This window comes from Arctopsyche grandis, chromosome 3 (genome assembly GCF_051622035.1).
Source record: "Arctopsyche grandis isolate Sample6627 chromosome 3, ASM5162203v2, whole genome shotgun sequence".
Taxonomy (NCBI): domain Eukaryota; kingdom Metazoa; phylum Arthropoda; class Insecta; order Trichoptera; family Hydropsychidae; genus Arctopsyche; species Arctopsyche grandis.
In genome coordinates this window covers 634831-779009 of record NC_135357.1, presented here as the reverse complement: position 1 = coordinate 779009, position 144179 = coordinate 634831, and the positions used below count along the sequence as shown (strand labels likewise).

General features: G+C 33.0%; 5 protein-coding genes across 5 annotated transcripts in view; 2 read left to right on the top strand and 3 right to left on the bottom strand.

Annotated features, from left to right (window-relative positions):
* Positions 1-3796, bottom strand: part of mute (gon-4 like protein muscle wasted) — an 18300-nt gene extending 14504 nt beyond the window's left edge. Inside the window, exons 1-7 of the mRNA XM_077428428.1 lie at positions 2818-3796; positions 2601-2733; positions 2002-2135; positions 931-1096; positions 692-853; positions 423-615; positions 277-342 (exon numbers count right to left, since the gene is read on the bottom strand). Coding sequence (XP_077284554.1) covers positions 277-342; positions 423-615; positions 692-853; positions 931-1096; positions 2002-2135; positions 2601-2733; positions 2818-3005 — 1042 coding nt within the window. The 5' untranslated portion in view covers positions 3006-3796. The remainder of the gene's footprint in view (positions 1-276; positions 343-422; positions 616-691; positions 854-930; positions 1097-2001; positions 2136-2600; positions 2734-2817) is intronic.
* Positions 3797-3875: 79 nt separating this feature from the next.
* Positions 3876-5237, bottom strand: LOC143910071 (uncharacterized). Its single transcript, XM_077428427.1, has 2 exons — positions 4790-5237; positions 3876-4564 (listed from the first exon to the last, which is right to left on the bottom strand). Exons 1-2 carry the CDS (start codon positions 5235-5237, stop codon positions 3876-3878), a joined length of 1137 nt encoding a protein of 378 aa, XP_077284553.1.
* Positions 5238-27349: 22112 nt separating this feature from the next.
* On the top strand, positions 27350-31617 carry LOC143909560 (uncharacterized). The gene is made up of 4 exons (XM_077427603.1): positions 27350-27597; positions 27682-27791; positions 28193-28324; positions 31080-31617. Exons 1-4 carry the CDS (start codon positions 27365-27367, stop codon positions 31340-31342), a joined length of 738 nt encoding a protein of 245 aa, XP_077283729.1. The 5' UTR covers positions 27350-27364; the 3' UTR covers positions 31343-31617.
* A 19346-nt stretch (positions 31618-50963) lies between these two features.
* Positions 50964-72974, bottom strand: LOC143909991 (uncharacterized). The gene is made up of 11 exons (XM_077428317.1): positions 72803-72974; positions 61608-63978; positions 56065-56245; positions 55833-55994; positions 54583-54713; positions 54322-54419; positions 53988-54140; positions 53115-53208; positions 52786-53035; positions 51202-51280; positions 50964-51124 (listed from the first exon to the last, which is right to left on the bottom strand). The coding sequence occupies exons 2-11, from the start codon at positions 63804-63806 to the stop codon at positions 51037-51039; spliced, it is 3435 nt and encodes a 1144-aa protein (XP_077284443.1). The 5' UTR covers positions 63807-63978; positions 72803-72974; the 3' UTR covers positions 50964-51036.
* LOC143910069 (uncharacterized) lies at positions 68154-136757 on the top strand. The gene is made up of 3 exons (XM_077428424.1): positions 68154-68336; positions 87842-88077; positions 132694-136757. Exons 1-3 carry the CDS (start codon positions 68154-68156, stop codon positions 132779-132781), a joined length of 507 nt encoding a protein of 168 aa, XP_077284550.1. The 3' UTR covers positions 132782-136757.
* The last annotated feature ends 7422 nt before the right edge of the window (positions 136758-144179 follow it).

Below are 144179 nucleotides of genomic sequence, written 5' to 3'. Positions count from 1 at the left end.
AATTAACATATCTGGTTACTTGAGTAAATATTAAAATCTGTATTTAAGGTCGAAAACTCAATTGCCAAATTCACGAAAAAGGTGCCGCGTACAGGATTTGTTCGCTATATTTATTGCCGCGGGCAAAGGGTTAATTGATATCACAGAAACTTCAACAGAAGTGAGGAAATATCTCTTCAAAGGTTGTTTCAAATAGACATTAAACGTAATGATCGTATATTGTATGATATTTTCAACCCAGATCTAACCAGGGATGGAGCTACACTACACACTTACATGGTTCGTAATCCGCAGGAACATTATATTCCGGATCGGCTTCATCGTCGTCTTTGTTGTTAGACGCTAGAACATATAATGTATTTATATATAAATATACAAATGTGTGTATAAAACATGTTGCAAAATAAATTAAAAAAACCTACGTTCAAGATTAGGTAAGTCGTAAATAAAGTCTCTCCAATCATTGTCGGCTTCGACGACATCGTCTAAACTAACATCAGGAGGTTCAAAAGACTCTTCAATTTGTTCTATAGGTGTATTACTGAGACATAACTTAGATCTAGTACGCCGAGCGATCGTCGCTTCTTCTTGATCGACTATTTTCTTTTCAACTTCCTAGTTAAAAACAATTTAAAAAAATAATAATTAAAAAGAGTATTATTTTTTGACAGTAAAAAATTTAAAAATTCACCTTAGGTATTTTAAAAATTCCATCGTCTGTATATTTGACTGAAGCTTCAGAAGCATCCTTGTTGATTAATTGTTCACACAAACTAACGTCTAATTCTAGAGATGTTTGCGGTTGTGAATCAACATCGGAAGAAGATTCTAAATTATCCCGCTCATCGTCAGTCTACGTCATAAAACATTAACGAATCAATATGAATTAATATACTGTAAAATACAAATACAAAATAGAATTAGATTTACGGGTTCTTCTTGAGTGGGGTCGTACTCGTCGTCGGACTCTTCGTCGGGTAATTCTTGAGAGATGAGCGATTCAACGTCGTGTTTCAATTGAAACTTGGGTAATTTAACCGGAGTCGTTATTGGCAATGGCCACGCAAAGGTAGACGGAATTGTCTTTTTCAATTCTCTGTAAGAATAAATATTTACCTACAATTGTTGAAAATGATGATTTTTTTTAACAATCAATAGATAAATTAAATCTTATAAAATGTTGTGTGCCTTCGGGCACAGAAATGCTCCATCTAAAGTAACAATAACAAATATATATATATATATATATATATATATATATATATATATATATATATATATATATATATATATATATATATATATATATATATATATATATATATATATATATATATAGTTGAATATTTGAATTAAACTTTGGTTGTGGCTATTTGCAGGTAATATATCTGCGAATTATTGGCTATTTGCAGGTACTATATCTGCCAAAGCATTCTGCGCATGCGCGTGAACTTATAATCCGATTATAATTTCTTACATTTAATGTATGCTAGACTTGTTTAATCAATCGTTCATTATACATGAGGCAAATAAATTTCGCATGTTATTATAATAGATTTATATCATTTAGCTAGTTCGCGGCTTGTACTTATATGTAGGTATTATACGTTGTATATGATAATAATTTTCTAACAATTAATAATATAAATAATAATTTGGATTATATTTTTTACCTACGTCACTTTACAATTTCGAACCAAATTTTAAGAGGTTTAAAACAAAATTTTAACAGTAAACACGCTGACAGTGACAGTTCACGCGCATGCGCAGAAGGCTTTGCGCATGTCGCAGATATAGTACCTGCAAATAGCCTATAATTCGCAGATATAGTACCTGCAAATAGCCAATACTTTGCAGATATAGTACCTGCAAATAGCCACAACCTTAAACTTTACCTAATTCTATTTCCAAATCAAAAATAATGAAATAAATAAGAAATAAAACTACAGAAAAAAGGTCAAGTACTGTAAAATATACATGTATGTATATGTAGTTACCCACTTTGTCTTAGCTCTAGTCAACTTCAATTTTGGTTCCGATAATTCGGCTATTGGAACTTCTTTCTTTGTCTCCTTTTGCATTTCTTCTTCGCGTATTTTTACTATAGCCAACACATGCTCATTCAACACTACCCGCTAAAATTAATTTAAATTGCAAATATTAGAAACAAAAAGTTGAAAAATGTAAATATCGTATAATAAATTAAGCTGTTACCAAAAATCACTTTCAAAATATGTATATCATATATATATGTTTGGAAACATTAATAAGAAACGTAAAGGAGGTATGTAAAAATGACTTGTATCACTTAAGTATATCAAGTAAGATTAAAAAATGTATATCAATGTATATACTTCAGTATATCAAGTAAGATTAAAAAATGTGCCTCTTCACAATGTAGATGAAAAGATTGAAAATCGACCGAAAGATGTTATTGTTCATTGAAAATCCTCTACTAAGAGGTCATACAAAAGAGAAAAAATAAGATGATGAGTATTTTTTTCAAATAGAATAGCTAAAGTCTGAAATAAAAGGCTAAAGGCTCTGCTTAAAGCATTTTTTCAAATAAATAGGTGAAATTTCTAAACAATATTTTTAACCTTTATAATCTTTTTGATATTTTCAGCTGTGAGATTGTTCTTGGCTGCAACGGCCGACACTTTCTCATCAATCTCCGTACAGTTTTCTGGCAAAGCGAAGCGTTCATCCTCGCTGCTATCCGACATGTCAGTACTGTGGAAAGTGACGTCAAACATCATCATTATAAAGTTCGAGTTATACAGTGTTGTTTAATATACAAAAGATACCACCACAAACCATTTTCGTTTCCTAGACTTTGCCTTGTTGGAGTAATTCTCGTGACTGAGATCAATGACGAGCTCATCGGAAGATTCGTCTTTACAATCATCGTGTGAAATTTGTACAGTTACACTTGTGGCACTTTTCCCTGAAGGTTCTTTTTCCGGAGAAGGCGAATTGCTCATCTTCTTCTCCGGTTTAGACATTTTACCGGCTTCTCACACGAACCGATGACACTGACACTTGAAACTGACAGCTGTCAAACGCGCGCTATACTCATAACGCTACACACTACGGCCATATATTATTTAATATATTCCCCAATTTTTCTCAATAACTAGATACCTATATAATATCTTTTAAAAATGTGAATGCGTATGGGTGAATTCAGGATCCAAATGAAAGGCCAAAGTCACTTCACAGCATTTTTTCACCGATTTAGGAGGTCCACACGGAACCGCCTCTCACTCCAGAATAATCTGATCTACTGTGTGTACTTCCTTATAAAGGACCAGTTTCACAGCATAGCCTCTTCAATCCGATAGTGTGTCTTCTGTCTAGGCATTTAAAGGTCTACCCTGGCGTATCTATTGTTTAGGCACGACCTCGCCCATGTCTATGAGAACTTCAGAGAATCCGGGGTGTCTATTATCTAGACACGCACGAACTTGAACATGTCCGATAAGGTTAATCCAGCGTACCTATTACCTGGACACGAAGGCTCAAATTTTGTCCAAGCGTTACAATAGGTTAAGAAGAAAAAACGAAACTTCATATATTGTTACTACGTATATACATATGTATGTAGTAACAATATAAACGAAGATTAAGTAACAACGATTTTGAAAAAAAATCGTTCCGAATCACTATCAGATGGATGTTTTTCGCTATTTGCTTTCTTGCTTTGAACACTACTGGAGTGATGTATTGAAAAGCATCCTTCCAAAGCCAATCTTTGATCATTATTCATATGTCACCATTTTTCTCAATATAGTCTCACCCTCCCAATTAAACACAAAAAAAAACCCACCGCCTTCCAAAAAAAAAAATATCTAAGAATTAAAAAAACTATTAATTTATTTAAAATTAAATTCCAATCTCCTATTTTTGAGTTGAACGAATTTATCGATGACTTTTTTGTTAAAGTCCGGAATCTCCTCAATCATTACTTTTTCTATGCTAATCATAGCCAAAGCGGTTAATCGATCTTGTCCCATTGAATTCCTCAAAAACGATTTTAATCTTTTCAGAGTCGAAAAACATCTTTCCGGTTCTGCTGTGGGCATAGGTGTTGTAATAATTATTTTTAAGAGAGAAAAAACTTCTGTGAGTGAATTTTGAATACCCGTATCTAGAATTAAATTATATATTTTATAAAGACCAACTGTACGTTTAAATTCTGGAAGTTTATATAACACGTGTAATTCTGTATTAAGGCGTTGTTTATTTAACATCGGGTATGCTTTCACGGTTTCTTCAATTGCGATCCACAGAAAATTTTTCGAATATGATAGATTATACATAAAAGGGAAAAATAATTTTGCAACAGACATGTGATTTTTTAACCGAAACCGCTCTTCTACTTGACAGACGATGATATCATACACTTCTTTCGCTGCAATTATATTGTTTCGTGAACAAAATTTTGCCATTTTTTGCGGAGGAAAATATTCTTCATCGTCAAAGGATGGCAATTTATTTTGTTTATCCCGAACGATTTCAATGAAATTGTTTAACCCTTCGTCATTATTTAAAAAAACGGCATCTATAAGTTGTAATTTAGAGTATAATATGTCAACGTGAAGCATGATATCATAAAAAAAATTTAACCAGAAATTAAAATTATCATCATTGAATGTTCGAAGAAGCCCGGAAGCTCCTTGAACCGTTGCTACGTTTTTATTGTTTTGAAGCGTTTCAAAACATTTAATAAGTGCATTTTTATTTTCAAATATTGTTTTCATATCAAAATTCCACCGAGTGTTCGAACCTCGAGGATTTTTTTTAGATACTTCTTCGAGTACGGCCAAACGCGATGAAGATTTGGAAAAATATGCTGATACTCCAGCAAGACTACTAAAAAAAATTCGTGCTTGCGGGTTTCGCGACGCGGCTTTTTCAATAACTAAATTAAGTTTATGAGCATAGCAGTTACTGAAATGAGCATTTATATATGTTTTTTTCAAAATTTCCTGCACGCCTCCACTCTCTCCGCTCATTGCGGCTGCACCATCGTATGTTTGGGCAATGAGTTTTTCATTATCATCGTGTAGAACAAGTTTTAATTGTTCAGTAATGCACTCTGCTAAACCTTCTGCGTTCTGATTTTCCGGGTTAAAAAACCCCCAAAACCTTTCAAAAACTTTGCCCCCCAATACGTAACGAAATACAATAGCCTGTTGACAATGCTCAGATTCATCTGTTGTGTTGTCTGACATGACGGCTAAATAAGTTGAACTTTTTATTTCAGCACTTATTTCTTCTCTACACACGTTCAAAATGCAATCTAAAAGTTCATTTTGAATAGTTGATCCTTTAAAAATAAAAGAAGTATGAAATCGTTTTTTTAAGGAATCATCCAAAATTTGCGATTGTTCCAATAGCCCCCGAAAAACTCCTGGATTTAACGAGTTTTCTGTTTCATCGTGTACCCTCATTGGCAGTTCAAATTTACCACAAAATTTAACGCAATCGATGATTTTAGACAAAATATCCCGATTCTTTTTAACGCTTTCGTTATGCTTATCTATTTCCTGCCGATAAGCTTGACTCAAGTGAGTTCTTCTACTAGCTAATCCCAACATCCCAAGATTACACGTATTTTTAATATGTTCAGCGTTTCCCTCGTGTTTTTTAAGTTTATCGCTCAAATGTTTTATGTCAATAACTCCTGTTTTAGTCCATGATGCCTCACCCCCCAACAAAATACACGGAAAACAAAACAACGCATTTTGTTCTTTACAACCCGTTAGCCAACTATAATTATTATAAATATCGAAGTTAAATTTTCGCACGTAACTGATAGATCTACTGGTTGCAGGCTGTGAAATGTTTAAATCGGGTGTGAGGCGCCCTAATGCTTTTATTGCAATTTTTTTAGAGAGTTCTAGTCGTGAAAACTGTACATTTTGTAAATACTTGACTGAATTCTTCTGTTCTTCCATTTTAAAGAGAACAATTTATTCAAAATTATTCAATATATTGAAACATGTAAAAACACAACAAGAAAAAGTCAATCAGGAGTAACAAATAATAAACAAGATGGCTGTGAAATCGAGCAATGAAACGGTTATTGGACTATTCGTCACATTGGGGTGGTCACAAAGACAATTTTTGCCATGAAAATCGCGAATACACAATATTTGGCACTCAAGTTCTCGTTACTATGATAGTTATCGTTAGTATGATGGACTTTTCGGCTGCCAGATGTTCCGTTATAGAGATTTTAGTGACTTTGTGACCAGTAATCACCGAACCCAATGAAACAGAGAGACTGTCAGAAGAATGCGAATTTAGTTCAACGTTGTCAAAATGAAAACGACTCACCGGAAACTCGTCGTCCCCACACTAAGGATGACACCGGAAAGAGCAGCGAAAGCGAGACAAATGATAACGCTGGAATTGATTGCGTTTCCGCAAATCGCAAATCCCCTATGACCGTAGTTGCTGAATTGGTGACGGTAAGTGTACACATCAGCTGAGAATGAGAGCGCGATATTCTCGACAGTGACATGTGGACGATACAATAGACGGTGCTGCCCGTTGCTGCAAAGCGGATTGTACTGGAACTATACAGGCCGAAGAGCGATAGAGACAGCAAGTCATTAAACGATGCGAGTGAAAGAGACAGATGAGCGCCACTGTACATACGGACGGAGATGGTGACGTCCACGTGTTCATGTTTTCATTTGCCGTCTCTATCGCTCCTCGGTCTGCAGTGGTTCCTGTTCGGGCCGTTTTTTTTTTATTAATACCTTTTTTTAAGTCGACAGTTCGTCTATCCAAATAGATCCAACCAGTGGAATATCGTTTATAATTCAGGGTTTCCCAAACTATGTTCCGCGGAACACTGGTGTTCCACGGAAGCTGAAGAGGTGTTCCGCAAAAATTTTACGAAACACATTTAAACAACTTCTACCAGAGAAATGTTATATTAATAGAAACGCCTTTACGAATAAATACATTGCCTCAATATTACGCTGTACGTCTTCATAACTACGCTAAAACGCACGGAATACAATCAAGGTCATCACATATTCACTACAGAAATTAAAGTTTTATTTTGATATAGGTTTATTTACAATTTGAGTATATGACGCTCTAAGCCGATCACCCTGTTGGACCATGCACACACAAAAAAAAGTACAGATCATGCACACTCTCTCTCAGTAGCTAGTTAGCTTCTAAGTCGGAAGGTCGATTGACATTTTTCGAAAATGCCAACGTATTCAGTGACATTGTGTTACAATTTCTTTTCTCAGTTGGCGGATTATTTTTATCCACTTTTTGCTTTATCTATGTTTGTAGTAACAATAGATGAAGTTTTGTGATCATGCGAAAATTCGAACTCGAGATTTTGACTGATTCTAACTCAGAATCGATTACTGATCACGTTTTCATGATCTAGAAAAAATGTGTGCGTGCTGTGTGTGTGTGTCTGTGTATTTTGGGGATTTTTTGAACACCATTAGTCGTATCAAACTGAAACTTAGTATAGGTCACTGAAATTCTTATCGACATGACGTAATTTTTTTTCAAATTTTTAACTTGCCTGGAAATGGTACCTCCTCTTATAGGTATCCTCTTTTTTTTAAGTTTTTGAATTCAATTATCTCCCAAACCGCTCACTGAATCGGACTGAATTTTTTTTACATGTGATAGAAATAATAATTTTTATAACTTTATATTTTTTAAATATTTTTATCTGAACCGGAAGTAGTACTTTTAGTCTAGAGAATCGAGGCTTTTTATGTTTTTCTCAGAAACCGTTTCGTTTATTCAATTGAAATTTCATATCTAGAAGTTTAAGCATAATACCAAGTTATGTATACAATTTGGTAAGCATCCGTCAACCGGAAGTGGCAGTTTACTCTTGTTTGATTTTTCTTCCACTATTTTTTTTGAACCTTTAAACATATGTGTTCTTCACGAAAAAATTCAAGTATAATTCTTGTATCAATGTGATGAAAATAAAAAAAAATCATTAAATTTTATAAACTGGAAGTGGGATATTTTCCTCTTAGAAAGGTCAAAAATGTTGTCGCCTGGATCCTGTCCACACCCCTGAACGTATTAAGCTGAAAATTTATATTTCTATTATTTATGTACAAACTTAGAGCTGCTAAGGTTTTAGTCAGAATCCGTAAACCGGAAGTAGTATTTTTTTTTAAACAATATTTCATTATTTTATTTTGACCTTTTAAATTATTTTTATTTTCTTGATATTTAATGTGTATAATATTGATGGTGATTTTAAGTATTAAAAATCCGACAGCCGGAAGTAGAACTTTTGTCTTGTGCAAGTTTCCATACATTTGCGTTCAATTTGTATCGCTATCATAGTTATTAGTATTTTAAATCGATTATCGCTATCATAGTTATTAGTATTATTATTATTATCGCTATCATAGTTATTAGTACGATTCAATATCAAATTTTGTTTTGTAACCTTCTTATATTCCTCAAATACATAGATAAAGTCATGGGTTGGTCATACCCGAATTTTTTTATTTGTCTGCCCTTGGGAACTCTTAAATTAACGTGTAATGTATAGTTTCAACAAAAATATGTATAATATAAAATAAACGACATTTATATTAATTAAACTTAAATAATTGGTGATTAACATAATAAAGTATTCGGTGCCACCAATGGTGCCACCCCTTGAAATGATATGTGGAATGCAGGCGATCACCATGACACTTTTAAAAACTGTCAAACTACGATGTTAATTGAATGTTATGTTACTTAAATGATCAATTTACTTATAAAAAGGAGGTATGTAGAAAATGTATCCCATGTTGTTTATTGTGTGTTTTTGAATGCATCGTGCAATTTTAACGATGCACTTACTCATCTTGCGAGTAATATAAAGTTTTTATCGGATATACGTCGAACACCAAGCGTCAAATACGACTGATGCTAAAATTATTTAGAATTGTACGTGGACAACCGTCACTTGACAACAATATAACATCTACATAGCCACTTCTATTAATATTACATTTCTCTGACTTCTACCTCAAATTGAAAGCTGAAAGATGGTAAATCAACCACTGATGTTTATGAAAGTTCGGTGATAATCATTGGTCACAAAGCGCTCACCCAAGTCACTAAATTCTCTATAACGGAACATCTGACAGCCGAAAAGTCCATCATATGTACTAATGATAACTATCATACTAACGAAAACTAGAGTGCCAAATATTCCGTATTCGCGATTTTCATGGCAAAAATGAAAAATTGTCTTTTGGGCGATCGTGATGTGACTAATAATCCAAATACCGTTTATGAAGTCAAGAATCTAAGCACATACAGGCGGAGAGTTTGAATAGAAATTGGACAAATAAAAATTGTGGAAAAAGTATTACAATATAAGGTGAAATTAATACAATTTTTAATACAATAAAATTCATTTTTGGATTCCATAAGTTGAATCTAATAATTTTGATTGTTTTCCTGCCTTAGATGCATGATTTAAATTTTTTAAAGTAGATGAAAAGTCAGTACTTTTAAAGTCATTTAATGATTTATGAGCGAGTTTGTCAGAAGAATGCCCCAATATGGCAAAACAAACTATTTTTGTCTTACTACCGTTTTCTACATCCTATTTATACGAAGCAGAATTTTTTATTATTATGCTGCAACGGTCAAAGCGCAGGAACAAACTCGACGCTACTCCACATATTATATAAGAATTGAACTCACCTTTAGTATGCCTGATATCAAGAATATTTGCGATTCATGGACTAAAACATCAAAGTCGTTAAGAGCTTTGTTTAATATAATTAAAAATATTTATGAAATAGATAATAAGTATTTTAATCATTTATTTTATTTTATATTTACCCAAATTTAAAAATCAAGTATTCCGTTAAAATTACCGGATTTGTAAAGTGTTCCATTACATAAAAAGTTTGGGAAACCCTGGTTTATATAGTATTAGATGTATGTGGTTATTTTTTTCCAAATACGTTAACCTATGTACATAGATTTAATCCCAAATAATTAAAAATAAATCTCAGGTGAATAATATCAGATAAACGCACTAAAGTAAAGTCGTAATAATAATGAAATTTTATTTTTAACCAATCATATTTATTCATTTAATGTTTGGATCATAATTGAAACAACAATTTACTGCGATTTGGTTGGTCTGTATTTCCAGTGAATTTATCAATTTGAAATTGCCACATTTAATACTGAAAATAAACAAATTCCAAACAATCCAATCCACAATTTTGTATTTGCATTGATTTTCACTTTATCTACATACATATGTACGTAGTAACAAGGGTTTCTGAAAACCTGGGTTTTCAAAACCCGATGGATCTGGGTCCCAACATTTTGAAAACCCAACGGATCCGGGTCCAAAATCAAAATCAAAAACTTCCAGATTTTAAATTCAAATTTTATTTATTTTTTATTTTGTTTCATTATACAATTCTGGAAATATATTGTAGAAGGTGATGAAAAACATATAATAAACAAATACAAATACAAATAAAAATAAAAATACATTATTATTATAGAATTTTGTAGTTTTCCGAAATATATAATGAAAACTATACTTATATTCGGTCAAGAATAAAACTGATTTTTTTAAGAGAATTACATTACCGGAATTATTCGCGATAAAATAATTCCGGTAATTGCCGGTATTTTTTTTTTAATTTATCAGTATTTACCAGTAAACCAGTTTACCGGAATTGAAATCCCTACTTATATGATATAACTATGTACATATATAACTCCCAAACAATGATTTTCAGCTTAAATAACTAGTCAATATATTATTTTATTTGAAAATATATCACTTAATTTCTTGACTTGCAAATATATTTTTTTAAATTATTAAAGTTCCACCTGCCGGAGATTCGGCAGGGCTGCTGGAAGTACAAACACAGGTGCCAGAACAAAGGACTGAAAAAAGTATTTATAAAATATACTGGTTGAAATCAATCAATCACAGAACGGCAAAACATGTGTGTAATTCCGAATATAAATATAAATTCAGCATTTATTTAAAACAAACATGTTTAATTAAAGTTCTGTGGGAGAAGTAATAAAAGTTAAGTCTTTACATATGTGTGCACTATAGAACTTTAAGCAATAAATATACTACAGAAAGCGATAGTAAATAATAGCCGTAAGACCCATGCGAAGATATACTGTTATAATACGTGGGGTTGAAAGCAATTGGATTGAAAATAAGATTTTTTTCAACTAAAATGAGACATATGTTAAGGATAAATAAACCGTGTGGGGTTGACAATTATTATTAGTTTAAAAATGTAGAAACTTGATATAACGTTGAGAATTGTAGACATACGTACATACATACATATGTTAGCAATAATAATAAAAATGCCCTGGGTCGAGTATTCGGGAGATCCCCCACATAACGCAGCCCCAAAAACAAAATTTTCAAAAATAAATTTCAAGAGCAACGCCAAGCAATTCATTTAGTTTAGAACACATGTTCTCTTCCAAAACCATTGAAATAACAACAAAATATTTGTATACAGTAAGTTCTCGATTCGTACTTCCGCGGTTGAGAATTAAAAAAAAAACCAACTACCTTATGTGTCACCGATTTCCAGCGTTATTGGCACGTGTAGTTGACACATATGGACGAAAATACATTTCGCACTAAATATCCATGGCAACGTGACCACTTCCACTTTTTACTTTTATATACTTGATCTTCAAGTTCACCATGATCAGTGAAGAGCGGGCCAACTTTGCGCAGTTCATTGTTCATTTTTCGCCTTGCTTTGTTCATTTTTATGATCAACCTTTTTTATGCTCTCTAGCTTTGTAGTTTCCCTGTTTCCTGGAAAATAGACCCACAACGCCCTGTTTCCTGGAAAAAGCACGCTTCCGGTCCTACCTCTAATGATCAGTAGATCAGTAGTTAAAAGAAAACACACTGAGTGGTATGGGACGTCACGTCCCTGGCTTGTAAACAGTGGGTGTTCCGCAAACCGAATTAGGATGTAGTAGCACATGCAGAATGCATATGTTTCGAATGTCGCACGTGTTTGCATATTCATATGTAACCGACAAGATTCTCCTACATTTATTCAAATATAGGATTCATCGTTATCGATCACTGTCAAGTAAGGATAAATACAAGGATAAAATATCACCGAAAACACTCCAGAGGGAGATTTTTGGGAGTGTGTACTCCGACTCCACTTGAAATTCTCCGATTCCACAGACCCGGTCAAGTCTTACGGTTTTAAATAGAATCCAGATTTTTACTTATCATAATTATACGCTGGTAGCACAATAATTAACGGTGCTATCTAATTTCTTTAAAAAAAATCATTTACTTTAAATTATATTATAGTAAATAAAATCGTTGAATTGCACGTATAATGTGTTTATGTTCTTGTGTTTGTATAATTTTTTCTATTTTATTTTTATTTATTTTTTATGAAATTGATTTGTTTGTGTACATGTCACAGTGAAATTATATGTTCACTGACGTTTCAGTGAAATCATAAACAGTAACATTTTCAGGGTTGGTTTTATTCATTTAAGATTAGATTGTTAGGGTTGGTATTATTTAAGGGTTAGGATAGGTTCGGTATTATTTAAGGGTTAGGATAGGTTCGGTTAAGTAAGGGTTGGCCCTATTCATTTAAGATTGGATTGTTAGGGTTAAATTTATAGAGTTAAACGTTGTAAATTCAATGTTTGATACATTTTGATTGCTTGAAATGGTGAAAATATATTTTCACTAGTGAAACTATATATTTAAACTTGAAAAATGCTTTCAATGTAACATACATATGTATGTATACACTGGATGTACTTCTTTTTTATTTATACCTATTTTATTCAATAAATTGGTTAATATGTCCATTTTTATGGGTTTTCTAAATTTTTTATATTTTGTAAATTACTATTATTTTCATTACTAATAGTTTTATATTTTAAGTAGGATTTAAGTCGATCCTACTTAAATCGTTCAAGTTGGAGTCGGAGTTGGTAAATTTTGAACCGACTCCACAGCCCTGTTATATTTCGAAAGTTAAAAAGTGCATGGTTTTAAGTCACGAGCCGCTAATGATACACGGCCGTAACTAGGGGAATCTATAGGAGCTTATAAAAAGTTTCGTGTTTTGTTTGTAAAAATTGGGGTGGGTGCGCCTGTGTTTTAGACCCCCCTAAAAAATATCCTGCTGATTGTGATGCATATTTTATGGAAATAATTCATAGAAACTGTGTAAAAATGATTTCATATGTGCCAAGTTTATCATATTTATAACATTATTTTGAATAAAAATACCAATAATTATATTTTACTACCGCCATCTATGTTTAAAACTAAAAATTGGATAAACGTCGGGCACTTTACAGAAATTCAAATTTCAAACACGTCTTACACGATATTTTTGCACCATCGTAATGGCGGAGGATCAATTTACTTATATTGATGACCAAAATGAGCAATATGGCAAAGCACGAAAACGATCGGATAAGCGGAAATTTTTTTCCTGAATTGTAATCGTAAGTGAAACGTAAAGGAGGTATGTAAAAATTAAGGGAGCCCAATTTTAAAGTTCTGCCACCAGGACACACGCTGTTGATGATACGCCACTGGAAATTACAACTTTATATACCTGGAAGTTTATTTATTTTACATATTTTGCCACAGAGTGACATTATAGAATACGCGTCACTTTGACCAGACATATAGGCATAATATTATAAAAATACTCCATATAAGAATTAGCGAGACATCTTTGTTTTAGATCAGGGCTTCCCAACCTTTTTATACCCTAGACTCTAAATCACATTCTAATATATCGGTAGGACGGCCTTTTTATTTTTCTAAGCTTTATAGTTAGACACAGGTAATAAATAATACACAAAAAATAATTAAAATGATATTCCTGTTAGTAAACAATCATAAAGATGCTTATCGGTGAGTCGAGATCTGTGTATATTTTGATTTTATTAAATTCATGTTTAAAAACAATGATTCGTAAAGAAATGTGAAACCGAAAAATGATTTCATCTTGTAATCTATTTTTTTAAGAATGGAAACATTTTTTTCTGTCCACTGTATTCCAGAAGTCCTCATTTGATATGAGACCATTGATTTGATTATAGCAAACTGCTGAAATCATTTTTCAAACTGTTCTTGAAGCAAAGTATCGTTTAACCAATAATGATACGTTGGATTCACTGTCATCTGCCATTTCCTTTATATTTGGGAAATGCACGAGAGACAGAAATAAGTTTACAGAACCATTTTCAGAATCATTTTAACTACACTGAGTATCCAGTGCAGTATTGACAGCATAAACATGTCGAATTATGCTGAGAAATGAGTTCGAATAAGTATTTTAGAAACTTATTCGAAAAAGTTATGTCGCGGTCGAATAGTGGCGAGCGCACACTAATCAGTCAGGGAGCGCCATGGTGCCCGCGAGCACGGGGTTGGGAGACCCTGTTATAGATAATATTTTTTTGAAATTATACACATATTCAAATAGTGGTGACATAGTGGGTAGAGTGGTTTTTGCTATGGGGGGGGGGGGCGCTTCTACAATGAAATCAGATAAATTGGCAAACTTTGATAGGAAACGATCGACTTAGAGTCACAAATATCTAAGTCTGACCAGCAGCATTTAAGATCGAATCGAAACGACTATTATAGTACGGCAAGCGTTATCTCAGACAGACACATAGACTAGCTGAACCAAACATGCGTTGCAATGCCACAATAACGCATGCTATTTCCGTTCCATTTCCCGTTTTTCACTTTTTCAATTATTCAATTTTTTGTTTATTTTACCCTAACAACGTAGGTTGCGAAATGATTTGAAATTATTTGCCATGCAATGTCACTCATTCCCGTTTTTCCCGTTTCCGTTCTCGTTTTAGGGGATAATAGACAAACATACAAGCAGAAAAACAGACCGACAGACCGACAGACAGACAGACATGTAGACAGATAGACAGACAGACAGATAGATGGGTTTGGTGCATCCGCTCTAAAATCGCCAGATTAACAGAACGGCAGCTTTAAACGTAATTCTCGTTTTCTCGAATGATAGATTGCACATCAGATGACGAGTAACCTTTCGATGTGTACAGATGCAATTATTAAAATTAAGTTGGATCTTTCTGCCTTATTAAACTCGCCTGAAAGATCCAACTCAATTTTAATAATTACCATTTTAATAATTGCATCTGTGCACATCGAAAGGTTACCCGTCATCTGATGTGCAATCTATCATTCGAGAAGATGAGAATTGCATTTAAAGCAGCCGTCCGTTAATCTGTCGTTCAATTTGTCTGGCGATTTTAGAGCGGATGCACCGCATCCACACCCATATATACTAACCTGAAAAAACTGGATGCCATATATAATATTCCGTTCGTTACAGACATTACTAACAAACTAACCAGTAGATTCTATGACAGAATCACTAATAACCATACTAACACACTTGTGAAGAGTCTCGGTGATTACAACAAAATGTCTATACCCTTCAGGTATAAACACAGATTACCTAAACACAATCTGCTTTAGGTCATCGACTTTAGAGAGTCTTTAATTAATATTATGTATTAGATGTATTATGAACATTTATAAGGATTGTAAATAGGTTTTTGAGCTCTTTTTCCTATTATGCTTTAGATTAACATTAGAATAATATAATACTGTGATTAATAACCAAATTAAATTAAATTGTAAAATAGAAAATGATCAGTAGATCAGTAGCTATTAAAATAGATATAAAATGTATTGTGAACATAATTTCGTAATAATAAAAAGCATTTAAAAATCAAAACAGACAGACAGATAGATAGACAGACAGACACGCAGAATAGCGATATTATAAATATATGATTTCTTTGGCTGGAAATGATCAAAATTGAAAAAGGGCAATTAGATTTTTTTTTATTTTTAAATCGGAATCCAAGTCGTCTTTATTTCCACGAGTCCACAGATCTGATAATTGTCAAAACATTCTGAAAAAAAATCAATTTCTAATTTTGATTTAGAATATGTACATATCCGGGGACATTTGATTTAGTATGTAACAATACGTCTGGGGAGATGCAAGCGTATCAATTAGCCGATGGCGCAGATCAAAACGCGAATATTGATTTGTTTGCGCGGCGCGGCGCGGCGTACTCGTCTCGTACAAAAAATGTACATATTACATATGTATGACATAGGTAAGTGGGTACATGAGTATTGTATGTGTATTGGGGTAGGGGAGTATGAGTATCGACCCATGGAGTTCGGAGTACGGGTACGGGGAGCAGAGCGTGGCGTTCGGGCGGCCGATAAGGCACGCTTCGAGCGCTTCGAGCGCTAAAGGTTGGCAGCCGCGCCGCGCCGCGCCGATTTATTTGCGTCCGTCGCGTCGCTGTCATTATTTACCCATGCAAGATGCAGCCGACGATCGCGACCGACACGCGACACGACACGCGACACGCGATAGCCTCTCCTCTCGCTCGCACACCCGCTCATTCTCAACATTTTATTGCGCTGCACAAACAGGGTGCACTTGTTGGCCGCACTACGTCTATTTTACCGCTCGGACTAGTCACCGGACCCAGAAGGTGCCGCGTATTGTTCAAAGGTTGTAAATGCATTGTTAAAGGTTTGCCGAACCTTTTTAACAAAGGATTTACAACAATGGAACAATGGATAACACTGTGACTGTCCTACCTCTAGCTCGGACAAACGAACAAAAAGTACCAAAAAAAGCCAGGCCTGTTTAATCTTTTTCGATCAATGGGCCGTGAAACTACTCTAGATAAATATTTTTTTCTTAGAATCCTAATATTAATTTAACGGTGCTACTTTAGTATGCGGTCTCCCTTAGCATGCGATCTACCTTTGAATCGCAGGCGACTATTTTTTTTTATTTGTATCATAGCAACGATCTGTTTCAGAGAAATGTTATAATTAGAGGCCAGATCCACAGCGCGCCGTTTATTTTATTTTTTTTTTTATTTATTGAAAAATCAACAGACAACAGGATGTAGATATGTATAAAAAACAAATAGTAAATATATAATATATGTAACATCCGAGTCCAATAATAGATTTTTACAAAGATTATAAAAAAAATGAAAAAGATAAATAAGGAAAACAAATGAAAAAGAAAAGAATAAAGGCTATTACATGACAAAATAGAACATTGCATAATTAAACTATAGTATTACAATATTGGAAAAAGGTTATAAAATAGAATTTACAAATATAAAACAAATGAAAAAGGTAAATACAAAATAAACAAATGAAAAGGAAAAGAATGAATGCTATAACATGATTAAATAGCACATTACATAACTAAACTAAAGTATAAAAATATTGGAAATATTGGAAAAAGGTTATAAAATAGAATAGGAGAAGAAATGAATCAATCGGTCAAGATTCTCTTGATGTTAGACCTGAATTGATGTAGGGAAATACCAAACAGATAAATTGTTATTGTACAATTGTTGTAAATGCTATTGTTCGATTGTTATAAAAGGTTCGCCCAACCTTTTTTTTGTACTCTAGCTTTGTAAATAGAGCCAAACCGCCCCGATTCCTGGAAAAAGCACGGTCTCTATCCGCAGTCTAGTTATAATAATAGAAGTGCTCTTTGGAATACATTTCTTGTTTCAATACACGCGTACCGTTTCTACAACTACGCAATATTGTACACGTATTCGTATGCTAGCTGTCGCCAAGACGCTTTCATATACGATATTAATTGAATAATATGTTACTTAAATGATCAATTTACTTATAAAAATGTATCCCATGTTGTTTATTGTGTGTGTTTTGAATGCATCGTGCAATTTTTAACGATGCACTTGCCTGTTGCCCTTGCCCAGAGAGGTTTTTACCGGACATATACCGGTTTTTACAGGTTCTTACGTCGACCACCAAGCATCAAATACGACTGATACTAAAATTATTTAGGATTGTCTGTGGACAATTGTTACTTGACAACAATATAACGCCTAAAGCCACTAACAGTCTAATTATATCAAAATATCGTCAGCAGCGAAGCAAGTACCGTCCCTAACAGCCTAATCTTAAATGAATAGGGCCAAACCTAACATAACCTGACCCTTAAACAAATAGGTATTGGCTGCTAAGATATGTTTTATTTCATCAATATTTTCACAAAAAAAAAACATATCTTTGAACTCGAAAGACCTCCTAGAAGTTTGAGAAATATAAACCTTATCAAATGTATCAGCGTATCTAGAATATATTGATATTTAGCCTTATTTTCCTACATTTCTTATTTAGCTGCTAGCTTCTTATTGTTTATTACTGAAATCAACATCATCTAGAATTTAAATCGACCGAATTTGATCTCCTGTCATAAGAAAATTTGTCGCACACGAAAATTGACGTACAGAAAACTGTCTAAAAATTGTTCAAAACTGCCCAAATCTCGCGTAAAAAAGCATTTGTGAAGCAATATTTGGGCATTTTCTCGCTCGCGCGGATCTCCTGTCCCGCGATTAACATTTGGGCGGTTATACTGGTAGCGATTAACATTTGGGATGTAATCACCGAGCCGGAATTCAGATTGTGAGTATTACATTTTAACAACAATGAAGAAGATGGAACTAGTTTTGGAAAAATACATTCATTAATAGACTTCTTTTGTTTATTTTATATTGTTGCAAGATATATTAGAGAGTCTAAGCACACCTTTACAAAACTCGAATTCCTCGGCGGTAGTTATCTAGGGTTTGTTTGGATTAGTTACAATTTTTATACCGGCTTTCTATAGAATTTCTAACTAATTCTAATTGGAAATGTTGGCGAAATTTTCAGCGTGGTGGGCTTTTAACAGAAAATACGTCAAACATGCGAAAAAATGCGGCAAGCCTAGCACATATTTAAGGCGCACCGTCCCAAAATCACCCCCTGGAGTGTTTTCGGTGATATTTTGTCCTTGTATTGATATAAGTTTGATAGTGATTGATAACCAGCCAGCAATATGGCTCAGTGGTAGCGTGTGTTTAGCACCAAGTGATTATTGGGTTCGATCCCGCTATACTGCTGGTTAGACTGGGATATTTGTGACTCCAAGTTGATCATTTCTTATCAGAGTTTACCAATTTTATCGGATCATTGTTAAAACGGTTCCTTAAAATTGGCAAAAAAATCATCCTACCTGCTGTCACAAATCTTCTGTATTTAATGTATGTAAAAATTGTAAAAATGATGTACAAAACCTAAATCCACAGATGTCTCAATGGATTAATTAATTAATTAATTGTTAATTTTGAGATCTCCAGCTTTTCAAAAGTCTCCAAGTCTTCCTGGTATTTTTGTATAATAAAAATAAAATAACGGAAAATCCCATATTTGAAGAAATGCACTAGGAACTTGTCAAAATAATAAGGTCGTACGAATTAACGGTAATTGGATTATTTGTCACATTGCGATCGTTCAAAAGACAATTTTTGCCACGAAAATCACGAATACGGAATATTTGGCACTGAAGTTCTCGTTAATATAATGGACTTTTCGGCTGTCAGATGTTCCGTTAAAGTAACTTTTGGCCAATAATCACCGAACCGAATTAAGGTCTGACCGCACTATAAGACAACTGAAAGATCCTTCACGTCACAACAATACGCGACCAAATTTGTTTGTATGAAATTATATGAGACATATCGCACTGCGCGACAGTCGCATGACGTAGAACGACACCTTGCGTCAAAGTTGACTTTTCGACCAACTTTGACGCAAGGTGTCGTTGAGTGGGGGGGGGGATGCCTTGCGACAATTATTCTCCTTCTTCATATCGTGACTTTGAAATAGCATGTAGCCATAATCTTTTGGGTTTTCTCGATTGTTCTTCTTCCTCGCATATCAAAAATACTATAATAGCTTCCGTTTCGTCCATTTTGCTCCGAGGTATCGAACGAATGATTGACATAATCTGTCGTTCAAGTGCGCTTTACCTAATATTGTCGCACACTGTTGTGAAGTGTTGGATCGCTCGGTTGTCGTATAGGGCGGTCAGAACTTTAACAATGAACTGGGAACTTTACAAAACTCGAAATCCTCGGCGGTAGTTATCTAGGGTTATTTGGATTAGCTACAAATTTTGGCAAAAGTGGGAATTCTCGACAGAGCGGACCCTCTAGGCTCGGAAGCGAGGCTCGGTCAACCCGCTCCTTCCTCTCATTGGTTGCTCTTTGCGACTACTCTAGTATTGCCGTACCCTGAATTAACTCGACTTTTACCTGATGAAATACTCCGACATATACTGCCTGGTTCGCATATAATTTCGGACGGTTGGCAGCGTACGGAAATATTCCGAATTCCGGTAAAAGTGGTTATAATTTCGTGGATCCAAATGATAGTGTAATACATACGCAAAATGTGGAAAATATGTGAATGCGTGTGAAAAGAAAATATATGAATGCGTCAATTTGGCACAACGCGTGCCCGTTTTGATTCATATTTAGATGAATTTGTATTAAACCACAAACAAATGCGTGTATATTCCATTGGCAATATGTAGAATATTTCCGTACGCTGCCCAACCGTCCGAAATTATATGCGAACCAGGCATTATATGTCGGAGTATTTCATCAGGTAAAAGTCGAGTTAATTCAGGGCACGGCAATACTAGAGTAGTCGCAAAGAGCAACCAATGAGAGGAAGGAGCGGGTCGACCGAGCCTAGAGGGTCCGCCCTGTTGAGAATTCCTACTTTTGCCCAAAATTTTATACCGGCTTTCTATTGGATTTCTAAATAATTCTAGTTGGAAATGTTGGCGAAATTTTCAGCGTCGCGGGCTTTCAACAGAAAAGACGTCAACACTCAAATGGTTAAGAACTCCGCTCCGAAGCCCTGCTTCAAAGTACATAGAAGGCGTTAATCAAAGTAAAATATGTTATGATCAAAATTTGAAAACAGAACGCGGTGGGCGAGTCGTAAAGGTGGTTAATCAAAGTACATAATGTATATAAAAATAGAAAGAGAGAGGGTTGATCGCAGTTTGGGATGCGCAGATCTCCGTCGGCCCCCTTCTCGCTCTGAAATGTATACAGGAGGGTTCAGGGTAGTAGTGGAAGTAGGAGTGGAAGTGGAAGTGGAAGTGGAAGTGGAAGTCGAGTGACGGCGACCACTCGAAGGAGGCGAATGAGTCGCACCGCCGACTCATACTAAAATTATAACAATTCGTCGGCCGTCTCTTAAAATTATTGATTTTACATCGAAAAATGGCGGCGGCAGAGTGGCGGGCGCGGCCGCACACGACACACCGCTCCATTCCGCTACTCCAGGTATATTCATCCATCCATCGACTATTCAACTTCAACTCGTGTCGATCGTCGATAATCGATAATCAATAATCAATACACACACTTTTACAATCGCCGGATTACCCCTTCCACTTTCTTGCTATTGCACTAGCATCCCATCCCCCCCCCCCCCACCTATTCTGCATCCGCGTTGCTATCGCTTTCGATAAATAGACAGACGCGTCATCCAAGGGGCGTCTTCCCTCCCCTTCATCCCTCATGACCCCCTCCCCTCCCCCCGTCGCCCTTCGTATGATCTATCGACTTATTTGGATTGACAACCTCTAGAACATTTTACAGTTCGCACTCGTATTGCGGTGTCGATCTGTAATCGGATGAAAATAGTAAACAGTGAGGTGGTGGTAATAAAAGTAGTAAATCTTCGATCGATTCAATGGGGGAGGGGGAGGGGGGGGGGGTCGGCTATGTTTAGACGCAGCTTTTTTTTCAGCCGTGCGGGAAAGGAAAGTCGCCATTAAAGTGTCTGTCGACTCGATTCTTCGCTCATCTCATGGACACGTTTTTCCGCGCGACGAAAATCAATATGAGCGATTAACGCGCTCGCCTTTCGACACTTCCGGCACTTCCGGCCCAGATCGATATATTCGCTTGTTTACGTTCGAATTTTATCAGTGCTGCCAACTCGTGCTCGACTGCATATCGACTATTATTATTTTCCAGACACCCCCCCTCCGTTTTTTTCATGCTGTATTTCTGGAAGTTTACAAAATTGTACGAATCGAATATTGCACAATATATTTATATTTTATTTAATTACAGTAGAACCTCGATTATTCGGATTGTTAAAAACAAAACAATTTTGCTGCTTTAAAATGTATAACATAAAATTTCGAAAATAAGAGTCAGTTTTCTTCAAAATTTAATACTCAAAGGACGTTTGTTTCATGAAAATTTGATCGCCAATTTAAATATTTATTTTTATTATAACCAATATGTGAAAAAAAACGTGTTGTATTATCATTAAAAGACAAATTAGATATAATCTTTAAAAAGCCGTGTCTTAGGTCGTTTTTTGTCAAATAAATATAGTGTTGGGACGTCAACGATCTCAGCAAAGTGAAAAAATTATGAAGTTTACTGATTCTTTAATGTCAGAAGACGGAAGTTCAGAGCGTAAAGGTTATGAAAAAATATAGATATAATCTTTTGATTTTTAAATGCTTTTTATTATTACGAAATTATGTTCACAATACATCTTATATCTATTTTAAAAGCTACTGTACTACTGATCATTTTCTATTTTACAATTTAATTTAATTTGGTTAGTAATCAGAGTATTATATTATTCTAATGTTAATCTACAGCATAATAGGAAAAAGAGCTCAAAAAACTATTTACAATCCTTTATAATCTTTTAAAAGCGGTGTCTTAGGGCGTTTTTTGTCAAATAAATATAGTGTTGGAACTTCAACGATTTTAGCAAAGTGAAAAATTATGAAGTTTACTCATTCTTTAATGTCAGAAGATGGAAGTTCAGAGCGTAAAGGTTATGAAAAAATGAGGAAATGAAGAAGTCGAAGAGTGTATTTTTATGTACTTCATTCATAGAAGATCGTCCGGACAGCCAATGTCCGGTCCATTATTGTATGAAAAGTATTCTCGATTTGGCAGCTTCAAAAAGAACAGCTAACTTTCAAGCAAAAATCCATAATTGAATTTCTTAATAAAGAATAATTTAATATTGATCTTCATATTATTATATACATATGTAAATGTAGACAAATATAAATTATTCATACTGAATGTACATGTATTTCCCTGTCAATTGTGATTTTTTCGAACTATCTTCATACCCAATTAGTCCGGATAATCGAGGTTCTACTGTATTTAAATAATATTATTTAATATCTACATATGTACATTAGGAAAATAGTTATACACAATTTTACAAGAGAGATCCCGACCACGTCAATAATATTTTGATAATCATATGATATGACGTCAATACTGTATATATATATAATTCCTGAATTCTTACAAAAGTGTTACTGACTGCTTAATTTGTTGTCTAGTAACAAACAGTGCTTTCAATTATTATTAAATTTTTAATTGCTCCCAAAGTAGAAAAAATATTCAAAATATTATTTGTATGGATTGTGTCCATATATAAATAAATGGTGAGTCATAAAATAATTCTAGAACCAATCGGAAGTTTAATTTTGAAAGGCATGCAAAACGGTGACTTTTTTTTTAAGTTGAACTCTTTAAATCAGAATCTTTTTTTTTGTTTATCAAAGATTTAAACCTCATATTTGTTTAAAATTTAATAATTCGGTTTAATTCAAATAAAAACTGCTCGTTTTAAATAACAATATATAATATGTACATGTATGAGGGATGAATAGTTCTACAAAAAAATGTGAAATTAAAATATTACTCATGCGGATTTGATCCTCTTTGCAGAAATATATCCAAGTATACAGACAGCATGACTCATGTAATAATTATATGATCTAACTAATGGATAATAATTGGTTGACCACGAAAAATATTGATGTCTTATAACAACTCCACATTAATAAAAAAAAACTATCAATTTAAATAATTAAACTTACTATTTAATTAACGTTTTGCGTTTTTTTTTATTTATTTATATAATTTTAGCTAATTAGCTAATTACGCACCCAGGGAGGGCAATTTGTTCAAATTGGTCCAAAAAACTTGTTATAGTCAAAACTTTAAAGAATAACATTCAGAAGTAGATTCTTCATGAATTTATTCTTCTAAGCCCTCTGAATGATCAACATTTACAACTATTGAATGGATTTTTTTGTTTGTTTCCAAGTCAATATGACTCCAAGTCATTAATAAACTGTGCATTGAAACGATATACTGCTTGTATTTACGTTATAAAACATATCTCGCCACAGTTGTATGTGAAAAAGTGTCTAATTTAGTTTTCGTCCGTACATGTGTGGATATATTGGATGAGTCATACCCGCTCCTAAATTAAGAATCTCCCTGGAGGTAGGGAGCTTTCCTATTCAACTTACACACAAATTAAACCAAAGCAGTATTAAGTTTTCAAACATCCTAAATGTGAATATGCCTACCAGCACTTCAAATACAAACATTGGACTGGATTAATAATTTGATTGCTACAAAAATATATTGCCACTAGTGTTGTACCCGATGAAATATCATCGCATGGTTGTTGGCATATTAAGCTATTAAATAAAAAAAATTAAAAGATATGTGTCAGTCCTGTATTAGATCCGCACGCGGTCGAATATTTTTCAAATACCTTTTAAATATATTTATATTTAATTGTTTAATATGAAAAAAAAGGTAAAAAGTACCCATCTATATATAAACAATATAAAACACCAATAGAAACATTAATTAATTAAATAAATTTTCAATAGATGGCGATAAATGCTCCGAGACTATTGCCCTAAAGGAAACATTGGTAGCAAACAGTATATATATATAGAAGTTTTTATATACTGTTCGTTAGTTACGTTCGTATTATATTCGTACATTTTGTTTGTAGTGTTTTAGCTGTAACGTACATATGTATGTCAAATCGAAACGACTTTTATTGTACAGCGAGCGTTATCGCAGATACACACACACACACAGAATAGCGATATTATATATATATATATATATATATATATATATATATATATATATATATATATATATATATATATATATATATATATATATATATATATATATATATATATATGATGTACATATACATATGTATATAAAACAATTCTTAGGTTTTTAAGCTCCTCAATCCCTTTTCTATATGTATCTAATGAGACCATTCTAATATAGGATTTTAGCATTTGGCAAAAAGTATTTTTATGTGTCTCTTTTTTAAGAACATGATGGTTTTTCAGTAAGAAATTGTTTCAAATCAAATATCTTATATGATGGGTCCTCATTTTTCAGCATCGGATTCATATTGTTGTTGTTTCATTGTCATCATCAGTATATACAGTCCTTTATCATTTTGTAGATTATCTACCTGCAATCAAGTGTACCTATTTCATACTTCTAATCTCATTATACATAAGTCTTCATGTTATTTCGAGCATTAATGTCTCCATTTTTAGCATTTATGCGTATCACTGCCAAAACGCATCAATTTCATTTTGATTTGATTTTTAAATGCTTTTTATTATTACGAAATTATGTTCACAATACATTTTATATCTATTTTAATAGCTACTGATCTAATGATCATTTTATATTTTACAATTTAATTTAATTTGGTTAGTAATCATAGTATTATATTATTCTAATGTTAATCTACAGCATAATAGGAAAAAGAGCTTAAAAACTTATTTACAATTCTTATGAATGCTCATAATACATCTAATACATAATATTAATTAAAGAATCTCTAAAGTCGATGACCTAAAGCAGATTGTGTTTAGGTAATCTGTGTTTTATACCTGAAGGGTATAGACATTTTATTGTAATCACCGAGACTGTTCACAAGTGTGTTAGTATGGTTATTAGTGATTCTGTCATAGAATCTACTGGTTAGTTTGTTAGTAATGTCTGTAACAAACGGAATATTATATATGGCATGCAGTTTTTTCAAGTTAGTATATATGGGTGTATTATAAATTATTTTTAGGGATTTATTTTGTATTACTTGGAGCTTGGAAAGGTTAGTATTCGAGGCGTTATTTCATACAGGTGAAGCATAGGTTAATAATGGTAATATGAGCGCGCGATATAATTTTATTTTATTTTGAGTTGATAAAGAACTATGGCGATTAAATATTGGATATATTGAGGATATACCCCGCATCGCCTTGCATTTCGCTGCCTCAATGTGAGGTGCCCATCTCATTCTTTTATCGAACGTTACTCCTAAATATTTTATTACTGACTGCCAGAAAACGCATTTGTTTATCTGCCGATAATACGAAAACGACGAGTCTTGGAATTGGAAAATTAGGCAGGCACAAGAATTAGGCGATAATGCACAAGTGTGTGAAGTTGTTTTTTTTTTTTTTGTAAATTTATTTATACATACAATATGGAAAGAGGGGTTCTGGGCATTGGCAGAGTGGAGTGCATGTGGTAGGCAGCTGTGACTACATTTATAAATATGAGTGAGGCGTTTTTTTTTCGTGTATGTTTTAAACATTGCTCGTGTGTTATAAACTATTTTGGGACTTGGTGTGGTACAATGGCGCCGTTGTCCCTCACTTAAATACGTCAACTGCTACGCGTAGTCAGCTTCGACACACACCCGGCACAATACACACTCACTCACCACACTTGCATTGCATAATAAATTGTAATATACATTTGTATTATATTACATTTGTATTAATCGTCTCTTGTGCTTATTTCGTGCGTTTCTTTCACGTTTCAGATGAATCTCGACCGATACAACACTACAACTACAGAAGGCTGAATATAATATTTTGTGAAGAAATCCTCCCATTTAAAATTTAAAACGGATCTCATTTTTTTTTTTAAATAATGAAATAAACAATAATATTCCTAAACCATTGCCAGTATTAAATAATTAACTAGTCATATTCATTCATTATATTTTCAAATGCATCGTAATTGTTGTGCGAGTGAACTACTACAGTTGTTTTACACTGATGTGAATTATTTGAACATTGTTACACCACCGAGTGAATATTATAATTAAATATAATATTGAATACGTACAATTTTCCATCCAAGTATGATAATAAAGTACCGTTGATGCGATATTGTTTTGGAAAAGTTGCGAATTTAACTTTTTTTTATTTTATTTTTTCATGTAATGTGATGCAATAATAGTGTAATTGATACACATTGATTTTAAATTGAGTGTGTTTATATTTATAAATATATACATATATATATAGTATATATATATAAATATATTAATAATAAATGATATATATTTTTTTCTAATGTTACATAACAACCAAATGTGAAATCTTAAAATTAATGTGATAAATATATAAGTCTGCGAAATTTTATAATTGTATTGAAGAGTTTAAAGTAAAACGTAAATAAAAAGGACATCAAGATGTCGTTGCCTCCTCAGCAGTTTTGCGTGCGATGGAATTCGTACCACACCAATCTCCAGACGGTGTTTCCTAAATTGTTGTCGACGGAGAACTTTGTAGACGTAACGTTGGCTTGTGAAAATCGACAGATAAAATGTCACAAAGTAGTGTTGAGTGCTTGTTCCACTTACTTCGAAAGACTCCTCATTCAAAACCCGTGCAAACATCCCATTATTTTCATGAAAGATATGAGGTGAGTAAAATCTCCATGTTATCTTAACTGTATATAATAAATCCACTCGTAGGTAACGCTAGTCGCTTTTTTTTTATTTTACAGATTTTCAGAGATGCAATCTTTGGTGGATTTTATGTATAAAGGAGAAGTCAACGTATCCCAGGATGATCTATCTAGTCTGCTTAAATCGGCTGAGGCTCTCCAAATCAGAGGTAATTTATTTTTCTTCTTATATTCTATCTTATAACCTTTTCCAAATATTTTAATACTATAGTTTAATTATGCAATGTACTACATATTTTGTCATGCCTTTATTCTTTACTTTTTAATTTGTTTTCCTTATATTTATCTTTTTCATTTTTGTAAAAATCTATTATTGGACTCGGATGTTACATATATTATTTATTTACTTTTTGTTTTTTTTTATACCTATCTCTGTACATCCTGTCTGTTGATTTTTCAATTAATAAAATAAAAATAAAAAAATAAAAATACACTCCAAAACCAATCCCATCAGAAATCTATATAATTTTTATTGTAAATCAAATTTATTCTCTAATTGTTTTAATTTTAATTCGAATTTGAATATGTATATAATTCATTTTGGTTTTAGGTCTTTGCGGTAGTGATTCTGGCGGAGCATCCAGTGCCGGAGATAATTCACAAGAGACAAACGATTCTCGGTCGACGTCCAGTCTTACGAGAGAAACTTCTCCTCAACAGCCATCAGAATTACACAAAGACGGTAATAATTTTGTCTAATTTCAAGACATGAATGAAATTGGGAAATTTGCCCGCGGCCGTCTTCTATGGAATTTCTGAACTTTGCACGGGATTTTGAGGCTTATATGCGCCTATTTCAACTGTTTTAAGGTTCAAAATTGGTTGAATATATTACTGAGAGTTGAATGCCATCTATTCAATTTGCTTAAAATGAATATATACCAGTCAAAATTTAGTTTTTGTGAAACCATACTGAAACCTCGTTTATGTGACGTCACGTCTTCATACAATTATGAAGAATAATTATTTGACAATTAATCCAAAACTACGAGATATATTATGTATTTTATTGTTTAAAATAATACTTTATGTGTTAATTAACATATCTGGTTACTTGAGTAAATATTAAAATCTGTATTTAAGGTCGAAAACTCGATTGCCAAATTCGCGAAAAAGGTACAGGACTTGTTCGCTATATTTATTGCCGCGGGCAAAGTAAAAATACAAGAAGAAAATTTTCAATCATTTTGTTTTGTCGATAATGATTGCGAAATTTGGGAATTAAATAGCAAAATTTTGCAAAAAAATCCAATGGAAAATGGGAAAATTTGTAAGGTTATGTGGATGAGTATTGAAAATAAAACGAAGTCATTTATCATAAATTTAAAATTAGCAAATTACTATGAGTATGAAAGTCAACAGTATAGCTCAAGTTGATCGTTTCCTATCAGATTTAATAGTCAAGATGGTTTCTCTGATATCGGCTCATACCCATTATTATCACCATTTTCCGATTATGATTTGAAACTGTATAGTATGCACTATATATGTGCACTGTTGATTTGAACCTGTCATGACACAATAAAATTGAAATAAAAAAGAATATAAAAGCAAATATGTATGTATTTAAATTCATTTTATAACATATCACATTTTTCTGTCTATTGCAGATTAAAAAAAAATTATGTCTAAAACCATATCATTCTTTTTTTTATTGATTTTTGTTTGTTAACCATTTGCACTCGAAAATTTTTTAGGTGTTAATACCGTAAACTCGAAACGTCTTTGGTGTAATTTTTTTTTAATTTTATTGACGAAAACACATACAAATGGTTAATAGAATAGAATAGTCATAAAAATTAGTTTTTAATTTTTTTTTTATAATATTTAATCAATGTAGAGAATATTTCCAAAGAACACTTTGTAAATATTTTCCAAATAGAAGCTGGTTGTAGGGGTTTTTAATTCATAGATACAACATTATCATTTCTCTAATATGTATATGTACAAAGACTAAATGCATTTTATTTTATTGTTTTCATTTCACTTATTTATTCACTTTGGGCATCTTCATTGTTTAAAACTCTTATCTTTCTATTCCCTTATTAATATTGTTTTTTATTATTGTTCTATTGTATTATGGTTTAATGTATAAATAAATTAGTGTCAATGAAAGAAAGATTCGAACAGTTGAACAAATATTAATAAGACGTGGGGGTTTTGTGTAATTTGTAAACAAACTACCGGAAAGAGCTGATCTTCAAATTAAGCTATCTAACTACTGAAAATAATATCAGATATATAATTTTAGATTTTGCTAAATGAAAGGCTCGGAAAGCTCCCTTCTGAAATATCTTTTTATTTATTTATTTTTAACTCCACCTGAGGTTGGGAAATCTTGTTAACCACTTTGCTGCCGGTCTCAAGCCCGGAAAAAGAGAATGGTAACCCATATTTTAAAAATATTTCTAGGGGCGTTTAGAAAAAATAGCCCTAGGGCGCCATAGGGTGTAAGGCCGGCACTGCAAATAACCTAATGCTTGTAGCACTGTGTGTATTGTGCGATGACGAGTGGCATGAAGTCAAATTTCAAATTTTATAAATCATAAAATGTTGCAACATTTTGCTCGTGGCAATAAATATAGCGAACAAGCTCTGTACGCGGCACCTTTTTCGCGAATTTGGCAATCGAGTTTTATACCTTAAATACAGATTTTAATATTTACAGAAGTAACCAGATATGTTAATTAATACATAAAGTATTATTTTAAACAATAAAATACATAATATATCGCGTAGTTTTGGCTTAATTGTCAAATAATCATTCTTCATAATTGTATGAAGACATGACGTCACATAAACGAGGTTTGATATGGTTCCACAAAAAACTAATTTTGACTGGTATATATTCATTTTAAGCAAATTGAATAGATGGCATTCAACTCTCAGTAATATATTCAACCAATTTTTAACCTTAAAACTGTTGAAATAGGCGGATATAAGGTTCAAAATCCCGTGCAAAGTTCATAAATTCTATGGAAGACAGCCGCGCTACAGACTTGTCGCCCAAAGCTTCCATGGAAGACGGCCGTGGGCAAACGGTTAAGTGACAATACGTTTTATACTTATACGAATTATTAACTTATTATTATGCATTCACGCTAAAATTATCTTTCTTATCAATATATAATGGAAATTCATAGATTTAGAGTAACCAATAAAAGTATAAATGACACTAACCCAATATGCTTGAATGCTGCTGCAATGGCGGCATTCGAGTGCAAACAGTTAATCTTAAAATTATCACGATTCAGTATTATTTTTAGTTTGGTTCAAAACCGGTTTGCATCTCTGGAAAAAATATATTATTTTCACCGCTAATTTCAGCTGTCTCATTAGTATTTTTTTTTCTAAGTAGAACACTGTTCTATCTTGGATTTTAAATCTATAATATGTAAGTGTTGCTATTTTAATATCTTTCAATTGTATCGTTTCAGTTCCGAAACCGTTAAAAATCATCGAACAACCCAATCAAAATTGTGTATCACACGACATAACACCGAATAGTACACCAGCTCCTTTATCAAATTCCTCGAAAAAAAGAAGAGACCAAGGCACCAGTCCTGAGCTGCTCTCCGAATGCAGGGGCACGCGTAAGAGCGGCGACCTGTCTTTCAAAGAAGAAATGGTAGAAGAAGACGGACTCTTTTATGGTGAAATGGAAAACGAAGATGGAGATTGTGGCGATCAAGTGAGTTGAATATGCATTTTATTTCAATTCATCATTATTCAGGTTGGAACAGAAACAGTTAAGACGAAAACACATTGAAACAGCACGGCACGTCTACGTGGTTTCCAGTCAAAGAAGGCCGTTTCCAGTTCATTGTTAATTCGTACGATCTTATTATTTCTACGAGGTTATCTCACATTTCTTCAAATATGGGATTAACCGTTATCAAGTCAAGCTTATATCAATACAAAGACAAAATATCACTAAAAATACTCCTGAGGGTGATTGGGTATTTTTTGCATGCTAAAAAGTTTCAAAAAAAAAAAAAAAACACGTGCCGCGTGCCTCTCAGTGTGTTTTCGCCCTAAGTCGATTCGTATCTTGAAATTGAACGTTTAAATCGAGAAGAAAACATTCGCTAGATAAATGAAACCAAATTAAACACTAGACATACTACAAAGTCATATTAATGCAGCATAATCATTGAAATTTGTTGAATTTCCAATCGGATCTCAAATTCTGGATAGTTTGAGGTCGATGGATTGATTTTCTCCTTCAAATAGCTTCAAATCAGACAAGTGTGGAGGCCATATATCGTCTCCAAAGCAAGATATTTATTTATTTACAAATATACCAGAAAGGCTTAACAGGTAAACCCCAAATGCGCCTTCCTGGTCCACATAATTATTACACAGATACATGTAAATCTAAACAATATCTGACATCTATGGTCAGATATTACAAACATCGTATTAATACGATAAATAAAAATGAATAACTTTCATGTAACAATACGAATTTTTATATTCGATAAACAACCACAGAGACATCTATGGTGAGCAATATGGCGAAACCTAAGATATAACAATAACTAAAGGTTCGCAACAGAAAGTTGGGAAGGAAACGCCAATTTTTACAGAAATCGTTTCAATGAAAATCAGAAAAATTGGCAAATTCTGATAAGAAACGATCGACCTTGACAAACCAAGGTGTGGCCAACAGCGAGACTTAGCGGGAATCGAACTCGTAACATCAAGTACGAAATAATTCAACATTCACCACTAGACCAAGCTGCTGGTTAATTTCTTGGATGACTTGCATGGCATTTTCACTCACCTAGTTGTACCCCATGATATCGAAGCAAAAAATTTCCAAAGTCCAAAGATTATGCTGAAGAAATCGATGGAGTAACGTATTGAGGCTTGGTTGATTTCCAGTTGATCTCATCATCTTTGAAAAATGACTTTGTAACTATGTAGTTTGCTTTTATTTAACTAATGAATATTCACCTTTTAAATAAAGTGCTCATTTTCAAGAATCGTCTAATTATTTTCACCACACCTTTACAACACAAATGTCCAGTTTATATATGTATTTACATATTTTGCATATTTTAGATTGACGATGAAGTGCTTCCAAACTCCAGCACCGGAGGACAACAGTCTTCTGGTAAGTTTTTTTTATTTAAATCCTCATAATATGCAAACTTCCTCACTTTATTCTCGTTGACCAATTTTCACATCCCGACTTTGCATTTTGTGCTTTTATTCATTTATTACAAATAGCTAGTCCTATTTTGTTTTTTCTTACTGCTTCTTTTATTATACACTACCTATGATATATTTTTTCGAAATAAACCTAACCATAGGGTAAGTACATGTAATGAATATTTTATAAACCAGTCAGAATGTTAAAAAAAATGTTTATTTGCAGTGTGTCTTCTCTCTATTTACCCTATCCCGCTTTCATTGGCCAACATATTATACATATATATTATAATAATATTCCAAATGCCGGTTTTTCAATCATTCTTACGGTACATTCACTAAGTAACGAACGTTATTATTTGTTTTTAATTTTCTTTAACATTACAAGTGCTGTTTATATGTATATATACTATACATATGCAAATCTATTGTTTTATAATATTATAAAAAAAGTGTGCTATTAATTTTATAATCGAAGAGTGAAGAACATTGTGAATGGACGTTTTCTTATGTGACATTTATTCATTAAAGGTAGGATACTCCATTATATATATACATATAATAAATACATGCATATATTATATTTATATACATATACTATAACAAAAAATATATTTATCATTGTAGACAGAGCCTTAGAATTGTATATTATATTATGTATATTAATTGTGCTTGAAATTTTTGTATTGAATTTTTAAATTTGTCATGGAAAATTAAACGGGGTGGTTAATCTTAATACTTGTTAATGCATTTCAAACTTCAAATGTCAATTATATGAAATGCCATGATTTAATAGTTGTTGAGATTAAATCACTGCTTATAAAATATATATAAATATTCGATAGATATCATGTCATGCATTAAATTATAGTTTTTTTTTTTCAATATATACATACATATATATAAATATATAAATTATATTTTATAATAGTATCTTTTAAAATACATAGCAGTGGAGCGAAGACAAGACTGATGATCATTGCCAAGGCACCTATTAATAATTTTTTTTATATATTCAGAATTATTCAATAATTGATTGTACTCTTAAATTACATTTTTATAGAAATAAAAAATATCCTCTATGATTTGTTTATTTTGCATTCTTCCTCTCCACCGTATCGATCGTTTCGTGTTGTTTTTGTATTATTTTTCGATTCGAATTTTTCTGGGGTATATTTTCGCAGTATTCTAATGCATTTCCGCTATTTCACACATGGCATTTCTATATAATAACTAGATTAAGTTGATTTTTATTAATGCAAAGTTTCACTTTATGAGGTCGTATTACATTTTAAACTTTTTTTTAGGTTTCACAAAGAGGAAGAACGTCACGAGCATGTCGAACGATACAGACGATCCCATCATCACCAAACTTCAACAATGCTCTCGACTTTCAATCCAAATGTGCAACGATTCGACGAACACTAAACAGAACCATTTAAACAATAACAACGGCCTGACGGTCGCCGATACCAAAACAAACTCCAGCAACGAACGCGTCACCAGTCTTATAATAAGTGACGAGAGCGAAATCGACAATCTCATATACGAAAATGAAGACTATTTGAAACAGTGGCTTTTGAAAAATCACGAACTCGAAGTCTCCCTCTCGTCAATCGACCCCAATTCAAACTCCCAATACAAATCTCGCCTCAGCTACCGAAAGAATAGCTTGCCGAGTCTCAAAAACCTGCCGACTTTGTCTCACACGGACGTCATGGACGAGAAGAACTGGCTTCAGAATTTTCATGACCTATCTCACGACCACATTGACGTAAAGGACGGCATAATCAAGTCGGTTGACAAGTCGCTGAAACGCAAAATGAAATCGGCAGGGATAGAAGAGATGGCTGCATTCTTAGAACCATCTGATCTCGATCAATTTCTGGCTGGGAAAGAAGTCAGCTCTTCCGGCATATCGAGGAAGGCCATTGAGCAGGCCATGATGGGAAAGTACAATCCTAACCGACGGTATTCCAATCAAGCGATGTGGGCCGCTTTGATGGATGTTAAAAAAGGCGGAAGCATTTACAGGTACTTATTTGATTCTTAGTATTTAACCTTTTGGTTGCCAAGGCATTTTGAATGTCCTCGTCCAAGGTTGCCATAGAAAACCTCGATTCATTATAGATTTATAGTACTACTTTTATTCACCTCTTTCTCAGAACATACCTAATAGGAGGTAAAACCGTTTTTTTTTTAAATTTAACATTGGTTTATTCGTCCACTTGAATGGATAACTCTTACCCAGTGATTAGAATAGTATTAAATTTTGGTTGTGGCTATTTGCAGGTACTATATCTGCAAATTATTGGCTATTTGCAGGTACTATATCTGCGAATTATTGGCTATTTGCAGGTACTATATCTGCGACAGATATAGTACCTGCAAATAGCCACAACCTTAAATTTTTCGTACTTGTGTCGTCATCCACGATGCGCTTGGCAGCCAAAGTTTTAAGCATATGTATGTTTTGTTTTTTATAGACTGACTGTTTATTTTCTTTTGCAGAGCGGCTCAAACGCACAAAGTTCCCCGGAAGAGCCTTCGGAATTGGATGAAGCGATGGCACATAAAATCTTCGTTCCCGATGCCTCAGCAGCTGAAGCAGTTCGTCGAGAACAATCGCAAACACAAAATGGAGTTGAGGAGGGAATTCACCAACACTTTGCTGTCTCTAGGTTCGAGGTTGTCCCCTCAAAAGGTGGCCGAGAAGTATTTAGAATCCGCCGATGATTTATATTCCAGTAACAATGTCGAGGCTATGGACCATGAGCAGGACGAAGAAGAGCCCGCGAAGAAGGACGACTTGGATTGCACTCAAATCATCGACATGTCTGGGAACGTGCTGTACGACGAGGACATAGCAAGCGTGACGATGAGCAGTCAGCGACACCCTTCTTCGATATCCTCCAGGGACGTCGAAGCTCAGAAGAACACGTCGCTGGTTATCAAGAAGCAGATATTATTTTCGGATGTTGAGCAGTTGGCCGGCTTGGATCGGCCGAAGAGCGATGGAAACGAATCCAACGTCTGACAAATGTCCATTAGTGCGGTCGACGACTTTGGAAGAAATATCTTTCCGATTTGTTAAATATATATGAAATAATAACGGAGTTGATTAATATTTTAATATGGATTGAGCTATTTTGTGCGCCTAACTTACATAATACATGTATGTACTTTTAATTATATATGTACATACATAATATGTGTGTGTATATAATACTTGTTTCGATTATTAAATGTTAACATGCCAAAAACTACTCAACTTATATTATACTTACATGTGTACGTTTGGATGGCACTCATTTTACTAAACGTATTTTAATTTTCTTTATCATATTTCAATAGCTGAATTGCCAGGTTTTGTTGAGCGGGTAAAAGTTGTAAAAAACAATTAACTTTAACAGAACTTTTAATTTAACCTTTCCAGAATAGTACTACAAAATCATACGAACTGCTATAATGTTGTTGTGCATTTGATTGCTTTAACCCTTTGCCCGCGGCAATAAATATAGCTGTACGTTGATTTTAATATTTACTCAAGTAACCAGATATGCTAATTAACACATAAAGTATTATTTTAAACAATGAAATACATAATATATCTCCTAGTTTTGGATTAATTGTCAAATAATCATTCTTCATAATTGTATGAAGACGTGACGTCACATAAACGAGGTTTCAGTATGGTTCCACAAAAACTAAATTTTGACTGGTATATATTCATTTTAAGCAAATTGAATAGATGGCATTCAACTCTCAGTAATATATTCAACCAATTTTGAACCTTAAAACAGTTGAAATAGGCGCATATAAGGCTCAAAATCCCGTGCAAAGTTCAGAAATTCTATGGAAGACAGCCGCGCTACAGACTTGTCGCCCAAAGCTTCCATAGAAGACGGCCGCGGAATTCCTTCATTTCAACTTTATTATAGTATATACAGTGACGGCCTTACACCCGATGGCGCCCTCGGGCAATTTTTTCTAAGCACCTTTAGAAAGAACTTTCGCCTTTGGCGCTCTAATCTAAAATTTTGAATGGCTTTTGGCGCTCTAATTTTAAATTTTAAAGCGCCTTTGGGGCATCGCTCGGTGCCCTAATTTATTTGGCGCCCTCGGGCGCCACCCGACCTAGCCCCCCCCTAAAACCGGCACTGAGTATATAGGTATACAGATTAATCATAAAATAAATAAAATGAAACCCACTTACTAAATAGGATGGTGAAGATTAACTATAGTTAGCCAGGAGTGTATGGTAATTTGAATATTTTAAAAAATCAGTTTTTTTAGTATAATGAGCGCCATTCTAATGTACATGTACTATATATGTATGTAGGTATTATCTATTTAATTTATAGCGTAAAACTTAAATATTTTATTTTGTTTGTGTATACAATATTTGAGACTGAATATATGTAGTTTTTACTAGCTTTTTTATTATGAATAAACTAAAGCCAAATGTGAATACATACTTAAATTTTCCAAAAATTATTTATAGTACATTATTGTTTTATTATTTTTTTTAATATAATATACATATGTATGTATATTTTTAAGTTTTTTCAATTAGTTTCATTACAGTGTTAATCGGTGAATGGAAACCTTCCAAGTAAATCCTTTAAAAGGGAGGGAAGCTTTTTGGACCAAATGATTTGAAAGTTTCCTTTGATTTTTTTTTTAACTATAAAACTACTTAATACTAAAATTATTTTATTGCTTTTTGAAATTCAACATCAACAAAATGATTTTAGGGAGGGCGACTTCTGAATTACTTTTTTAAAAACACTCATAACAGGGTTAATTAATGTTATAGTTAAAAAAAAAAGTATTTATATAAAACATAGTGTATTTTTATTCAAATAAATCTATAATACTGTGTATTTATTATATCTAGTCAACATTAGCAGCATACAATGTAACATTTCAAATCGAAAATGAAAATGGACTCCTCGCTCTGATCATTTTTGCAATTTGGCGCTATTTTGATTTAATTTCATTCAAATATGTATTATAATCTTTATAAATATGCGATTTTTTAATTATGAAAGGATTTAAATCGAAATATTTGTGACACTTGATAGAAGTTTTTTTGAAAATATTACATTCCCCAAATATTATAATTATAATTACTGGAAATTTGATTGAGATTATGTTTGAATCGAAACTATTATTACAAACGTGTATGCTAATGTAGTTAGTTTACCTATATAATGTCTAGTCTATGTTAAATTGTATTATACATTACGATTGTGATTTTATTTTATAATTTTAAGAAGCGAACTTTTAATTTTAATACAGAAATATAATTTTCTATACCAAAGACTGCTACACGATGCAAAATAAGAACTACTAGTCTGATATTTAAATCAAACAAAAATATTATTTACTTTGTTTCGAGGCAATATGTTTATTTTTTAACTTACCGGTTGCCAAATTATATTATATACATATGTGTTGTAAAATATAATATGTACGTAATTAATTACCAGTGGCAACGATTCTAAGACTTGAAAATATGCCACAAATACACTTTACAAAGCTATCGTCAATTCTCATTCAATTTTTGCATTTTTTCCCAAAACCGTACGCCACTGGTATAATGATAACATCTTTGTATGTATTATAGTATGAAAATACATTTATTTTACATTAATTTCTTCCATTGAAATTGTATATAATAACATATGCATATATAATATTCTCGCACACATACATACTTATATGTATTATTATTATAATTATCTTAAATAGCCAAAAGAAATGTTTTTCTTTTTACAATTACATACATAGAGAAATGTGTTTTTCGTACATTTTATTTAAAAAATATATATATATATATATATATTGAGGGCTACCTGTATGTTTGTATGTATGTATGTAAAAGACTGTCCAAAAATTTGTATTTAATTTATAATATTAACTGATTAAATATATTATATTATATATATAAAAAAAAACTATTTATCTTAAATTATACAGATAAAATATTCAATTTTCATGTGTGATTTTTTTTAATATAAATAAAATATGAAATACATATAATCTAGCATTTTCATTATATTGTACATATATGTATGTCCGATCGTCTTTTTGCTATGGCAGATACCCACCTCGCTTGGAATAAATTTTTACTTTTGTTATTATATATTTAAAATTTGTCGTGTTGTTGTTATTTTCATTGCTTTTGTCGATTTTCCAGACTTTGCGATCTCTAATGTGACGTGTGAATACGATACATCATCATCTCCGCCACCATTAGCCGACATCACCCCGGCGATCGTCACCAACGACGATCACAACTACAACGCTCACAATCTAATCGTAGTGGATCAGTGTGAACCTCCAGCCTTCATTATAAAACAAGTAATATTATAATTCATACTGTATATGTACATAATATGTATAATATATTCAAATCTATTGGTGCCCGTTGCGATTCGGCTGACCTTCAATCGGATTTGGACACGGTTTCCAATTGGCGAACTTGTTACAGTTCAACATCGAGAAATGCTACTCTTTAAGCTTCACCAGATCGAGAAACCAATTTTATTACTCTTAGCATTTAATTGGAATTGGGCTAGATTCGATCTGGGAACATAGATGTAGAATAACCTAGATATGACTTTACATACAAATTTCGTTGGAGATCTTGTCGCCACTAACTGAGGTGTGCGGGGGGTTTAACTAGCGGGGAAGTGGTGAAAAAAAAGGAAGGAACGCAGCGGTCGGCAGTGGTCAGCAACCAGTTTATGTACATATGTACATGCACTGAAGTTTTATTTTATTTATAACATATTAAGAAAAAAATATTTAGCTATACACACTATATTAAACTACAAATGTGTGTTACTATAATAAAATCATCATTAACTATTACAATATTTAAACATTAGTAACTTCCACAAGGATCAATTATAAAGCTGAAACTTTAATATTTAGTTCATTGTTTGTTGTAGTTTTAAACTTAATGTCGATTTCTGAATTTCCTTCAGTGCCAACAAGATACGCGTGCATTTAGTGACACCCAGGTTGTCGACCGCTGTTCCATCAATACATACATCGCGCCGATATTTCATTATATGTTAAAATACTACTATAATTGAAGACATTATATATTAATTCTTACTTATGATATGTGATGCCATCCGCCTTTTTATGTTTTCTTGAGTAATTGTAACACAATGTCACTGAATACGTTGGCATTTTCGAAAAATGACAATCGACCTTCCTACTTAGTTAGAAGCTAACTAGCTACTGAGAGAGAGTGTGCATGATCTGTACTTTTTTTTGTGTGTGCATGGTCCAACAGGGTGATCGGCTTAGAGCGTCAGGGCGTATCTATGGTATTCTATATCTATGCCACCAACCCCCAACACCACCATATACTCAAATTGTAAATAAATCTATATCAAAATAAAACTTTAATTTCTCTAGTGAATATGTGATGACCCTGATTATATTCCGTGCGTTGTAGCGTAGTTATGGAGACGTACCGCGTATTATTGACACAATTTATTCATTCGTAAAGGCACTTCTAGTATTATAACATTTCTCTGCACTCTGGAGTATATCTGTAATGTCACTATAGCTTAACTATAAGAAATAAATAAATATGTACATATGTATACAATGTAGGATGGAAAAAATTAGAATATTTATTTATTTTATTTATTTATATATATTTTAGCTATCAAGCTAATTTGAAAATACATCTTAATTTCTTTTATATTTCATTTTAATTTTTTTTTCTTTTTCTTTCTCTATTTCCAACATGTAAAATGGTCAATTTTTTCTTGACCGTAAAATAAAATAAAATAAAATAAAAAAATAAAAAAAAAAATAATTATTATACTTAACTCTAAAATTTATAATTAACTTATATGTACTGTCCCTCACAGAGGTGTCTCTTCGCACCTCGCAGGAATGCATCCATGTTTTTAGCAGACCTGACGCACTCAGGGAGGGCATTATACATGAGCACACCCCTGTGAAAAACACCCCCAGCCGTCTTATTCTTTCTTACTCTACTTACAACTAGTTTGTCCTTATTTCTAGTATAAAAACTATGTTTATCTCTATTCCTTATTATATAATCATCAAAATACTTAGGTAATAACTTATGATCTAACTTATAAACAAAAGACAATGTACTAATATTTAGACTAATTCTAATACTCATCCATCCTAATTCATCTAACATACTTCCAATACTCTTAAATCTACTCACATTCAAAATACCTCTCATAGCTTTATTCTGTATTTTTTGCATTTTTTCTAAATCTTGGCCACTAAACAAATTAAGCACAGTGGCACAATAAACCACATGTGGCAAGACAATTGAATTAAACACTAAAATTTTACTTTTTTTACTTAAAATATTTCTTAATCTACATAATATACCAACTTTTCTAGCCATTTTTTTTATTATATAGTCAGCGTGCATTTTAAAATTTTGTTGTTAATGTAATATATACTCCTAAGTATTTTATATTTTCAACTTTTTCAATTAACTTATCATCAATTCTAATTTCATTCAATATATTTTTATTTTTACCATTCAACCACATAATTTTTGTTTTATTCACATTCAGCTTTAATTTATTTTCACACAACCAGTCATTCACATAATTTAATTCTATATTTAAAATCTCAGACATTACATCAACATTCTTTCCAATTATATACATATATCAATGTATCATCTGCAAACAGATGTATTTCACAATTCTTAATTACCTTAACAATATCATTTATATATAAAATAAATAATAAGGATCCCAATTTGGACCCTTGCGGCACTTTATTAGTATTTAGAAAATGAACACTTCCATTGAAAAGTAAATATTCATTAAAACGAAAATGTTTTAGTTTCCGACTATTATGCATGTGTTTCTATTTTTATTATTAATTTAAATTCAATCGCCCAACAGGAACTTCCGCGCACTGTGATAGCCCAGAACAATCATCAAGCTCATTTGAACCAGCAGTTGCTCGAGATGAGTCGCAAACTGTTAGCAGCCGGTAACAGCGCTCAGCTGTGCTCCTCACAGCCACCAGTTGGGATTCCTCGGATGACGCAGCAGCAGCAGAACCAGTGCTCGGACCCGTGCTACACCAAACGAATCCGACGGAGCGAAGACCTGCTGAAGAAAGCGGCCGACTGTGTGAGCAGAGGACAAACCTTCCAAACAGTATCGGACCAATTCAACATACCTATATCCACCATTAGGTTAAACCGAAGCTCAACAACACTCAACAAAACTACAAAATGTCGATTTTATATTATGATCGGATTGTTTTTTGCAGATTTTTCATGGCGAGGAAAGGAATCCTGCCCCGTCGTAAAAGAGGACGCACGTCTGTAACCCCATTCGGCCATGATTCATCGTCGCAAATGCAACAGCCGCAACACGGCCAGCAAGGAGGACAACCGCCGAGTCCCACTCAGCCTCCGTACCACATGGCACATTTCAAACTGCCCGATTTAGACCTGGGAAAAGTTTCTTAATTCTTCCCAACTCCATGTGTACTTACAATCAGTGCAAAGTATTGCAAAAGGTTGTTGGCACGCTTCAAAATCGTATCCCCTTACTTTGAAATGTCGTTCACATTACGTTGTCGAGCAATCGGAAAAGTTCTCTCATATTTGTAAATACGTGTGTAATGCGTTTGTTTTTATGTTTTACCAACAATCGCTTAAAATCAGAACAAATTTAATAATGTAGCGTGTAATAAGAACGTTGAATGATTATTGTTTTGTATCGTTTGTCATTCATGTGATGCTTTTTTTTCAATTAAAACAAAGAATTAGTGCTTGTTTCAGTTCGACTATCATTAGAAGTATATCCTCGATGGAAACTAGTGCCTATTTGTGTAATTCGAGACTTACATCTTCAACCTTTTAAGCATGCCAATAACACTGGACAGCGGTGAATAAAACGCCTTTGGCTAAAATCCAAAAATCTTTCAATTTGATCGAGCTTTTCGAGATACAACTCTCGCAAAATTAACGTTCTTATCAACAGACAGTTGCTTTTTTCTTTCAATTGCCATATATTACATGTTCCTAAGGGTTTGGTGCAAACGATCGACAAGCGCCAGACAGACTGAACTACAGATTAACTGGATGGCTGCTTTAAACGTAATTCTCGACTTCACGAATGATAGATTGCACATCAGATGACGAGTAACCTTTCAATGTGCACAGATGCAATTATTAAAATTGAGTTGGATCTTTCTGGCGAGTTTAATAAGCCAAAATTCGGAATTAAAGTATCAGGAGCACAGAATGTATACAGAGTAGGTGTATGTCGGGACTTCGGGTAGATTTCGCTTAGTGTAAGTGCGAGCAGTGCGCACGCATAAGGTACACATACAGTTAATCTGTGGTTCAGTCTGTCTGGCGCTTGTCGATCGTTTGCACCGCATCGGTTCCTAAACCTTTTATAAAAGCCAAGTATCTCACGAGTCCTACCACATTATAAAAGGCATTTTTAATAAGTTGAAGAGAAATATGTTTGTTGAAATCAATTTTTTGTCGTTTTCAACGTAGTATATCAGAACTGGTGCAAATTATTTTGCACTAGTAAAATATGTACAATTGCTACAAACTCAGTAATTTACCGCTGAAACTCCTTTTCAATGGATTCAGATTCCTTTAGACCAAACCTTTGACTCACGAACACCCTTCATTAATTGTTTGAACATGGGATAAATTTAAACGATATAATGGTTTCAGTTTTATATTTTGAGCCGTATAAAAAAAACGAGTGTATTGGAAGCCGTCCCAAACAACATTTGGTAAAAGGACCGAAAATATCTATCAATGTTATTATCATTATCATTTTCCGTTATTGTTTATTATTTTTTCGTACAACACTGGATGGAAATCACTGATTTTATTACGAAAAACTTATTTTTATATGTTATTTATAATTTTGAAAATTTTATTAAGGAACTTATTCATCATTGTTCAGTGTATTTAATATAGATATATTCACAACATTACTTATTGCTAGTTTTAATATATTTTTTTTGTTATCAATGTACACGATTCCTTTGTATAAGTATATTATTTTTAATTGAAATTTTGTTTGTATTAAAATTGTTGTTTTTATTGATTATTTGTTTACGTTTCAATTGTATTGTTTTTAAGAACGCTTTTTACTGGGGCACGTTTTCAAAGCCAATGTGCCTTATTTTATCATTCGGCTTTTTTTCATAAGTTTGTTCCAAAATAAAACTTAAAATTTGAGAAAGGCATAACAAGAACAGGAGTCTGGTTTGAAAACGTGCTGGGAAAAAAAAAACGCAATGTAAACGTGTGCTAAACTAATTTTTATTATGCTGCGATGACGTCAATAGTGATAGTGGATCACAAATATTAGAAAGTGCATTAAGACGTTAGTCTCTAATGTAGTAGCTTTAAACAAATGAAAACCAATAAATTATAGCTGTATCATAATAGCATGAATATAATTTATATTTTAAAGAAGAGCAGTAATAAACAAATTGTCTAAATTATGTGACTTAATATATTTAGAGCTTTCTGCGAATGACATTTTGTTCATGGTGTTTAATAAATATTTGTATTATATATATATACATGTAAATGGACGTACATTTGTAGCCCAAAACGCATACAGAAATGCAAATCGCGTATGCACAACACAATAATCATTAGTTATATACATATACATATATATATTATATAATATATATAATATTTTTTAGTATGAAAGATATTCTAAAAATATGTAGAAGCTTCGTGGTGTGATGCTTAAATTTTTGCATGCAACTGAAATATATATATATATATATATATATATATATATATATATATATATATATATATATATATATATATATATATATATAAATAACATAGACCATAGACGTTAGGTTAGTTTGCAATTTTAGTAACTTAATATGTGTTGCATTTACATTTTTTTGTTTTAAGAAACATTTAGGATTTGTGTAAACTTGTGTAGGATCTCTCTCGTTTTTGTATTGGTTTTTACTTTAAAGTGTTTCTACATATATTTAAATAATAAGTATACATGTGTGTTAGAATAAATTAGAGATTAAAATTTGGGTTATGTTGTGTTCACTATGTAAGGTCGATACTTTGCCGTTTCGCGACACGTGACTTAACCCTTTAATTGTTTATTTTTGTGATATTTTATTGGGCAAAATTATTTTTATTTTTGCTTCGTTAGACTAGTTTGACAGTATTATATATAGAATGTGCAAAATTGTGTATGTATTTCATATATTTTTATTGTTCAATATCGCTGGATCGAAAGCTGAAACAAATCCCATATTTTATTTATGACCTTCCCGTGATTATACTATTCATAAACATACATATATACAAATACAAGAATTGCCTTTATTGATGATGTCGGTTCAGTGATGTGTATTTGAAACGTCAAGTAGTTCTGTGTCAATATGTTTTTTTTGTTTTTTAGCTGTAGACATATAGTGGCCATTCTTAATAATAGAGTATAAAGATTATAGATGTAGGATGTATATGTACATGATATATACACACACATATGTATCTATATGTATGTATGTATGTATATATTTGTATATACATACATATATATAAATACGAGTTATAATATACATAGTATTTTGCCATATTTTTGTATAGATAGAAAAAAAAAAGATGATACCAAAGACACCAGATATTTTGTAGTCACTTTTAGTAATCTTTTGTAATGATACATTTGTTACACTGACTTGATATTGTGTATGTATAATGTGTAAAAGTTGTCTTTTAATGTGTATAATTAAAGAAGTAATATTTATGTCAATCCATGTGTTTTTATTCACAACATTAAACGATCAATTTTATCGTGAAAACTAGCCTGAAGATTTTGATAAAATTACTTCCTGGAAGTAATTTTTGTAAAAAAATGGTAGCTACTATCTCTTTCTGACCAAAAAAATCCATCCAAATCTGTCTCAACATTGGAAAAACTCATCTAATGGATTACTTATCAAATTCAACCCCCTTTCGATCATATCTACTTTTTAAAAAAATGTCTGCTACATAAATATTTTATCGCAGACCGAGTGAATTGTTCATTAATTGAAAAATAAATGATTTTATCATTAAAACAGCTCAAACAAGAAATAAACGATTTATGAAGTAGCAATTAAACAAAGGTATGAAAACCTGTACGTTTTATCGGATCTTAAGGTTGAGAATAATGAACTGATATTGTTTTATATTATATAGAGCTCTCACAATCGAGTATTATTCTCATTATTCTAATAAAAATAACACATCACCAAATAATTTTGACTTTGAAAATTAAAAATTGACCTGTAAAAATTAGCTTCTAGAATAAAACAAACTACTAGATTCTTTCTAAACCAGTGCTACTCAAACTATGGTCCGCGGCCCAGTACTGATCCGTGTACCGGCTGTAGCCGGTCCGTGCACAAAGAAGTAAATGAAAAGTTAAAACAATAGCTTATTATAACGTATATATTAATTAATTTGGAAGATAAACTAATTGATCTGACTACAAATGAAGAATAAAAAGTGTTTTGAAACCACAACTTCACTTGCGTCCTTTTAGATCAAATTGAAAGCAGAATTCTTCCCAGATATTTAAGAATATGCACTGAAACTCTTTTACCATTACGAGATTGGTTTCTCAACTATTGGTTTAATAAAGACAAAATATCGTAATAGTGTAAATATTCATGATCAATTACGTGTGGAATTAATTGTCTTCGATAAAACCACGACTGGATAAGTCATCTAATAACAAACAAGCTCATGTCTCATTAGCTTTTTTTTTCATTTTCATTTTTCATCTTTGTCTAAGTACATATATAATATATAGATATTGTACTTTGAATTCAACAAAATAAATTTTACTACTTATATTTAATATTATTTTTATTTGTTATATGTATGAACAAATTTTCACTCATATTCATACATATATAACTTTTTTATTTAAAAATATGATGCTAGTCCGTGAGAATTACTGAAAAATATATGCTGGTCCGCCAACTGAAAAAGTAGCATTGTAGCACTGTTCTAAACTGTTGTAGCACATTTGTTCCCGAATTCAGGACCCGATGAAAAGTTGGTAAGCCTAGAGAAAGTCAATCAAGTATTATATGAATGAAAAAAATGTATTTTATCTGCATTTTAGCTACATCAGAATCCGCCCTCTATTCCACAGTGCACGCTAGGAAATATTCTCATTTGGCATTTTAATTATGTATATGATCATAATAAGTTATAGCGAAAAGCCGTATAAAGAGAGGTATAGACGGTGTGGGTGTATTTACTAATATTTAAATACAAGAGAACCGGAACTGAACCAATATATTTTTATTTTACCAAAAGGAAACGAAAAAAATAACGGTTAGGTGTCCCTGTTTTCTATTTAATATTGTTACTAAAATAAGAGGTTAGTAAAGAGCCGCCGGTTAAGTACAATCGGATTAAGCCGAGGCGCAACCCCGACCGTTGTAATTGGTTTTGAGGATTAGCTGCAAACTAAGTGCAAGTAAGCTAAACAATGGCGTAGGAGCGGCACTTGGTCGTATTCCCATGGAGTTCTCAGAAGTGACCCATGCCGTGGGGTCTGAGTGTCGTGGGAATACATACGAGTACGTGGCCACAACAATAGGTAAACAAATTAGACGTCGAAGATGTCTTGAGAGATCTACCCCCTTATAAGGCGGTAGTTAGGCGATATCAAGACATTCTGGACTGAGCACTGCCAGTGCGTGTATCTCCTTAATCATCAATAAATGCTGTGAGACGACTTTGGCCTTTTACTTGGATCCTCCACCCACCCCTACGCAACAATATTATTAATAAGTAATAAATTCGTTGAATAAAAGATATTTTTTTAAACACATTTTATATATTTCATATATGTAATTAGCAATATCATTATCATTTCATATATTACAGATATACAATAAATTTTAAATTAATATTTAAATAAATTAATTAAAAACACAACAATGATTCTATACATAGTGATTTAAATAAAATCTAATTAAATAATAATAATAATAGTAATAAAATAAAAAGATTTATGATCCTTGCCAAAACAACAACTGCAAAAAAGCAAAATCATTTTTAAATAAATTTCCATTCACAGCTCACTTACATGATACAACATTATCAAAATAAAATGGAAACTTAATACTAAAATCAATCAAGTCATATAAAATGGACTGTATTTATCGGGCCGAGAACATTCGACCAAATAAATAGAAACCGTTTCAAAAACATAACAAATAAATAAACAATTATAACGAGCCAGTAGTATTTGAGAATAAGTACAAAAAAAAACCATTAAATAAAATAAAAAATCACGTTGAACGTGCATGGGAGTGTTTTAGTGTGAAATATCATCAGTGAATAAAAATCATCTGATCTGCGGCAGACGTGTGAATTTTCTACCATATAATAATAACAATATCTCACAAAATTCAACTCGACAGTTGTTCAGCTACGACATCTAACATATTTCAACTAAAAGCACGTTCTGAAAATGTAACCGATAACTACAATCTCCGTTTGCACTTTACAAATATGTATGTAGTGTTTAAACAAGTAGTGCAAACTTACATAGAGTGTATTATTGAATATTGAATATTGAAAAAGAAAAAAAAACGACAACAATTTGGTTTTGAAAATGACTAGTGTAAAAATTTTTTGAAGAAAGGAAATATTTTACATTTATTTGGTAAGGTACAACACATGTAATGTAAGTATATTGAAAAATTTCCACGTATTACGTACATATGTACAGTTGAAAAATATCATATAGTTACGGATAGAGTTAAGACAAGGTTGCCAAAGCCAGCATGACAACAATCCAATATACACTAATTCAACAATAATGAAGCATAAAACCAGGTTGGACGGAAACTATCAACTTTACATTTACAACGATGGCTAACTTTTTACACAAATTCAAATAACAACAACGAAACATGCGATACTGAACTCAATTCTATGTAAATATGCGTCATTTGATATTTCGACTAATATACATAAATACACACTCAGAATGAGGAAACAAAATTGTACACAAAATACATACGTACTGATAAATAAGTCGGTACGTTTATATTTTCTTCCTTTATTAACCTTTGCCACCCCGTGATAGTCGACTACCCATAGTTTACATGGTCTGGTTTTATAATAATCATCAGAATTTCACTTCAAATCTATGTATTTCATCATGAACATTAAATAAAGGGATCAATGTAGTATTAAACATTGCAATGTACATTGCAGGGATTTTTGGGATTATTAGCACCGTAAGTAAAAGGTAAATACACATTGAGCAAAATGATAAAATTGTGAAATTCAAAAACCTACTAAATGCGACACATATGGGTTATAAATAGGGAATCTCAAATCTGTGTATTCAATATTATATTATTTTCAAGCTACAGTACATTTGATTCTATCTGATGTTTCAGATTAGGGTTATTTTAAAATGTAATAATATCTTTACCTTTCCAAAACTTAATATAAATAATTTAAAGCTACTATTCGGATTTATATGAAACCCTAGTTAAAACCCATATTGTGTACATTAGAGTGGCTCTCGCTTTGCCAAATTTGATTTTTGAGCCATTTCAAGCGCGAGAAGCTCCGTTTAATGTCTTCTTTTGACGTTTTCGAATAAGCGTTATTATTTGTTTCAATGTTTCAACTCTGGCAGACGAAATTATAAAACTTTAAAAAATCTTGAAAGCATCTACAAACATATTGTCCTGAATAAATAGCGGTACTCAATAAACCAACTTCTTGATCTTCATCTCAATGCATCCACATATTATATGCTTTTATTTATTATATATAATAAATTAATAACATGTTGTGTAGTCACTCACTGAATCCAGATTTGGATGAACCATGATATTAACCGTTTGCCCGCAGCCGTCTTCTATGGAAGCTTTGGGCGACAAGTCTGTAGCGCGGCCGTCTTCCATAGAATTTCTGAACATTGCACGGGATTTTGAGGCTTATTTGCGCCTATTTCAACTGTTTTAAGGTTCAAAATATTACTGAGAGTTGAATGCCATCTATTCAATTTGCTTAAAATGAATATATACCAGTCAAAATTAGTTTTTTGTGGAACCATACTGAAACCTCGTTTATGTGACGTCATGTCTTCATACAATTATGAAGAATGATTATTTGACAATTAATCCAAAACTAAGAGATATAGTATGTATTTTATTGTTTAAAATAATACTTTGTGTTAATTAACATATCTGGTTACTTGAGTAAATATTAAAATCTGTATTTAAGGTCGAAAACTCGATTGCCAAATTCGCGAAAAAGATGCCGCGTACAGGGCTTGTTCGCTATATTTATTGCCGCGGGCAAAGGGTTAAGGATTTGACTATACAACTGTAAAGAGGTTCTACAGAGAAGATGACTCAATATTAAGAGCCCCAAAAACTGTCAGGAGGGTTTTAAAATCCCAATTACAACCTGTCATAGTCAAAATGAGTATAATTACGATTGAGCATACATATGTAATTTGTAAATATTTAAGACTTATTCGCATTTCTTTCGGAAAAACTCAAAAAATCTAAACTCTTCGGCAAAATGAGATCCACTCCAACATATTACACAAAACTTAAAAGTAATTTTCAAATTGATTCACATACCAGACTAGTAATCATGATAAAATTCTCGATTTAGTAAAGACGATTCAAATAAACATAATACATATAAGGGTATTATACAAAATCAAAAAAAAAAATGCATCAAATGAATGATTGAAGGCAAAAAAAAAAAAAACACAAAACAATAAATGCATAGCGACATATCAAATTTTAAACATTTGTCAGGAATGCATCATACGAGTGAGCATGATTTCTTTTTCATAAGGATTAAAATTCAGACCAATAAATATTTACACTTCATTATATAAAACATTGATGAATCATTAAATATATATTATATATAATCTTTTAATCAAAATAATGCATTTATGTATGTAAAAAAAATAAATAAAAAAAAAATGTATTTGAAAATTAGCTTCAACGAAACTAACAAAGCGACTCATCCACACGTTTATCCGATCACAACAATTCAGCAATGCATGTATGTATGTGTTTACGACAGCAGGATCTTCTCTAAAGGTGTTACGCGACGAAAAGAGAGACTCAATAGAGTTGACAAGTGGACGAGGTTGACGGAGGAGAGCGCTAGGATGCTGCCGAACCACTTGCCAATTCGTAGAACAGTACATAAGCTTCACTAGACACTACATTCTTCGGAGATATGGTAGACACTCTGCAAAATAATCAAGAGGAAAAAATTAGCATGGATTTGGAACACAGCATAGATACATATGTGAGCGGCAAGGATACCTGGAGTCATTGTATTCGTGCCATTCCCCGTTATACGGATGTTTGCAGTACGCCGTGTAGTGTCCGGAATATGTCGTACCTGTCATTAAAACCAAAAATAAAATTACATTTTGAATATAGATCTATTGTGTTTGCTTAAAATTCGCTGAATCAGACAACCAGAAAAACTAGAAGTACATTGCTGAAATGCTAATGGTCTAATTGTTTCCGGCTTGCCCTGTTTAGTACATACATATATGGCTCACGTGACAAATCGCTCACAGAATTATTTGCACGTACAAAAACGTTATTTATTACACAAGAATTATTCCAAAACTCAATTAAACGTACTGTGACGAATTAACACACTATCCTATCACAGAAAAATAAATAAAATATATACAAACCAGTTTAATCTCAATTTATTCACAAAGTACAGAGTCTATTATAAGAATTTTTTAATTCTTCGTATTAATAAGGATTTTCGTTCAGTAACAATTATTTTTGGTTGTGGCTATTTGCAGGTAACATATCTGCAAATTATTGGCTATTTGCAGGTACTATATCTGCGGATTATCGGCTATTTGCAGGTACTATATCTGCAACAGGCGCAAAGCCTTCTGCGCATGCGCGTGAACTCTCACTGTCAGCGTGTTTACTGTTAAAATTTTGTTTTAAACCTCTTAAAATTTAGTTCGAACTCGTAAAGTGACGTAGTATGAACGATTGATTAAACATATAAGATTAAAATAATGAACGATTGATTAAACAAGTCTAGCATACATTAAATGTAAGAAAGTTCACGCGCCTGTCGCAGATATAGTACCTGCAAATAGCCACAACCATTATTTTTTAATTGGTGTTAATTATAAATTCTTTTATATGTAAAAATTATCAACGGGACTAGATGATCTTATCTTTCAGTATTTAATATATGTTCAATTCATCATCCAAGACTTCGTTTTATTTTTAATTATTTTATCAAAAGTACTGTTACGTACACCGCCGAGTAAGTGCAATCGGATTAGACCGAGTAGCATCCCAGAGACTGTGTGACCGTTATAATTGGTTTCAAGGATTATCTCCAGACTAAGTGCAAGTGGGCTAAACAATGGCCACCGAATTGGCCGCTATTGGTCCCTTCTCAGAAGTGACCGATAGCGTGGGACTGAGTGTCGTGGGAATACATATCCGGGTACATGCCTAAACAATAGGGAAGTAACCGGACGTCGAAGATGCCCTGAGCGACCTATCCGGTATAAGGCGGTACTTTAGGCGATATCAAGACATTCTGGACGGAGCACTGCCAGTGTGTGTATCTCCTTAATCACCAATAAATGCTGTGAAACGACTTTGGCCTTTTACTTGGATCCTCCACCCACCCCTATGTAACAGTACTATAATAAAACGATTATAAGGTTTTTGAAATATGTAAATAGTATACAATAAAACCTATGTTCGTAAAGTTTTTCCAACATATAAATATATATGAATTCGTATGAATAAATTGAGATTAAACTGGTTTGTTAGTATATATTTTATTTATTTCAAAATAGTCCCTGATTATTTTGTTAATCCCAAAAATAGTCCTTGATTAAAACTGACCTGAATGGTTGCTCACAGCGTAGAGATTGTATATGGCAGCCGGTGGAGGTGGACCTCTGGTATTGGTGGTGCTCGCCGCGTACGGAGTCATGTCCAATCCAGATAGAGGAAACTCGACGGGGACGTTGAGCTTGCCTCTGAAGCGCTCCGTCGGCGAGAAGCGTTTCAGATGTATCACTAAAACTTTTGGGAATTTTTGTACTGTAAACCATTTGAGGCACTTGCGACGAACTTGACATTTGGAGCACGTCTGCAAAAACGTAAAACATCAAATGCGTTAAAAATTTATTAGCGGTGCGCAATATTGCATAGTTGATCGATTAACGTACTGGTTTCTCGTCTCCGTCTAATTCTTCTTCCTTCGTAAAATGTGATAGGCACTGGGTCAATTTCAACTGTCCTGTCCGACTGGGTATCGGCAAACTAATACACAAAATGGTCATTAAGAAAACTTGACAATTTGAATGTTTATTACAATTTCAATACTTCTAACCGACGGTTCTAAAAAGGCCAATTAAATTTAATGCAATACTTGTCGGAGATACTCGACTGAAACATAGTTTTCAAGTATTTAGGAGACAGAAGAATGGCGGCAACAGCGTGGGAAGACAATTGAAATCCTGTTAATGTGTCTTCAAACCCCTTCTAACAGTCTTTCACTTCAAGATCTTAAATGAAATATCCCAATACATTTCAAATGAACAACTACAAGATTATTTACAAACCAGTGCTGATCTATGAATATCAATTTTGAATTCTTACAGACAGTGTTAGATCCAGGGGTTTAGGTAGGAGATATAACATAAGACTTATTATAGTTGAATCACTAACTCTTCACATATATTGAGAAATTCTGAAGTAATTAAAGTTGCCTAAGAAGATTATATCCACAGTTAGGAGTGGCTCAGAAAGATTTGAGCTCAATCTGTAAAAAAACAGCTGTGATATCAATGGGAGCGAATGTTCTAAAAAGCAGTGGAAGATGTGCATCCAAAAGAACCGAGTGATTGTGAATAAAGGGAAAGAATATGGGCTCAGATAAAATCCTGGTGAAATTCGAAAATGTTTATTCGATTTCTGTTATAGCTTACAAATCTGCTGTTTCTTGACTTTTTGCTGTATTCTACTTTTTTTTACTACCTAAATGCGTAACATTGACCCTTTTAGCACCGAAGATAGAAAAATAAATGTGAATTTTATACCTGAGATCCCAAAAAGGATCAAATGTAACACTAGTGTGAGAGCAATGGGTGCAACGGAGCGAAGACTTGAGCTGTCCAACAAATATATCACCGACGCGACTATCCTCAGCTCGAAGGTACCGTTGCCAGGATTCTTGAGCTTTTTGAGCATCACTGAAAGCACATTTGAAACATTTTCACATGCAAAGATATATGAAATTATATAAGTATATATGCATAGGTATATTTAATATTAACGAACTAAAGCCAATTTATACTTTCTGTTATTTTTCATATTAACGGCTATTTGAACAATTGAAAGAGTATGTATACTTTTTTTCAATGAATTAATTACCTTAAGTTATCATCTATTTCAGTAAGTATTGGCTTTGGTTTAACTGTAACCCTGTTGACGTCTTCGTGAAGTCCTTCCAATAGGTATCTCAAAAATTCCTGAAGACAGTCATATTATATTATAAGAAATAGTCATCTCAAAAATCAAAAATATCTATATATGACAAAAAAACACACACTCTTAGTTAACAACGTAATGCGATTCAAGGTTTACAAAGTGCTTGAATCTAATCGTAATTCTTTCGGTGATGGAGATTTTTACCTGAGCATCCTGTTGGCTGTATCCCATGAAACGGGGGGCGAATCGTTGGATTTGGGCTTTCAACGATGTCGTATTCACTACGCCGTCTGTTTCATCCGCTTTCCAAAGCTCGGTGACTACCGTCGAGAAAGCTGAAACCCAACAATTAAATAAAACGATGTATTACAAATTATATTCATAGGGCAAATGTAACAAGGAATGAATGTTAACGAAATGACATTTTTTAATATATTGGCAGTCAGATCCATGTAAAACGATCATTGGATATTGTCTAGATATTATATTTATTAAACCTGCTAATTAAATTAAAGATCAATATTCTACAAAATACACATTTCTTCCCCTCAGCCATAATTTACACTAAAAAATGTTATTCTTTTGTAAGAAGAACCTTTGTAAACAAGTGGCAGTTTACTCTTGTTCGATTTTTCTTACACTATTTTTTTAGACCCCTTAAACATGTGTATTTTTCACAAAAAAATTCAAGTACAATTCTTGTATCAATGTGATAAAAATAAAAAAAAAAATCACAAAATTTAATAAACCGGAAGTGGGATTTTTTCCTCTTAGAAAAGTCAAAAATGTTGTGACCACGATTCTTTCCACACCCCTGAACGTATCAAGCTGAAAATTTATATTTGTATTCTTTATGCACTAACATAGAACTGATAAGGTTTTGGTCACAATTCGTAAACCGGAAGTAGTATTTTTTTTTTAAAACAATATTTCATAATTTTGTTTTGACCTTTTAAATTATTTGTATTTTGTTGATATTTAATGTGTACAATAATTATAGTGATTTTAATAAAAAAATTTCGAACAAAATCCTACAACCGGAAGTAGAACTTGTCTTGTGTAAGTTTCCCTACATTTTCGCTCTATTTATATCGAAAATTCTATCATAACCGGTATGTGTGAACGTGTATGTGACCTTCTTATATTCCTCAAATACATGGATAAAGTCATGGGTTCGTCACATCCGATTTTTTTTTATTATATTTACTAACTAATCAAATGTTATGTACATATGTATTATAATTTATATTAATATTAAAAATAAGGCATGCTCCAATGAATGACCGTTTTGAATACATTTTGAATAAACACGTACATTAGAATCAAAATAAAGGTAAATAACAAAAAATGCTTATTAAATATAATTTACATACATATTCATACTTTTTCTATACATTCAATTCGGTCATTTGTTGGTTTAGTTTTCCTACAATAATCATCGTATCGATCTGAACCTTTAATGAGAGCTCCTTTCATGCAACTGAGAGTGGTGTTGATGTCGGGCGTGAACGCATCCGGGCTGCCGCTGTACTCCAGCAAGAGTTTCGTATTGGAGAGACACTGCACCACACTATTCATAAAACAAGTATTTCCAATATTGCGGAGTCCGTTCAGACCTGCAAAGTTCAATTAGTTTTAATTCAACGCAACGACGGACGCAATCGATCGGGTCGAAAGTCTGTTTACCGCTGGTTTTACTCAGGGCTTCGCCGCCGGGCTGCGGACTTTTGGAATCCACCGATCTTCGCCTACTGGTCGTTAGAGTTCCACACGAAGTGCTAATATTATTGCTATTATTTACAACGGAACTGTTGGACGGGGCCAGGGTATTCAACGGAGAGCTACTCTTTCCTATGGACGTCGACTCCTGAAAGTTAACAGCGCCGTTTGTATCAAATATAGATAGATTTTCAAAATATAATATTGTATTATAATGTAATGGGTGTAGTTATAAAACAACAACATTTCTATATACACAGTTGCTGGTGAAGATATGAATGCACAATAAAAAATAAAAAATAAACTGGAGGACAATTAACACGGAGTACATGCAAAAAACGGGAATAACAACAAATACAAATTTGTGTATCACATTAAAGTTTTAAAAATGTGGACTTGTTTAGTATCCAAGGTAAATAAGAGATCTTGATTTAATACATTCGTATGTTTTGCCATTTATCGTATCTCATTTTGAAACCTGACAAATATTATACAACAACTGATTTTTCACGATTCCGAAATGTAATAAGGATATATGTACATATAAAATAACATTTCGACAGTTTAATAAGAATTATTAAGATTCATTATTCGAATGTATAAATAGTTATTTATTATTTATCCATAACAACCGGTAATTTCTGTAACAACGAGTAATAGTAAAATAATAGTAAGTAACGAGTAATAGTAACCTGGTAATCATATTTCTATAACAACGAGTTTCTGATGACAAAGTTGTTAAGTAGTTGGGATAATAAATTAAAAAATGAACATTAAAGATCCAAATCTCTACCTTGTGCAACACCAAACATTGCACAAGTCAGAATTATTCAACAAAGTATTTTTCGTATTATAATTATACTATCTATTATATGATATACATGTCGAACTGACAAGGTTTTAAAAGCTTACTATTTATGTATTTGTTTATATGTACATACATAAATATATACAGAATGGAGTGGAAACGATTAGAATCTTGACAATGAGCACTTAAATTGAAGAAAATATATTCACAAGGTAAATAAAAGCAAACTACATATACATATAGTATAGCATTATGCCACAGTCACATTGTACACCAATTTCCTGTAGCATAATCTTTGAAATTCGAGAGGTATCTGGGAATACATGGTTGGTTAAAATAGAATTGACCGTTGGTGGGTTCTGACTAACCGTGAACAGGTGTGAGGAGATGCGTCTGGAAGTGCAAGTAGACTGCAAGGGCACACGAGTACAAGTCCACTGATTGCCTAACAAATTCACCGCATTCATATGAAAATGTATAATCTTCAGGAGTTTCATTGTTTACTAAGCGTTTATCACACTAGATATAATATTGAATATCATTCGATTTAGACCCATTTCACCAGCTGATTGCTGATCGTATGGTATGTTGTCACGATCAGTATTACTGCCAGTTTACTGCATTAAAAATCACTACTATTTGCAATACCAGTGGGACTCACAGCGAGTTTATGAGTGATTCTAGTTTGTTTATACGCTTATATGTAGTATAACGGTGGGCCTGGTTTTACCAATTCTCATTAAATTTAGGTGACCATTCGTTGTGGTTTTTTGGGTATCTGTCTTATCCTTTGATAAGCCTGTTTGTAAAAATGGATCTGCCTGTTTATAAAAATTAAATCAGATTTTTTTTATTTTCATAAATGTGCATCCATGGTTTTCTAATGTTTATTAACGTTTTCAATAATTCAAATATTTAGAAAAAAATGTCCTGGTTTTGTCACAACCTAAAAACATGTAAAACGGTCACCTTACGTTAAATGAACTCTTCGTTTCTATACTTGAATATAATTTTGAATAAGATTAATAATTGTAGGTATGTATATTACAGCTACGTGCATATGTACATACATACATATGTAATGAAACCAAAACCTTATAAATTGAAAATTCTAAGATAATAATTTTATTTAAAATAATAATTTGCATTCAATAAATATTGAATTAAAAGTTGAGATAAGTCGTAACATAATAGAAATATTGGAAAATGATTCTGGAATGATTACTATGATGATCCTAGTACCAAGCAGACGAGGCAAGCATAATTACGGAGAGTTCATTTATCGAGAATTGATGTTTCGCAGGGAACTTATGATATAAGCAGGGCTTTTTTTCCTATGTAATGCGGTGGAACGCTTTTATTATGTTTCGAACGAATATTCTATATAATATAGTTTGAATATAATCTTTTCTAATCAAAAAAAAACTCGACAAGAAATGAGTTCCGGCACCTTCTTTTTAAAATAAAAAGTCCCGAGTATAAGTATACTATCACTGAAAGTACTGCTGTTTGAAATGCCGGTGTGTTTTACGAAATAAACCGCCAAAACTGTTTGATAAGTAATCAATATCGAGTGCTCTGTCAGTAATTTTTGTGTGGGCGTTTCTAGTATGTATAAGAAACACTAAAACACTTAGTCACTTGGATATAAAGCTAAAAAAAATAAGAACTCTAATGTAATCGGGTACTTTTGTGCCTTCGATGGTGCTCCCGTTCGCCACCAACTCACGCTTTAACTAGAAGTGTAGCAAGCACTGGTATTTGTAATGCCAGTGGGGCTTACGTAAAGGGGATACTCAATTGCCCCACACGCGCCATTAGCGATATTATCTATCATAATACTAGTAATTGCTATTTGCCGTATGCTGGCAGCATATTGTCCGTGAAAACGTAGCCAATTTGGATGTTGTGGGTGAGAAACACTGAAGTTTGATACCTTTGGTGGGGGATGTTTTGGAGAAGCCTGCGAGCACTCCACAAGAGGCAGCAAAAAGGGCGAGGCCGGCCAGAGCCCATAGCAGAATCGCCAATAGCATGCGTGAGCAGATGAACCCGATCTTGACCAGATGGATACATGATCTTTTACTCGGACGGGACGGAAGAACGAGAAGCGAAAGTCATTTTAGTCGGAATACGGTCCCATCAAAATAAACAGGTTCAAAATAGAGCGAGGATTAGAAGAGGAAAAGAAACCGTTTTTTAAATGAGGCGGACGGATTTTATTTAAGCGGAGGCGAGCGGAGGGACGGGCGGCGCGACTATAATTAAACCGGGAAGACTGGGAGAGGGACAGGGAGATAGAGAGAAGGAGACCAGACTCCACGTGGACACCGGAGAATGCGACACCACGTGGAACGCCGAAATGGCAAACGCAAATAGACAATCTGCACAGTGCAAACTGCGCGACATCGATTCTTCTGGAGACGTCAAAAGATGCATCCCAGCATCGAGCGGTACGAAATCAATAGAGCATTTGGGTCACCGCGACGGTTGAGTATTTGCGAGTGTAACCCAAATTTGAAGTAGATGTGGAATATCTTGTGTGGGTATGATCGTAAATAGCAGACACACTAATTCTGCACCCCCGTCAATTGAATTGGCCTAAACGAAAGTTCCGCATCTCACTCGAAAATTTAAAATTTGGGTAAAGTCCAACTTTTGTTAGTCGCGCGCGTCCCACGACAGAGCTGAGCGCTTCGCGTCTAAAATAAATCTCTGCGACTGAAATGCTTCAAAAGGCGAATGACTCACAAATTATTCGTAATTGATGAAAGAAGTGGCAGAATACCTATCGGCGAGTATATTATATTTATAGAAAGGGTCAAGAGTTCATATAAGATTCTACAATGTTTGTGAATGGCGGATAAACGTACCGTGGATAGCCTTGGAAATCTAATAAAAAGTTGCAAAGTGAAGACGAGAATAGGGACCAACGGAAAGTAATTGACCTGATTCGAGTATTTGTTCCTGGAATTTCTAAAGAAATGTTGCCGAAAAGGATTATGGATAAACGAGAGGTGGGGAGAAGCAAAAGTTCTGAGACATGAGATCAATATGCGGAAATCTAGGTCTTCATACTACATAGCACAAGACATGACTAGAAACTTGTCCAATAACTTTTTAGTAATGGAGATCTCAATTAAACTAACTGGGGCAGATTTTCAAAATGTCCGAAGTTTGCTAAAATAGGTAAAAATAAAACAAGCGTTGAAACCTAAAAGGGGTTTAAGCTATGTGCAAAGTTGGAATACCGGTGGGATTACATTCCAAGACAAGTCCGTCTGAAAGAACTTTACAGACGTTGAAACCTTGAACCAATTTTGGGTAAGAGAAAAATAATAAATACTAAGCGATTAGTAACGTTTAAAACCATTGAACTAAAAGGGTTGAAGATCTTGGAAAAAGCACTGCAGCCCCATTCCTCAAGAAACAATTTCTTGAACAATTCATCAAAATTTTCAATTAGACGATATATAATAAACAAATTCTAAATATATAACATGTGTGTTTGTTTTCATTTGTCTGAATATTCATATATCGCACGTTTTCGTATAGTCATTCTCTTGGCACTCGGTTGAGAATGGCACAACTAAACGAAAACGTTACTTATGCAGTATATTGTACGTATATTTTTATAGCACGGATTTAGCGCATTTAATGACAAGCATATAATATGAATCACAGTTTTATATATTAAATTACTTAAGCATATTTTGATACGCTAAGCGGAAGTTCGTAACGTATTTGTTTCCTGTATGAATTTGCTCTACCGAAAATAGAGAAGTTTACACTCGTAATAATGCAAATTTTGTAAGATATAGTGTGAAATAGATAATGTTATAGGCGATTAAACAATTAAAATCTGACAAAACGAGTGGGTGGCGAAAAGTAAAAAGGTTACCTGACAACTCGTTCACAGATTTTCCGTAAACCGATGATGCGCTCCAGGCATTACGTATACGGCCATCTCTTTCTCACTCCGTCTGTTCACCATGATCTTGTTTACTATGCCATTACGTATGCAGCCATCTCTTTCACAGACCGACTGTTATCGGTGAAAAAATGGTCTGTGAAAGAGATGGCTGCATACGTAATGGCAGAGTAAACGAGATCATGGAGAACAGACGGGGTGAGAAAGAGATGGCCGTATACGTAATGCCTGGAGCGCATCATCGGTTTACGGAAAATCTGTGAACGAGTTGTCGTGTCACCAAGTCAAACATATAAGGCTACTGACCACTGTCAAGGTCTCCAAAATTTTTGTTTATTACGATGAGTTTTCACCATCGAACTATCATAATCGATTTAAATTTCTATTAGTGACCAAACCGCACAAAATGGCAAAGTTTCAAACCGATCGGAATAATGTAGGAATATTGCCTGAATCATTAGCGAAGTGAAACATAGAATAGCTTTGAAAAAAATGCAACTTGGGCATTCCAAACCACGATACTAATGTTTAGATTTTTTATGTCCACAGATTTACACTCAAATGAGATACACATCAATGTAGAAATTTAAAACTGACATTGATTAAATATTAGTATTGAAAAAAAAAACATTCATATAAACACTGGAGATTTGCACAAAACTGATCGAGTTAGTCGTATGCAGAACTCCCGAGCGCGTACGTGTATATTTTTGAATAAAATAAAGTAAATAGCTTAATTAGAGTAGGAATGCGATTTGAGTGCGTACTTACTTTTTGATAAATCTGGTACATCGAAGACGACTCTCCGTTCAGATCTACGTATTTTCTTTTGGCCATCGGTGTATCTGGTATGGGACTACTTCTCTCGTCTCTAACATGTCGAACGTTCGAATTGCAATCGTCCTCCTTGCTCTTTCTTTTGCTTTGCAAGTCGTCGTCATCGTCGGATATGTCATCGGCCATCTTCACTATCCCGTTTGTCTGTTTAGTCAATCGGCCGGAATCGCCATCCTCCCCCTTTCTGAGCAGATGGCCGTTCGCATGCTCGAAAGTTTTATTCTCGAAACCCTCATCTTCGTATCCCCCATCGTCTTTCTCGATGTAGTCGATTATCAATTTGCTATCAGTCTCGAGACTGGGTTCGGAGTCAATGTATCTGAGATTGCTAGCGTCATCTTCATCGGGGGAAAGGAAGAGACAAGTCGAACTCTTTGAAGTGTCGTCTTTCGTTCTACTCGGGCACGATTCGTTGGCATTGTCGTGGATAGATTCGTCAGAGTTAACGTCTCCATTGCATAGAGTGCTCAAAAATCGTTTCTGTCCAGAATTGGGAGGCGAGGTCGAAGAGGTGGGTGCAGACACTTGGATGTAAGAAGCGAAATCAGAAGTGTGCTTCGGTCGAATTTCAATGCCCGAAGAATGGTTGCTTTCATTGTTGGAATTTTTCGACATATTCGATTGATTCAGAGAACACTTTTCGGTGCCGATCTCTATAGACAGTACATTTTTACTCGGCTCGTCGTGGTTGTAGTTTTTGCCCTCGTCGCTGCCTACGTAAATCGTAGTGGATTTTTCCAAGATCTTTCCGATCATATTATTGGCGTTTAACTGATTTTTCACAGAATTTAAAGACACGCTAGAGCTGTCGCTCCCGCATTCGGTTGACTTTTTAGTCGAATATCCTGAATCGTCTGAATCCTTGGTCTCCTTGATGGGACTAGGACTCGGCGATAGGAACTCCCATTTTAAACTACCCGTGGTTCCATTCGTGTACTTGTCGGACGAAATGGGCTTGTGTACGGGTACGGGTTTGTCGTCGACTAAGGATGAGATGCTGCTGCTGTTGAGATGCCGTACTTGTCCGTATATGTTATCGCTGGAGAGAGCCGTTTTGTACAGGAGGTCTGGATCTCTGGATGGCAGCCTAGTGACGGTCATTTTGGGATCGAATTTTCGGCGTATGTCACTGACGCTGAGAGGCAGGTCGTTTCCGTTGTCGTCCGACACCGACAGAGAGTCTCCGCGATAGCCGTTGTGGGTTGATTTTTTTTCGCTCCAGGTGGGGGGCAATCGCGCCCTCGGGATGATGGTCCTCGACTTGGGGACGCCGGTGTCGATGGAGGGCCTCGCCGCTCTCAGCCTCTGTGCACATTCAACATCTCGTTTAGGTTTGACGGTGTGCGTGTCCAGCGCGCGATTGTTAGTAGCAGCGGGGGTGTTAGTGGCACACTCAGGCGGGACAACGGCACACGGTCTAGCTACAGTGCTGTTGCTGGAGTTAGTGTTGTGGCGCTTGTCTGGGTTAGTGGGAGTGTGGGAGTGCGGCCTGGGGGTCTTTACCTCGGGCTCCTGACTGCGCACTGGTCTGCGGGCCGGAGGCAGGCGGGATGCATCCCCCGCGATCGCCTTGGCCCTGGAAGTCTCCCCGTTCGGTCCAGTCACGGCTGTGGAGAGGCGCTGCGCGAGCGGCACGTAGTTCGCCGGCGAGTACTTGTTGTACAGTTCGGCGGTCGACGTGATCAGATAGGGCCGAGAGGTGCGCGACTCGCTGCGACTCACCGAGGTGTCGCGCGATCTCGGCCCGGGACTCGAGCGATCCGAGCGACATCGACCCTCCGAGCCGGAGCCGGAGCCGGAGAGGGAAACCAGTCGCGAGACTCCGGATACGCCCGAGTCCGAGTCTGAAGCGCTCGGAGCGCGACCATACCGCGAGTACTCGCTGCTACAGTACGCGCTGGTTTTGCGCTCGCGTGCCACCTCGCGGTCGCCATCGTAGGTGTACCGGTGGGTTCGATACTCGGACACCGAGATGGACGAGGATCGACCCGAGGAGCGCGGAATGTACGACCCGGTGGCCGAACTGTAATACGGCCGCTCCAGAGACGACCCGCTCAACGTCGAGCGGTACGACCCCGACGACAGAGACGCGCTCGACGACGTCGAGAACCGGCTCGGCGACAACACCGGCATCTTCACTCTCTTCACTCTAATCCACTATCGTTTATTTCGAACCAAGCTGACACGCGTATGGACGTGATCATACAAAAATAGCTTATATTTCATTTATCTAACGACGGCTGCCCTTTTGGGTCGACCATCGCACCGAGGCGACCGAGTAGAGATCGCATACACCTCATGTCACCTGCAACAAAACAAATCATTTATTATAAAATCGCCTTAATCTTTCTCTATGTGTGTGTGTGTGTGCAAGTAACGCTCTCCGTAGTTAATTAGGGCGAAATCACACAGCGTGGTATGCGGTATGTGGTACGTCGACAAGTTCTCCTATATTTCTTAAAACCGTTATCGATCACTGTCAAGGAAGGATAAATAAAACCTTACAATTTGACCAAAAAGGTCTAAAGGGGAGTAGCGGTCGTTCGGCCGGCCGGCCGGACGGTCGTGGTATACGTGCCAGGTATGCCACATTTTTTATATATGCTTAAAACTATCTAAAAAAAAACGTCCCACATACCGCGCTGTGTGATTTCGCCCTTAGTCGTTTCGATTCGACATACGTCACAGTTAAAACACTGCCCACATAATGTAAGAATATAATTTATTTAAGTTAAAGTTTGGACCATTGTGGCATTACAGGAGTTCCTAATGCGCCACAATGGTCGAAAAAATACAGAGAAATGAGAAAAATAAAAATATATATGTATGTACATACGGTAGCCTGACTATTCAGCGCACGGACTATTCAGCGCAAGGACAATTAGAAGCCCTACTTGCGTAATATTTCGTGAACCCCAATGACAAAATTATAAAAGCATAAAGATTATCAAATAAATTTATTCGCGTTTTATGAAATTATTATGTAGGTATGGCCGACAATTTCAATAGAGTAACTATTTTCGAAAACGCATTTTGCACTGAATCGTACGCTGAATTGTCCATGCGCCGAGTTGTCTGCGCCGAAAGGTCGGCGTGCGCTGAGTTGTCGGGGTGCCATAAAATACAAATTAGGGAATGTCTTGCATCTACAGCTAGCACCAATATACATACATATATAAGAACCAGCCGCAAATACAAAACATCCCTGCGAGGCCCAAATTGAAGAGATAATATCAAAATTCCACTCATACATCACATTCAATTATAAAAATAATGATGAGCGCAGACTACCAGACAAATAAGTTAAAATAATCTTCGAAAACCTAAGATCACTGAGGTGGAAAATATCACATTCAGGCTCAGCAGCATATACAGCAACAAATATATACTGTTTGGTAACAATTTTTCCCCTTGGAAAATAGTGTCACGGGCATTTAGCGCCTTTTACTAAATATTAAATCATAAATATTTATATCGTTGTTTTATATTGTTTATATGTAGGTATGTAGGTAGGTAGTTTTTACTGATAATACACCCGATGAAATTTTCATCCGGTCTATCACTAGTTAAAAATAATCGTCACAGATCTCAATCGGCCTTCCATCCGGCGACTAAAAACATTATCCCTTCTTTCTCTCCAACGGAAACACAATCAATACAAAACATCACGCTAAATGAACCACTCCATAGAAAGAAGTAATAGAAGCAACGTTGAGAATAAAGGTTGAACCTCTACACATGCACACAAATTGACATTCAAGTCCAATCGTTTTTATAATAAAAGTCCACACGACACTTAAATTGCACACGTATGACGTAATTTCAGTTATGGGAATCGCAACTTACATACGTATGTACGTCAGATGACTACGTCAGTTGGATCCATTGTCTGATATTAACTTCAAGAAATCAATAAGACCAGAAACAAGTCGTGTTTAAAATGGTAAATGCATTATTTCGCACATTGCGATCGCGCAAACGACAAGCACGAAAATCGCGAATACGGATATACTTAGTACACGCACAATTAACAAACTTTATTATATTCATTAATTAATATTTACCATACATTTTTCTAAAAATAAAAAAGTTCAAGATGCAGATATGCAGAAATATATAATATAATACAAGAAACCTTATAACTTATACGTTATAAGTAGATTTAGGATAGGGAGCGTGCTTTTTCCAGGAATCGGGGCGGTTTGGCTCTATTTACAAAGCAAGAGTGCAAAAAAAAGTTCGGCGAACCTTTGGGTCTGCTTACTAGTTATAAGTAGACTGCGGATAGAGACAGTGGTTTTTCCAGGAATCAGGGCGGTTTGGCTCTATTTACAAAGCTAGAGTAGAAAAAAAAGGTTGGGCGAACTTTTTACAACAATTGAACAATAAACGGCACGCTATGGATCCGGCCACTAGTTATAAGTAAAGATCGGCGTTGGTACGATGCTTTTTTGCTCTCTTGCTTTGTATACTGATAAGTGTTATATACTGATAAGTGTTATATACTGATAAGTGTTATATACTGATAAGTGTTATATGTTGATAAGTGTACATATGTACATATTGGCCGAATGCTTCCAACTGGCTTGTAATACATAACTGTTTTGTTAACACGGTTAAGTTCGACTAATTTAAATTGAACACATGTCGTTGAAATTACATTTGGATCAAATCATATTCATTTTCATTCACAGTCATTACACATTTTCTCCAGAGCGTCATTATGATACAAAATTACATATTTAAATCATTATGGTGACGATGGGTAGGTGGGTGAGCTAATTTGTGAGGATCCGTTTCTACAATTAAATCAGAATAGCGGGAAAACCGAGCTTTGGTAGTGATTAGATAGAGAATGACTTATTTGCAACAAAGTCCTATCTATGATTGAGTTTCATGGTCTTGATACCCACGTGTTTCTAGTATTCATATAGGCGTGGCTTTCATCTAGCATCCGATTCCCACACAAAATTAAGCTACACAATGTATGAACATTATGTTCACACACTGCCTTAATTGCGTGAATAGAAACGGAATACAATCACGTGATATCGATAAATGTCAAGTTTAAAAATTACTTTACCCCTTAAACGAGTTACATTACAGAGAGATCGAGACCTATCCCATTGTAATAAATGCGCACGCGCACTCTGTCAATAATGTACGATTGCTAATATAATATTGTAACGTGGGAACATGAGAGAGAGTATCCACTGTCTAAGTGCATTCGTGGGTGAACAATAGAGACCCCGGATTAGGCTAAAGGGATTCAGTAAGTGCCCGAACAAAGGGTACGCTGGAGTTCTCACAGACCTGGGCGAGACCTTTAACCCTTTGAATGCTGACGTCTTTTCTGTTGAATGCCCGCCACGCTGAAAATTTCGCAAACATTTCCGACTAGAATTATTAAGAAATCCAATAGAAAGCAGGTATAAAAATTGTAGCTAATCCAAACAAACTACCTAGATAACGTAGTTATCTACTCCTAGATAACTACCGCCGAGGATTTCGAGTTTTGTAAAGGTATGTTTAGACTCTCTAATATATCTTGCAACAATATAAAATAAAAGTCTATTAATGAATCCATTTCTTTATCGTTGTTAAAATGTAATGCTCACAATCTAAATGCCAAACCACAATCTAAAATATTCAGCAGTTAAGGATTTCCATTGAAAAATTCTGCTATGTTTATAAATTCAGAAATTCCAGTGTAAACCAGTCTTTATAAACAGATAAACGACCCGTGTTCAATGCATTTTTTTCAAAAATTTCGAGCTTAGCGGGTAATATTCTTGTTTATTTTTTACATAATCAAAAATCAACGCCTATCGGCGTATTTCAGGCTCATGGACTTGTTGGCAAAACGCCGATCGGCGTTGGTCAGCATTCAAAGGAGTAAGTGCCTACACAAATTAATGGATCGGGGAAGCTGTGCTGGGCAACTTGTCATTTATAAGGAGGTACACACATTCGATCACATTATTCTGGAGTGATCCCTGTGGACCTATCGATTTGTATAATAAATGCTGTGAAGCGACTTTGGCCTTTCATTTGGATCCTGAACCCACTCCTACGCAACAATATTATTATACAATCCTGTTATTGCATAATCATATTTAACTTTTATCATTTTTTTTCCTCGTTTTCATAAAATTATCCTACATTTCAACTCGCAAGTCCTACATTGGTCCTGAAAATATTATAACCCTGTAGTAAAATGAACAATGGAGTTTTAGAACTTGCTTCATATGAAGTTTAACCCCGAAAAGAACCTGCCGATTGACTTGTAAACAACGACACGTGTCTCTGTCGTCGAATAGACATCTACCCGATAGAAAGCAAACGTGTTATGACTTTGGTGGGCGATTGATAAGACAAGTGTTGTCTTGACAACGAGAAGACCTTACGACCAATGTCATGCGGAACCGAGCTCGCGACGGAGACCTTCGGCGAGCGTGAAATCAGGTCAAAACCCCAACAATGCACCAATTGAAAAAACAGCACAAACAAACAACCGATCACCTCTCCACCGTCAAGAACACCACGGGTCTCGTCATCGGTCCTACCTCAACATTCAGATGCGTCATTGACCATCAAATGACGTGCGTCCGATTAGGACACTGTGAATCATGTCCGGAGGATCATTTGCGACCGTCAAATGTGGCATGAAACGGCTTCCTATACTCACTAATTTTAGAACATCTTACTATATTATTTTGATGTCACATCGCTATCGACTAAGTTTGTCATAGATGTGGACGTAGTATGATAGATTGGCAGACGAGTTAATACCATATTATACTAGTAACCAGGTACAATTGATAAAAAGTGAGCACCGTTTAAAAAACAACGCTGTGACATCTGTACGAATAAAGGTCTGTTCATACCTATCCAGCACGACCCGAATCCTGCAAGTACGGACAGTATTATTTAGTACATTCTATATGAATGCGTAAATGCGCATGCGCGAATGGAGTATGAATACGTCCATATAATGTACCAAAGAATACTATCCGCACTTGCAGGACACCTGCAGGATACGGGCCGTGCTGGATAGGTATGAACAGACCTTAATTGGTCTCATGTCATTTGTAGAGGTAGGATAGTCACAGTGCTATCCATTGTTCCATTGTTGTAAATCCTTTGTAAAAAAGGTTCGGCAAACCTTTAACAATGCATTTACAACCTTTGCACAATACGCGGCACCTTCTGGGTCCGGTGACTAGTCATTTGACAGACTGCGCATGCGCATTATCGCGTCTGTACGAACCGTGGGGCCTTCGACACAGTCAATATTTCTAACAGTCACCCGTGCTGGATGGGAACTGGATACGAGTGATACTGTTAGATATATTGACCGTGTCGAAGGCCCCAATGGGACGAAATATGCATTTTATACATATACATATATCATTAGCGTGGTGCGGGGAGTGCGGTCTGCACTGGGTGACATTTGTTCAAATTGAAAAACGCTAATTCGACATTTTCCTTGTATGAGAGTTCTCGAGCGGCTAAACGCCTCATTGCGATTTTTGTATATATACAGCTTTCTGTATGTATACAGCTACCGCGAAATCCGTCAAATATGAGCCATAATTGGCTTTTGTTCGAATTCCTGAGAAATTCAGTCAGACGAAGACGCAATCCAGAAACAAAGTGTGAACTGAGCTTCTCTTTCGTAAGTCATAACAATTAACAAATATTAATTAATAACAAATATTTTTAGGTGACCTCCACCACGCACCAGATGACACCACCCCTAGCTACGCCACTGTATATACTATATGAATACTTAATCGTTGACCATATCCTGATCCATATTGTTGACGTTAAGGCTAATTTTTGGTATAAAGCTAGTTAGATGAAAGTTGAAAAAAAACCCTTTTAAGAAGTTCTATGTACAAAACGTCTAGTCTAAGTAAGGCAAGACTACGTCGGGTATTTTTGGGCGTGAACCTTTTTTTTCGACTAATAAATAACGAATACCAGTCAAAAAATTAATATTGATATCGCATCGTTTGAAATAAAATAACTTCAATTAATACTTATGGTATATTAGTACCTACTATGCCCGGTCATTAAGGCTCTTTTTGTATGAAACTACTGTTAACTAAATACTTTTTTCTCTAAGCAATACATTATTTAGCTGCCAGCAGTGATACAATGAGGTAGGACCAACAAATTTGGAAAGTGGAAAACACAATGCAAACAAATTTGACAGTAAAAGCAAAATAAAGGGATCTTTCTAAAAAAAATAATCGCCTATAGCACACAGAAAATTGTCAAATCTTCAATTAAAAAAAATACTTTCGATGGAATATTCAAAGGAATGAATTAAAATGAGAGGAAATAGAATTTGAAAAGGTTGATGGCCGCCAAATTTGCTTTTCAACCTTGAATTTCAGATTTTTTTAAATCAGCATCGCTGATATTCGTAAGTTAACATATTTTGAGAAGCGCAATTCCGTAATCCACGTAAGTGCTGTGATTGTACCCGAGAGAATGTAAAAGGGTAAAAAAAAGGACACAAGGAAGCTAGTTGGACGAAATTAGAAATAACGTGTAGGGCGAGATGGATGAAAGTTGCTCAAAACGGAGACGAAAGGAAGCGTGTTTGAGAGGCCTTCTTCCAGCAGTGGATGATGAGCGGCTGTATGTAAATGATGATGATGTACATATATACATCATTGTGTCCAACGACCTCGACCAATTCACACTCGATACAAGCGAAAGAGTAAAAATATCGACGGAATCGCAAAAAAACCTAAAACTAGAACGAATGTAGTTCAAGGCTATTCGCGAACAGAGTCCTAACCCAATTTCCAAATTGCAGCGCCACGTTTATAACGTGCGTGTTGTGCGAATTTTTCGCCGATATCGAGGGGGAAGCGAGTGTGCAAGTAAATGAATGGTCGAGAAACGAGATCATCGTTTTTTTCGCGTTCCACATACACAAATATACGCGATTAATAAAAATAGACGCTTAAAATCGATAACCAATTAGGGCCGTTCGAAGTAGCAGCCGTTCAAATTCTACAATTGTTTTCTCGATTCGTAACATACATGTATACTTGCAGATCTACGAACAAGTATGTTTAACATATACGCGTGCAAGGTCAGAAGCTTATCAATGAGATATGATATTATATAAGAGCGATTTCGCTAAACGTCAAAATCATCTGTTTTTCTCGACATATACATACATACGTGTATATACGAAGTGGCGATTGATGGCGTATTTGTTTTTGGAGTTGTTTGGATTGGTGTATTTTGCGGATAAGTTCGTAGTCATCCATTTTTAGCTTTTATTTGAATTGGGCTATACACATAAATATATAATAGTAGGTGCATTCTACATACTTATATTTAGTATTAGTACAATGAACTTTTAAAAAAGATTTTTCTATTACCGTTTGACGTATCGTATAGTATTGTAAATTCATATCTATAAGTTTCAAGCAAAGATTTAAGCGACAAATAAATTTGATGAAGATCCGTCGACTAGAAGTGGTGGTTTACTCTTGAAGACAATATCTTCTGTGAACTTTTTTTGTATTTTAAATTATTCTTATATTACATCTCAAAATTAAATCATAATCCTTATATATACATCATGCTATAAAACAATTTTTGTCAAATTCGGTCAACCGGAAGTAGCAGTTTCTTCAAGAAAAGGCAAAAAATATATACAATATAGCTAATATATTGCATTAGTACAAATTATGGACTTTTATTTTTGAAATAATGCATTGAAATTGCACAATTTATACTAGGCATTTTGTTTATTTTTAATTAAAAAAAATCATATCATAAATTTTTTTTGTTTTGTATTTGTTTATTTACGCACACTCTTGCACTCTATATGCCATTGGTCAAATTTTCAATGAGTACCATAACGAAATATATATAGAGAAAAAAGCAAGCGCATGCATTTAAAAAATGTTCAGTTCACTGTCAGCAATATGTTTATTTATTATTTTAAGACTTGTTTATGTTTATTTAAGACTTGTTTATGTGTTTATATTCAAATGACAAATTTTGCCCACATTCACATGCATTTCCATATTAATTGAGTAAAAAATTATGATAATAAATGATTAAAAGGTTAAAACCGCAAACGTTATTATGGTGGCAAGTCAAGTTGGTGAAAGTGCAAGTATTTTAGCATTTTTTTTTCGCCACTTCACTACAAAGATGTCATAGCGCATTGACAATTGAAACAAAATATATTCCGAAAATTTCTAAAAACTGATTGAAAAACTTTTTTCAGGTTAAGGTACTCTGAGCTAGTAACCAAATTTAGTGGTTAGGTAGAGTGTCATAGTGGACAAATCGCTTGGGCGTTTTTATACATAGTCCCTTTGATCCCCTTCCAAAAACCGTCCACGATCTAAGTTTAGAATTCCATGAGATAGAATATCAAATTTGACGGTTGTAAATGGAAAACTGCACATTTTCATAGCAAACAAGCATTCACCTCTACATACATATATATACTACTTCCACTAATAGAGTCACCAAAACGACAAGTCAAACTTTACTTTGGTAACCGAAATAAAGATAAGCACTGGCGACCAGGGCTGGAGCAAAAACGTTACCAAAAGGACAAGTCGACTTACAAGCAAGAGCCACGCAAAACGATCACACTCCACCTTGGAGATGGCATAACGCCTCTAACTAATATCGACCGAATGCACTTAAACGTCAAAATGACAAACACGTGAAGGGGGGCGGGGGAGTATCACGTTACAAGGGTGGAGTAGAGTAGATTAGAGCAGAGTAGAGTCAGAAATATTCCCGTTCGCGTCCGTGCGAATATCGGAATATCCGCATAGCGACACCGCGCTATTCTCGTACTGCACACACTCCACACAACGCCATTCTTTTTGCACGAACACTTTCTACTCGCACACGCACACGCACACACACACACACACACACACACTCGCACGCAAGCCGATCGACTATCGATCAAATAAGTACGCGAATGGTAATGCTGAAGGTGATGACGGTTACTCGTATGGTTATGGTTATGGTTATGGTTATGGTTATGGTTATGGTTATGGTGATGGTGACGGTGACGGGATGGGAATGGGAATGGTAAAGGGAGGGGCTATTTGTGATAATACCTCGGCGAAATGGTAATCGGAGTTCCCGCTCGGAGTGGGGGTGGTCGCGTTACGAGAACGCGCGCCACATTCGAGTGGCGAGTTCGAAGGGCGAGTGGAGACGGGCGAGTAGCGAGTGGCGAGTAGCGAGGGCGAGTAGCTAGCAGCCAACGACGAGCGGCGAGTGGCGACTGACGACGGGTGATCGGTGGACCCCGAGCTCTACTGACGCACGCGCGTTCGCAAACGCTCGGTCGCTTCGTTCACTAGCGCCACATACGCGTTCGCAAATAGCCTCTCTTCAATCCTCGAATATCAATTCATGGAAAAGTCTAATCAATTCTAAAACAGTCGTTGATAACGTATGCCAGTTGATCTTATATCTTTTACAGCGTACGAAATTATAAATAGCTTGTATGCAGCTGTTCGATTTGTATTCATAATTTTTGGTTTGTAAGTACATATATTTGAAGCCTTGTCAGTGAAATGGCGAATCCATCTGTTCTCGAGAGTCATTTATCACGGTCGATTTAAAATTTACGTATATTATGGAGGATGAACGAATGAGACGACTGGCATGTTAATGCACGTGTTTATTATATGACAGCTAAAGGCAGAGTGAGTAGTGGCTCTCCGAACCCAGCCGAGTTGGTCTCCACTCGCAGGAAGGCAACCAAACTCGACCATGTCGTATAAGCGAGCCGCCACATCACTCCCCCCCCCCCCCCCCCAGCATCAGCGATACCAAAATTACAAAGAAACAAATTTTACAAAAGAAAAAAAATTATTGAGTGGGGAGAAAAAAAAATTGTTGACGTGGGTCATCCGCTGTGTAGGTGTACCGCCCTGAATGGTCGGTACATTCGAGGGCGGTGACGTCGCGAGCAGGACGGTGGCTGGTCCGATGGTCGTGCCGATGCGATGCTGCGGCGGCGCCGCTCTTCCGAGGCTGATGTCGGTTGGTGGGGCGGCGGGGGCGGCAGGGGCATCGATGTGGTTGATGATACTCCGAGCTGGACCGTGAGTCGTTGTGGCTCGTGGAGGTGTTGTAGCGCTGCCACCCGTCTCGGCGTGACGACGCTCGTGGGGACGGACGGGGCCTTGATGATGATGATGATGATGGTGCTGAGGTGGTGTGGGATGAATGTTGTGGTGCTGGATGACCGTTCTATGTGTACTGGATCGCGCATGACTCCACATCCAGCTGTCAAGATCGTCGTCTCATTCGCTCCCCCATTTTTTTAAGCACCTGTCATCGACGTTGTGGCTGGACTCCAGTCGGTAGGTAGGTAGGTAGGTAGGTAGGTAGGTAGCCGTGTCTGCTCGTTTATTGTCACCCGCGGGCCGCGGCGTGCTGTGTTGATGGCGATGGGGGCGCGGCGGGTAGCTGGTAGCGGGTAGCCTGGCTCGGCGAGGCAGGGATGAGCGGCATGTTGAAATTGATCGAGGCTGCTTGGCTCGATGTCGGGGGTCACCAGTTATGGGGGATGAACGAATGAGACGACTGGCATGTTAATGCACGTGTTTATTATATGACAGCTAAAGGCAGAGTGAGTAGTGGCTCTCCGAACCCAGCCGAGTTGGTTCCCACTCGCAGGAAGGCAACCAAACTCGACCATGTCGTATAAGCGAGCCGCCACAATATTAAAAAAATTGTTTTCCGATAATATTGTACACGGTTCGGTGATTACTGGTCACAAATTACTCGTCACAAAGTCACTAAAATCTCTATAACGGAACATCTGACAGCCGAAAAGTCCATCATTCTAACGATAACTATCATACTAACGAGAAGTTCAGTGCCAAATATTGTGCATTCGCGATTTTCATGGCAAAAATTGTCTTTGTGACCACCGCAATGTGACGAATAGTCCAATTACCATTTTACACACACAATATCTAATGTTGGTACGCGCACACACATTGGCAACACCGACATTCGAAAGCGGATTATCATAACTTTATACCTTGTTTGTAGACAGCCAAATGTTTTTGATTGAAAAAAGCAAATTAAAAAGCTTGAAAAAACTGTCATTTTTAATATGACGATTATAACAAAGCGCAATTTTTTATAATAAAGCTATAAATGTCGATAAAAGTAGCTTTTGGGGGGGGGGGTGTCCCCGTCGGTAGTCCAAAAATTATGGCAGCCCTATATGTTGTACTAGTGTAACCGATGAGATATCGTCGCATGGGTGTTGGCATATTAATTTATTAAATAAAAAAAAATTAAAAGAAATGTGTCGGTTCGATCCGCATGTAGAAAATGGTAAAAACTACCTACCAACCTACCAACATGTAAACAATATAAAAAACCAATACAAAAATTAATTAATTAAATAAATTTTCAATAGATGTTGGTAAATTCTCTGCCAAGAGAAAACATTGATAGGTATATATAGAATCTTTTTTCTTTTGTTACTATATTCGTACATACGTTTTGGCAGTGGTTTAGTTGTGACGTACATATGTATGTCGAATTGAAACGACTATTATAGTACGGCGAGCGTTATCTCAGACAAACAGACAAACAGACAGATAGACACACTGGCACTCAGATAGTATAACGATATGAGATATGAGATATAACGGTTCCGCGACAAATCTCTCACGGACCTAATTCTAACGATTCACGCGAAAAATCGCTCGTGGAATTATTCGTACATACAAAAATGTTATTTTTTACGTACGGGCTGGATTTACATATAACGTGCTGGATTTAAAATAAAACTTATTTCATATAATTCGAAATTCGAAATTTTGACAGTTGTATTTTTAACCGGTTTCTTGGATTCTAAAATTATAAAATAATAATACAATAACAACATTCAATACCGTTTGTGTTCTAGCTTTTTTTCTCGTTCTTTATTAAAATTCCCGTGAATTGGTGGTAGTGTAGCTATCGGGTGGGCAACGACCGTAGTATTTCCCTTATTTGGTCACAGGTTTGTTGTGTGTTGCTACAAGCTAAAAACCAGAAAAAATAATTATCTTCGTCTACATATCAGCGATGCAGAGGAACGTGCCGTTATAAAATACAAAAAGTACGCCCACAAATAAACTTTTTTTAGTCCATCCTCAATAGTAGAAATAACAAGATATTTTCAAAAAACTACTTCGTCTAGGTATAGGGCCGCGCCTAAGGGCCGGGCCGCAACGTGCAACTTTGTCGGCCGACTAGTTGGGTAACACGAAAAAATGTATGGAAATGTGTGCGACAAACAAGTTGATGGGTTTAGCATGTCCCATCTACCTGCATGCATTGGTCTGGTCGCCCTCAACCAAGTTGTTCGCGAGTTGAGCGGTGCGGCCCGGCCCTAAGAGTTCAGCCGCCTGTGTGCAAACTTAAATCGAACGCTTTTTAATTATATCAGCATTTGTATAAATCTAATATGATTCGGAGTATTATTTTGAAAATTTTAATCATAATAAAAATTAACCAAAGAACCAAAAGGTTTAGTTCTGAAGAGGACAAGACTGAACGTTTTTAAGTTCATTCCTGAAAATATAGTGTTTTTACCCCCAATCAGTGGTGTCACCCTAATGGTTTCCGGAAACCCGTTATTTAATCTAAACATTCATATAATTGTTGTCAAAATTATACAAATCTTGAAATTTGAATGAACTTTTATGTAATAGGGCCATGGACGAAAAAAAATTATATACTCGTATGTATATAAATTTTTTGACAAAAATTTGGAAACCCGTTGTTCCAAAATTGGGGTGACACCACTGCCCCCCATCAGACATCTAGGACATTGTTCTTTCGATGACCAACCAATACTCAAAAAAATGCAACTGGCAGTCGCAAAGATAATATAACATACATATATGTAGCTCTATGCGAATATAATTCTTTCAAATGATTTTCGACCGCCTTAGTATTTCTGCCGCCTGTGTGCGTTGCACGCATTTGTACATATAGGGAACACGGCCCTTTCTAGGTAAATATTTAAAAATTGTGCAAAAACCCAAAAGCCAAATTTTTTTTTCTCTTGTTATTTTCAATTTAAGGAGTTTTACAAATTAAACATTATTTTATGTACATATACAAATATATAATGCGAGTGTTTCATTTGAAGAGATTTACTTTATATCGTTTAATATATAAATAAAATGTGCCGCAGGTAAATATGTTACAAAAATATTCTTATTAGTAATATACTAAAAACAATTCTTATGTACCTGTGGTATTCAGTCTTTCAAAAAGTATTCGTTGAGGAGGTAGTGGCCTCGTGCTAAGAGTTTTATTGGTTGACTTCATTGACCTTTATCTAATGTCACCACCGAACTTTCGATTATTATGATTTTATTTTGGCAAATAAGGAGACTTAGATTAGTTGATTTTATTATTTCTGTACTTAAAAAAACAGGTATCTTTTTACAATATTATCATTATAGTGAGCATTTTGGATTATAGCCTTCACTGTGAAAACTTATGTATGTATATGTATGTATGTACAATACCAAATATAAAATCTTAATCAGGAATTTTCAAAAACATAAATTTTTGTGAGAACAATCTATTAGGACATTTTATTTACTTGCAATGAAATTAATAAAAAAATCTTAGAAATATTTAGCTCGTAGCAAAATCTAGAAAATTACATTTTAATTTTCAGAAATGATCATTAATTTGGTCTTCTTCATTTATTTTTTAAACATAACTAGTTGAACCCAGCATGCGTTGCAATGCCACAATAACGCATACAATTCCCGTTCCCGTTCCCGTTCCCGTTCCCACTTGTCGGAAAAACGCAGGCAGCGAACTCATTTGAAATGATTGCGTTGCAATGACACTCATTCCCGTTCCCGTTCCCGTTCTCGTTCCCGTTCCCACTTGTCGGAAAAACGCAGGCAGCGAACTCATTTGAAATTATTGCGTTGCGATGACACTCATTCCCGTTTCTGTGCCCGTTTTTGGGCGATTTTTTTTTCACAGTAATCTTCCCGGACATGCATACAACAAATGCTGAAAGTTTCATAATAATCGGTTCAGTGGTTTAGGAGCATATACGAGACACACAGGCAGACATTCATTTTTTATATACATATATAGAAGAAGACTAGCTGAACCCGGCATGCGTTGCAAGGCCAGAATAAGGCATGCAATTCCCGTTCCCGTTTCAAATGATGGTTGGAGCTCAACGCCGTGGAGTAACGTCTCTTCAACGCCGTCATAAACCAACCTGTTAACTTGGTTCCCAACGAACACATTTCCTTGACTACACAATGGAGCTTCATACTTTCGCGTCGGTAAAATCGTAATTACGAATATTATTATTAAGAGGTTTTTTACCGATTTTTTTTTCACAGTAATCTTCCCGGACATGCATACAACAAATCCTGAAAGTTCCATCGTAATCATTTGAGTGATTTAAGAGCCTATACGAGACAAACAGACATTCAATTTATTATCCGCAATATGATCGTGAGGACTGGCAACACTGGAAAACGCGCGAGTAGCGTTGAAAAATCGATAACGACTACTCGTTTCTATACTATTTTATTCCTTTTTTATTTCCCGATAAACAAAAATTTCCGTCTATATACAACATATAAAAACATTAAATAAACAACGAGCATTCCTTTTTTTTTTTAAATATTGAATACACCTATTATACATATTTACATACTTATTAGAAGACAGATATGCAGATAATAAAAACACATTCACTTGATAGTTGATACGTAACGGTCGATTTCTGCACGAATTATGTTCGCATATTTTTTTTCCCTATTTAAGTACAGCAAGCCGTGAATAGTCCTGCAAGTAGATATAATGTAATACATATTCATACAGAGAGAAAAGCGTTTCAAAAAAAGCAATTAATTCAACTTTTTATTTACTCGCCAAAAATTTGCATGGCCATTGAACTTGCGACTATGTCAACACTTTTTATTTTCATTATCGCACATTTTATTCAATTGCTTTTAAGCGATTAGGGATACTTGAACGTTATAAAACTTAGATACATATGCGATAAAATTGTAGCGTATTCATTGAATTTTTTCAAAAATATAATACATATATACCCAAAAATTACATAAACATACATACATATGTATATTATGGCGAATATTTTCAAAATATAAATAAAATATCAACTAAATTAACGACCATATTAATATTATATTACAATACATATTATATTTAAATACTTAATGCAGATTATGACAAAAAAAATCGCATATCTCAATATTCTTCCTCCTCTTCATTTTCTACATAATCCCATGTCCTTTTGGATCGAGGTTGAAGACCGTAAACCACTTATTTTTATTTTTGTCTATGCAATAAATGCACAAAGGAACTTTAATTTAGTCTTTCCGTTATTAAGTTAGTTCATATGGTTCGATATAGCTTATATTTACATGTTTTTTAACTTAAAATTTAGTGATTTAACCGTGATATTTAAAAAATACAAAGTTAAAGAAATAAACATTAGTAACTATGTACATATTAGTTAATCAAAAATTCACAATTATAACAAATATTTTATTAATCAGAATCTAGAATATATTGTTTCCTATTTGTACCTATAATAACTAATATTCAATTATTTTTTTAATACAAATAGGTATATATATAAAAATTACCTTTAAATAAATATGTGATATATACATAATATATTTATTATATGTACATATATCTTGTGCAAATCTGAATTTAATTAATAAAAATTTACAGATATTTTGCAACGTTTTAATGGACTACTAATGCAATGTTAATTTTTATCAATAAATTTTTACTGGAGTATACATACGTATGTACATAATATAAAGAAAAAATATATTATTGGTAAATAGTTAAAAGTTGAGCAGTCAATGGTCGATAGTACGAATTTGTATTATAACTTGTAAATCAAATTTAGCATTAATGCAGACCAATTTTATCGATTCTAAAGAATAAAGCCGCATTTGATTACTGTAGAAGTGTACTATTTAAATCTGGTAGTCATTTGGCTTTGACTTTTGAAAATTCTGGTTTTGACTCAAACTTCGGCCATTTTTGAAATAGGAATCCTTATTTTTTCTATTGTTCAAATCAAAGACAATTATAATTATAGTTAGACGATTGAGAAGATTTTTTTTGCAGAAAATAATTGTTTAAATTACATATTGGAAACACAAGCTTTGACGTCATTAGTATTATTCAAATAAGAGTCAGTGCTTTTAAAGGTATAATCTCAATTCCACGAAAAATACGCGCTTTCCACTAAAATATTGCAGTAATATAAAGTGGTAAAATTTTTGCAAGATTTAAGTTTGAATTTAGTTTAAATATTTTTTATTTACAAAAATAACTATAGAATTTCTTCATGATTTAAATCGGTTATTCTGCTAAATCGATAGAACCAAATATACGCAAGATGGAGATCCAGACTTCAAATGAAATTTGAGGTTATAAAGACATCCAATAATTATAATACAATTTGATTTGTACCTAAGCGTAAAAATAAATCGACAACAACCATGAGTTAATTAAGTTCGCATTTTAGCCTGTGGTTTAGTATGGCTCGGTGGTTGCGTTTATGTTTAGCACTGAGAGGTTACCGAGTTCGATTCCGTGCTGATTTTTAATGCTGCTGGTCAGACTTGGATATTTGTGACTCCTTTCCTATCAGATTTTGCCAATTTATCTGATTTCATTGTTGAAACGGTTCCTCTATCGAATTGGCAAAAACCATCCTACCGCTTGTCACAAATATTTGAATTTGATTTATGTACAATATGTAAAAATTTATGTACATGTCTAAATCCATAGATTAATTAATTGTTAATTTCAACCTCTCGAAATACAGCTATTTATATAATAAAAATTTAATTAATAATTGTCTAGGAAATCGCATTGGGGCTTATCTATTAGTCTTCCCTGGTCTATGTAAAAATCAAAAAATACAATAAAATGTTGAAGTAGAGAGAGATGGAAATTTTAAATGTTAAATTACGAAGAGGTTACACAGTGAAAAAGTTTGAAAAGTACTGGTATGGTTTGAATCAAGTACCAAAAAATTAAGCCCCGAAAGAAAAAATTGCACCCCAATTACTTATTATTACATATGTATATTATTTTCGTGTCAAACGAAGCTTATTTCAGCGTTTTGTTATACTAGTCATAAATCATATATCAAAACTGGAAATAACATATTAATATTTATATAAGAAATAATGTACATAAAATATAAATAATATCAAATATAATATATGTATTGCAATACACTACGTTTGATATTAACAGTAAATGTTAAAATTAATTATCTAAACCAATACATAATATAAAATCATTAATTTAAAAAAAATCAAACCTTATATATATATATACATAAATGAATGACTAGAATTATAATGCAAAAATATATAATTGTAAATACACACTATACATATATATCTAGATATATATTTACATATGTATGAATGATTATTATCTATTATCCATCATTCGATATTTTTCATAAACAAGAGATTTGCTACGTTTATTATACTTATGTACATATATAGAAATTTAACTCAATCATAAAAGTAGTTAAACATTGAAGCATTTTTTTAAAACATCATGTTACCTACCTGAGTTAAAATTATATTTTTTTAATTCTACTATCAAAAAGCTAAAAAAACTTGTAAAAATATACATAATATTAATGTTCTAGCCGTCAAATATTAAAAAGAAAGAAAAAACGTTATAATTTTAATTAATTAAGCACTCTAGCTTAGACCGTAAACTACAAATTTTTCTTAATTTTAACTTTTGAATTACAATCTTTCGAAAAATGTCAGGTAATTCGCCAAAGTTCATCGTAATTTTCTTGTTTCTTAAAGCGAAATACATACAAGAAATAACAAACTATGAAAATCATTAATATTAATATTTTATTTTACATATTGTATACAGGCACGTTGAAAGCGAAACCGGGCCCTTTTAATTATTCTAGTTTTTTAAAAAAAATGTTATCCTTTTTCGATATGATTAATAAGTTATTAATCATATCGAAAAAAATTAATAATAACACTGTTCGACACGAAAAATGGTTCAGAGACGAGATATGACTTTTCTTATAGAAACACGAATCTGGTAATAAAAAATGTTGATTGGCTCGTGATTCGGAGATATGTGTTTTTTAAATCGCGCGATTTTTCTATATCTTGGTGTTGTTCGGTCGATGTCTCAAAATCTGTCAATTTCCTGTTCAAAATTAATATTGGAACTATAGTCGGGTATTTTAGCTTTCATTTGTAGTACTTTTCATTGTTTGTTTATTTACCGTCTGCGTTTTTCCAACAAATTATCATTACTGTAATTTAATTTGATTAAGTATTAAGTACACTGAGCAACAAAAAATCACGTTTTTGAGTTACCAGAGCGGAGACTAGCCAATCTTTACTAAGTTTGACCCACTGAATTCGAATATGATATTGATTTTTGTTGGTGGGTGATCGTTTACGAGATATGAGCGTTTAAAAAAATCCTCGATTTTTACAGTTTTTTGGCTTTTGCGGTCTTTAACTCAAAATTTAGGATTGTTACGCTCAAAGTAAGTATTGGAATCAATATTCAGATATTTTTCCTATTAATTTTTATATTTCATTGTTTTAAAATACTTCTAATTAATTGTCTAGCGAATTTTAAAAGTCAAAAATATATATTTTTTTACGGATTTTTTGTCCGTGCTATTTTTTATTTATTTGGCAAATTTTTTATTTCACCACGTTTATAAGGATTGGTTTTCTATCTCAATATTTTTTTTTATCTAAACGTACTAACTCAAGCGGTAATTGCAATTTAAATGCTTTCGTTGTGTATATGGTTGTAGCGCGTAATATTTGGGTGCAAGCGAGATGGCATTTAATCCACCTCACAGAGTACAGCGGTCGGACTGAAAGCAATGAAATATAACAATAGGAAAAGTATGTGACTATTGATTCCAATACTCACTTTGAGCGTAACATTCCTAAATTTTGAGATAAAGACCGCAAAAGCCAAAAAACTGTAAAAATCAAGGATTTTTTTAAACGCTCATATCTCGTAAACGATCACCCACCAACAAAAATCAATATCATATTCGAATTCAGTGGGTCAAACTTAGTAAAGATTGGCTAGTCTCCGCTCTGGTATTTTTTTTTTGTTGCTCAGTGGTATTAATTTGAAACTGAAACATTCACTTATCGAGAAACGGCAACAGCAACGGGAGTTGCATGCTTTATTAATTATTATTTATTAACGCAATAAAAAATAAATTAATAAATTGGAATTGATATTTAATTTTCAAAGTTTTAGTATCGAACAAACCGACAAATGACGATTATAACAATTTCGAGTTAAATGAAGAAAAAAAATAGTGCATAAATTAGATGTCTCCGGTGTAATAAGATACGTGGAGAGTACAAATGTAGATAGTTGCATGAGAAAAAAAATAAAAAATAAAAAATAGATATGAAGAGATGCGCGTGCGCCGCTGGTGGGGTGGCACCTTTACACCTCACACACTAGCCACGCCCATTTTATGCCAGTCTGCTCATATTATATGATATGTACTCATATCATACCATATCATACCATACCATACTATACCAAACCATACCACACCACATCACTCTACACTTCCACTTGTATAAATTGCACAATTCATCACATATTATGTTTGTTGAAATAAAATATCTAGTATAATGTACCTTAGTTACATATACTAGACTTACATATGTCCTTTCGTATGAACTAAAATCTTCAATGAAATGCCTTTATACTATATTTTGAGTACTAGTTGGATTCATTTAAGCACCTACATACATATGTACCTGACCGAAACTTATCTGATAAACCTAATAGAAGCCTTGAAAAAATGTGTTGGTTGTAATTAAATACATATATATATAATATAGAAGTGGTCTTACCCGGCTTTTCTCGGTATTTGTAATATAATCCGCTTTGATTTTACTAAATTATGTTCACAATACATCTAATATCTATTTTAATAGCTACTGATCTACTGATCATTTTCCATTTTACAATTTGAATTTAATTTTGTTAGTAATCATAGTATTATAATATTCTAATGTTAATGTACAGCATAATAGGAAAAATAGCTCAAAAACTTATTTATAATTCTTATAAATGCTCATAATACATCTAATACATAATATTAATTAAAGATTTTCTAAAGTCGACGATCTAAAGCAGATTGTGTTTAGGTAATCTGTGTGTTATACCTGAAGGGTATAGACATTTTGTTGTATGTTTATTAGTGATTCTGTCATAGAATCTACTGGTTAGTTTGTTAGTAATGTCTGTAACTAGCGGAATATTATTTATGGCATGCAGTTTTTTCAAGTTAGTATACATATGGGTGTGTTATAAATTATTTTTAGGGATTTATTTTGTATTATTTGGAACTTGGAAAGGTTAGTATTCGATGCGTTATTCCATACAGGTGAAGCATATGTTAATAATGGTAATATGAGCGCGCGATATAATTTTATTTTATTTTGAGTTAATAAAGAACTATGGCGATTAAATATTGGGTATATTGAGGATATACCCCCCATCGCCTTGCATTTCGCTGCCTCAATGTGAGGTGCCCATCTCATTATTTTATCGAACTTCACTCCTAAATATTTTACTTATAATCTGCTTAAATATGGTTAATCTAATAGTAAACATCCATTTGTTTTTTTATTAAATTTATTTGAATGGAAAAAACAATATATCCAACGATCGTCATAGTAACTTTGATCTGTTTTCGAAGCTCCCACCCAAACCTTACATAGTTACAAAGTCTCTTTCGAAATTATATATTAGATACATAATTTATAAACCTCGTAAATCTAAAATTACATTTTTTAATGGCAGAATGAAAACTGTTTTATCGGCAGTATTTTAATACTTATGATTTTTAATGTTTTGCACACAGATGAATTTGGAATACAATAAAATATAGCATGGTTTTTTTAAAGTCACAATATGTATATTTGGTCACGATATGTATATCTGTAATAGGCATCACTTATAAAGACAACAGATTAAATGGTCAGCTTTTAATTAGCTTCCCACAATACAGTAATTTTTACGAAAATATAGGGATAACAATGTATGTATTATAGTTTAAAAAAAAGGCGAAGTGAAACTAATAAAAGTATTTGTAATGAACTGCTTAAGTATTTTTTGACAAACATTAGTCAAAAATTTGGTGACCTATATTACCTATAACATACTGATCACCTATGTATTTCCTGACTAAATAAATACAGGACATTTTTATTATAGTTTAGAAAAGTAACAATTTAAAATAATATTTGAGTCATACAATAAATAGTGTTAAAGCGTGTATTTGAAATATTGAAACATTTATATGTACATGTAAAAAGACTAAATCTGACTTATATTTCAAAATGAAAGTGCTTCACTTTCGAAGACAAACATGAAACATCATAATAGTCATCGCGTGTGTTCATTAACTCTAGTATTTAAAAGAAAATGAATAATATTTTTACACATATGTGTGTAATTTAACATGCGTATGTAATATATAAAGATATAGACTAAACAAATGAGTTATCTATCTTCCAAACCTACATACATACATTTACGATCTATAATATATTCGGAAATCTATATTTATTATATTAACGATATTTTAAACAATCCATTAAAAAATACATTTTTCTTCATATGTATATACATAGTTAGTAATATAATAATAAAAATACAGTAAAATTGTTTCCATGCATAGAATAATGCAAAGAAAATTGCATAAAATAGGCGCAACTAAACGAATACTTTTCTTTGCTTTATAGATGTTTTAAGTTAAATAATTCATTCCATATTTTAATTTAAAGTAGGCTTCTTTTATATAGTATGAAGAAAAGCATGTCAATTACTGAAAACCGATCAAACGTTAAACGAGCTTAATTAATTCTCAAACGGTTATTTGAATAAATAGAGTATGACGTTTTTCTTACCAGTAATAAAAGTCCGTTTTCAGTTATATTTCTAATACAATTACCCAACTGAAAATCAGATTAGAATAAACTCATGTTACGTTCTTTTGGGTTACCTCATCTAACCTTTAAATTCGAATATGTACATAGCTCATACATACGTACATACACAAATTGTATGTGAGCATATACATATGTACATATTATACACAATTACATGAGTCCGTACCAAGTTATTTGCACTTTCTTTTGAAATTTCAATTATTTCAGATTGCTATTTCAACGGACGATTCTATATACCACCAAGTATATGTACATAAAATGACTTATCAACCGATTTAACACCTTCGCTACTGAGCTCATTTTCTTGGCCGTTCAAAATCATTTTCATAAAAAAAATGTCATACCTATTTAACTCAGTAAAGTAAATATTGGTGCAAAATTTGGTAACACATTCAATTTTACAAGCATTTGAGTGAAAATAATCGAAAAATTTTAATATAAATATTATTCATAGTATAATTTTCAATAGTTAATATCTTAATCGTTGAAAGTTACATTTGCCCACACATTTATAAAGAAAACGTCCAGTATGAATCCAGTAAGTATTTCAATATGATTCTAATAAGATTCAATAGAAAAAAAATGTGAATCAAGTTTTATTTTAGAAATTCTAAAACTTTACACCTAAGACATTGAAACGGGTGTATCTTTTTTTGTTGTTTTCAAATAATAAATTTTAAATACCTGTTTTAGAATTACATACATATATAATTTGCGCAATTATTCACGTCACTTTAGTCAAATATTGTTTTTACGACTTATGAATTATTTATGAACTATTATATTAAGTACATCAATACCTTTGATACGTTCATTTATATTTAAAATGATGTTTTGGTTTGATTTTGTCTCAAAATAAGGTTACAATGAATAAATATTCACCAAATATTTATTCGATTCAAATTTTAAATTGTCAAACCTAGCAAACGCTCGGAATTAAACTCGAAAATTTCAATAGATATGTATATTCAATTAGAATTACATAATTGTATTGTATTTTATTGTGCTAAAACAACTGTAGTCGGCAATGCAAGTTTATATCTTTCAATATTATACAATCTTAAACCGTATACGGTTTTTGAAAGAAGTTGTAACATTTAACAGTTCCAATCTTTTTACTAACCTCTTCTTATTACAAACCTTTACTTTTATGTTTATTGACTTCCATCCATCCGAGCAACGCCAAGCAATTCATCTAGTATCTACAATATGAAGAAAAGTACCTATTTATATATTGGCCCCCTATCCAAACCTAAAGTTTTCTAAAAATATGTACATATAAAACTGCAAACTTTCTGAAACAGTTATTTTGCAATTTTTTCCAAAATTCAACCACTTGAATAATATTGAATAGTATACTATTATACATTAGATCAAATTGCAAAGATGTTGGTTTTAAGAATTGACTAAATTGAGTTATTAATGTTCCAGTTTTCAGATTTCAACAAAGGACATTGGTTTTATGGACATTACAAAAAAATGCTCCATTTTTTTAATTAAAAGTTTATCAAATCCTTTGCTAAATCACCTACTGAATTGTAAACGGGCAAAACACTAGTAAAAATAATAAAAACATCATTTTTTAGACTCGGTTCCCCTAATTAATTACAATATTTAAAGCGCTGCTTTTAACAATTACACAATTATTGTAGAGTGGATAAAAAAAAACTCGATATTTTATTTTATTTCATTTATATATTTATACCAGTAACATGTAAAATCAATGCGTCTTCTTGGTCAATTTGTATGTGTGTATTATGTATTTTTTTGAATCCATTATTACCCAAATTAAAAAGCAGAATCGAAAAAACCACGCAGATTAGACGCTCCGCCCCCAAAGTTCCCGTTCCCCGCAGGTTGGGTGTTAAAAAATTCGATTTTTTTTTTTTAATTTGCCGTAAGATCGCCATCAGTAGGCGTATAATATACTATATAGAAGCAGTGGAAGATGTGGGGTGAGTGGGGTGTGTGGGGTGTGTGGGGTGTGCGTGTAGTGTGGAAGTGGTAGGTCGCAGTGAGGTTGAAGTTAGAGGTTGGGTAGTCAGCAGTGAGTGATTGAGTTTGCAGTGCGAGTGCGACTGCAGTGCCGTCAACTCCTACACTCGCCTCGACTCCAATCCATTCCAATCCACTCCACTCTACTCCACTCCACTCTACGCCGCTCGACTCCGCTCGACTCCGACTCCGAGTGCGAGATGCCGACTCCGGGTGCGAGTCCAGGCCGGGCGCCAGGCTTCAGGTAGCAGGCATCAGACCACCGGGCACCAGACACCAGACACCAGACATCAGACATCAGACACCAGGTGAGCCACGCGACCGGAGACGAGTCTCGACTCAAGCGAAGTGAAGTGAAGTGAAGTGAAGTGAAGTGATCAGCAGCCGTCGGAGCTCGACCCGATACTTAGGCCTAATTTGCGCGCGCCTGACGCTATATTCGCATTCGCACATTCGCTCACTCACTCGCTCGCTCATCTCGTCGGATTCTTGTACGATTCTGCTTGCACTTTTTTCATTCCGATTTTTGGAATCGACGCACGCGGCTGTGAAAATTTATATTTCGACCGAATGGCGGCCATTTTTAAAAATTTACTTTTCGCCTGGGCGACGCCTGGTATGTTTTTTAAACTATATATTCGCATAATTAACACCCTTAGACTCGAACGGAACTAGGTATATATGTACATTTTCGCTAGTAGATATAAAACTATTGTTAAGTCAAACCACGCCTCCATTTGGGAATAGTACTGGCTCGTCTTTTATTTATATAATGTAACACATGTATGTAAAAAATATTTAATTATTTATTTTAACTGAAATACTGAAAAATTAAAATAGACAAGGCGATACCTGGTATGTTTTTAAACAATATATTCGTATGTATAGTTAACACCCTTAAAATCGAACGGAACTAGGTACATATGTATATAATACTTTCACTAGTAGATATAAAACTATTATTGAGTCAAACCACGCCTCCATTTGGGAATAGTATTGACTTGTCTCTTATTTATATAATGAAACACGTGTGTGTAAAAAATGTTTAATTATTTTTTTAACGAACTATTGAAACATTAAAATATCCTGGACGATGCCTGGTATATTTTTAAATAATATATTCGTATCATTAACACTCTTAGATTCGAACTGAACTAGGTATATACATATGTATATTTTCGTTAGTAGATATAAAACTATTGTTAAGTCAAACCACGCCTCCATTTGGGAATAGTACTGGCTTGTCTTTTATTTATATAATGTAACACATGCATGTAAAAAATATTTTATTATTTATTTTAACTGAAATACTGAAAAATTAAAATAGACAAGGCGATACTTGGTATGTTTATAATTAACACCCTTAGATTCGAACGGAACTAGGTATAAAACTATTATTAAGTCAAACCACGTCTCTATTTAGGAATAGTATTGACTTGTTTTTTATTTATATAATAATGAAACACGTGTGTGTAAAAAATGTTTAATTATTTTTTTAACGAACTATTGAAACATTAAAATATCCTGGACGATGCCTGGTATATTTTTAAATAATATATTCGTACTATTAACACTTAGATTCGAACAGAACTAGGTATATACATATGTATATTTTCGTTAGTAGATATAAAACTATTGTTAAGTCAAACCACGTCTCCATTTAGGAATAGTATTGACTTGTCTTTTATTTATATAATGAAACACGTGTATGTAAAAAATATTTAAATATTCTTTTAACGAACTATTGAAACATTAAAATAGCCTGGTCTATTTTAAACAATATATTCGTATCAAACACTCTTAGATTCGAACAGAACTAGGTATATATGTATAGTTTTGCTAGTAGATAAAAAAATATTTTTAAGTCAAACCACGCCTCCATTTTGGAATAGTATTGACTTGTATTTTATTGATATAATGAAACACGTGTATGTAAAAAATATTTAAATATTCTTTTAACGAACTATTGAAACATTAAAATAGCCTGGTCTATTTTAAACAATATATTCGTATCAAACACTCTTAGATTCGAACAGAACTAGGTATATATGTATAGTTTTGCTAGTAGATAAAAAAATATTTTTAAGTCAAACCACGCCTCCATTTTGGAATAGTATTGACTTGTATTTTATTGATATAATGAAACACGTGTATGTAAAAAATATTTAATTATTTTTTTAACGAACTATTAAAACATTAAAATAGCCTGGGCGATGCCTGGTATTTTTTTTTAAATATAATCGAATCATTAACTCTTAGACTCGAACGGAACTACGTACATATATAATATGTATACTCTCGCTAGTAGATATAAAACTATTGTAAGTCAAACTACTCCTCCATTTGGGAATAGTACTGACTTGTCTTTTATTTATATAATGAAACACGTGTATGTAAAGAATATTATTTTTTTTTTTTTAACTGAACTATTGAAAAATTAAAATAGCCTGGGTGATGCTTGGTATGTTTTTAAACAATATATTCGTATTATTCACACTCTTAGACTCGTACGGAACTACATAGGTATATATGTATACTTTCGCTAGTAGATAGAAAATTATTTTCAAGTCAAACCACGCCTTTAATGTAACATTTATGCTATGTAAAATATAAATAATTAATTTTTTTAACGTTAATATTTAAAAATTAAAATAGCCTGGTCGATGCCTGGTATGTTTTTAAAACCGTACATTTATATATTGTATTGTAAAATGTGCTAGGATTATAATTTCTTTAGTAATGAGTTTGGTAATAGAGCTGGGTATACTTTCGCTAGTAGATATAAAACTGTTGTAAAATCAAACCCCGCTTCCATTTGGGAACTGTACTAAAACATCTTGTATTTCGTTTTATTAATATTTGCCAATAAAATTTCTTATGATTATTAATAATAAAAATTTGTGAAGATAAAATTTAGTACGTAGTAAAAAAGTACATACTTATAAATGTGAACATATTTTTTTAAATTAATTGCAGCCATTTTTTTTTTAAATGTATTTTAGTTTGGGTGACATCTGGTATATCTCTAAAAACTTTGCATAGATCTATGTATGTATTATGTAATATGTATACCGAAGATATAACTTGTCAGGTAATTAATTTTGTGAGTATTTATTACATGCAAAACTAACCTTTTAGAATAATATACCTATGAATACGTATATACATAGGTATATTTATGTCGTAATTTGAAAATAAAATATAATATACCATGTTGTTAAAGACAATTGTGTATATTTAAAAGTACAATAAAATAGTGAATAAATATTTAACTAAATTGCGCCCATTATTGAAAAAATATTTGAGACTGGGTGACGCACGGTTTATTTTTTCAATCTTCCATTAATTATATAGGTATATTATATTATATTCTGGAATCAAAATTAAATGCGTAATAATATTTTTTAGACTCCAATAGTGCATACTCTTTAGGTATTAATATTATAATATAGGTAAAATGTACAACTAAAACTATTCTCCATTTTTAAATAATACTGACATTTTATTTTATTTATTGATGTTCAATGTACATACGTCGTACATACATATGTACATATTACATATCCGAGTATATACATAGGAATGATCATATGTAATAACACGTTACGAAGGACAAATATATTACAAATTAAATACATAAAATTGAATAGTTTAATGATAACGAGTTCATCGAGCCACAATATACCATCAAAATTCTAGAATAAAGTGAAATACATATAAATACTTATTATATGTACATATGTACATACATCAATTTTACTTACTTTCGATAGAAAAACTATTAATTACATAAATTCTTTCTCCATTTTGAAATAGTATTGGCTTGTGTAATATTTGCATTAGCAGATACATATACGTATATGTTTGAATGTATGTATATCTTAGTATATTTGTCATAAATCGTTGCTATAATTAAATATATTATACTTAAAAAAATTAAACATTACATATTATTGAATAATAATTTTAGCCTGATCATAAAAAGTTCCTCCATATGTATCATTAATAACTTTCCAGAATCATTTCAAATCGATTGATGATAAAATGGGGCATGATAAATTAAATCCAAACAATGGAATTTGAATTTTACATATTATAAACACGGTATTGAATTACAACTAGAAAATTTCATATTTAAAAATGGTGGACTTTGTCGTTTTATTTTATGGGTGTACCTACTTTGGTTATTTTATAATTTTCATTTTATTACAATCAAATAATAAGCAATGAAATCAAATAAAATCAAATTTACGCAGTACAAAAATTCGCACTGAAATAATACATATTACAGATGTAAAAGCTATTTCAAAAATCTCTCGGGCGTATTCGTTAAAATTTGGACTATAAATTTTATAAAAATTTACATAATATATAATATTTCAATTTTATATAAATCGAATATTATTCGTATACAAATTGCACATGACAATTAATTTTGACTTGGTGACGCCTGGAATATCTCCCAAATTGCTTAAAAATTTGGGAGATAATAAATTGCGAGCTGTAATAAAAAATGACTATATGTATATAAACGCATTATTGAATAATTAAATTATCATAACATGCAATTCGAAAAGTGTGTTAGTCAAAAAGATTATGATGATAAATATCCAAATACTTACTATGAAAAATATTCATATGCACAATAAATAAATAGAGCAAATTTTAATAAATTCAACTTACCAAATTAGTATTCCGACTTTATATATGCACATTTGGTTTTTATATAGATATATAAAATTGCATCTAAATATGTTACGACTCACTATTATATTACGATGATAAATATCTAAATACTTACTGTGAAAAATATTCATATGCACAATAAATAAATTGAGTGGATGTTAACAAATTCAACTCACCATATTAGTATTCCGACTCTATATATGCACATTTGATTTGTATATAGATATATAAAATTGCATGTAAATACTATTAGATATTCGACATGCGAATATTGTCGAATATTTTTATGTAATAGATATGTGTGTGATTTTTTAATTTATTAAATCGTTCTTAATTATTCTCTTGCGATTAATTCATTGCGGATAAAATTATAATCGCATAATATATGTATGTAATAAATAAAATCAAATTTTGAATTCTGATTCAACATTACATTTACATACTTTCATATTTAGTATTTGGCGATCGATATTCGAATAGTGTCCAGGATATAAATTCTATAATTTGCCTCTCAAAGTAACTGATTTTTTTTTTTAATTAATATGTAATAAACAAATTAAGTCAAATTTTGAACGAGCTTTTCTACTTATTCAAATGTAGATGCTTTGGTTGGTATATATGTGGTATGAACATATTAAAATAATCGAATTAAATGCTAGTTGATGTACTTACACCAGTGTGTATGTGATATTTATTTGAAAATGGAGTGATTGCAGGTGATGTGGTGAGTCTGGACCTCTCGCAGCGTTCTCGTCTGCTTCGCCTTCTTTCCTTTTTCTTTTTATTTTCACCGCTGCTTCTTTTTTATTAGCAAACCAGTTATTGCACATAAGGATGCACGTGGTGTTCGCTTAATGCATATCTTCTTATACTTTATACCCAGAGCTGGTTCCCAACATGTTACGCTTTCTCCTACCCTCATATCCTCGACCCAAAAGTACGAGGGTCATTTTTTTAAACCAAAAACCGTTTTGTCATAAACGGATACAAAATATTTGTCTTTACAACGAAAATATGTCTGAAACTAGTCTCCCTATCTCGAAAATGCTCGAATGACGTTGATCTTGACGATCCTCACGATGGAGAAATCTGCCGCCAGTTTCTTGAACCAGTCTGTGAAAGTATGCGTTTTTCGCACATAATTTCCTTTGATTTTAAGAACATATGAAATCCGGATCTTTACTACGGAAGATCTTTATCCAATAAACTATCCATCATCAGCAAAATTGATAATTGACACGGTGAATGATCACGCTTCATAGACCAGGTTGTGCATTCCTAAGCGTCAACGATTATTATAACTAAGCACTGTTGGGTTCGAATTCGAAATTTGAATCGAAAAGTACTTTGCGTGGGTACAAAATACTCACCCCATTGGAACAGGGGTAGGGTTAAATTGTAATTAGCGAATGTATGCGTGTGTTTGTTTCGCGAGGTCGAGGTCCTGTCCCGGCTTTTGTTCGCGCAATCCAGGTACATATTGCATTGCGTTGCTATGTAAAATCAATAAAAAATGCATGTGCATGTGCAACCGCCTGATTTATCGTCTGCATGTGGTGGGTACCTCAGACCAGCTTCTTACCTGTAACTGCCTTCTTTTTTAACTTGCATTTACACTTTTTGAGTTCGCTTGGGGACGTTGAACTGGACCCGTTCCCTCTCTGTGTCTCGCTATCTCTCTCTCTCTTTCTTTTCATGCACTTTCTTCGCATGCTTCAGTTTTGCCCGGTCAATACCTACTCAAGTCCTACCCAATTTTTACTAAAAATTACAGACAACGACTAAACATTTGATTCACATACATACATAGTTTGTCATATATGCAATTAGAGTAGTTGCAACAATGGCTGACAAACCGTTGAACAAATAAACGAATGTAATATATTTGAATACAGCTGATTTACCCAGCTTTGTTCGGGCGGGTCAAAGTTGGAAAACTCAAATGTAAATTTTGACCCACGGACCTGAACCATTTTAGTTAGAATGCCTTGAGATAAAGTACTAAATTTGTCAATTCTAAATTGAAAACATATTTGCTTACCAAATAAGTAAAATGTAAAAACGGTCTTGCGTTGCTTCAACTAGTAGAAGTTGGAAGAAAAATAAAATCTACGGAAATGTGATTTTCATAATTGAATTTCCTGAAATAAGTGCTTAAATAGCACTATGTAATTATTTGGACAGTATTCTTTGTATATGACACAGTCTCAGTATATGTACATTTCGTTCATGACCATACTAGTTTGTTCATACACGAACCAATCTGGCTAGTTATAATGTACACAAAAGAGCAAATTGAAAAACGAACCAATTTGTCCGGTTATAGTGTACATAAAAGATCAAATTGACAAACAAACTAGTTTGTTCATGCACAAACTATTTAAACTAAAGGCACTAATATAAGTTTTCTCAATCGTTTGTCTCATCCTCTTCGTATGTACATACATATACTTACCCTGGGCAGTAATATTTTAATATTAACGGAAACGGGAATTATTGCAACGTTGTAATACGATTTCCCATTTCATAAACCTGGCGTTTGAACATATCAAAGATTTGACAGCTAAAAGTTTCATGCGACACCTGGTAAGTCTATTTAAATATAGCTATTGATTGTTAGCATTTAAACTAAAACCAATAGTTCGTATATGAACAAACTGGTATGTTCATAAACGAACCGGTGTAAGCGCTTGGACTGTAAAATATACACACATTTGTATGTATTTATGGGTCTATTGAGGTTAACTTAGGTTTATTTAAAAATATATACGTAAGTGTGTAAGTAGCGAAATGTTTAATGCTTATAAAAAAGCAGTTAGTTTGTTGAGATATTTTTTAAATTACATTATTTGCTTGCGTGTGTCTTTTCATACATGCCTGCATAAAAAAAATCATTAAAACATTTTTATAAAAAATATTCAATTATGAATGATAAAAAACCAGCAAGGTTAATGTCTTTTATAAATGCATAGGTACATTGTACTTAAATGAAAAATTAAATTCATATTCTGTATAATATCTTATCAATACAAAGGAAATATTTTCACTAATATTCGTCTTTAATTATCTAAATTCATTACACAGCGCGAGCGATAAGGGTTAATTATCCGTGACGACTAAATATAAATTACTTTAGCTAAAATTTGAACTTGATAATTGGAGATTTTTTCAAGGAACATAGTTTTTGGTCAGTTGTTAATTACCATTGGTCAGTGACGTTTATCTTAACTTAACTTTTAGTAAAACTTACAACTTAGATCAATAAATTTATGTTTTTAGATTCATGAAAATGTTCATTTTACATATAAAAAACTTTTTACATTTCAAAAAATCATTCATCAAAAAATACTGGCCGCTAAATATATGTATAATACCGACCAATCAATTTTCATATGTACATAGATGTTACTGATCATTTGTCAATCTATGTATGTATGTACTGATCGCTTATTTTATTTACTGAACATTCAGCAAAATTGTTGTCAATTTGTCAAAATTACTGACTGTTTATTTTAATTACATTGAATTTTTTGCTCAACAAAGTTTTTGGTCCAGTTAAATATAGGCTATTTTATTTATTCTTTATAATAAAGCTTATCTTATAATTGAGGGAAATTTCGGACATCGCTATTTTATCAATAAGTCATTAAAAAAATAGTAATATTTGTATATATCCCGAAATTTTAGTATCTAAAATTAATATTCGTTAAAAACTTTTAGTGATATGTCTCACAGGTATTTTAAAATATCTTTTTAAAATTTTATAACATTTGATATTCTTTTACAGACGGGTTTATACTTACTTTATGAAACGAACCGCTATCGTCACATTGATAAATAATAAAAAATGCTACTGCAAAGTTTAGTCTGGCTTTAAATTGAAGTGAACGTTTGTTACATATGATCGATAAGCCCCGTGTATGTCTCAAAGTACATACATATGTATGTATATATGTACATATGTAAATACCAAATATAATACACATCATATTTATGTTATATATCTACACTTGATCTATCATGCATTATGCCTACTTATCTAAAACTTTATATACACGAACATGTACTTACCAACTTGTATTATATTATAATATAAAATGTATGGGCGCATCGAAATTTAAACTTGTAAGCGGACTAATTTGCATTCGCAACATACTTGATACATACATATGCATATATCCAAATATTAATTTGTATTATGGCATATGTTGTATTATGTTTGTTTCGTTGCGCAATTAACGGTAACCGAATTCTGCGTGCTAAAAATTTCAATGAGCATTTCGTACATACATATATGCATTTGAATTATATTCGAGTTAGATTTTATATGAAATCGTGAGAAATTCTACGCGATTCGTCTTTCAACCGTTTGTGCAACTTATTGAGATGATTCATCGTTTGTGGAATTTGTTCAAACACACCCACACACACATATTATACAATCTGAATTATTTATCAAGTAGTAAATTCTTTTGTGAATGCAATTCTTCCGGTCGATTTCGTATATTTTGTTAATTGCTGTATGTGTTTTTTTTTTTCAATGACATTTCAAAATTGTATCTGACAAAATAGTTTGTCTAAACTAACTGACCAACTTTTCAATTTAGCGTAGTAGTATCTACGATACAAATATCATAGGAAGCTATTTCTACGATCAATAAACTGTCAGTGAATATATAGTGCAGATTTTGTCTCTACCTACTTACATATACTCTTTATGTAAAAACTCTTTTTAATGCAATTTTTTGGTTAATTTTAGTATAGTAAAAATTATTACTTAAGGCAACTCATACAGAGATTTAACTGCAGAAAAGTCTTTGACAATTTGTCCGTCGTAACGAACAACATATAGATATCTGTGGGGTGATACTAGTTTGGTCGCCGCAATTTTTCAAAGACACGGATATTATTTTAAAATTATTTTTTTGATATTTTTAATATGTATATGTACTACAATATAAGTGTTTTTGTCAGAAAAATAATGTTTTGTTTGGCAATTTTGATAAAATAGTTTTGTCTTTCGATATTCAATTAATTCCTTAGAGTGCAAATTTGTTTGCGCAAACTCCACAGCTAAATTGAGGATTTCTGCCGTAGGATTTCTCGCGGGGACCGCGAAAATATTTAGTATTAAGTACAAATATTCATTTATGAATATTTTTCCACATTACATATTTAGGGAATGTATATATTTAAGTCTGTTATAATAATAACACATTATATGAAAACTTTCCAACAAAAGCTTTCTTTGTGGTCAAAAGGTATTAGTCAAGGATGCATGGAGATGTTTTCGTGTTTGAATGATTTGATCACATGGCCGAATCGATACTATTTTTCAAAAAATATTTCCCAAACTTGAATGAGGATGAAAGGTACAATTTGATAAGAACACCATATTACGTGGACAGCCCAAGAAGAGTTGATCGATATCAGATCAGATAATTTGCTTGAAGTGGAATTTAATGAAAAAAATATTTCAGAATTTTGGTTAAGGCGACAGCAAGAATATTCTGCTATTGGAAAAGAAGCCCTTGTAAATCTTATTCCTTTCGCGACTACGTACCTATGCGAAACAGCATTTTCGTTATTACTTATATTAAAAAATAAGCAAAGTCATGTCTTTCCACGGAGACTTTGGAAGATGCTTTGCGAGTTAGCATTTCTGACATTGAACCCGATATCGATTTGTTATGTAAAAACATACCACCTCATCTATCGCATTAAAGTGTGTACAGTTTTTATTTAAAAAAAATGTTTTTAAGCAAGTTCCTATAATTTTGTGCTGAATATAAATATGTGTATTATAATTGTAATAATTATTGCTAAATAAACCTTTTAACTAGAAATAAAATTTTTTAGGGGCCGGGAATTAATTGTTTCAGATTTAGAGGGTCGTGACGTGAAAGTAATTGGGAAGCACTGCTCTAATGCATATATCGAAATGCATATATGCACTTCGAAGTGCATAATAAATATACGATGATGCTTTGGGACTACCTGTCAAATCACTGTAGTAGTGATTTTTTTTAAATGAAATAAAATAAAAATCTGCCGTAGAGTTTCTAACTATAAGAAATGTCATTCCGAATACATACTTTGATTTGATTGATTTAATCCATTTTATTTTTATTTCATTTTTACCATAGTGCCATGACAGGTTGCCCCAAACCGATACTTAATATTTGTATATTTATATAAATTTGAAATTATACTCAATCAGACAGTTGTGACAAATACATACATGTAGATACAGTCAGTGGTGTCACCCTAATGGTTTCCATGGGTTTCCGGAAACCCGTTATTTAATTTAAAAATTATACAAATCTTGAAAACTTAATGAACTTTCATGTAATAGTTAGTGCCTTGGACGAAAAAAATGTATAATATATACATATATATATTTTCAAAATAATTTTTTTGTAAAAAAAATTTGGAAGTCCGTTGTTCCGAAATTGGGGTGACACCACTGGTGGATAGGTGGCCAATTTGTGAGGAACCGATTCAACAATTAAATCAGATAAATTGGCAAAATCTGATAGGAAATGCTAGACTTGGAGTAAGTGTCGATTTAAGGAGGGGGGGGGGTTGGGTCGGGTGGCGCCCGAGGGTGCAAAATAAATTAGGGTGCCGCTCGATGCGCCGAAGACGCTTTAATATTTAAAATAGGAGTGCCAAAGGCCCTACAAAATTTTAGAATAAAACGCCAAAGGCGCCTCTACTTTCAAAGCTCAAACATTTGTACTCATTGGGTTAAGGCTTATTAATTTAAGAATTTATTAATTTAAAAGTTTTTCTTTCAAAATTGTATTAAATTTTACAAAATAGCATAATTTACAAGAATTACATATATCCGTTTGGGTTGGTAAGCGAATTTTTCCCGACACTGCCTGAACGTATGTAGTTTTTGAAACTTGAATTAATTAAAACTTATCTCTGGTCTACAATGTCACAAAATAGACTTTCTAGTTTTGAAACTCGATCTATTGAAAATGATATCGCTGAAAATCTTGATTTTTCAACTTTAATTAAAGATTTTGCTGAAATAAAGGCTCCGAAAGTTAACTTCTGAAACATCATTTTATTTATTTATTTTTAGCTACACCTGGGCCCGGTAAAAGGACGATGGTAACCCATTTTTTATATATTTTTTTCTAGGGGCACTTAGAAAAATTTACCGAGGGCGCCATAGGCCGGCACTGTTTGGAGTCACACATATACAAATCTGTCTGCATAAATACTTGAAATCATACAATGTATGATTATTTTAAATCGAAGTCTAGCCAGGGCTCGAATCAGGTCCTGTTGGCTATTTATTTAACGAATTCAACACGAGTAGTTGACCATTTTGAACGTTTTAAATAAAGTTGACACAAACACGTCTTCCTCTGGATGTAAATAATAACGAAACGGACCAATTACGTGAAGGGAAGACGCGCGCTCAAATAGAGAAGTAGACCAAATTCATTGGGGTGAATAGTTTGGGGTGGACAACCAATGCCGCCAGAGTAGTGATTTATGTCTGTGCTTGTTAATTCAACAGTGGTGCACCAATCGCCGAACAATCTAAACTAGTTTTTTCCCAGTGCCCCTGGCTAGGGCTAGGGCTAGGGATAGGGATAGGGCTGCTTCCCTCCAACCACCGACCCTCATAGACCACCACCCTTCCCCGTTAGCTCTATTATAGGAGACACACTCGCAACTTGTCTCCATTCAAGTCATGAGAAAAATATTTTTTCTCATCGCATTTCTATGGACGTAAAATATTCAAACGTGTCCGAATACGATTCTCTCTAAACCTTTGTAGTGTGACGCTGTGATATTTTATATCGTGTCAATTTTTAATATTCGCATTTTAGCTCATATTCTCACGTGAAATTTTACTGTTGTCGTTAAATTGGCATCAGTCATCCTTAATATATGTCCTGTGAACGCACTAAAATGATTTTATATTAAAGCTATTTTTATTTATTGTTTTTTTTTTTTGAGGAAAGAGCTTATTTTAGAATTTCCAAATCCAAAAAGATAGTATTTAAATGTTGATCTGAATACTTCATTTGAACACAAATCTGAATACTGCTATAATAATTTCATATTTTATAAGAAAAAGTTTTCAATTTCATATCTAAAATTACATAAATTTCAATGCGGGATATTTTAATTATATAAAATTTTATTTAAAAGAATTGTGAATAAAAAAAAAATTTTCTTTTCATTGACTAGTGGTCACACTTGAGAACCACTGCACTAATTGTAAATTTTATTTGTAAATTTATTTCCTACTAGTATTTTTCCCGTTGACGATTCAGTGGGTGGTTTTGGAAAGGAATTGCTACGTAGTTTGTAATTTAAGTTAAAATGTATACAAATAATAAAAATTAATCCAATAATCAAATTTTGTATTTTACGACTATTTATTCAAGAGCACGTAACAAGTTTATCGTCTGCTTTAAACGAATTCTTGGCCATGTTTGAAATAAAGACTCTCCCTTTTATTTTCGTAATGATGTAATAAATAATAAAACTTTATTTCATAACGATGGGATTAAAAAACGGAAGCCTTTTATTTGACTACCAATAAAATACTTAACACAGACATGTGCAAATATTCATGATTAAGTATGTAAGTATTATATGTATGTATGTACTTACTTGAGAGCACCTGTTGGTAAATTCCGTCAGGCTTTGGGACTTTAGAAGTACATCGATATTTTATGATTGTTCGCATACTTGAAAAAGATTCCCAAAAAATTAATAATAGGGATCGACAACCTTTATACAGTAAATACCACAATTTATACAACTGCTCTCTTAAACTAACCATTTGCATCATAGATATTTCCTAAAATTTGTCTTATCAAATTTACATTGATATGTATGTGATGGAAAGTACACTGTATTCAATTTCTGTAACATCTTTCTTTCAATACATCAAATTATACCATCATCTACAGCCATTCACCATCCACTACTGGATGAAGTCCTCTCCAACACGCTTTCACTCGTCTCTGTTTTGCGCAACTCTCATTCATCTCACCCCACATATTTTCCTAATTTCTTCTACCCGTCTTCTTTGCGGTCTTCCTTTTACCCTTTTGCATTCTCCCGGGTGCCATTCAAGCACTTCTTTTGTCCACCTTTCGTCCCTTCTTCTAGCCACTAGCCACTATGTCCCCTTGTCATACTTCTCACTCACGTGTTCCGCTTCCTGTCTTTCCTCTTTATGCCGAGCATACATTGTTCCACACTTCTTTGAGTGCATTGGACTTTGTGTAGCATCTTGGCGTTCAGTATCCAAGTTTCACATCCATACGTCATCACTGGCAAAACGAATTGATCGAATATCTTTTTCTTCAGGCAGAGTGGAATTTTTGATTTAAAAACAACATTCATTCGTCCAAATGCACTCAATCCTAATTTCATACGTCTCTTTATTTCTTCATCTTTGCTACCGGGCATTTCAATTATTTGACCTAAATATAAATAATTATTTACTACTTCTACTGTTTTATCATCCAATGAGATGTTAGCAGGCATGCAATAATCAAATTATATATGTGCATAATATTTAGATATTTTTGGCAACCTGATATTTTTATAGACGATGAATTTCTCAATTAATCACAACTTCATCTATGGCTATTGAAGCTTTATAGAAACGATACTAGTGCAACCTACATACATATATATTTTGGAGATAATACATAAACATGTAAACATTCAAAATCCAGATCTTAGATCAGTGTCATTTCAAAAATATTCCATTATTAATACCATTTAGCACAAATCTAGTCATTTGCCTTGTCCATACAAATGTATTAGACTTCTCCCTTCCTCAATTATGGCACTAGAGAAATTATTTTTTGATATGCTATTTATATCCACCATAGGTAGGCATGGTTCTATTTTTTTGATTAATCAAAAAACCAAATTGATCAAAAATCAAAACATGCCTATGGCGGATATAAATAGCATATTAAAAAATAAAATTTTTTCTAGTCCCATAATTGAGGAAGATAGAAGTCTAATACGTTTGCATGGACAAGGCACTGGGGTCCAGCCCTCTTAACATCAACCTCTACATATATGAATGTAGAATTTAGTTTTCAATCTCCAAATAGTACATGTATAAATTATTGAATTGACATGCTTGTGTCAAATGCATGTATGTATGTTTAAGTTGGTATGCCGCGATTAATTGACAGTTGGTTTCACGATTTCAAGTGCAAACGAGTATACTGACCACCTGTACCACGTGTCCCTTCACGAATCAACTCATTTTGCTTGACGACACTTTCTCACATTTCTCATTTCGTACTCGTGATAAGTGAAAATTATATTTAATTTTTTGATTTAAATGTATATTTTGGGTGTGTCATGAGCTTGCAATAAATGAATTGTTTTGAGGATGGCGTGCGAGAGCCACCATTGCCAGTGGTCATGATTCTGTGTGAGTTATTTTTATTTGCCAACATTGCTGAGAGTGTTTGGCTCGGCTCCAACCAACTTCGCCGATTTCGTCGCTGAACTTCCTATATTGCCTTGGAAATAAAGAAAGTGTATGTAAACGAGCACATGTTCAACACTGATCTCGCCAATATTGGAAAAATCACGCTTTGGGAATTCTTCGACGTGAAATTTGAGACTGATCTTTGATTTGACTCTCGTGTCTCACTATATTATTGGCTTTCGATTGGATAGTACCTATGTATGTACATACATATCTGCTTGCATGTCCCACTTACGGTTGCAAATTTTCGAGACAAGGTTAGATGCAAAAACCTTAATGCATTGAGTGTGTACTTGAGTCCCTATGTAAAAAGTTGAAATAAAGTTAAGTTGACCACCTTGACAAGTTTAAAATAACTACTGGATCAACCAGTAAGTACATACATACGTCTGAGACAAGTAAAACCTTCTTCGAGCTATGTAGATGCACATGCATTGATCTTCAGGGTTGTATAATATGTGTAGTAGTATATAATCGAATAGATCAACCATCATTTATGAATAGATATGCTAAAAAAATAAAATATTGTAATTAGTTATAAACATGTCAATTTGTTTGTACATATATGCCAAAAAATAATAGTTATTTTCGGTGAATCTGTGGATTCCAATAGTTCCGATGTCTGAAAATAAGAAGAAATTTTAATTGAATTCTCTATTAAATAGTATTGTAATTATATCATATCATATAAAAAAAGGAGAATACTTACTACAGAGGCACTTGGAATACAATTAAGAATTTCTGTGAAACATTAAGTCACAGATTCGAAAGGTACCTATGGGTGTGTTAATCAGAAGATTAAAATTACTAAATATTATAGATATCATTATAGGAATGACAATGCTCTTAAGTACATATATACATATGTATGTATAATATGTGTGTATACGGTTTTTAGTTTATTTATTGAGCAAATCTTTTTAAATAGCATTGAATCAATGGTAATATAATTTGATTACTGTATAAGTCTTTGACTATTTTATATGTATGCATATCCATAATAACTGACTTAAACTAAGTTGTTGAGATGATTTCTCAAAAGGTTGCCGCAATCTAGTATTTTTCTTATTCTTCAATTGACTTTATTAGCCCTACAAAAGGCGAATAAATAGCTGGAAAACATTGTAGACTATAATCACAGAGCTTGTATATAATATAACATACACATGTATTATATAAGCATCAAAATATATAGTTAATCTCTTCTGAACATGAATAAATTTATAAATAAAAGTAGATAGATAAGAATAACAAGTGCATATGTATCTATGAACTTATGTATATTTTTGTTTGCCAATTTCTAAAATATGTAAGATTTCTTTTAAATACATTAAGTATAATATATACAAAATAAAATGTTACTTCCGGTTCAGTAATCTTCACCAAATTTATTAGGTTACTTAATATTAAGCTGAAACTTAAATGTCAGTTTGATACATTGGAGATAAACATGACAAATCTACTTCTGGATGAGAAAAAAATATGTACTTTAATATTTTCATTAAAGTATTATACAATATTTTTAATAAATTATAGTAGAATTCATCAAGTGGTTTAGGATGTAATTGAATCCAAGGAAATATTAAAAAAGACGAGACCTACATATAAGGGGAAGTACCACTTCCGGTCGACTTAAATATTTGAAAAAAATTACAATGTAATTATAAACTTTTCATTAACTCACACAAAGTTTCATATTGATAAAATTAACAGTGTTCGAATAATTTAAAGTACACAGATTCACATAAATTTTTACTTTTTATTAAAAAATATCGCGGAAACGTGACCAGTGATTGATTCCGAGTACGAGTCGAATTTAATTACGATCACAATACTGTATCTATTGATAAATAAAAATATTCATAAAGTTGTGATAATCAAAAAAATATTTACTCACTTAACTCCATGTAATTGAATAATTTTGACAGACCCATAGTTTTTGATACATTTTTTCACGCAAAATATTTACGAATGCCATTAAAATAGTTTGCCAAATATTTGAATGAAGTGTAGTCTTAAAAAAAGATAAATTGGTATCTAATTATATTCCAATTGGAAACCTTGGTCAGATCATTTTCATAAAACAAAGCAGGAATGCATTTCAATAGAAACATAATTTGTCTATCATTATGAAATATTTTAAATTATACAGCAACAAAAAACTGATACCGCAGTACATTCACCCGCCTTATTACACCTCAACATTGCGGAGATTTTCACTCTAATCTAATATTTAAGTCACAAATACAATTAATCGTACGGCATGTACGTGCTCGTGGTTTTCAGCTGGGAAGGGCGTTTCTTCACGTCATTATTAATTCGTACAATCCTATTATTTCGATTATTATGTCACCGAAAACACTCCAGGGGTTTATTTTCAGTCCTGGATGCCATAGCACGGATCAGGCATGCTAGTGTTTTTTTACATGTGCAAAACTATCTAGTTTTTTCATATTTTATTTTCAAAAATAAGATATTACACATACAATACTTATGTGGGGGCTTTATCAGGGGGTGGAGGGGGTGATAGATGACTTATACTTAAAAAAAACACATAAAATGTAAAATATGAATAAAAATATTTTTAAGATATTGTAATTATTTAATTAATTAATTTTTATTAGGATTTAGACACGTACATAATTTTTTACATATTGTACGTAAATCAAATTCAGATATTTGTTACATAGCGGATAGAATAGTTTTTGCCAATTTTATGGTGGAACCGTTTCAACAATGAAATCAGATAAATTGGCAAACTTTGATAGGAAACGATCGACTATATATCCAAGTCTATCCAGCAGCACAGGATCGAACGCGGTAAACTCTCGGTGCTTAACATAAACGCTTCGATCCCACGAGCTGACCTCGATTGAAAACAAATTTTCCGAGTACAACTGTAGTGCTGCTGGTCAGACTTGGATACTTGTGACTACAGGTCTGTCGTAAGTTTTTCAAATCTACGTAATTTTTTTTGCTATTTTTAGCATCAGTGTATGTTTTTTGTCATCAGTTTTATTTCCTTTAATGATGTATGTATGTAAGCTTATTGTAAAAAACTAAATGTATGTAAGCTTATTGTAAATCATATTAACAATTAGATACAACATAACTTGTTATTGAATACTTATCTCGCAGATAAAACCGACTGAGGAGATATACAGTGAAATGTCAGATTTGACATATTTGGCCAAAAATCAATATATATCGTGTATTACATAACATGAAGCTAGACGCCAAATTTGAAATTTATATATACATATGAGAGTTAAAACTATAAATATTTAAATATTAGAGATAACGAGAACCTATAGAGCAAATTTTATAAAATATAGAGTGAATTATAGGCGTTTAAACAATTAAAATCTGAAATAGCATATCAAGGCGAAAAGGTTGAAGATAGATTATGGTAGCCTTACGTACCGTCATAAACGTCACCGTATCCGAGATTCTGGATATTTGTTACGCATTGTATACGATATTTTATCTCCAACGTAATGGCAGACGATACATTTACGTATATTGATGACCAAAATGAGCAATATGGCAAAGTATGAAAACGATCGGATAAGAGATAAAAATGACCACTGACACGAAAGCCATGTGAAACGTAAAGGAGGTATGTAATAAAAATAAACTTTTTTTATGAATATTTTTACTTTGCCTTGAGTTTTAACTATGTGTTGTCATTTTTTACCACAACAGACCACTTGTATCATATTGATCAGTTATCTGAGTGATAGATACAACTTAATTTTGTGTCGGCATTTGTCGCCTTCTAAATATATTTTGGATTTACTTCAAAAAATGGCGAAAACAGATTGACTTACAGTTTAAACATAAAAAAAAATAAACAAATGAAGAAAAATTATATTTGTAGACTGTAGAATATTAATTATTTGAATTAAAAAAAAAATCAAAAGATTTTTTTTGAGATATAAAAACACCGTTTTTTTAAGCAATTTAGAAAAGTAAATTTAAGAAAGTTGGTTTTATGGTGCTTACGCACTAAACCAACGACGATTTTGGGCCAACTTTTTAACCAACAGTAGCGTACAAAATATCGAAATAAAAATTAAATTTTAAAATTGAAATTAAATATCAAAATCAAGCTAAAGAGCGAGATTGAGCTAAAATTAGATCATCGTTGATGTTTTGAATTACAACAATGTTTTGAATTACGACGATAGCGCATTTAAAACCAGAGAAATATTATAATTTCTCTGTGTACGAGCGAAAAAAAATATTGTTAAAGTCGTCACGAGATGTTACTGTATTTCCACTTGGATGATCGATAAAAAAAAAACAATTCATAAAAAAACGCGGTGTCGGATGTCGGTGAATTGTCAAAAATTTTTTTTTTCGTCGAAATAAAATTAATAATCACACATTATCCGATAAATTTTACCTCTGAAATGATTTATTTCGACGAGAGAAACAATTGAAGAATAAAAAAATCCGTTTGATGTGACCGACAACACCCCGGGTTAGCAAAAATCGTTGGATCACCCATACTAATACATGATATATTCTCAGTAACTGCGCATTACGGGGAAGTAAAAATAATAATTCTTTGATTTTTTTTCGATCTTAGTAAGTCAAAACATCTTCGACAAACAAAAGTCGAGGATTACCTGTATGTGATTGTTGATGATCTAATTTTAGGTCAATCTCGAAAATTTATTTAAATTGTGCATGCTCTGTTTTAACTTTCAATATTTAATTTTAATTTTAATTTAATGATTATAATTTTATTTTGATACTTGAATTTAATTTTTATATAATAATAATAGTTTTAATTTTGATATTTAATTTCAATTTTTAAATTTAATTTTTATTTCGATATTTTGTACGCTACTGGTTTTTAAATTTGGCCTGTGGGCCGTTCGTTGGCTTGGTGCGTACGCACCATTATGTATACTAGTGGCTTTTTTTTTGCACGCAGCACTGTGCGACGTGCCGTTATTCCCTGTGTGATTTCGCCCTTACTCTCATTTTGAATGTGTATAATAAAATTGGCCAGGAAGGCGCATTGGGGTTACCTGTAAGGCCTTGTACCTGTAAAAAAACACTGAGCGAAGCCGGGTAAAACAACGAGTATATATTATATAATAGTTTCAATATCACATGACATACAAGTATGTATTATATGTATATGAGAGTAAGTGGTTAGTTACACGTCGTCGTCGTCGTCGTTTTTTTCCCATTTTTATTTTTAGAATAACGGGCATTGTTTTCGAGTGTTCGGAGAAGGTGTGCATAGGTAGGCGCACTTAGTATGAACGCGTAAAATATGCATAACATACATAATATGTATGTGCGATGACGGATTATATCGGTGTGCGTGTTGAGAACATCTGGCGCGAGAAAAGCGCGGCAAAACTGCTCGGCCAAGTTCGGCTCGCGTCGGAAATGTCGCGCGACACGTTCGTGTGCATGCATGTGTGGCTTGCGCAAACCGCATATACATATGTATGCACATTTCACTTTTGCACGTGTAATACTCAAATGCGAGTGTGTATGCGGGATATTGAGTGCATGTGCGTGTGCTGAAAAGTGTTCAGTGTTCAGCAGTGGATTCGAAATCGCCATTTTGGTGTGGCGGTGCGGGGGAGGGGAGGGGGGGGCGGTGGGTGGTGAGGGGGTAGAGGTGCGGGGAGTTGCAGCGGGTATTGACGGCGCCGGGGGTCATCTTGCACTCACACCACATCTCTGCGATGCTCAAAATGGGGCTCGCACAGCCTTTGTTCGCTTCTAGGCTCGAAAAAGCAAATATCGGAAGGCATAGATCGAAAATCGAAAGATCTCAAGTCGAAAGATCAAAAAAAAAAGGGGTGCATAGTAAACGGTACTATGTACATACAATATATAATATATGTATATCAGTGGCATGCGGTGAAATTATCTCTCTTTTTGTCATACAGCCTTGTTTAATGTGCGCGCGCAGGATACGGGAGGAAAAGCCTGTTGTATCCTGCTCGCGCAAATTAAGTGACGATGTACGAAGGAGGGAGAGAGACTTTTACCGCACGCCAATGATGCATGATAAACGAATATTTTCACGGTCACCCATTCAATATACATATGTACATATGTAGGATATTATAACACGAAACTACTGCGTGACCATTTGCACGCATTCGTGCACTTGATAAGAAGTGAGCGCCATTTAAAAACCTAGGCGTTGTCATCGTTACGTCTTTACGAACAATCGGTTTGACGCAATCACGGCAACGGTGTAACGTCTGTGCGAATGCTTGTATCAGTGTGACGAAATTGGCGTATTATCTCTCGAAAACTTCACTGATTAATTTGCCGAATCGTTTCAAATCTTCTGATTTTCCACTTTGTCGCCATAAGCGCACCGGTGCGCGCTCTAAAAATCTAAAAAAAAGAAATGATACTAATGAAATTTAAAAAAGTCAATATTTTTCGTTAGTTTGTTATATATTCAAGAGGTAGTGTCAAGGGTTGGCACTAAAGAATCGGTTTCTGCAAACGCGTGGCAATTAATTGGTTAAAGGGCTAAAATTAAAAATTCATACGAACAATCGCCATTTTATAAATGTACGTACATATTAATATACTAAAAAAAATAATAAATAGCAGACATAGATAACGCATAGAGGTAAAAAAAAAAATGCGCCGCAGGCTAATATGTAAAAACTTTTTTTTCTATTTCCGTAGATAATCCGAAAGTGTGTATGTATGTATGTATGTATATTTTGAAAAATTGAAACTTTTTTCATATTAATGATTATTAATAGACGTAAATTAATTTAATTTTTCTAATATCATAATATTTTGATTCATATTCGTCTACGTGCTTTTAATTCCTTTGAACTTTTAAATTCCAAATTCATGATTCATGTACTTTATCAAGAATATTCCATTTACTTGATAGTAAAATTTGCGCCCCAGGAGGAAATTTTTTTTTAGTTAATTCTTAAATACAAATAAAGTATATTTTTTAGATTTTTAATTTATCAATTTAAACCAAGAAGGCCTAATATAACAGATAACCGCAATGCGCCTTCCTGGCCAGATATATTGTACATTTGATACAAGTATTATACAAAGTAAATACATATCAATTAACACCCACAAAGACTATGGTCAAATTTGTAAATTTGCAGCATTTTTAAACATTCAGTAAATATTATACATATCAATTAACATCCACAGAGACGTTTATGGTCAAATTTGTAAATTTGCATTCAAAATTGCTGAAAACTCGAGGTTTTGCAAGAAAATGGGTAAGGTTGCCAATTTGTTGGAACCCTTTCAATGAAAATCATAAAAATTGGCAAACTCTGATGGGAAACGATCGACCAGTCACTAATCTAACCTCTGGCCAGCAGAAACCTGTGGGCTATGAACCCGTGACCATTTTGTACAAAAATATGTGTAAATGTCGGTATTTCGGTCCCCCCCCTTGATCCCGGGCCCCTAGACTACAGCAATTGCTACCCCCCTCTATTGTGGGGGACATGTCTAGGACTGTTCATTCATTCACGCAAAAAAAACATGTTTTTCTTGTTTGTCTTCTATAGCCTAGACGTCGAAACGTAAGGCCATACCATTATGTGTCTTCGTGCGCGCCTTGCTTCTTAATTTGCCAACCAACAATAGCTGTTTTAGTAATAATGTTGAATAAGAATAAGGTCACGTAATTTTTCTAAAATAAGAATAAGTAATTCATATTATTCTTTCCATTTTATAAAAAAAAAATATCACGATTTTTTATGAATTATAGGAAAATATTGACGTTTTAGCAATTTTGTTAATGCTGACTTGCAAATTTGTCTGTAGACAGTCGTAGGGTATTGGCGTAGCCAGAAACGCTACGACAGGCATATCGAGGGAAAGTTTTTAAAAACCGCACAGTTTGGACCACTCAGCGATCGTATTGTGTCGTGAACCTTGTCTGTTGGTAGACAAGTTGTTAGTCTCTGAAAAACTTTTACGACAGACGAATTCCTAGACCTTAACCCTAGTCTGTGCACTCAGGTCAAGTAACTACATACACATGTATAATATTATACATGTACATAGACAGTTGGTTCTCAACTGAGGTATTGTAGAGCAACTTGTCTTGATGCATTTCTAATTTATACATTTTACATTGGAAGCATGTGTTAACCTCTAAGTTTGTGACAGAATGGTACCCACAAGAGCAAATGTATTTTCCCAATAAATTATTCAAGCAAAATTGAGCGATTTTCCTTTCGTATTAAAATAGCTACGATACAAATATTGGAGGTAGCAACGTCTACGATCGATAAATTACTGTCGCTACGTACATATGTATGTGGGTTTCTTTAATGTGATCACTGACGTGGAAACTTGTCTGGAGACAAATTGGCGAATACGTCTCTAGCTTTCACGCTATCCTATATATGTACATATCTATAATGTATTTATCGTTTAAAGAAAACCACAAAAGAAGCAATCTATCGAGCGATAAGTCGTCCGGTGAATTGTATACTACGGTAATTTTCGTAGCAGGCAATCTGACGTTCATACATACATAGATAAAGTAAAAATGCGTCGCCGTTTCGCATTATTGATGCATTAATAAAAAATATAGAGTGAAAAAGTTATAAGCGTTTAAACAATTAAAATTTGACAGCGAGAGGGTGGCGAAAAGGTAAAAACGATCGAAATAGTGTGGATAAATCCAGCAATGTGGATAATATACGTCACCGAGAAAGATAATGGAGTATTTTCAAACGTGTCTATTACGATTATTTTTCACCATCGTAATGGCGGACTTGATTTCCACATATGTTGCTGACCAAACCGAGCATAATGGTAAAGTTTGAAAACGATCGGATAAGAACCCAAATTTCGTCAGACGAAATCAGACAAAAAAAATCGATAACGAAGTAAGAAGAGGCTAGTAATAATAAGAGCCAAAATTTTTATTGAATTGTAATCGTAAGGCGAAGTAAGAAGAGGTATTTAAAAATGAACTGCGGCCAAAAAAAGTCCGCGTGGCCACCTCTGACGTACATACATATATAGATAAAGTAAAAATGCTTCGTCGTTTCGTATTATTGATGCATCTTACATATAAAATACTAAAGTTTGTTCGTATGTATGTACATAAAAAATAATCGTAATAAACACGTTTGAAAATACTCCATAATCTTTCTCGGTGACGTCTATCGTCCACATCGGCGTATTTGTCCACACTAGTACTAGCCTCTTCTTACTTCTGATTTCGTCTGACGAAATTTAGGTTCTTATCCGATCGTTTTCAAACTTTGCTATTTCGCTCGGTTTGGTCATATGAATATATGTCGAGATCAAATCCACCATTACGACGGTGAAAAATAATCGTAATAGACACGTTTGAAAATAATTCATTATCGTTCACGGTGACGTCTATTCGCCGTATTTATCCATACTGTTGCGTTCGTTTTTACTAATTATTACTAACCTTATCTTAGTTCGGAATCGATTTTGTCGTGTGACGAAGTTTGGGTTCTTATCCGATCGTTTTCAAACTTTGCCATTTTGCTCGGTTTGGTCATCAACATAAGTGGAAATGACGTCCGCCATTACGATGGCGAAAAATAATCGTAATAGACGCGTTTGAAAATACTGCATTCTCGTTTACTTAGGGCCGGGCCGCACCGTGCGACTTGCAAGCGACTTGGTTGAGGGCGACCAGACCAATACATGCAGGTAGATGGGACATGCTACACCCGTCAACTTGTTTGTCACACACATTTCCATACATTTTTTCGTGTCGCGCAATTAGTCGGCCAAAACAAAGTTGCACGGTGCGGCCCGGCCCTTACGGTGACGTCTATCGTCCACACTGTTCTGTGTCCATTCTCATGATCAAAGTTTACCGAGAGAATTAGTGATTTATCAATTAGGTTTTTTTTATATACCATTTATTCTCTCTATATACCCAACTACGAGAAAAAGTCGGGGAAGTTTTGGTGGGGGGCGGAGCGGAGGGGAGGGGAAGTAGGGGGGGGGGGTGCAGATGCAGCGCCGGTGCAGGCTTGAGAAGCGGTGGTGCAGGAAGAGTCGTGCATAAAATGTGCAGGCGAGGCGGCAGGGCGGCGGGGCGGCGGCGGGTGGGTGGGGGGCGGCGGCTGTTGGGTCAGGTCAGTGCTTCCGTCGGACTCGGCCTGTGCAGACGCTCCGTTCCGTTCGTTCCGTTTGTTCCGTTGTTCCGTTGTTCCGTCTCTGCACTGCAAATCCTGCTCTCCTGTCTACCCCCCTCCCCCTCCCCTACGACACCCCACCCCAGACGCGGAGACGGCCAGACAGACGGAGCTCGGTGCGAATTTTCGGTAGACGCGCACTCAACGTCGAACCGACTGCTCGCTACATACGAGCGACGAGCAGTCGCATTATTGCAATAGCAATGGCAACGGTAACGGCAATGGTAATGGCAATGGCAATGGTAATGGTAATGGCAACGGGCACACGTGGTCGTCGGATCTGCGTGCGATTTGGTTGGCGATTTTGAAAGCGGTCGATGTGGTGCGTGGAGTGGAGTGGAGGGGCTCCCGGTCGCCAAAGGTTGAGCACCAGCGAGTGCAACGGCGAGTGCAAGATGGCGCCTGCAATTGCGATCGATGGCCGCCGTCGCCACCCCCACCCCACCCCACCCCACCCCACCCCACCCCACCCCACCCACCACCCGCATCGATCCCAAACGAACTCTGCTCTCCACATCGTCTGCTTGTAATCTCGACTCTGCTTGTTCCCGGTCCCGGATCGACAACTGGTAAGCATACCTATGTACTTTTTTTTGTTTGTGCAATTTCGCTTATTATTCACTATATATACGCGGAAGAACACCTTTATTTTATTATATTTTCTGTTTTTCACCAAAACTTAAAAAAAAAATAAGTGTCGTTAACTTTGTAGGCGAATTTGCGTTCGAACATTTGCATAGCCGCACATCCCAAGATGGGCCCCTGGGTTAACGTACTTAAGCCCCCCCCCCCCGAAAAGTTCAAAATTTAAATTAAAAATCATTTCATCAACCTTGCGAGCTGGGGCCCCGGGCTACAGCCATGGTTAGTATAATATTATTGATTTATTTATGGAATATTTACTTATTATTCACTTTATTTCGACCAAGCGACTAGCTCGTGTCACCAAATCGTGTGACTTTGTTTGCGGGAGAACACTTATTTTATTATATATATACTTTCAGTATTTCACCAAAACTTAAAAAATAAGTGTCGTTAACTTGTAAACTTTGTAGGCGAATCTGCGTTTGAACATTTGCATTGTTCGCACATCTCAAGATGGGCCCCTGGGTGAACGTACTTAAGCCCCCTCCCCGAAAATTTCAAAATTTAAATTAAAAATCATTTCATCAACCTCGCGAGCTGGGGCCCCGGGCTACAGCCATGGTTATTTTAATATTATTGATTTATTTATGGAATATTTACTTATTATTCACTTTATTTCGACCAAGCGACTGAGCTCGTGTCACCAAATCGTGTGACTTTATTCGCGGGAGAACACTTTTATTTTATTATATATGTACTTTCAGTATTTCACCAAAACTTAAAAAATAAGTGTCGTTAACTTGTAATCTTTGTAGGCGAATCTGCGTTCGAACATTTGCATAGCCCGCACATCCCAAGACGGGCCCCTGGGTGAACGTACTTAAGCCCCCCCCCCCCCCCCGAAAAGTTTCAAAATTTAAATTAAAAATCTTTTCATCAACCTTGCGAGCTGGGGCCCCGGGCTACAGCCATGGTTAATATAATATTATTGATTTAAGTATGGAATATTTACTTATTATTCACTTTATTTCGACCAAGCGACTAGCTCGTGTCACCAAATCGTGTGACTTCGCGTTAGAATACCTTTATTTTATTACTTTCTGTTTTTCACCAAAACTTAAAAAAATAAGTATCGTTAACTTGTAATATTTGTAGGCGAATCGGCGTTTGAAAATTTGCATAGCTCGCTCATCTCAAGACGCGCCCCTGGGCTAACATGCTTAAGCCCCCCCCCCCCTTATAAGTTTCAAATTTTACATTAAAAATCATTTCATCAACCTCGTGAGCCAGGCCCCCGGGCTACAGCCATAGCTGTCCCCCCGATACCCAGGTCATTATTAATATAATATTATTAATTTATTTATGGAATACGTATATATTTCATATTAATGTAAATTTATATTTTTTAGACAGTAAAAGTAATTGTCAACGTCATGTTATGGACAGCGAAGCTTACACCAATATTATTAAATACCTTGCATTGAATTATATTGTATAGAAATAATTAAAAAATAAATAAAAAAAATGTTTTACGTCCTTTCAATATTACAACACATTGCACGGATGCGACAGCATGATCGACTATAGTTCGAAAATAAAATAAGAATAAATGTTTTTAACCGAACGCAGATTACAAGTTACAAGTACAAAGTTTACAAGTTACATAGGTTAACGTCACATGACCCGGGCATCAGGGGGCCAGCCATGGCTTTAGCCCGGGGGCCCGGGTCGTGAGGGGCCCCGGCACTGAAGTATATTTTTTAAATTGAGAAGTGTCTTTTGTCTTCGTATGTACAAGTAGTACATTGTCGGTGATACCTTAGCTATTATTATAAGGCGTTCAGGCAATATTCGTAAATTCATCATATCGGTTTGAAACTTTGCCGTTTTGCCCAGTTTGGACACCGATATACATTTTAAATCGTGTTTCCGATAGTTCGCTGGTGAAAAATACTTGTAAAAAACACGTTTAAGAATATAAAAATTTTGGAGATTTTGGCGTTTAGTGGCCAAGTAGCCTTATATGTTATTATACATACATATGTTTGACTTTCCGCCACCCATTCGTTTTGAAACACGAACTAAAAACAAGCATAAAATGTTTAAAAATAAGGCTAAAAAAGCCATATCTTACTTTGAAAAAATACATAAATTTGACATTCAAATTATTGTAATACAATTATACTGATAATTATTATTGTAAAAAAATTGCATTTTAAACCAGGTTATATTGTAAGATAAGACAATTGTATCGAACAAAGGGTATCTCGAGTCAAAATTTTGAATGATTAATAAATTCATAATTAGTTCGATCCTGGAATAATTAATCGTGATTTATGGTCGATTCTATTTATCATTCATTTAAAAAAATAATTAAATATACATATTGAATACTTTTTTAATTTTAAAAGTGCATTATATTACGACTCGGTAACATCGCACGACGGAACGACAAATATCTAATCAGTTTAATTTCAGAAAAATATCAGCGTATCCATTAATTACTTAATACATAAAAATGAATTAAACCATGCAAATATTTCGTCTTCGCTATTTTTCTATCGTAAAAATGATGGAACATGTTATTGAATGGTTAATTGTCAACTTATTTCAAATTAAATTTATAAATAAATAGAACTACAAGGTATGTAAGTTTTGCTCACACTCAGTTTGTTTTAAATTTTTACATCATATTTAAATCGATTATTTTTATTTGTTGGTTATCTTTTGATGGTATTAAAACAGTTCGATTTGGATTTTATATTTAAAAAAATATGCAAAAAAGTCTGTAAAATAAATCTATTTTACTTATACATATATGTACTTATATAAATGTAAATATCTAAAATACCAGTTTTAATTTAAAAAAATTACATATTTTTTTTAAGAATTTGTATACTTTTTTGTAACGAAAATCTTCTTTTTTTTCTTGAAAAGGAATTTTACTTTTTTTTTAAATTTCTAGGAATAACACATTTTATTTCTTATAATTGCAAAAAAATATTGTAGTAGTTTGTCATTCATAAGAAAATTTCATGTCTGTCATTGATATTAATAAAATGACAGACATGAAACATAGACGATGGCCTAAAAATTAAAAATTTAAGCGTCACTTCAAATGAATTATTCTTTTGATTTGTTTGTTAATTTTGGTTATATATTTTTCATTCCAAAAATATGTTTCCTTGAAACAACTCCAATTTCAATAAATCCCAGTCTTTCAGAATCTTGAAATAATATTTAATTAGATACGAAATTCGAGACGACAATACGTGACGGTTTTTTGAACAAAGGATTGTGGAGTATTATCATTCTATTCAAGAAATTGATCAAAATACATTTCACCGAATGAAAAAATACTTAAAATAGATATTTTCATGTATGTCGAGTTAAAAAATCTAATCTTTGTGGGAAAACGTAGCGGATTTTGGTACCTATCGTTATCTTGTAAACGAAACAAAATGGCGAACCCGTCTTAACGTGCCCCCCCTATACACTAGTAACTAGTTCTATTAGATGTATAAGTATTTACGACGTATTAAAACTATTTATACTCTTTAAATACCAAAAATATAAGTTGTCTTTTAATTAATTTTATAAAGAATAGCAAAAAAATTATATAAATATGCACTCAAATAGTTTCCTCTATTAGAAACATTACAACTACATATATATATATATATATATAGAGGTACATATGTAGATGTTTGCTTATTATTTTATATATTTTTTTTATTTGGATATTCCGTTAATAGTGAGGCCCTCTGTGTAAGCGAAGCCAGAACAAAATATCCCCTCAAATACTCACCCTTCTAATTGTAGATACCTACCTACCCATTTATATGTCCAGTAGGGAAAACATCACCTTGAATCGTAACTAGATTTATGCAAAATACCAGGAATCGGTACATAATTAGGCACCTACTCCTGTTTAAATTGTTTAATTGTGATTTAAAAATAATTCAAGTTTGTAGGTATTTGTAGGTCTATATAGACGCCTATTTTATATATACTTGGGTACTTGATATCTCCAAATAAATATTATATAATTAATACTCAAGTACATATATACATTTAAAAGCAAATTTATGTTTATAGGTAGTGATACAAGTATTTACCTACATACATATATGTACATAAGAACATGAAAAAATTAGAAAATTAAATAAATCTTTGTACAAGATAAGGTTTTTACCGTCACATAAAAACATATACAGTACTTTATAATTATATAATATTGTTATACTTTTTGAAATCAATAGTTTTACTATTTTATTTGCATTATGTTCGTATCGTCTATTTCGGTTGAAAGACTTTTTATTGCGAATTTTATACTGCAGTGATTAGTAATTTATTTTATCTCAAACATACTTATTTAATTTCCCTAAAATTTTAAGTAAATATTTACTTCTATCCAAATTAATTGCATAATTTTTGCAGTGAGTTATGTTTAATGCAAAAATTTTAAAACAACAATTTCAAATATCTACAAATGTACATAAATGAGTACTCTATTTTCCAAGTATGTACATATGTCTAAGCCTACTATTTTAAACTATTAAGAGTCCACGTGCCTGCGGTTTATTGATCGAAATTATTATTCATTATTGATGATGTCATTAGGTAATAGCCCTAAATTTTATGAAATTAACAAAACATAAACGATTAAATGAGAAAGTAGTAAGTATACCCCTGATGTTCGTAGATTGTGGCAATAAATCAAATGTGACCTATGATAAAAAGAGGTCATTTCCACAAGTGGATTAACTTTGAAATTCGCCCAAATTGTTCCACGTATACCTATGTATATTTTTTTTACTATATAAAATTATATATTCTTACATAAAATTAAATTAAAATGTAACCTTTTTGTGTAAGATATACATATGTAATTTGTTATTTCAGTAAATTCACTCATATTCGAATGTATATTATTTTAAATTTCAGGTTAGAATATATTAAAGCAACTTGCGCATTTGATTTAATACATCTACAAGAACAAACCTCAGAATTATCTACAGTTAAGGGATATTAATATAGCAATATATAATTCTCTGCAGAATACTTATCGTTCGATTGTAATGTTTCTCGGATATTTACATAAGTTGACTTTTAATTTAATTATTTAAAAATAATTAGACAAAACTGATAAATCAACTATTATTTAAGTAAATCAGTTATCCTATCGAAGTACGCCTTCTTTACACCCCCCTCCCCCCCCCTACAACCCCAAAATTAAACTAAATTATTACAAGATAAATTAAAATAATATTACAACTTTTGTTCGGGAGACGTAAACCAGGGGCGTCATTTCAGCTTTTCCCAGGGAAGGGTAAAATATTTGACCAGTAAGGAATGACTTCTAGGGGGGGGGGGGTGGTGTATTATTTGCTATGAGCATTCTTAGAATTAGTTTTTGTGTAGATACATATGTATAATGTACGTATAATATAAACAGAGCCATCGAGAAGAATCCCTCACCCTGGTAAAAATTATTTCGGGCCCTAAGACAAACAAAAAAAAAAGATATTATAGATATATTTTTAATTTGCGAAAGATCTATCAGAACTATTAGAAAAATACCTATGTACATACATATGTATATGCTGTTGGTTATTTTTTAAATAATTGAATAAAAAAGTATGATAATATGATAAGAAGGTATGATTTCCGACACCGGGCCCCTCGAGGGGTCCGGGACCTAGAACTGAATTTTTTTTTATATTTTTCACCAATATACATAGATAGATAAATATGTACAATTTTTTGCAACCCGTAATGGACCCGATTATTTGTTTCCTATATACACCATTTTTTAAAATTGTACGTCTTTAATGTTGAAATATAATTAGATATTAATTTTTTATACTAACATACATCCCTAATCGAGAAAAATTCAACTATAAGACTTTTACCACAAAAGTTTATGGAAAAATATTTTTTTTTGGCAAAAAAAGGACATTCATATTATAAAAATGGTAAATTCGGAGTGTTTATAATATTAAATTTAATGGAAGTATTTTTTTTTAACTAATTCTAAGTGAAAAGAATACATTTTTTTGTTATTCAAACCAAATAAAATTCAAAAGCTTTTGAAAAATTTCCAATTTTTCGTTTTATTTGCTATCATCCGAAGATAATTGTAATGGTAATCTATAACAGGTACGATTTCCAACACAGGGCCCCTCGAGTAGTCCCCACCCCGGCCAACCCCCTCCCCCCCAAATGACGCACCTGACGCAAACTTATTTATTTTTTAATTTTACATGGATTTATTGTTACATAGTTTGGTAGCGGTCTCCGTGACGAGACAGAATGTTAAATTACAGAAAACGCAAATATCGAAAATCGAAAGATCTTAAGTCGAAAGATCAAAAAAAAAATGGTGCATGGTAAACGGTACATACTCACTTAATTTGCGCGAGCAGGATACAACAGGAACAAGAGGAACAGGCTTTTCCTCCCGTATTAATGTGCACGCGCAGAATACGGGATGAAAAGCATGTTCCTCTTATTCCTGTTGTATCCTGCTCACGCAAATTAAGCGACTATGTACGTGAGTATGTACCGTTTACCATGCATCATTTTTTTTTGATCTTTCGACTTAAGATCTTTCGATTTTCGATCTTTGCCTTCCGATATTTGTGTTTTCTGATAATTTAACATTCTGTCTCGTCACGTAGACCCAGTTTGGTAGGTAGGTATCATTGATGTATAATACACTAGATGGGCCCAGACGTGTTATTTTGGTCGGAGATCTTGTCTTCACTAACTGAGGGGTGCGGGGGGTTTAACTACCGGAGAAGTTGGGTTTTTTTCCCTACGACGCAGCGATACCTACCTACCTACAGGTCTATTAGCTACAGAAGGCGCGTGCACAGTACTCATACAAATGCATTTTTCATATACAGGCTGTTATTTATATATTTTATTTCAACCGATCGTGTAATGTTTTTAAGATCTATGATATAATTTGGGTGGCATATTTATTTAATATTTTAATACGTACCACGAATAAAATGATAAATAGCATTTTTTTAAATTATAAGTAAAACAAACGTACGTATGCAAAAATTAATACGAATTAAAAAATGAGAAAAAAATATAAAATATAAATTATATTAAACAGGAAATAAGTGATTTTAAAAGTGTTCGAATTTTGATAATAATGCAGTCCTTTTCATTATTATGTATAGACATTCTTCTTTGTCGGCTAGTATTAAGTCCCGACCGTTACAAAGATTATAAAATAAATTCGCAAAGAAAGCGCTACACTTTGTTGTTTATTTGCTCACTTCAAATTTGTTTACTGTTGGGTGCCTAGACCATCAAAATATTTTTTCATTATTTTGCATAGAATTGTTTGTCGGCTTCAGAATTTTGTAGCTAAGTCAGAACTTGTCATAAATAATAATAAAATAAACTTACAAAAAAAATATTGCGGCGATCTTTGGATAATGCCGCAGTACATTTACACCCAGAAAGTCTACCCGAACCGGAAGTGTTTCTAATCTAAATAAATACATTGTTCATTTTATAATCTTATTTTTGAATTTCAATTTCAAACTTTTCTATTATAAGACTTTACTTTTACTACTCTACTACTAAACGTACTTCTAGTTTTACTAACCTTTTCTGATTTTCTTTAATTCGTTACTTCTTTGCTCGTTTTGGATAGTCTTCTGTTTCTATACAATGTCGTATCATAATTCTTCTACGCCACTTAATTCTCCATCACTTGAAGAATCCATATATTCGCTATCAGAATATTCTACTTTTATAATTTCAATGAAATTGTCCGTTAAATTATCGAGTTTTGGTTCCAGTTCAATAAATTTTTCTTCATGTTTCCAAGATTTTGTGAGCTTCCAAGATTTTATCAAGTACAAACTCTTGATGATTTTGTTTATTGTTTTTTATTATAGGATATAGGTTGTGTCGTTGATGGCTCCGATATTGAAGGTTGCGATGTTGGCGGTTTATTAGCCACCACAAATTGATTTCGTACTTCACAAACAATTCGCTGAACACTTCTTTTAGAAACACCAGTCGCTTCCGCAGTTGAAGCATATAAATTTTTCATAAAACTATTTCTTTCGTCAGTTTCACTATTCAATACACAATCCATGAAATAGTTGAAAACATTATACACAATTTCGCGAGATTGTCCCGTTAGTGTTTTCCCAGATCCAATTTTATTACAAAGCATTTTATTATCATATATCCACTAATTCTAATGAACTAACTCCAATTAACCAATTAGCAAACAATATAAGAACGCGTTACGTCAGTTTGTGGGGGTTGATCGGTGACTGACCAGTGAAACTGGAAAAAATCACCCTGTAGTGCACACTTGATCACTGAGCAAAAATCACCGAGCAATACAAAAAATAATTGTTGTTTCTGTCATGCTCGGAAAGTGGGTGCGTATGAAAGGGACCAACTGATTGTCCTAGAAAACAGATACAAAAAATCTTATTCATATCTTCACGGATACAATATACGTGTTTGTATTGGTACGTGCCAGCTTTCGTTGCACGAGCTATATGTACTAAGAGAAACTGTGCATGCGCCATGTATTTTGCATGCCCTAAAAGGGAGACAATATTTATCTATATATATTTATTATATTTTATTTAATATAATGCAAATAATTTGTATTGGCATAATATTAAAAAAATAAGAACACAAATTAAATTGAATCATAATTAAAATCAAATGTATTATAGTATTGATTTCCATTCGGTTTAATTTCGTAATAGTAACATACATACATAAATATTTTATAATTGAAATATGAATTGTAATTTGTAAAGGATTCGGGACGCCACTGATGTAATAGCAGTAAGTGAAGTGAAGTGAAGTGGGTATTGGTAGAGATAGTAGAAGTAGAGATTTGAATGGTAGATGTGGTGGGGCGGAGGTGTGATTGGTTGCCCTGCAGGGCTGCCCCGCCCACTCTTGACTATTTCTCTATTGATCTGTACCTTCAAGGGCCGCCACAAGATCATCCCTACCCTTTTTTCTACGATTCGTCTACGCACGCATACGCAAACGCCTCCGTTCCCTTTCTGCTTGGCTTATCCACACTGGACTGTTTCTGTTCACACTACACCCACATTCTGTTCACGCTTTTTTGTCACGACGGGTGTACAACTTTTATTAAATCTTTTTCATATTTTGATACTAATATTAATTTACCAAGGTTGTGTGGCTATTTCAAAAACCATTGACCATTGACTAAATCAAATTTACAACTAATCAGAAAATATTTGTAAAATTTTTTTCTTATGAAGTTAGCCGGCTAACTGAAATTTGAAAAAATTGAGGTATTATGGCATTTTAATAAAAAAATAATTATATTATGACTCCGAGTCGATTTTAATTTGTATGTAATACCCTCTCTCTTATCGTATAAATACACTTTTTAAGTTACATGGTTTAATAAACTTGAGTTTTTCATCCCTCAATTATTAAATGTGTCATTATTTTATTGATCAATTGATAAGGTAACCAAGTAATGAAATACCTGCTATGCAATATAATTTATTTAATTATTTAATATACTTAGGGGAGGCGGCAAAGCCGATAGGCCCAAGGGGTTTGAATAAACATATTTTACAAATTATACATATATGCAATAAAAAAATGAGAAAAATTAAATTAAATGAATTTATATAATAATTTTCGCTAGTAAATCAAATAGGGCAGGAGTTTTAACAGAATATTGTGATTTTCATCGAAAATTTTTAAGATATAGAGTGTATGCACTATCAATTATCCGGACTAATTAGATGGGGAAGAGGCATGGATAGTTTAAAAATACAATAAGACATTTCTAATACAGACTATTATTACTAATATAGAAGTATTATTTATTAAGAAAAATAGATTTTTTTCAGAATGATTTCTTGAATGATTTTCTTACATTAATACAACTGTCATTAGTAGAGGTAGGATAGCCAAGGTGCCGCTCATTGTTCCATTGTTGTAAATCCTTTATAAAAAAGGTTCGGCAAACCTTTAACAACGCATTTACAACATTTGAACAATACGCGGCACCCTCTGGGTCCGGGCTTTAGTCATTAGAGCTTTTATAAGGTTATGTTCGAATCCTAATTGGTCAATAACGTGTTGTAACTAATTTTGTATCGATATTTTCAAATCATTGCAAATTTTCCATTAATTTAAAATTTTCAGATATTTCACTTGCTTTGAATTCATCAGAATCTAATAAACAGAAATGAGTCCAACAGAATTCATAGCAGTCAATATCATTATTTACAACTTTGAGCTTGAGAAAACGTTGTTTCATTGATGAAATAACTCCATCATTGATTAATCCACGGTTTGAATTATAAATAGCCAGCAGCATGGCTTGGTGGTTGGGCTTTTGCCTAGCACCGAGAGGTCGCCGGGTTCGATCCCGTGAGTTGACCTCGATTGAAATATCTGTAATGCTGCTGGTCAGACTTGAATATTTGTGACTCCAAGTCGATCGTTTCCTATCAGAGTTTGTCAATTTATCTGATTTCATTGTCGAAACGGTTCCTCTATTAAATTGGCTAAAAACCATCCTACCCACTATGTATGTCACCACTATTTGAGTATGATTTACATATGTACAATAAAATTTATGTACAAATTCATAGATATCTCGTTAATTTTCGAGTTTTTCAGTGTCTCGTAATTCAGCGATTTATTTAATAAAAATGCTGCATTGTTTGTAATTGGCCAGGAAAGCGCATTGGGGATTACCTGTTAGGCCTTCCTGAAATATATGTATGTAAATAAAAAAATACTTAGTAAACATATAAGTAATAATTACGTATAGACAGAAAGAATCAATTTTTTTTATTACTTATATAAATAATAAAAAAATCGTCTTAATGTACATAAAACGTAAAGGAGGTTTGTAAAAATAAAATTGAACAAAGAAAAATACATTTAATTCCACTTTAAAATTTGTTCATTTTTTTATTACTAATATTTTCGACCACATAATTTTAATGACTCATAAAATGATTATAATGATTTATAAAATGTGTAACATATACATATACACATTTTATATTTATGAAGAATAACATATATGAACATATAAACGCTTCATTTATTCTAAAATATATCTGGTAGTAAAACAAATATCCTTAATTTTCGGTTTTGTACCAACATTAAGTTCCAAATGGATTATGTATTTCCAGTAGACTACTATAAATCATCTGTCGTCGTAAAAAAAATGTTCGAAATGGTTTTCAAATACATATGCTAAGATACGTACATATGTATGTACTGGTTAAAAAAAATAGCATTAATATTTTTTGGAGTTTCACATAAATTTTTATGTCAAAAAATTTATTATTAATTTGGTAATCTTTAAATAAATACACTGCGTGTAATTGCATAATTAAAATATTTAGCAACGAGGAGGCATGGAACACGGGAGAGAGAGGGGGGGGGAAGCATAGGTGCAACTAAAATAAAAATAAATAATATGTTTAGGTATAAATTAGAATACTAAATTTAATAGACTTTAATCGAAATACTTTAAGTAGATTTTATATTTTAAGATATGTACATATCCGTGTTTCGGAATAAATGAAATAACTACATAAATTACAATGCAATTTAATCTACATTATATTTTTGAAATAAAATTATATTTAATTATGCATTGTCCTATTTAGTCATATTTTAGTTTTTATTATTTTCTTTTTCATTTGTTTGTCTGTATGTAGATACTAGATATATTATGTATTTTGTAAAAATCTATAATTGGGCTCTGTTATTTTGTTATATTTATTCTTTATTTTTATGAATTCCTACATCTGAAGCCTGTTGATTTTTCAATAAATAAATATCAAAAATTACAAAATATATATGTACATACATACATAGCTATACTAAGACGAATTATGAATAAAAATAAACCTATTTTTATAGGCTTTCAATTTATTTTAAAAATTTATACAGGCAGCTCTTATTCTATGCAATTCGTTATTTACCGCCTGTTTTTAATTATTATTTTTTTATATTTTTCCACGATTTTCTCCAGAATCAGGCCCTTCTAGTAGCTCTCCCACACCCCTTCCTCAATTTTGTCAGCTCTGATTGCAATAATAAAAATGTATATTCGAGTATTTTACTGGACTTTTTACATTATCTATGTACGAAGTAACAATAGATGAAGTTTTGTGATCATGCAAAAATTCTAACTCGAGATTTTGACTGATTCGAACTCAGAATCGATCTCTGATCACTGATCACTAAAGGGCGGATACGAAGCGTGCTTTTTCCAGGAATTAGGGCGTTTTGGGTCTATTTACAAAGCTAGAGTGCAAAAAAAAGGTTATTCATAAAGGTTATTCATAACCGCTAACTGAATCGGACTGATTTTTTTTTACATGTAATAGAAATAGTAACCTTATATTTTTAAAATATTTTTATCTGAACCGGAAATAGTACTTTTACTCTAGGGAATAGAGGTTTTTTATGTTTTTCTCAGAAACCTTTTACATAGTTCATTGAACTAAAATTTCATATCTAGACGTTTAAGCGTAAAACCAAGTTATGTATAAAATTTGGTAAGCATCCCTCAACTGGAAGTGGCAAATTTACACTTGTTCGATTTTTCTTCCACTATTTTTTTCGAACTGAAACTTAGTATTGGTTACTGAAATTCTTATCGATACGACGTAATTTTTTTTTCAAATTTTTAAGTTGACCGGAAATGGTACCTCCTCTTATACGTAGGTGTCCTCAAATCGGACTGAATTTTTTTTACATGTAGTATAAATAATAATATTTATACCTTAATATTTTTACCTAAACCGGAAGTAGTACATACTTTTACTCTAGAGAAACGAAACTTTTTATGTTTTTCTCAGAAACCTTTTGGTTTAATACCAATGTATAAAATTTGGTAAGCATCTGTCAACTGGCTTTTTTAATAATAATAATAATATTTATAACCTCAATTTTTTTAAATATTTTTATCTTTTACTTTAGTTTTATATTAAAATTGAAAATTTTTGTCGGTGCCACCTTTGGATGTCTGCACCCAATTAAGTAGACTGAATGTCAAAAGAGGAAAAAATAAAAGACGAATACATAGGTACATACATATATAGGCAATACAAGAGAAAAGTGATGTAAAATGTGAAATGAATCGAAATGGAAATATGTATGTATGTAATAATAGATTGAGAGTGGTGCGCTGCGTATTGTATGCAAGGTAATTGCAGAATGTATAATATATGTAATATAATATGCATGTAGTCTAGTAAGTACTCTAGTACTGAGTACAGTACAGTACATAATAGTAGGCAGTGTAGTTGTCTCTGTCAGGGGCCGGGCCGACGAAAGAGCGAGTCGCTTCGTCTCGCTCTAACACTCGTTCGGTTTCGCTCGCTCTGTCTCGCTCTCGCATTACGTAGGCGTCACCGCATCGCTCGTCCTACTTCAAGCCATTTCATTCCATATTACATCACTTCACTTCAACTCACTTCATACTACTAGCAAACACACACACACACACACACACACATACTGACTATTTTTTTTATATTTCTAACACATTTGCTCGAATCCTCGCATTTCACATTTCACGTTCGATCCCGTGTGCATTCGAATTCAAACTCAACAACGTCAACGGTTTCCGACGGTAACCATTTCGTATGTATGTATGTATGTTGGATCGAGCTGACCTGTATTTTTTTGTTTTTGTTTTTGTAAGGGCGATCGCAAGTCGCGATAAACGCACCTTTACGATGCCTAAATTAATTTACAAAAACTCGTGGGCGTCTTTTTTGAATAAAAGGCGCTCAATTAAATTTATTGTTTCTTGCTAAGTATTAGACAAAGTGTAGAAAAAATCATCTTAGTAAAAGTGACTAATTTCTGTTTATTTAATTTAATTTCTATTTAATTATTTATTGAAAAATCAATAGGCCTCAGATGTAGAAATTCTTAAAAATAATATAAGAAAATAACATCCGAGCCCAATTATAGATTTTTACAAAATACATAATATATCTAGTATCTACATATAGACAAACAAATGAAAAAGAAAATAATAAAAACTAAAATATGACTAAATAGGACAATGCATAATTTAATATATAATTTTGTTTTTTAAGGGCGATCGCAAGTTGCAATAAACGCACCTTTACGATACCTAAATTAATTTACAAAAATTCATTTTGAATAAAAGGCGCTTAAATCAAAATTTTGGTCTTTGGGTATTAATTAAATGTATTGTTTCTTGCTTGCTTACTTGCTTACTTTAAGTATTATACAAAGTGTAGAAAAATCATCTTAGTATAAGTGACTAATTTCAATTTTACTATTTATTTATTGAAAAATTAACAGGCCTCAGGCCTTCAGAAAACTTCATCTATTGTTACTTCGTACATAGATAATGTAAAAAGTCCAGTAAAATACTCGAATATACATTTTTATGATTGCAATCAGAGCTGACAAAATTGAGGAAGGGGTGTGGGAGAACTACTAGAAGGGCCTGATTCTGGAGAAAATCGTGGAAAAATATAAAAAAATAATAATTAAAAACAGGCAGTAAATAACGAATTGCATAGAATAAGAGCTGTCTGTATTAATTTTTAAAATAAATTGAAAGCCTATAAAAATAGGTTTATTTTTATTCATAATTCGTCTTAATATAGCTATGTATGTATGTACATATATATTTTGTAATTTTTGATATTTATTTATTGAAAAATCAACAGGCCTCAGATGTAGAAATTCATAAAAATAAAGAATAAATATAACAAAATAACATCCCAGCCCAATTATAGATTTTTACAAAATACATAATAGATATATCTACATATAGACAAACGAATGAAAAACAAAATGTTATTATAAAAAAAGCCCAGTAAAATACACAAATACTCGAATATAATTTTTTATGATTGCAATCAGAGCTGACAAATTTGAAGAAGGGGTGTGGGAGAGCTACTTGAAGGGCCTGATTCTGGAGAAAATCGTGGAAAATTTAAAAAAAATAATAATTAAAAACAAGCAGTAAATAACGAATTAGAATAAGAGCTGCCTGTACTAATTTTTAATATAAACTGAAAGCCTATAAAAATAAATTTATTTTTATTCATAATTCGTCTTGTATGTATGTATATATTTTGTAATTTTTGATATTCATTTATTTATTGAAAAATCAACAGGCCTCAGATATAGAAATTCATAAAAATAAATATAACGAAATAACATCTGAGCCCAATTATATATTTTTACATAATACATAATATATCTAGTACACATAGACAAACAAATGACAAAGAAAAGAATAAAAACTAAAATATGACTAAATACGACAATGCATAATTAAACATAAAGTGATATAATATAATTGGATAAAAAATATATAATAGAAATAAACATGGACTCCTGAATAAACATAGACTCCTGAATTGATGTAAGGAAATACCGAATAGATCAACCTCATTTAGCTCTTCGTTAATCATTCGATAAACACGCTGTAGATAAGAATATTTTAGGAAATTTGTTTTGAAAGCATTAAGTTTATTGTTGTGGCAGTCAATTTTTGGATTTTAAATTTTATTAACAGGGGAGCTTTTCAGCTTTTCCCAAGGGGGGCAAAATTTTTGACCGGTAAGGAATAACTTTCTAGGGGGGGGGGGGGAGGTGTACTATATAAATGAGTGTATATGATTTCATTTAATCATTTTTAAGTGATAGAAAGGCAATCCTATTCAACAATTTATTTCGTAGGATAAACGAGTTTTACATATATGTATCTTTAAAAGCAAGACAAACAACAAAACAAAATATATTTGGGAGTTAACATCTCTTTTCTGCGAAAAATCGACGTATTTATAATATAACCGCCAGTGTTCTAAAGAATTTCAATATTCGATTTTTGTTGGATTGATATTTTAATTAAATTCATAATAATACATTAAACAACGTGGATATTCCCGTTAAAATCTAGGAGGAGGGGCGGCTGCCCACCCCAGCCTCCCCCCAAATGACACCCTTGGTTATTAACATTCTTAGAATTGGTTTTCCGTACATAAATATGTATATATGTACGTATAATATAAGCAGGGCCATCGAGAAGAATCCCGCACCTAATTATTCCGGGCCCTATGACTAACAAAAAGATCTTATAGATATATTTTTAATATGCGAAAAATCTATCAGAACCATTATAAAAATACATATATGCTGTTCGTTATTTTTTAAAATAATTGAATAAGAAAGTATGATAATATAATAAGAAGGTATGATTTCCGACACGGGGCCCCTCGAGTAGTCCGGGCCCTGGAACTAAACATTTTTCATATTTTTTACCAATATAGATAGATATGTATGTATGTACATATTTTTGCAACCCGTAATTGCCCTGATTATTTGTTTTCTATGTAAATATATTTTTTTAAATTGTGCCTCTTTAATGTCGAAATATGATAAGATATTAATTTTATACTAACATACAATTAAACCATGTATAATCTTTTCACCACAAAAGTTTATGGGAAAATAATTTATTTTGGCAAAACAAATATATTTATACTATAAAAATGGTAAATTCAGAATATTTGTAATATTAAATTTAATGGAAGTATTTTTTTTTAGTTAGCTCTAATTTAAAACAAATACATTTTCCTGTTATTCAAACGCTGTAAAATTCGGAAGCTTTTGAAAAATTTCCAATTTTTTGTTTTATTTGCTATCTTGCGAAAATAAAAGTTAATTGTAATGGCAAATAATATACGATAGATTTACAAATATAAAATAGAATTTTCCACTCTGTCTTTTTTTTAATTAATCAATAATAAAAATGTTACAGACCTCCACTTCATATCCAATAATATTATCTAAAAAATGGTATTCTTCATGAGCATGGGTATTCTTCTTAGAATTGATAAAAGAATATTATTAATAGATAGTAAATTATTTCGGGAGTGAAGATAAAGTCGAAATCAGGGTTTTAATAAAAATACAATTTCATTTCAAATAAAATATATAAATATATCGATTTCAATATCTTCAAGATTGTACCTAAGAAAATATTAATTTTAAAGTAACAGAACAGTAACATTCAGTAGTTTTTAAATTTTAATTTAATCGATTTCGAAGTATCATATTTTTACTACAGAAAAAATCTTAATTATTTCGAATAAAAACTTAAATCATTCCGATGAGAATAAAGAAGCTTTTGAAAGATTCAAACCTTTTTGAAATATTGCAGTAATTAAATAAATTCAATTGAACAATTATACTCGATTTTATACATTTTGTTTGCACAAACGTTTACTTGATTTACACAGTCGTGTAATTTCACCTGATTGGGTTTATAAGGCAAGGTTTGAAACCATAAACCGGAACTGTAAAATAAATTATCTAATTTATCTAAATTTGTCCATATATAAAAATGGATTTAGATATTTGATACTAGATTATTAGAAAACGTACATATGATATTAATTATTTTGATAACTAATTCCTATAGAAAAGTAAGGTTTTTTTGTCCATTACCACTTAATTTTAGTAATCAAACTTTCTTATTCAAAAATTTCAATTACCTAAAATTAGCTAAATCCATTATGACACGATAGATTACGTCAATAAAAAAGTCATATATGTAAGAAAAAACAAATAAAATTTAAGAAAACTAGATTCAAGATTCTCAGATTTTCATTATTTTTCCTTATATTTCTTACTTTATTTTATTGACCTGATCTACCGTGTTAAAATAATGTAAGATTGAATTTATGAGGCAATTTGGTCTAATCTTTATAGCAATATTAAAAATCACAAATTACAACAATATTTTCACATACTAAACAATAAGAGTATAAAGTAAATAGTGCAATAATAAATTTAAGTATCATTTTACGATTTTGCACAATCAATCTACATATGTACCATATAAATTGAGGAACTGATATATGTGCATATGTACATATGTACATATGTAGCATATAATGCTTTGAACAGAGTGGTCACGGGTTCAAATCTCACTGGTTTCTGCTGGCCAGACCTTGGATTTGTGACTCCAGGTCGATCATTTCTTATCAGAATTTGCCAATTTATCTGATTTTCATTGAAACGGTTCCAACAAATTGGCAATTTCTAGCAAAATCTCTAGTTCTCAGCAATCTCGAATTTCGCTGAATTGTATAAAATGCTGCAAATTCACAAATCTGACTCTGTGGATATTAATTGATATGTATTTATGTACATTGTATAATATTTGTATCAAATGTACAATGTTTCTGGCCAGGAAGGTGCATTGGGGTTACCAGTTAGGCCTACCTGATATAGATTAAAAATACAGAAATAAATGTACACACATACATATATAAATGATATTTAATTGTATGTACATACATACATATGTTGGAAAATTAGATAATCTGACTTCGATGAAATAAAATTCTGTTAATTCTTGAATTAATTTTTTTTTTCCAAAATTATGTATATGTATTTAAAATAGAGATATTGTGTACTAAGTTGTTAATCAGAATTGATCATAAACTGTGTATGTATGTCAATTTTATAACTTATTTTGGTTTGTATTAAACGGGCATAGATGATAAATGTGTAAAAACATTCTTAATATTATCATAAGAAATTTTGATACATGTAAGTGAAGTAATATTTGACGTGTATTATTAGCACATAATATGCTTGATTGCCATAGTAATTTTTGCATTATTTCATTATCTAAACTTGTTATCGTGTGTTGACCTGGGACACCATTGATACTGTTGATGCGCAACAGTTTTATTCACTTCATATGTATAATGTTTCACCACATTATCAAATTACGTATGCGTGTAATTTTTAATTATTTTGAATTACCATTTGATGTCTGATAAGCTAATGTCAAAAATAAGTACTCAAATTAGTTTTATTACATTCCAGATTTTGATTTTGCTTATTTTTTTTATTTTCAGGTGGAAAGTAACATTCCAGAACATGTCCTGTATAATGTTTTTTTTCTTCCACGAAGACAACTGCAATAGAAAAAATAGTGAACGTTGAAGAATATATTGATTTTTTGAAAGTGATCGATTGTGAAGTGTCAAAAGTGCATTGCTTGAAAATATGTACATCTGTGAGTGCACATTACGGAATTCCTGCAATATGATAATGAACGTATTGAGAAGCAAAGGTAAAATAATACGAGGAATTTTGAGTAAGTAATTTATATTACATCCAATCTGTGAAATTGTCTATTTTATGAAATTTAAAAAAAAAATGAACAATGCAAGGCAATTAATGAATTAAGCAATTTCACGAATTAGGTGTAACATACTTGTGTATATAATATATCTGTTAGATTATAAATTTAGCGCTATTTATTAAAATTGACAGGTCTACCATTTTTCTATGATTGATGGAAATTTCTATAATTGAGTTTAGAATAAATATTATATGAATTTATAAGCGGAAATATAAACAGGTGAGAATAGGTTAGTAAGAACAGAGCATTTGCGAATCGATAAAATTTTAGCTACGTATTATTATATCATATAATAATAACTACATATAACTTATATGTAGTCACCGGAGCCTGAGGGGGCCGTGTATTGTTCAAAGGTTGTAAATGCATTGTTAAAGGTTTGCCGAACAATGGATAGCACTGTGACTATCCTACCTCTACTTATATGTAGTGTTTGGTAAGGTTTCCGAGTTCGGGATCGAAGAACTCTTATATAAAACGCCCGAGCAACGCCGAGCACGTGTGTTTGTTAGCCATGTAATTCCAGTTTCCCGGTCGATTTTCCCAACTGGTTTTTCAGGTCGTTTTTCCCAACTGATTTACACCACAGTAACCCCGGGCAACGCCCTGAAATATCCGCTTATTAAATTCATATTTCCACTTTATATAATATCTGGCAGCCCTGACTTGCATGCTGAAGAAATCCCACTTGCCATCCCTGAAATGGGGGTTAAGACAGGTCACATCCTCGTATAATCAAATAAACATTTCTGATTGCTATGTCGGAGATCTGGCGTGTAAGCAAGTAGAAATGGAGTATATGTGAGAGGAAAGGAAAGGGTTTGGTTAGTGGAGTAGGTACAACATACATAGGTTATATACCTCCAGACAGTCTCCCCTCCAGACAGTCAGTGACCTCAGCTTCAGTACAGTGTCGTCAGGTGCAAGGACTCCTACTCCCAAACCCACCCACCCACCCACCCACCCACACAACCCAAATACTAACAAATACGTACACATACAATATTACAGTTATTCCTCAAATAAGCTATCAATCGATACTTGAAATACAGGTCCTCAAATGCTTTGTTATCCAACCCCCCCCACCCCTTCCACTTATGTCTATTTTCAAATCATTCACCCCTCCTCAATATATGTATAATATTTCAAGGAGAATAATACAGACTTTTTTATCTTTATAGTTCACATGTAGACTTACATATCTATATTTAGGTAGGTAGGTTGGTAGGTATATATAATATAATAATAAATTCGTTATCAGTTTTTTTTTTTTTTTGTAAAAAAGCAGACGTCTGTAGACTAAATCCACTAACCAGTTCCGTACAAGCATGTACATGACTGTCATGAAAAAGTATTTTCCTTGTAACTATGTATGTATTGGGATATGGATAGGAAATATCTGATTTGATCAAACTTACTTCTTGAATTTTCGAACGGATTTCCAATAAAATATTCTCCCATTACAAACTGCAGTCAACAAAAACCATTTTTTCAACAAAATTATTTATTTATTTATAGACTTTGCTCATTTATTTATAATCATTAGGGCTGTATAGAAACGAGTCAAGTTGTTTCGGGGGTAGTAAATAAAAAAGAAACATTCAAGCTTCAAGAATTAAAACGAAAAAAATATTTAAACTACATTTACCTTTGCTAAAAAAATTTCCATTACCAATTAAAAAGATTTTAAAAAGTATAAATTTGAATAGATAGACAACTGGATGACAGACAGGACAGCTTATATCAGACTGAGAAATTTTGACCAATTATTTTATGTATACATAGTTTTAAAATATGGGTGGATATTGATTTTTTTTTTTATTCTATAAACTTTTGGTTCTTAAACATTAAACATAAGTTGAAGTTTATCATGTGAATTGCAATTTTTTCATCGAATATCGTCTTTTCAAAGTATTAGTATTATTATACATATAATACATATGTAGGTATATGAGTTTCCTTATCCCTCGATTTACACGGTACATAAGTGTCGCGTAAATGGATATATGTTGGGTATGAGCATAGATTACTCGAAAATGCATATAGGTTTTTATAAGCAACGTACTTGCATATACATTTTTTTTAAAAGTATTTTAAATTTGATAGTTTTTCAATTTTTGACGACTTTAGTTCAATACATAGTAACACAGATTATAATTCAAAGGAGCAGTAGGCATTTGCAATGCCTTTTTGATCCTTATATTTTAAATTGTTGATCAAACTTAATTGTTGGCATTTCACATTTTTTTGGTTAGCATTTCACCAGGTGTCTATCTTGTATTTTGTAGGAAAAAAATACATGTATGTATAATATATTACGCAGATTTAATTTTGTAATGGTAAAATAAATACAGCATTATAAGATTTAAATTGAATTTTGTTGTTTACTTGTTGAATTAGTTGATAGAACAAACAAAAGGTCAAAGTAATCCCTATGGACATTTTACACTAAAAATACATTCAAATTTTAATTACATTTGATTAAAAAGTATATACAAAAATACTTGAAAATATGTCTATATTAAGAGTTCAAAAATTAATGTATTTAAAATATTCACATTTTGAACAATTTTAGTACAATTTTATAAAAACCGTAAAACTTAGTGTGTATAAATTAGTAATAATATTTATGTAAATGTAAAAGTCCAGCGAAAATTATAGGCGACGAGTGTCAAAATTCACGCTTCAACAAATTAATCAATTTCATATATACTTGTGTGTGTGTATAATATATGTACATACATGTACATATCGATTAAATTTAGCAAATGAATACAATAACCAGTTGATATGTATATTTATGTGAGATATTAGTAATAGCATCGTGTAAAAAAATGACTGCTATTCCCGATAAATCTATCAATTTATCAGACAGTGTAAACATAGTCATTGTGAAAAAATCTATTTTTTGCAATCAAAGTTTGCACAGGTTCAAAAGCGTTGTATGTATATACATACAAATGTAAATATGTAGGTATAGGTCATATTAGGCTAAGAAATAGATTTTCATCATAGATTATATAGCTGATGTTACACATCTATCAATAAAACCGTTTATATAATACATATACTTTCAATTGTGCATACTTTTATTAAATCAGATTAATTTAGTTTATATTATATTATTTCACGGTTGACAACATAAACTACATACATGGTCGGTGTGCACATATTCACTAGTAAAACAGTTAATTTCTATGTAGATATGCACTTTCAATTGTACTTACTTTTACTAAATCAGATTTGAAAATGTATAAATGCCTGTAACTCATTCTATCATGATTAGATTAAGAAATAATTCGTCAAGAACTATTTGACAACATAAATTACGTGGCTGATGTGCACATATTCACCAGTAAAACAGTTAATTACTATATAGATATGCACTTTCGATTGTGCATACTTTTACTAAATCAGATTTAAAAATTTATAAAACTTTGTACCTCATTCTATCACGATTAGGATAAGAAACAATTCATCAAGAACTATTATATTTGACAAAATAAATTACGAGGCTGATGTGTACATATTCATCAGTAAAACAGTTAATTTATATATAGATATGCACTTTCGATTGTGCATACTTTTACTAAATCAGATTTAAAAATGTATAAAACTTTGTACCTCATTCTATCACGATTAGGTTAAGAAACAATTCGCCAAGAACTACTATATTTGACAACATAAATTACGAGGCTGATATGCACATATTCATCAGTAAAACAGTTAATTTCTATATAGATATACGCACTTTCAATTGTGCATACTCTTACTAAATGAGATGTGAAAATGTAAAAAAATTTGTACCTCATTATATCACGATTAGGATAAGAAACAATTCATCAAGAACTATTATATTTGACAACATAAATTACGAGGCTGATGTGCACGTATTTACCAGTAGAACAGTTAATTTCTATATATGTAGATATATGCACTTTCGATTGTGCATAGTTTTACTAAAGAAGATGTGACAATGTATAAAACTTTGTACGTCATTCTATCACGATTCGGTTAAGAACTATTTGACAACATGAGTTACGTGTCTGGTGTGCACATATCCACTAGTAAAGCAGTTACATTTTGGACTGTGCAAACTTTTATTGGATTGTGCTAAATCAAAGTCGACTATCTTACTAATGAACGCTTCATATAATATGTGTATACATCGACTAGTTATTGTATGAATTTTCTGAAGTAACACGTTTTAGTCAAATTCAAAGTGCAATGAGACCGTAGGCGTATGGGCTGTGAATACAATATGAAATCAGCAAGCGTGCTGTATATAATATGATAATAGTCAGACAGTCGAAAGTGAAACTGTTGATGGTCAGCTTCAGACCGTTATGGCGTCACAACACAACAAACCGTACAGTCGTTACGCTGACACATTGCAACGCCACGCCACGCCATACCACGCCATGCCATGCCATACCATGCCATGCCATGCCACACTACACCGCACTACACCACATCACACCAAGCCGAGACAAAAAATGCCATGCCAGACGAAACTTGTGTATACTTGTGATATCTTTTGCTTGAATAACGGCCGACGCTTCTCAAACCATATCTAACCGCGGCTACCTCAAACTCCACAGCTGGGCAGCGATCCTAAACCATTTTGTCAGTCGCTATCCATTCACAAGCCAACCAACCATTCAAAATTTACTGAAATCCCAAACTATGTAGTTCCAAAATTTCAAAAAAACTGATTTTTTGCTTTAATTATATTGATAATAAGCCAATTATATCAGTTTGTTTAAGGAAACATACATACATATATAATATGACATACGATACGAGATTAAAACTTTAGAAAAAAAATTCGCCCTCAGCGGGTCTCGAACCTTTGAGCATCCTACTGATAACTCAAACACGTTTCCTGTTGAACTAATCACAGATTTGACATTTAAATTAAATTAATAATATATAATCTTTTCATACATTTGTAGATGTTTTTAGTAAAACATTTGTCAATTTAAGTTTTAAGAAAATACCAAGTCTGCAAATATAAAAACTAACAGTAATTCAAATTAATTAAGTAAATGTATTTTTTTTCGTATTATTAAAAAGTCATGCCCATAAGATTTAACTAAATTAAATTTTAATGATGACATTTCATTTGGCCTATCACTTGTGATACAATATTCTACAAATAATCTCACATAAATGTATTTATGTAGCTTTTTTACACATTCATTATGACGTACATGAATATTAGATTGATTAATCTGTCGTATGACAGTTTTGTATCGGTTGAAGCGTAAATTTTGACACTTGACTTCTACATTTCCTTAAATATTATTACTGAATCACATTTCTTATTTATAATTTTTAACGTTTGTATAAAAATGTATGCCCAAATGTGATTAAATAAATAAAAGTACTTTGTATTAACTTCGACTCTACCATAAAATTTTACACACTGGATTTCTCATGCCAAAGAGCCATTTTAGTACAAAAATTCCAACTGATTTAATGATTCTTAGAAATATTATACAATATGTAGTAGTAGGCTTTTCTTAATACCATCTCAGGACAATTTCATGGAATTGAAGCTTTAAAATATGATCTTGTATAATAATTGCTGTGATTTTTTTTGCCAAATTTTGAATTGGATTATATTTTTTTAATGTCGCAAACGAACGACAAGTTAACTGAATATTACAGAAGCTATTCGATTAGATGACAGCATAGAATTTAAAGTCCTAGATACTCACTGCAGACTTTTTTTTTCAAATAACCCAATTTTAATCAACGAATATCCGCAAAAATATGCAAATCACTACTAAAATTTAGTCACCCTTATTTTTATTTTGGCATAGAGATTTAAATGAATTTTCAGTTTCATGTTGAGTATCACTAACGCGACATGTTTCGTTTCGGCCGATTTCATCAATCGATACATTTCCAGACATGCAGTTTTATACAATACTATCGTAGAAACATGTTACAAGTAGTCATTAAAAATGAATCGTATCATTTGTATTGATTCTAGAAACTAGACACGATTCGTTTGAGACATGCTGTACGGAATTACCTACCTTCTTACAATACTTATGTACGTATGTAATTTTATATTATTAATTTTTCAATCTCTTTAACAAATTGAAAGCTTTCTCTTTTGATTAATGTCAAAAAGCTCTCTGGTTAAATTACAGATATTTAGTTTAGATGGTATTATCCCAAATAGATTTCGAATGAACAAAATCGCAAAAATACATGTTTAAAACCTGCACGATTGAGAAGAAACAAAAGGTTTTCAACATTTTTGGACACTTTTTAGAGCAAGATTCCGCTCAATTCATCAATAGTAGAGATCTTTATCTACGATATTTGCATCATACAGACATAAATTGACCAAATTGTGTTGAGAAATTTGTTGAGAAAGTGTAAGCATTTTTCTTAATTATTAGTCAAACGGAAGTAGCTTCCGTTTATATTATTTTACATCTAATTTGTTTTCTTCAAATTAAGCTAAGACTAAAGAAACAACTCAGTGCTTTTTAGTATTTTTTTTTCTACTGAAAGTAGCTATGTAGTCCCTTCATTTGAAGGTCTCGTCTTTGTATGTTAGTTTGTATTCTTTTACCTCAACCAAACTATGTACTGATAAACAGATTGAGTCGAAACTTTGTACACAGGTTGTAAGTAGGTGTAGTAAATTGAACAAAATTGTATTTTTGAAATATATTTTCTCTACTGAAAGTCGTACCTAATCTTAGAGATATGCTTTTATGGAACTTTGTGTATGTATGCACTTGTGTTTGAAATCAATAATCAATAATAAAAAATCAGTAATCAATAATAATAATTTAAAATATACAAAACTCCAAAATCAATTGTATTTTAATCTCTTTTTCTTTTCCTTTTCTCGATTTTACAAATTCCATCAAGGATATAATAATATATATATACTTCAATTAAAATTTACATTTAATACTACAGAACGCAAACGCTAACTGGTGACTAAAAGTCTTTTAAATTGATATGTATTCTATTTACAACAATAAATTGAAATTAAATATTGTATATAAATTGAAATTCAATTTGATCTACCACACCTATTTGCACGGGAGGTTAACGTCCACGGGGTTTTTGGCCGGGGGTAGATGTCTAGGGGTAAGTGTCCTAGAACCACATGTCTGATGTCCAGGGCGTACATGCAGTGGTGTCACCCTAATGGTTTCCATGGGTTTCCGGAAACCCGTTGTTAAAAATCAAAAGTTTCCGGAAACCTGTTGTTAGAATGCTAAAAATTCATATATTTCAAAAATTATACAAACCTTGAAAATTGTTTTCGACGATTACAACTTCGAAAAGATCGCAGTCGAGTACGTAGCAGATAAAGAGAAAACACTTTTATTCCATTATGCACAAGCAAAATTAACTATTAACGGTTAAATGTGCAGCAGCACAGATATAGAATACCTTATTATGGTCTGCAGTCTGCACTCGGAATCATCCTTCCTAATAAAAGTCATAAACTTTATTGTGTCGTTCTGTAAACACCCAAAGAAATCCAAGGGCTCCAATTTGTTTTGCATATATACATGCATACATATAATGTATACATCTTTAAATGATCTTAGCGATCGTCATAGTTGGTTAGGGTGGTTAAAATAGTCCACCCCCATACACTAGCACTGATGATACTGACTCAGCCTAGACAAGTGTGGATTTGAATCGAAATGGACTTTTTCGAAGTCGCGTCTGGTAAATTTGAGGAGTCGACACAGAGCGTCGATGGTTGTGCACGACTGGTGTTGGCAGACGAATTCGCTAGCGGGATTGCGGATTGCGGATTGCGAGGTCAGTGACCCGTGGCCCGTCTAGACTCAGAGCAGTAGCTCTGCTAGCGTTACCACTACTAGCACTAACACTACAACACTAGCACTAGCACTAACACTGCTAGTGTATATAATAGTACGACCATTACCGCGACCGCGTGTCGTATTATACCCGATGCTAGTAGACCCGTTCGCATCGACCGACACTCCGTGACCCACTCGCCAATCTATTATATCTATCTCTACACGTCATTGTCCACGTTTATCTACACACATATCGCATGCACTTTATCTACGTATATACATATATATAAATACATACATACACCACGTGGAAAACGTCTTCCATACCTCATTTCAAGCCTCGCAAAGCAGTATGTCTGTTCGTTCGCAGCTTGGCATTTCTGTTTGTGTGCTTCATATATGATTACAGTATTTGATACTCTCGATTATCCAGTTGCTGATTGTCTACGTGCTTTAATTTAAAAAAAAGCACGTAGAAAATAAGCGACTGCCTTTTGTAGGCAAAATTTTCATATTTTGTTATTTTACATACAAATATACAGTGGTGTAATCATGCCAGGTCGCCGCCCTGGTACGTGGATTGATATAAACATTGTTTTTCGAGTACAATTAAAAAATATTTCGACTAAACTTTCGCATCAAATTTTTTATCCCAAATATTGTGAGCAGACTCTCGTTCTTACACTCGATAACCACAATCGAATAGTAATCTGATACGATTCTTATAAAGTATTTAGATCCTTAGAAAATTTTAACAACAATTAGGTACATAGCTTGGCATTTCTGTTTGTGTGCTTCATATATGATTACAGTATATGAAACTCTCGATTATCCAGTTGCTGATTGTCTGCGTGCTTTAATTTAAAAAAAATCACGTAAAGTTTTCATATATATTTTTTATTTTACATACATATATGTAGTGGTGTAGTCGGGTTAGGTCACCGCCCTGGCACTTTTATTGATATAAAAATTGTTTTTCGAGTACAATTAAAAAATATTTTGACTAAAATTTTGTATTCCAAATATTGTGAGCAGACTCTCGTTCTTACACTCGATAACCACAATCGAATAGTAATCTGATACGATTCTTATAAAGTATTTAGATCCTTAGAAAATTTTAACAACAATTAGGTACATAGCTTGGCATTTCTGTTTGTGTGCTTCATATATGATTACAGTATATGAAACTCTCGATTATCCAGTTGCTGATTGTCTGCGTGCTTTAATTTAAAAAAAATCACGTAAAGTTTTCATATATATTTTTTATTTTACATACATATATGCAGTGGTGTAGTCGGGTTAGGTCACCGCCCTGGCACTTTTATTGATATAAAAATTGTTTTTCGAGTACAATTAAAAAATATTTTGACTAAAATTTTGTATTCCAAATATTGTGAGCAGACTCTCGTTCTTAGGGCGGTTTCAGACTAGCGTTTTTTTCTGCGCGTATACGGTCGTTTCGGCATACGCGCTTACACGCGCGCTACTTTTCGCGCTTCAAAAAACCGGACGCGCGTACACGGGCTTATTCCGGCGTTTTCGCTCGAACCGGTAGTGGTGATTTAGTATCAACATGGATAATACAAGCTTATAAGCGCGTCTACGCTCGTACGAGTTGCGCGTATGGAAAACGACGCGCCTATACGCGCCTACATGCACTTCAAAAAACGAGATTATACGCGCGTATAAAACGCTAGTCTGAAACCGCCCTTAAACTCGATGACCACAATCGAATAGTAATCTGATAAGATTCTTATAAAGTATTTAGATTCTTAGAAAATTTTAACAACAATTAGGTACATAGCTTGTCATTTCTGTTTGTGTGCTTCATATATGATTACAAGTATATGAAACTCTCGATTATCCAGTTGCTGATTGTCTACGTGCTTTAATTTAAAAAAATCACGTAGAAAATAAGCGACTGCCTTCTGTGGGCAAAATTTTCATATATATTTTTTATTTTACATACATATATACATATATGCAGTGGTGTAGTCGGGTTAGGTCACCGCCTTGGCACTTTGATTGATATAAAAATTGCTTTTCGAGTACAATAAAAAAATGTTTCGATTAAAATTTCACATAGAATTTTATATCCCAAATATTGTGAACAGACTCTCGTTCTAACACTCGATGACCACAATCGAATAGTAATCTGAGCACTTTCAAAACTTAAAAGACGTTTAATGAAATTTAAGGCTTTTATATATATGTAAAACCACCCAAAATTTCGTTCTTTGAACTATTGACCATACAAATTTGAGGATAGATAAAATGAGGCAAATGATTTGAAAATATCGATAAAAAATTAGTTAAAATACGTCATTGACTTTGAAATTACCCGTGAGGATTCAAACATAACATTATAAAAGCTCTAATGACAGTTGTATAAATGTAAGAAAATCATTAAAGATTCTCAAAACAAAAAAAAATATATTTTTCTTAATAAATAATACTTCTGTATTAGTAATAGTAAGTCTGTATTAGAAATGTGTTATCGTATGTATTTTTAAACTATCCATGCCTCTTACCCATCTAATTAGCCTGAACAATCGATAGTACATTTGCACATAGGCTATATATTTTCGAAAATTACAATATTCTATTAAAACTCCTTCCCCGACCCCTATTTAATTTACTAACGAGAGTTAGTAAATCAAATGGGGGTTGTAAATCAAATAAATTATATTGCATTGCGGCTTTTTGTTTACTTGGTTACCTTATCAATTGATCAATAAGATACTTGCTCAATAAACAATGACACTTTTAATAATGGGGAATGAAAAACAAGAATTTATTAAACCGTGTAACTTAAAAAGTGTTTTTATACGATAAGAGAGAGGGTATTACATGAAAATTCAAATATAACCTAAAGGAAGTCAGTTAATCCTCTGCATTTTAGATATCATTTGACAATATTTGATCACTGGTGAGGAAAGTCAAAAAGTGTTATTTCATTCAAGGAAATTTTGTATTTACAATGTCTGTTTCTTACGAAGGCGTATTTTACCTCATGAAAATAGTACCTATATTGGTAACTATAATAATACAATCTTATAGTTACTAATACAATATTTTTTAAGGACGTATTCATTTTTTTAAATTTGAATGAAAAATACAAAAGCGTGAGATAAAATCACTGTACCTTCTAAAACTAATTGTTTTTTCATATGTATGTATGGAGTTTGAAACATATCATTATTCATTTTCAAGTTCATTAGTCGAGTTTCTTACATTTCATGAAGACATCAAAAATAATCGACACCACTACGATTTGTTAAGCAGTAGCTGCAAAAATCTTGCAGCGATTAGATTGCTATTGGATAATTATGCCTATTTATTCTCGGATATCATTCCAGGTGCCTAAATTAGGCAAATG

What these genes read in the sequence shown, in the direction of transcription:
- LOC143910071 (XM_077428427.1), bottom strand. Translation starts at nt 5,237, where the DNA reads ATGTCAGACAACACAACAGATGAATCTGAGCATTGTCAACAGGCTATT. An exon ending in ATCTAAAAAAAATCCTCGAG is followed by an intron (nt 4,565 to 4,789) that starts GTTCGAACACTC and finishes TACAACTTATAG; the next exon opens with ATGCCGTTTTTTTAAATAAT.
- LOC143909560 (XM_077427603.1), top strand. Translation starts at nt 27,365, where the DNA reads ATGTCGTTGCCTCCTCAGCAGTTTTGCGTGCGATGGAATTCGTACCAC. An exon ending in TGAGGCTCTCCAAATCAGAG is followed by an intron (nt 27,792 to 28,192) that starts GTAATTTATTTT and finishes TTTTGGTTTTAG; the next exon opens with GTCTTTGCGGTAGTGATTCT. An exon ending in ATCAGAATTACACAAAGACG is followed by an intron (nt 28,325 to 31,079) that starts GTAATAATTTTG and finishes GTATCGTTTCAG; the next exon opens with TTCCGAAACCGTTAAAAATC.
- LOC143909991 (XM_077428317.1), bottom strand. Translation starts at nt 63,806, where the DNA reads ATGCCGGTGTTGTCGCCGAGCCGGTTCTCGACGTCGTCGAGCGCGTCT. An exon ending in TAGACGGAGACGAGAAACCA is followed by an intron (nt 53,036 to 53,114) that starts GTACGTTAATCG and finishes ACGTTTTTGCAG; the next exon opens with ACGTGCTCCAAATGTCAAGT. An exon ending in CGCTGTGAGCAACCATTCAG is followed by an intron (nt 51,281 to 52,785) that starts GTCAGTTTTAAT and finishes TTTTAATGACAG; the next exon opens with GTACGACATATTCCGGACAC.
- LOC143910069 (XM_077428424.1), top strand. Translation starts at nt 68,154, where the DNA reads ATGCACCAATTGAAAAAACAGCACAAACAAACAACCGATCACCTCTCC. An exon ending in ATTTGCGACCGTCAAATGTG is followed by an intron (nt 68,337 to 87,841) that starts GCATGAAACGGC and finishes TTGAGTTTGCAG; the next exon opens with TGCGAGTGCGACTGCAGTGC. An exon ending in CATCAGACATCAGACACCAG is followed by an intron (nt 88,078 to 132,693) that starts GTGAGCCACGCG and finishes TTTTATTTTCAG; the next exon opens with GTGGAAAGTAACATTCCAGA.